The sequence below is a fragment of the Ovis canadensis genome, chromosome 24 (genome assembly GCF_042477335.2).
Source record: "Ovis canadensis isolate MfBH-ARS-UI-01 breed Bighorn chromosome 24, ARS-UI_OviCan_v2, whole genome shotgun sequence".
NCBI classification, from domain to species: Eukaryota; Metazoa; Chordata; class Mammalia; order Artiodactyla; family Bovidae; genus Ovis; species Ovis canadensis.
The window spans coordinates 30,073,785-30,217,963 of NC_091268.1; the positions used below are offsets into that span (position 1 = coordinate 30,073,785).

Here is a 144,179-nt window from a genome sequence, read left to right on the forward strand (position 1 = left end):
TTTCCTTATGTTACTGCATGGGAAATATTATACTTTACTCTTTTTTTAAATTTTGGTGTACATTGTCTGTCCTTTCCTTCTGACAATGAATGCCATGGATCTTATAAGACCTGGGTCTCATTCATCTTTCTGTCCGGCCCAGAGTGGAAGCTCAGTAGAACATCACTGAAATGAATTAAAGGTCTGATTGGAGAACAGGAGCTGGGGGAGGGGATGACAAAGTGAAAGATGGGATTCTGAAGGACCAGCCTTGCAGTTGGCTCTGTCAGCAGAAATACCTTTTTATGGAGATAATGACTCGTCTGCTGTCAAGGAAACGTCCACAGAGGTTTGCATCCCAGAGCTAGCTGACAGTGATTGGATGCAGGGCAAGGGCAGGAAGCTGATGGGGGTGAGATAATAGATAAAATTATAACTTACGTTGGTTTAAAAATAAATGATAGTGAGGTCCTGGTCAGTTAGCCTTTTTCATTAAATGATCAAGACTTCTTTTGACCAAGATCCTTGTCAAGTTTTCTCACCATGCTGAACTCAACATCACGGGGCTCAGGGCTGAACTCCTGCTCAGCGGTCATTAGTCCAAACCTCATGGAAGGCTCACGCCCCTCATTACTTTGATGCCCCTGCAGGCCTGAGACCTGCAATGTTAACCTTCCGAGTGGAACGTGGAATATGAAACTGCTGACCCTACTTCTGTCTCACTGGGTGCCCTGGGAACAGATATTCTTTGCTGTACATAACACAATTTTCAGTCAATGTAGCTATCAATATAGTTCATGTAAAGCTTTTTCCCAAAGTTTGGAGACTCAGGCACAAATTGACTGGGGTGGAGTTAAGTCATGTGGGGTCTGTAGGAATCTGCTGATAAGGAGCTAAAGAAAACGTTGTGGAGTGGAATAGCTGGTGAGCAGAAGAAAAGAAGGGGTCCTGGAGACAAATGTGAAAAGATCTGGTCTTGAGTCACAGCCCAGTCACTCACCAGTTATGAGACCTCAAGCAAGTCATTTGGTCCTTTCTGAGCCTCAGTGTCCACGTCTGTGAAATGGGGGTAGTCATCATACCTACCCCCAAGGTCTTTGTGAGGATTAAGTGAGTTAGCACATGTAAAGTGCTTAGTGTAGTGTCTGACACATAGTAAGTACTCAATACATTTAGTTAAAAATAATATAATGAAAAATGAAAAGAATATATTTCATTTTCTCACAGGCCTCTTCTACTATTCTGTGAGCACTTCAGGGCAGGGGCTATGTCTGATTTATCAGCGAGAACCCGTACATTGTACAAGGGCTGATGTGGAGAAGATGCTTGGCGAATGCATTTCTTGAACTGAGTTAGACTCACCATCCTTGTAGCCCAGATTTTGTCTCCAGGAAGGGTGCTGAATCTGTTTAGTTCACCCTGTATTCTGAGCACCCAGCATGGCAGCCGGTGCATAGTAGGCACTTAAACACTTGTTGACTGGTAGAGGAGTGAATGAAGGGCAGTAAACATGGTTTCTGGATGTGTCCTCAGAAATACTACACACGTGCTCCAGAGACCAGGCAAGGCTGCTGGCCACTCTGGTGGATATTTCAGCACTTTTGTATAAATATGAAACACTGTATTGAACATGATTTGCTTATATGCACACAATAAATATTATGGAAGATTATGTACCAAACCGTCACCAGGGGTTTTCCAGGAGGTAGGGGCTCTTACTTTTTACTGCACATTTTTCTATTGCTTAATAAGTTTGAGAATAAGTTACATTACTTTGGTAGCTAAAACATCAATAAGATAAAGAAATAAAACATTGAATTGCACAGATAACTGAAGAAGGAGAGGTTGAAAATGAGGAATAAGAAAACTGAAAAGAATGAGTGGGGTTTTTTTTGAAAGAAAGATGTCAGGCACAGGTACAATTACCTTCACCAAGCATTTTGTGGCTCCCAAACCACAGACGTTAACTTACTGCCCTGAAGGGTTTACTGTCCTTTCTCGGTACATTTTTAAATGTCTAGGCCCCGTGGAAAAGGAGTGAACTGGGCACATTTTTACATGGTGTTGAATCCACCTGCCCCAGATGGTGCTGAATCCACCCTGGGCTCCAGGGTTAGTTGTGTGTCCTAGGCTGGCCAATCAGAACTTTGTTTTCTCTTGACTCCAGTGATTGGTTCAGAGGTGAGCATGTGACCCAACTGGTGTGAATTAGATGCAGTTGCATCTATCAGGGGAACAGGCAGAGCCTCTTTTCTTCTAGAACAGCCGGTAAGAACAGTGAGTTGAGCCTAGGCTTTCAGGAGCCACTACTTGGGTCTGATTTTGAAGCCTCACCGTGGAGAGCTGTGCCAAGAGAAAAAGGAAGGTATTCTACAGGTGAGTGCCAGAAGCAGCCTATTCCTGAATAAATACTTCCCCTGGGCTTTTCAATTCTGTAAGCCAATAATCTCCTCTTTTGCTTAATCCAGTTTGAGTTGAATTTCCTGTCAATTACATAAAAAAATCCTAACCAATATACTTAAAAAAAACCAAACAAACAGAAAACAACCTCTGAATGATGCTTTAAAACTCAGTTTTGAAAGGCCCTTGTTTTTGTTTTTTGTTTGTTTTTTTGGCACATTATTCTAAGGTTTATGCCTTTCTACCCATTTCCTTGACATTTCTGCCATTTTTTGTTATTTGTTTTTTGTTCATAAATCCTTTCCTATATGTATTATATGGTTTTAAAAACCTAAACAAATCCCTAGCCTGGACTCATGATTTTCTTTTACTAAATTTTTCTTTAATGGTAAAAGTATTCCATTTACCACACATCTAACTTTAGAAATACAGAAAAATAGGAGAAAAAAAATCAAGTGGTCTACAACACAAACATAACCAGCTAACATTTCCCCAAACTTCTTTCCCAATTTTTCTTGTCCTTGCATAGACTATTGGATTACACTCAATTAACAGTTTGGTATATTGCTCTACATTGCTTTTGCAAAGCTAATAAATGCATATGATGTAAGATTTCAAAAACACCACACATCCTTCTGGAACTTGCATTTTTTCACTGCATGGTTAATCTTGGAAAGGGCTCTGTATCAGTACAAAGAGAGGTGTCTCATTGTTCAATTATGTGGATGTACCAGAGATAATTTAAGCAGACCCTGACCTTCAGGCATTTTGTTTCCCGGTTTTGTCCCATAAGAAACCACTGCTGCACATTTTTGTGCATAAAGCCTTAGTGATATGTGCATGAAGCCAAAGGATGCACTGACTGTAAAGAAAGAACATGGCGGAATGGTAGGAGTGCTTTTTAAGGCCACTGGCGCCATTGTGAAATTACCCTTGCAGAAGGCTACTACATTTGCTGCTCGGTCCAGTTGCAAAGAAAGGGCGATGTGTATATGTTTTTATGTTTGGCGCTTAGATCCGGGCTGGCACATAGTAAGAGTTTAATATGTTTTAGATATGATCGCTGCTGCTACTATTTTTTCCCTTTTACTTTTGTCACTCTTCTAACTCATCTGTATCATTTGAGAATATACTGTCAGTATTTTAGTTGTGCAAACCTCTTTCTCAAATCTGCGAACTGTGGTCTTGCAAACATAATCTTTTCTCTCAACTTTAGGAAACATTTCTCATCTCAGTAACTAATATGGGCCATAATTCTAAAAAGACAAAGAAACAATAATGCCTCCGGTGAATAGGGTAAAATCTAAAATATGACTCTCTGCCAGAGTTCTTGCTGCTTCCCATATTTAGGGCTCAGCTAAAATCCCTAGCACAGAGACTGGCACATAGTATTTACTTCATTTTAGAATGAATGAATGATTGATTGATTGTTTGCCTCTTTGTCTTTAGCAGTCAACTGAAATCTCAATGAAGAATGTGGCCATCTTTTCTTCTTATCGCTTTCTTACTAAAACAGGAAATGGGTATATGTTAAATGGTGGCACTAGTGGTAAAGATCCCGCCTGCCAATGCAGGAGACGTAAGAGACGCTGGTTCAGTCCCTGATTTGGGAAGATTTCCTGGAGGAGGGCATGGCAACCCACTCCACTATTCTTGCCTAGAGAATCCCATGGGCAGAGGAGCCTGGTGGGCTGTGGTCCATAGGGTCACAAAGAGTCAGACACGACTGAAGCGGCTTAGCACGCACGTATGGTAGAATTTCTACTCCAGTGACTGTAAGTGGTCCCTGGGAAGCTGCTAACAGCTTTAAAGATTCACTGGTATGATTCACTGGTATGATGCTGAAGCAGCAGCCAAGTCTTGGAGTGTCTTAATTATGTGTGTGTGCTTAGTTGCTCAGTTATATCTGACCCTTTGTGACTCTGTGGACATTGGCCCGCCAGTCTCCTCTGTCCATGGGCCTCTCCAGGCAGGAATACTGGAATGAGTTGGGTGCCCTCCTCCAGAGGATCTTCCCAACCCAGGGACTGAACCCTAGATATGGATCTAAAGTCTGTCTGTACTTGGAAAATCTCCCTTGGTCATTCTGATGTCCCCATCCTTATAGCAGATCATGGACCAGTGCTTGGGGGACCACTGGCATTTCCTACCCCAGTAGCCCATTGTCATTTTTTATTTCTGAAGTGGTCTCTTGGCTGCTGTGTGGGTGATTTTATCTGTGAGTACACACTATTTCATGCTGAGAAGCCACCCTGGCTCTCCAGCAGCTCCCCCTGGCTTTAATCCTATTAATAAACCTGTCCCCTGGCCTCTGAGGATGTGCCCTTTATATCTCACCCATTAAGCCTGCAGCAAACAGCTTTTCCCAGCATTCTACCACAATTCAGTTTTACTACAAAGTTCTGTTCTCTTTTGGAGAAATAGACTTGATGCTCATGATTTCAATCACCAGGCTCTTGCTGGCCAAATGGCTCATCTAGTGTTTTTATGGGGCCCTCATGATTCTGCCAGATTGTGAAAGTAGCGGGCCAGGAAGGAATTAGCAGTGGGCCACCTTTTAGGGCTTCCCAGGTGGCACAGTGGCAAAGAATCTGCCTGCCAATGCAGGAGACACAAGAGATGTGGGTTTGACCCCTGGGTTGGGAAGATATCCTGGAGTAGGAAATAGCAACCTGTTCCAGTCCCCTGGAGGAGGGCATGGCAACCCACTCCGGTATTCTTGCCTGGAGAATTCCCATTGACAGAGGAGCCTGGTGGGCTACAGTCCATGGGATCTCAAAGAGTTGGACATGACTGATCAGCTAAGCACAGCACAGCCAGTATTCTTACCTGGAAAACCCCCATTGACAGAGGAACCTGGCAGGCTGCCATCCATGGGATCCCAAAGAGTCAGACACAACTGATTGGCTAAGTTTGCACACACCCCCTTTTATATGCAGGTGCTGTGCTGGGCACAGTAGCAGGAATTTACATCCATAAGTGGGTACTGTTATTCTCCTTTTCAGGTGAGGAAACTGAAATCAGGGAGATGAAGAAAATGACCCAAGGACACAGGTTAGCAAGATGCTGAACGTCAGGATTGAAATCATGGTCTGTAAGATTCTAGGGTCTCAGCTCAGGATGTGCAGGTCCATCGGGCTCTGGGCAGAATGCAGGGACGAGATCTGTTGAGGAGGAGATGGAGAGCCTTGGCCAGGAGAGACTGAGGGGATGAACCCAGAGGGGAGATCTTGTGGTCTGTCAAAGTGGGGTTGACAGTTATAAGAGGGGGTTCCTGAGACTTGGCCATGGGAAGGAAGGAGCACTTGAAGGCACCTGGGCAGCAGGTCTGCAAGCTGCTCAGGATCGTAATTTGTCACCCGCTAAGCTTGCTGTTTAATTTGCTCATTCAACAAACATTTATGGAGTTTCCTCCTGTGTGCCGAAAGTGCTGGGGTGCTAAGAAAACAAGGCAGAAAAGGTCCCTGCTATTTTGGAGTGTATATAACACTATATTAATAATCATTATAATCATAGCAACCAACAGTCATTGAGCACTTAAGTACTAGGCACTGTTTTAATTACTTTATATGTATTAATCCATTCGATCTTAGCAACTACGCTATCAGGCGAGTACTGTTATTACCTCTATTTTACAACTGGCCTGTGAGAGGCCCTGCTGGGACTAGGACCTGTGTCTATTGGCTTCCAAAGTTCACCATCTGATCCACTGGACTCTGTTTCCTCCCATTTGGCCATTGGCCATTTTCCTCAACTTCTTTCAGCAGCTTTGATAACTTCTTGTTTCATTTACTGTGTGTTGTGTTCTTAATTGTTCTCACAGGCATTTCTTAAAGAGTCTGCTTTTAAAATGTAAAGCATTTAATTGGCCTCTGTGGTGAGAAGGCAGGCACCTGCATTTTGCAGAATGTCATCTGTATGCAAATTACTGAACAGCCTCCTGGCCCTTCTGCTGTGTGAGATTCAGGGCTGCCTGGAGAGGCACTCCTGGTTTCAGCGCTCACCTTCCCCTGCTTCTGTGACCTGAGACTTTTTAGCATCTATTGAGCTGCTCAGTTCAATATGACACCTTTTTCTTTCTTTTCTTCTAAATGTCCAGCCCAGTGGGGGTTGACCAAGACATAGGAAGCAAGAGATCTGCCCTCAAGAAGTCTACAGTCTGGCTGTTGAGATTAGGACCTATCCAGGATGAAACACTGGGATTATCGCAGCAATACATAATTAAGTACTAAAGTTTTGCAGTAGGGATTGCCAGATGCTACAGAGCTTCAGAGAAGGAAAATAGCATGGCTTTTGTGAAGGAGGGAAATAAGTTAGGTTTTGAAAGAGTTGAATAGGTGGAAGTAAAAAGAGAGGTTATTCCAGCCAAGAGGCTCACAAGGGAAAAGGGACAGTGGTGGGAACGGCTTGAGCTCTAAAGAACATGGAGGGGACTAGATCCGCTGGAGTCTTAGGGAAGGTGAAAAGTTTTTCAGAACCAACTGTGAAAGGAAAACAAAAATGGAGGTGGTATGCTAAGAGAGCTTAGATGGAGCCAGGAGTCTGTTGCGGAAGCAGTCTTCTGTATGTCTCAGCCCAGATGGAATCTGACCTTTTGACCACTTATTGTCTGAAAGCAGGCATCCACAACATCTGCCAAAAACTCGAGATACTTATCGGACCCTTGCCTTAAAATAACTCATGACTGCCTATCTACTTATCGGATCTATACCCTAAATAACTCATGACAACCTATCCCTTAAGGACAAATGTTTCCTTTCTGTGTCAAGGTCAATCATAACTCCTGCACAGTTCTGTGGCTTTTGCCCTGACTCTCTTTCCTGGAACACTAGTTCAGTTTTACCCAAACCGGTACCTCCTGAATTGAGTTCTTAAGACCCCCAATAAATCTCTTTTTTCTTTGCAACCTCAATATTGGTTATTGTTTGACGTAACACTCAACAATAACAAAGCTAATGTGTTTTGTATGTACAAAACAGTTCGTGAACCAGGAACTTCCAAATGTGCTAGCTGGATTTAAAAAAGGCAGACAAACCAGAGATCAAATTGCCAACATCCATTGGATCATAGAAAAAGCAAGAGAATTCTAGAAAAACATCTACTTCTGCTTCATTGACTACGCTAAAGCCTTCAACTGTGTGGATCACAACAAATTGTGGAAAATTCTTAAAGAGATTGGAATACCAGACCACTTTACCTGCCTCCCAAGAAACCTGTATGCAGGTCAGGAAGCAACAGTTAGAACCGGATATGGAACAACAGACTGGTTCCAAATTGGGGAAGGAGTATGTCAAGGCTGTATATTTATGTCACCCTGCTTATTTAACTTATATGCAGAGTATATCATGCAGAATGCCAGGCTGGATGACGCACAAGCTGGAATCAAGATTGTTGGGAGAAATATCAGTAACGTCAGATATGCAGATGACACCACGCTAATGGCAGAAAGTGAAGAGGAACTAAACAGCCTCTTGATGAATATGAAAGAGGAGAGTGAAAAACCTGGCTTAAAACTCAGCATTCAAAAAACTAAGATCCATGGCATCTGGTCTTATCACTTCATGGCAAATAAATGGGGAAACAATGGAAACAGTGACACTTTATTTTCTTGGGTTCCAAATCCCTGTGGACAGTGGCTTCGGCCATGAAATTAAAAGATGCTTGCTCCTTGGAAGAAAAGCTATGACAAACCTAGGCAGTGTATTAAAAAGCAGAGACATCACTTTGCTGGCAGAGGTCTGTATAGTCAAAGCTATGGTGTTTCCAATAGTCATGTACAAATATGAGAGTTGGACCATAATGAAGGCTGAGCACCAAAGAATTGATGCTTTTGAACTGTGGTGCTGGAGAAGACTCTTGAGAGTCTCTTGGACGGTAGGGAGATCAAACCAGTCAATCCTAAAGGAAATCAGTCCTGAATACTCATTAGAAGTACTGATGCTGAAACTGAAGCTTCAGTACTTTGGACACCTGATGCCAAGAGCCAACTCATTAGAAAAGACCCTGATGCTGGGAAAGATTGAGGGGGTGACAGAGGATGAGATGGTTGGATGGCATCATCAACTCAATGGACATAAGTCTGAACAAACTCTGGGAGAGAGTAAAGAACAGGGAAGCCTGGTGTGTTGCAGTCCATGGGATAGCAAATGGTCAGACACAACTGAGTGACTGAACTACAATACCAAAATGTACAAAGCACCACTTAAACTTTTCCCTTTTGATCTTCAAAAGAACAGGTGAAATATATACTACCTTCGTTGTTCTTAGCGGAAACTGAGGCTCAGAAGGCTGATGTAACTTGCCTACACCAGCAGTGTAAGTGACCGAGCTTGGATTTGAACCCAGGCAGTCCAGTCTCAACCTCCAAGCTCTGGGCACCTATGTTATATTCCGAATACTGCTAATCTTTCTTCCCTCAAAGGGTCATAGGAATTAAGTTACCTTTTCTTGATTGGAGACAACAGAAGCCGCTTGAGTTAGTTCAAGCAGAAAGGAATTTATTAAAGGCAATGAAGGTGCACATAGATTCTATCAAAGGGCTGGAGGTTGGGCTTGGCAGGAACTCCAGGGCAGGGCTGGTCTGTAAAGACCACACTCTTGCTGTCCCTGGGTTTGGCACCGTGCTCATTTTAGCAGATCTGTACATTGCCCTGATGCCCCAAGAGCCAGCTGCTGCCACTGCCACCATTGCCAGAAAGACGGATTCTTCCACATGCCTGCTTCCTCACGGTGCTGTCTCCTGAGCTGAGTTTCCTCTTGAGTTCACCTGATTCTCAGAAAACTTGGTAAGCAAATCTTCTGGCTTCTCTCTTGGGGAGGAAGGACTTGTAAGGCAGAAATGCCCCTAACATATGAAAACTGTTGTCGCTAAAGTGCCGGGCAGCTGGAAAACCTGACTATTTTCTACAGCATCAGTAAATGTGAAGCTGGTAACCAGTGCTGGCCAAGACCATGGCTCCTAAGTGACTATCTGAGGCTGGGCGGGCTGAAAGAATCATCCAGGAAGTCTGTCAAAATTCAGAGTCTCAGGCCTCTGCTCCAGAGGTTCTGAGTCAGTGAGTCAGAGCAAGGCCTGGGAGTGTGCATTTCCCAGGGCTCCTCACATGACTCTGATGTGTAGCCACGTTCAGGAATCAGTGACACTCTCAGTGACAACTGTTGCTAATTCCAAGGAAATACTTAATATATTAAGCTCTTCACTGGGGGTGATTTTGCCCCCCAGGAACATTTGGCGATACCTGGGGATGTTTTTGGTTGTTGCATCAAGGATAGTTACTGGCATTCAATGGACAGAAGCCAGGGATGCTTCTGAACGTCCTACAGTGCACAGGACGGTCCCTTTCAACAGGGAATCATCAGGCTCTGAGTGTCCACAGGGCTCAGGCTGAGAAGCCCTGTATTAAATGGTGCTCATTTTCCTTGAGATCCTATAGCACCATTCTCTCCAGATGTATTGCACTCTCATCAAGACAGAATGGCTTGTAAGAGCTTTGGAAATGCCAGTCCCCCTTTAAATCTTGGCCATTTGAAACATAACACCTATGCTCATGTTGTCATTTCAGAGGTGGAAGTTTCCAGAGCAATGTCCCTGTGACTACTGGATCACCTCTGTTCTCTGGCTCTCAACTTTCGCCTGCCCTATGGGATCAAACCCAGGTCTCCCGCGTTGCAGGCGGATTCTTTACCAGCTGAGCCACAAGGAAAGCCCTACTATGATTCAGACCTTGATAAAAGCCCAGGGAAAATGTTGCTGCTGAGTCAGTCCTTGGCTCTCTTGCCCTGAAAGCTCAAGGAGGTGTCATAGGGTAGTGGTTTGAAGCATGGTCTCTAAAGGGAGACCTTGATCAGAAATGAAGGTCTCCCACGTTCTGTTTTTAGGCAGTTACTTAGCCTCCCTAAAACTCTGCTTCCTCCCCTATAATACAGCGACAGTGCTGCTCTCCCTGAGTTGTGGAGAGGATGCAATGAGACAGTCATGTGTCTCAGTCAGCTCTTACTGCAGTAACTGTGTAACAAACCCCCTCATCATTTCAGTGGCATACCCATACCACAATAAGCATCTGTGAGGATTAATTTTATGCATCAGCTTGACATTGGCTGGGAGGCCCAGATATTTGGTCAAACACTATTTTGGGTGTTATCTGTGAGAGTGTTTCTGGAAGAGATTAACTTCTGAATGAGTAGACTGAGTAAAGCAGATTGCAGTGAGTTGAGGACCTGACTAGAACATAAAGTCTGAGCAAGGGGGAGGGCTTCCCTGGTGGTTCAGGGGTAAAGAATTCACAGGCAATGCAGGAGACATGGGTTCAATCCCTGGGCTGGGAAAATCCCTTAGAGGAGGGTATGGCAACCCACTGCAGTGTTCTTGCCTGGAGAATCCCATGGACAGAAGAACCTGGTGGGTTACAATTCATAGGGTTGCAAAGAGTCAGACCCAATTGAAGTGACTGTGCGCTCATGCATGAACAAAGGGGAACTTTGCCTGCCTGACTTGGGACTTGGCCTGGATCTTACACCATTGGCTCTCCTGGTCCTCAAGCCTTTGGACTGTGTACAAAGAGGTTTAGGTTTTGTGTGTGTGTGTGTATGTGTGTGTGTTAGTTGCTCAGTTGTGTCTGACTCTTTGAAACCCTGTAGACTGTAGCCTGCCAGGATCCTCTGTCCATGGGATTCTCCAAGCAAGAATACTGGAGTGGGTAGCCATTCCCTTCTCCAGGGGATCTTTCTGACCCAGGGATCAAACTCAGGTCTCCTGCGTTGCAGACAGAGTCTTTACGTATGAGCCATCAGGGATGCCTATATCTACATCAGTGTCTAAGTATATCTTATTGGTTCTGTTTCTCTGGAGAACCCTGATTAATATAGCATCTTCCTCCTGCCCATGCACCTGAAGGTTGGCTGTGGTTTGGCTGATCTAGCCTGGGCTTGCCTTCACCACTGTGGGTTGGACCAGGTCCATTCCATATCTCCCATTCTCTCTGCATTAGCAGTTACCCAGGATATGTTTCTTCATAGGGTAAGAGGCAGAACCACAAGAGGGCAAGCCCAACCACACAAGTACTTTCAGGCTTTTGCTTATATCAACATCTGCTTCTATCCCATTGGCCAAAGCAAGGCACAAGGCTGCACCTGAAATTGTTGGGGCTGAGAAGAATGTCATGCTCACAGTAAGAAGGAGAGAGGGCACTAATCCAAACCATCACTCCCACGTGGCAAGCGCTCCGCGAACATGTTTTGTTATCCTTAATACTGTGAGTCATTGCTCTGTGCTAGCTTGGTCTCTGTTCTCTAGCTTGGTGCTCTGACCTCTGGTTGACCCACATGTGCATTCGCTTCGACCTCTTGCCCGTGATCTTATCTCAGATCTGTTCATCTGGCCCTCCCAGGGGACTTCTCTTCTGTGTCTATTTTTTAGTTGTGTAAATAAACCACTCTCTGTCACTGCCCAACAGCACTGCATGCTAGGTTTTTAATATGGTAGGTGTAGCTGACTTGAATTCACTCTGGTCTTGGTTCATTGAAACTTTCCTGTTAGTCTCTGATGCTCTTTGCTGCTTAAGTGCCCCCCCCCCCCTTCTTTCCAGGATTTGGTCAATCAGTAAACCTGTGAAATGGGTCCAGCCTTCAGGAGTCTCTTCTCAGTGTTTTCATTCTCCTTCCCACTTGGTTGGGTGGCCCTGCTTCTGCAGGATGGCTAACTCTGTTCCACACACTGACTTGGACACACGGAAGAGGCTCTGAAGGCCACAGGGTTTTCAGTGGGTGCTCCGTCTGTGTTTGTTGACATTGGGGGTTTAAAAAAAGTGGCTTACAGTCAGCCCTCTACATATAGACCTTTCAGTTGTGGCTTTTCAAAGATGCGAACGTGCATTTGCCTGTCCAGTCATGTAAGTTATTTCTGTGTCTGGCTCATGTTGTCTTGTGCGTGCATTCTCTACAAGAGGTTGTGCTTTTGTGTACTCTGTACGGTACTATATAGAGTACAGAGTATCGTATCTTTATTTAAAGCCCGGGATGTCTGGAAGCAGGTGTAAAGTAGCTGGTACTGAATGGCAGGTGTGAGTGAAACTGCAGCTTGCCTTCCATCTCCTGTTGCTGACAGTCCTTCAGCCCTACCATCTCCCATCTCCTCCCCCTCCTCTATTCAGTAACTATTCTTCCCTGTTTGCTTGATGCCAGCTCCTGTGTGCCAGCTGTTGTACTGTACTACAGAGGATGAGATGGCTGGATGGCATCACTGACTCGATGGACGTGAGTCTGAGTGAACTCCGGGAGTTGGTGATGGACAGGGAGGCCTGGCGTGCTGCGATTCATGGGGTCGCAAAGAGTCGGACACGACTGAGCGACTGAACTGAACTGAACTGTACTTTTCAAGGTTCTGTATTATAAGATTAAAAATGTTTTCTTTATTTTTTATTGTTTATGTATAATTTGAGTGAAAAGTATTATAAACCTATTACAGTACAGTACTATATTACTGTATATATAACCGACTGTGTTAGTTGGGTACCTAGGCTAACTTTGTTGGACTTAAGAACAAATTAGACTTATGAATGCACTCTTGGAATGGAACTCGTTTAATGTCAGGGACTTACTGTATATTTACTTTTCATTGTCCCTGTACACTGAGAAGCAGCATTTATTGTTGCTATTCAGTTGCTAAGTCGTGTCTGACTCTTTGCGACCCCATGGTCTACAGCACGCCAGGCTTCCCCGTCCTTCACTATCTCCTGGAGTTTCCTCAGATTCATGTCCATTAAGTCAGTGATGCTATCTGATCATCCTATCTTCTGCTGCCCCCTTCTCCTTTTGCCATCAGTCTTTCCCAACATCAGGGTCTTTTCCAGTGAGTTGGCTCTTCATATCAGGTGGCCAGATTATTGGAGCTTCAGCTTCAGCATGAGTCCTTCCAATGAATATTCAGGGTTGATTTTCTTTAGGATTGACTGGTTTGATCTCCTTGCTGTCCAAGGGACTCTCAAGTCTTCTTCAGCACCATAATTTGAAAGCATCAATTCTTTGGTGCCCAATTTTCTTTATGGTCCAACTCACATCTGTACATGACTACTGCAAAAAACATAGTTTTGACTCTATGTACCTTTGTTAGCAAGTGATATCTCTGCTTTTTAAGATGTTGTCTGGGTTTGTCACAGCTTTCCTTCCAAGGAGTAAGTGTCTTTTAATTTCATGGCTGCAGTCACCATCCACAGTGATTTTGAAGCCCAAGAAAATATAATCTGCCACTTTTTCCATTATTTCCCATCTATTTGCCATGAAGTGATGGGACTGGATGCCATGGTCTTAGTTTTTTGAATGTTGAACTTTAAGTCAGCTTTTTCACTCTCCTCTGTCACTCTCATCAAGAAGTTCTTTAGTTTCTCTTTGCTTTCTGCCATTAAAGTAGTATCATCTGCATATATAAGGTTGTTGATATTTCTCCCAGCAGTCTTGATTCCAGCTTGTGCTTCATCCAGCTTGACATTTCGCATGATATAGTCTGCATAGAAGTTAAATAAGCAGGGTGACAATATACAGCCTTGATGTACTCCTTCCCCAGTTTGGAACCAGTCTGTTATTACATGTCCAGTTCTAACTGTTACTTCTTGACCCTGCATACAAGTTTCTTAGGAGACATGTCAGGTGGTCTGGTATTCCCATCTCGTGAAGAATTTTCCACAGTTTCTTGTGATCCATACGGTTAAAGGCTTTAGCGTAGTCAATGAAGCAGAAGTAGATGTTTTTCTGGAATTCCCTTGCTTTCTCTATGATCCAGTGGATGCTGGCAATTTGATCTCTGGTTCCTCTGCCTTTTCTAAAGCCAGCTTGTACATATGGAAGTTCTTGGATCATAAACTGCTGAAGCCTAGCTTGAAGGATTGGAACATAGCCTTGCTAGCATGGGAAATCAGCACAGTTGAGTAGTTAGGCAGGCATCCGGATTTTAGAGCAGTGGTTCTTAGTCTTGGCTGCATGTTGCAACTGATGAGGACATTTAGAAAGTTCTGGGGTCTCGGGTCCAAGGACTCAGATTTAATTGGTCTAGGGATAGCCTGGACTTTAGGATTTTTAAACGCTTCCCAAATGATTCTGACACGTAGTTAGAGTTGGAAATAACCACTTTAGAGTAGGTCAGGATTTATTTTTAAACTTTGGCTTTTCACTTAACCAGCTTCAGCTTGGTCAAGTTACTAAGCCTCTAAGAGGCTAATGTCCTTACATGTAAAATGAAAATAATATTATGCACCTTCTTGATGCTGCATAAAATGGAACGAAATAGCCAGATAACAGGTGCTCAGTAAGCATTATTTTCCATTAAAATGGAATTCTGTTTTATTCCAAAGAGTTAGGTTCATCACTGAAAACTAGGGCAATATAGAAAATGAGGGGGGAAACCCTCACGGAGTCCTGGTCTAGCAATTCTTCATGCATTGCCTTTAGTTCTTGTCTTTTTCACTTTGCACATATATTTATGTACAAGGTTGAAATCATCATGAAATACAATCTATACCCTGCTTTTCTTCACTCAACTTTGATAATGTGGTAATAGCCACTGCTTTGCTAAATCTGCTAAGGGTTCAGAATTTTGAATGCTTCACAAAGCTAATGTGGCTCTCTTGGATTGACAGTCATAGAGAATCATCGACCTCTCTTCTTGTAGTTTTCTTGGTGATAGTGGGTCCCCCTGTAACCCTCTTTGCACACTCCAGAGCACTATGTCCAGGGAGCAACCCTGAGGGCATGCGCAGCCGCCTGAGCTGACTTTTCATATGGAAGATCCTGCTTCTCTTTATGGGGCATATCTGATGCTATCTTTATGAGGGATTAAACTTCATTATTACCAGGATGAGAGCATCCCCTGTTGGTTGCAACAGTGCAAGGATGTCTCCGTTCACCCCATTCTGTCAGCCACCCAAAGACTGTTCCATGCCCCAGGGCTAACACCCTTCATTTCCAATGACGCAAACTCTGCCCTGGTTCAGGGCAGAAAGAAGCAGTCCTATTTTCCATCCAGTTGCACTCACCTACAAACCTAGCCCTTCTAGAGTTTCAAGCCTGTTGAAGAGGCAATATTATGCATGGAGAAAAAAGGTCTTTGGGATCTAGCAGCTTTGGTTTTTAACCCAAGATTTGCAACTTACATTATGATGGACTTTTGGTGAATTGGGCTTCCTTGGTGGCTCAGATGGTAAAGAATCTGCCTGCAATGCAGGAGACCTGGGTTTGATCCCTGGGTTGGAAAGATCCCCTGGAGAAGGGAATGGCAACCACTCCAGTATCTTGCCTGAAGAATTCCATGGACAGAGGAGCCTGGCAGACTACAGTCCACGGGATTGCAGAGTTGTACATGACTGAGCGACTAGCACTTTCACTTTGGTGAATTACCTGACACTCCAAGCCTCAGTATCTTTATCTTTAAAAGGGGAAAGATATGATCTGACTTGTATGGTGTTATGAAAGTTACCAATGAACTAATGTGTCCATTTAAAAATATTTATTGAGCACCTATTATATGCCACAGATGGCATTATGTGCTGGGAATATTGGGGAGTAAGCCAGGTAGTCCCTGCCTGTGTGGAGTTTGCATTTCAACAGGAGGTTCTTCCCAGATGGCTCAGTGGTAAAAGAATCTACCTACCGATGCAAGAGGCATGGGAGATGAGGGTTTGGTCCCTTAGTAGGGAAGATCCCCTGGAGTAAGAAATGGCAATCCATTCCAGTATTCTTGCCTAGAAGATCCTATGGACAGAGGCGCCTGGTGGGTTATAGTCCATGGTGTCACAAAGAGTCAGATATGACTGAGCAACTGAGCATGAGCACACACACAAACAGGAAGTGCTTCAAGTAGAGATTACAATCCTCTGTGGTTCAGGTTCAGATGGGGAAGAACATGATACTCGACAGTGTGTGGCAATGACGCCTAATGTAGATGCAGGGATTTAAACATAAATATAGGGGATTATCGATGGACGTGAGTCTGAGTGAACTCCGAGAGTTGGTGATGGACAGGGAGGCTTGGTGTGCTGCAATTGATGCGGTCACAAAGAGTCGGACACGACTGAGCGACTGAACTGAACTGAACTGATAGGGGATTGGGTTGTGGTAGCAAGTCCATTCTTATTGTTTCCTCTTAAACTATAGAGAGATTCTGGGTGAAATAGAACAAGAAAAGTAGAAATGTTAACTGAGCTTGGAAAAAAGAAAGGAGAACTTCTGTGGCAGAAACTAAGAGAGGAAGCTAAAAGCTCGAGGGGTGGGCAGGGGCTGCATCGAGACTGCCCGGGTGTCTTCTCTGAGTGCAGGGAGCTGCTGGCTTCAGGCGGAACTCACCCGTCCTGGGAAGTGGGGAGGGGAACTCTCCACCTGCTGGCTTAGGGGAGCAGCAGGCAGGCTGGGCTTCTGTCTGGGGCTGTGGAATGGAAAAGGGTCCCCTCAGAGAAGCTGGAATCACCCGAGGCTCTGTGCATGGTGCAGGTACTGACTCTGCTCCATCACGCAGAGTGGGAACCTGAGCAAAAGGATTAACATAAAAACTGGTCCAAAGGGCTCTGATGGGGGTGCACCTAAGACCACCCCAGGGAGGACCTTCCCTCTCAGGGCCTTTGTACAGGCTGCTCCCCCAACTGAGATCCTTGCTCCTAGTCTCCCTTTCAGTTCTCTCCTCCCAACCTGCTTCACTGGACAGTGTCTTGACTCAGATGTCACTTTCTTGGAAAGACTGTCACAGACTTCCAAGATTAGATCTGACCCCCCTTTACACATTCTTTTCCTCTTCCATATGCCCTACTGCAAGCACAACTTAATAACTATGTAATTATGTGCTACATAGCTGCCTCCCCTACTAGACTGATACATTGTAAAAGTAGGTCAGATCCTGTACATCTGTATTTTTACCTGATGCTGCATTCCCAGCATAGCACCTAACACATAGTCAGTGCTCAAAAAATGTATTTTGAATAAGTAGATGAATAAATGAATTTGTCCTCAATGGCCGTGTCCACTACCCCCATCTCCTACCAGTCCCAAATGGAAATTAAAAAAATAATACCTTTTTGCTTTGTAGTTACTACAGAGTGAAAATATCCACTCTACAAAGGCAGTAGTGTTCAGACTTTAGTGTCTAACAGCATCACCAGGAAGGCTTGCTAAAACACAGATCGCTGGACGCCACCCGCAGAGATTCTGCTTCATTAGGTCTGGGCTGGGGCCTGAGAATTTGCATATCTGATGCCTTCCCAGGTGATGCTGATACTGTGGTTCTGTGGACCACATCTTGTGAACCACTGCTGCACAGCATTGTTATTTTGGTTCATTTAGTTTTTAGGTCAGAGCTATAAAATATACCACCGATGACACAACCATAGCTTTATGCCTTTAAAACTTAGCATAAACAAATGATTGACATGATTGATAGCCTGATAATATATAAGCTTTTTTCCTGGGAAAGGTAGGCTCCCTAACCTTCACATAAGTGGGGGAGAAAGGTGAAGGGTGACGAGCTTGGGTTCTGGCGTCAGATCTGCCAGGCTCTAGCCATAGTGCCACCTCCTGCCAGTACCAGAACGCAAGTAAGCTGTGAGCCTCCCTGACTCAGCTTGCTAATTTATACAATTGCAGGACCTGCTTCACTGGGTTGTTGAGATCGTAAGGAGATAACATTAATAGTTTCCTTTCAACAGTGCCTGGCATGTAGTCAGCAACATGTTTAACATGTTGTTATAATGGGGAAAGGGAAGGAATATTTACCAGTATATGTTAGGCATCCCATTAGGGGTTTTCACACACACTGTCTCGTTTAAGCCTTGCAGCAATGCTATGAAATAGGTAATATTATCCCCACTTTATAAGGGAGGAAAATGAGGCACAGAGAGGCTAAGTAATTTGTCAAAAAATACTCAGTTAGTAATAATATCTGGGTTGGCGTCGAGTCGAGTCTCTGTAGTGCCATTGTCTTATCCTTATTTTGGCACTCCCAGCACCTCCAGGAAGCAGGCTCCTGGGAGAGACGGACAGTCCAACATCAGTGGGGGTGGGTCCTGTTTCCCAGACATCTCTATGCGCCTCGTCTCCTCGTTCAGTTTCCTTTCTGCCCACGTGTGCACCTGCTGCTCTGATGCCCTCCTCCAGCCAGCCTGAGGCTGCAGCTCTTTCTCATTCACACTGAAGGGCAAGCTGACATGGGAACATTTCAAAGGCGCCTCAGCCAGGAAGGCCACACTGTCCATCACACTTAGAGAGCGACAGTGGTGATGCTTCCCAGGAGAGCTGTGCTGCAGGACCAGGTACGCTTGATGGTCTAGAGTCCTGCTTTTAAAGCAGGTTCACCAGCACCTGCCCGACTTGCAAAGGAAACAGCCCTGTCTCCAGTCCGAAGGCAAGGAGCAGCTTCCGTCTTTCTTTCCAAAGTGGAGGCTGAGTAGAAGTGACAGTGTTTGCAGCTCTGACCCACAGGTTTTGAGTTGACTGAGGGTCCCATTCTTGATTGGTTTGGACACAATGCTTTTGAAGGTGTTACTGGAAAGTGAAAATGGGGCTGTGAAGGCTCAGGTGAGTCACTTACATGCTCTGGAATCTCATGAGCTCCCTGGAGGGTGGGGCCATCCTACCTGGCAGGCAGACAAATCCCCTTCCCTGATGGAGAGGCTTCCAGTATGGACTTCATAGGCACACTTCACAGGGTGTGAATTGTGGGCCATGGGAGGTCGCCAGAACCTTTGTCCCATTTATTTAATTTTTTAAACAGACAACAGAATGTGTGGTGCCCCTGCTAATAACCCTCCCAGCTGCCCACTGCCCTCAGGGTCAAGCCCAGAATGGCTTATATAGTTTTGTTAGGTTTGCCCAAAAGTGGATCAAAGAGATAATGGTTGTAAGAGCCAGTCATTTATTTAGGAAGGATCTCAGGAAACACCCAGATAGGGTGTGGAATTGAAACACAGAAGGGAAAGCAACCATTAAAGGTCACTATCAATTGGAGTGACCAAGGGCGGTTGGAGGGTGGTCTTCCTGGGGAATTTAGGGAAGGATGTGGAACACACACTGCTAAGTTTTCTGTCCCCAGATATGAGGGAGCTGGGGTGTTTATCCTCCAACTCTTGTCAGTCATTGATTGGGCAGTGGGGAGCATGAATTCACTGAAACTTCTCTCCTGCTGAAGACAGGGCCAAAGTGAAGACTCAGAGAAGGCACTCAGGCAAAATGATGCTGGTACTGGCATCTGGAGGCCAACTACCTTGCATTGAAGAAGGGATGTGAGAGGGGCTCCAGCAGCATCTACTGTGACATCCACCGTCTGGCTCAGCTCACCCCTTACACCCACCACACACAACCCACAAGTCCCTGCCACACAGCTTGCCACCTCTAGCATGACCCAACCCACCCCCCGACACACACATGTGGCCTACAACACACACATGCAACCCACAGCATACATATACAACCCTCAACCCACCACACAACTCACAACCAGCACAAATCACAACACACAGTCATATATAATGCACACACATACACCCCCCACAACCTGCTGCTGCTGCTGCTAAGTCGCTTCAGTTGTGTCGAACTCTGTGCGACCCCACAGACGGCAGCCCACTAGGCTCCCCCGTCCCTGGGATTCTCCAGGCAAAAAGGACATTATTATTGCCTTATTTTACAGAAAACTAAGATTATGGCACTTGGTCCCATCACTTCATGGGAAATAGATGGGGAAACAGTGGAAACAGTGTCAGACTTTATTTTGGGGGGCTCCAAAATCACTGCAAATGGTGATTACAGACAGGAAATTAAAAGACACTTACTCCTTGGAAGGAAAGTTATGACCAACCTAGATAGTATATTAAAAAGCAGAGACAATACTTTGCCAACAAAGGTCCGTCTAGACAAGGCTATGGTTTTTCCAGTAGTCATGTATGGATGTGAGAGTTGGACTTTGAAGAAGGCTGAGTGCCGAAGAATTGATGCTTTTGAACTGCGGTGTTGGAGAAGACTCTTGAGAGTCCCTTGGACTGCAGGGAGATCCAACCAGTCAATTCTAAAGGAGATCGGTCCTGGGTGTTCATTGGTAGGACTGATGCTGAAGCTGAAACTCCAATACTTTGGCCACCTGATGCAAAGAGTTGACTCATTGGAAAAGACTGATGCTAGGAGGGGTTGGGGGCAGGAGGAGAAGGGGACAAAGGAGGATGAGATGGCTGGATGGCGTCACTGACTCGATGGACATGAGTTTGGGTAAACTCCAGGATTTGGTGATGGACAGGGAGGCCTGGCGTGCTGCAATTCATGGGGTTGCAAAGAGTCGGACATGACTGAGTGACTGAACTGAACTGAACTGACAGATGTGGAAAGTGAGGCTCACAGGGTTGCAAGTTGTTCACTGTCTGGCCTGTTGGGACCAGATCCCAGGTCTTCTCATTCCTGCTTAGGCACATTTTCCATGTACCCTGTGAGAATGGATGTAAACCCCCTTACTGTGCTCACCCTGGGAAGTTCATGTCTAGTTCAGTAATGCTGCTGATTCTCAAAGTGTTTTCCTTTTTCAGATGAAATTATGTTTTCAAAGTAGAAAACCAATATACATTTCTAAAAAAGAAGAAAGGAAAAAAAATAAACCAATATATGCCTTTCTCCTCAAAAATTTTTAGAAAGGGCCTTAAAAACAAGTGATTAAATATTTCATTTCAGTTTTTTACCAAAATAGAATTTTTTGACCTCAGTTTTCCTAATCTGTAAAATAGAGGTCTTGGAATAGGTCAGAAGTCTTCATTGTGGGTCAGTGACACCTCACTGATGAGCTTTTGGAGATCTAGGAATCTGGAAATTTATGAAAAAAAATTCCATGTATGCACAATTTTTTTTTTCTGGGAAAATGATTTATAACTTTTTCAGACTATTATAATTCTGTGACCTCAAAATGTTTTTCAATCATTGCACTAGGTATTCCTTAAGGGTTTTTTTCTGGAGGAATTGTATTAAAATCATTATGAAATGTCAGCAGGTACCATAAACCTGAGGACCAAGAATTATTTTTTAAGAGTTGCAGTAGAAGCATGGGAAAGAGGTGTATTTGTGTATATTTTACAGCCAACATTCCCTGCTGGCTCAGTCAGTAAAGAGTCTGCCTGCATTGCAGGAGACCCAGGTTCAATCCCTGAGTTGGGAAGATCTCCTGGAGAAGGAAATGGCAACTCACACCAGTATTCTTGCCTGGTGAATTCCATGGATGGAAGGGTCTGGTGGGCTACAGTCCATGGAGTCACAAAGAGTCGGACACGACTGAGTGACTAATACTTTCACTTTCAATAGTCTAGATAACTGAGATTTTAGTCGTTAAGAAACAATGCTGGACAGAGTTTACTTTCATCCACTGCTGGGAGAAGTGACAATTGGCTCAATCCTTTGGGGAAACAGTTTGACAAAATACATAAAGAGCTTTGAAATGTTTGTATATTTGATATAGTAATTCCATTGCTGGGCCTGTAACATGGGAAAATAAAGAATTAAGGAAATCTATATCATAGAAAGAAGTATTGTATAAATCTTAAGATGATCTTGGTAGATCCCTAAAATCATTTGATAAGATCTGATATCAATGACTGATAATGGGAAGAGTGGAATCTGAAAATGTACTTTTTAAGCTGGTGACTCAGACAGTAAAGAGTCTGCCTGCAATGCAGAAGACCCAGGTTTGATCCCTGAGTTGAGAAGATCCTCTGCAGAAGGCAATTGTTACCCACTTCAGTGATTTTGCCTGGAGAATTCCATGGACAGAGGAGCCTGGTGGGTTATAGTCTGTGGAGTCGCAAAGAGTCAGACATGACTGAGTGACGAACACACCAAATTTATGCTAAATAAATAGTCAAACAATATTACACCTGTTTAGTTTGGTTCAGTCACTCATTCATGTCTGATGCTTTGTGACCCCGTGGACTGCAGCACACCTGGCTTCCCTGTCCATCACCAACTCCTAGAGCTTGCTCAAGCTCATGTCCATTGAGTCGGTGATGCCATCCAACCATCCAATCCTCTGTCGTCCCCTTCTCCTCCTACTTTCAATCTTTCCCAGCATCAGGATCTTTTCAATTGAGTCAGTTCTTCCCATCAGGTGGCCAGAGTATTGGAGTTTCAGCTTCAGCATCAGTCCTTCCAATGAATATGCAGAACTGATCTCCTTTAGGATGGACTGGTTGGATCTCCTTGCAGTCCAAGGGACTCTCGAGAGTCTTCTCCAACATCACAGTTCAAAAGCATCAATTCTTCAGTGCTCAGCCTTCTTTATGGTTCAACTCTCACATCCATATATAACTACAGGAAAAACCATAGCTTTGATTAGATGGACATTTGTCAGCAAAGTAGTGTCTCTGCTTTTTAATATGCTGTCTAGGTTGGTCATAGCTTTACTTCCAAGGAGGAATCATCTTTTAACTTCATGGCTGCAGTCACCATCTGCAGTGATTTTGGAGCCCTCCAAAATGAAGTCTATCACTGTCCATTGTCTCCCCATTTATTTGCCATGAAGTAATGGGACCCTATGTCATGATCTTAGTTTTTTGAATGCTGAGTTTTAAGCCAGCTTTTTCACTCTCCTCTTTCACTTTCATCAAGAAGCTCTTTAGTTCCTCTTTGCTTTCTGCCATAAGGGTGGTGTCATCTGCATATCTGAGGTTATTGATATTTCTCCCGGCAATCTTGATTCCAGCTTGCGCTTCATCCAGCCTGGCATTTCACATGCTATACTCTGCTTATAAGTTAAATAAGCAGGGTGACAATATACAGCCCTGATGTACTCCTTTCCCAATTTGGAACCAATCTGTTGTTCCATGTCCAGTTCTAACTGTTGCTACTTGACCTGCATACAGATTTCTAAGGAGGCAGGTAAGGTGGTCTGGTATTCCCATCTCTTGAAGAATTTTCCACAGTTTGTTGTGATTCACACAGTCAAAGGCTTTGCCTAGTCAATAAAGCAGAAGTAGATGTTGCATTTTTGATGATCCAGTGGATGTTGGCAATCTAATCTCTGGTTCCTCTGCCTTTTGTAAATCCAGGTTGAACATATGGAAGTTCATGGTTCATGTACAGTTGAAGCCTGGCTTGGAGAATTTTGAACATTACTTTGCTAGTGTGTGAGATGAGTGCAATTGTGTGGTGGTTGAACATTCTTTGGCATTGCCTTTCTTTGGGATTGGAATGAAAACTTACCTTTTCCAGTCCTGTGGCCACTGCTGAGTTTTCCAAATTTGCTGGCATATTGAGTGCAGCACTTTCACAGCATCATCTTTCAGAATTTGAAATGGGTCAACTGGTATTCCATCACCTCCACTAGCTTTGTTCATAGTGATGCTTCCTAAGGCCCACTTGACTTCACATTCCAGGATGTCTGGCTCTAGGTGAGCTATCACGCCATCATGATTATCTGGGTCGTGAAGATCTTTTTTGTACAGTTCTTTTGTGTATTCTTGCCACCTCTTCTTAATATCTTCTGCTTCTTTTTAGGTCCATACCATTTCTGTCCTTTACTGTGCCCATCTTTGCATGAAATGTTCCCTTGGTATCTCTAATTTTCTTGAAGAGATCTCTGATCTTTCCCATTCATTTCTTTGCATTTGATCACCGAGGAAGGCTTTCTTATCTCTCCTTGCTATTCTTTGGAACTCTGTATTCAGATGGGTATATCTTTCCTTTTCTCCTTTGCCTTTTGCTTCTCTTGTTTTCTCAGCTTTTTGTAAGGCCTCCTCAGACAACTATTTTGCCTTTTTGCATTTTTTTTCCCTTGGAGATGGTCTTGATCCCTGCCTCCTGTACAATGTCACAAACCTCTGTCCATAGTTCTTCAGGCAATCTGTCTATCAGATCTAATCCCTTGAATCTATTTGTCACTTCCACTGTTTAATCATAAGGGATTTGATTTAGATCATGCACTAATGGGCTAGTGGTTTTCCCTACTTTCTTCAATTTAAGTCTGAATTTGGCAATAAGGAGTTCATGATCTGGGCCACAGTCAGCTCCCGATCTTGTTTTTGTTGACTGTATAGAGCTTCTCCATCTTTGGCTACAAAGAATATAATCAATCTTATTTCGGTATTGACCATCTGGTGATGTCCATGTGTAGAGTCTTCTCTTGTGTCGTTGGAAGAGGGTGTTTGCTATGACCAGTGTGTTCTCTTTGCAAAACTCTGTTAGTCGTTGCTCTGCTTCATTTTGTATTCCAAGGCCAAATTTGCCTGTTACTCCTGGTATCTCTTGACTTCCTATTTTTGCATTCCAGTCCCCTATGAAGAAAAGGACATCTTTTTTTTGGTGTTAGTTCTAAAAGGTCTTGTAGGTCATCATAGAATCATTCTACCTCAGCTTCTTCGGCATTAGTGGTTGGGGCATAGAGTTGGATTACTGTGATATCGAATGGTTTTCCTTGGAAACGAACAGAGATCATTCTGTCATTTTTGAGATTGTGCCTGAGTACTGCATTTCAGACTTTTTTGTTGACTATGAGGGCCATTTTTTATAAGGGATCTTTGCCCACAGTAGTAGATATAATGGTCATTTGAATTAAATTTGCCCTTTGCAGTCCATTTTAGTTCACTGATTCCTAAAATGTCAGTGTTCACTCTTGCCATCTCCTATTTGACCACTTCCAATTTACCTGGATTCATGGAACTAACATTCCAGGTTCCTATGCAATATTGTTCTTTACAACATTGGACTTTACTTCCATCACCAGTCACATCCGCAACTGGCCACTGTTTTCACTTTGGCTCTGTGTCTTTATTCTCTCTGCAGTGATCTCTCCACTCTTCTCCAGTAGCATATTGGGCACCTACCAAGCTGGGGAGTTCATCTTTCAGTATCGTATCTTTTTGCCTTTTCATACTGTTCACGGGGTTCTTAAGGCAAGAATACTGAAGTGGTTTGCCATTCCTTTCTCTGGTGAACCACATTTTTTCAATACTCTCTACCATGACTTGTGTGTCTTGGATGGCCCTGCATATCATGGCTCATAGTTTCATTAAGTTAGACAAGGCTGTGGTCCGTGTGATCAGTTTTGTTAGTTTTCTGTGATAGTGGTTTTCATTTTGTCTACCCTCCGATGGATAAGAAGCTTGTGAAAGCTTCCTGATGGAAGAGACTGACTGTGGGAGAAACTGGGTCTTGTTCTGATGGGCAGGGCCACACTCAGTGAATCTTTAATCTAGTTTCTATTGATGGGCAGGGCTGTGTTCGCTCCCTGTTGTTTGGCCTGAGGCCAGACTATGGTAGGTGTAGTGAAGGTATTGGTGAGCTCCTTGAAAAGGACTTGTGCGTGCATTCTTGTATTCAGTGCCCCTGACCCCGCATCAGGCCACTGTCAACCCACGCCTCTGCTGGAGACTCCTGGACACTCACAGGCAAGTCAGGCTCAGTCTCTTGTGGGGTCACAGCTCCTTTCTCCTGGCTCCTGGTGTGCACTAGGTTTTGTTTGTGCCCTCCAAGAGTCTGTTTCCCCAGGCCTGTGGAGGTTCTGTAATCAAATCCCACTGGCCTCCAAAGTCAAATTCCCTGGGGGTTCTCAGTCCCTTTGCTGAATCCCAGTTGGGAAATCTGTTGTGGTCTTTGAACTTTCTTAATGGTGTAAGAATTTCCTTGGTATAATTGTTCTGCAGTTTGTGGGTCGTCTACTCAGCAGCTCTGCGGTGGGGCTAATGGCGACCTCCTCCAAGAGGGCTTGTGCCACTCGCTGCATGACCTAGGTGTGCTGCAGCCAGAGCCCCTGGCCTCTGCAAGAGATATGCAAACACTCAAAGGCAAGTCTTGCTCAGTCACTGTGGGGTGTCTGGGTCCTGGTGTGCATGAGGTTGTTTGAGCCCTCCAAGTGTCTCTGGTGGGTATGAGGTTTGATTCTAAATGCAGTTCCACCCCTCCTACCATCTTGTTGAGGCTTATCCTTTGCCCTTGGACATGAGGTAACTTTTTTTGGTGGGATACAACATTCTCCTGTTGATGGCTCTTCCTCAGTGAGTTGCAGTTTTGCAGTTCTCGCAGGAGAAGATGTGTACCCATCCTTGTACTCCGCCATCTAGTCTCTTCAATAAATGGTCTTGGAAATATGATTCAGACGATGTGGGATGTCCTGCACGCGTCCAGGATCCAGAAGGCACACACGAGGAGCCTGGCTCAGTATTCCCAAACCAGACCCCGGAGGCGCCACCAGGGAGTGGTTCTACCTATAGATGCAAAGAAGCACTAAAGGCATTTCCACTGAGTGTACAAACAGATGACTGTCTCTGTCATTTACAAGTGCCCTGGGGTTGCCTGCCAGTGCAATAATGGAAGAAAATGAATTAAGGATAAATACTGGAAAGAACATGGCAAACTAATCATTACTTTAAGTGATAGCAATATCTATATAGAAAAATCCCATAGAATCAACTAAAAGCTATTGAAAATAATAAGAGAATTCAGTAGTTTGAACTTTTTCTTTTTAACCAATGATGACCAGACAGAAAATGTCATTATTTAAAAAGATTTCATTGATAGTGGTCACCAAGTATATCAGCCATCCACCAATAGGTTATTGGTAGGTTATATTGAAATGTATTTGTAAAATGTACTTTAAATGTTGTAGAAAGGCACTGTATGTGCTCTAGCATGGAATGCCCAGGATTTCTAAGCTGTGACAGAAATGATTTTAAATTTTATCTGTTTGAATAAATGAGGACATGGAGTTCCACGGGTGGACTTTTTGCCTAAATTCAAATCTATATTTTCTACAACAGGCATTTTTAGTTAGTGATACCCAAATAGCACTTTTTTTTTTTTAAAATCATGGACAGTAGGAAGGGAGTGGACATTACGTGTGGCCATGCTGAGTTTCTTCTGGCTTTGTTCTTTTAACAAGTAAGTGTGCCAGTGTGATGGTACCACTTCTCATGTATTACTAGAGAATTTTCAGAAATCATCCATCACTTCCTTACAGGTGGATATAGGCTGTGATGCCCCTGAAATGGGCATCATTTACACGGAAGGGGTCCTCTTAGGCTTATCCACCTGCATCACTCCCATCATCCCTCAGAGTTACCTGAAAATTGCACAGAGGAAAATATACCCGTATCTGGGCCTGGCCACAGGCAACCAGGGCTTGGCTATGGAAATTTTGCAGCAGGGGCAGTGGGGACAGTGGTGGGCTTCTGCTTTGTCTTAGTCCTCATGAATCTCTTCTTAGAGATGATGTGGTTGTTGTTCAGTCAGTCACTCAGTCATGTCTGACTCTGTGACAGTATGAAAAGGGCAAGAGATGATGCTGGGTCCCATGATTTAAAGAGGAATATAGAGATGCAGTGACCCAAGCTTTCAGGACAAGGGAAGACTGCCAGACATTCCACATAATAATGACCTCAGCAACTGAGAGTCTAAAAACATTATAGAATTCCAACTCCAAAAATGTTCTAAGACGTCTAGACCCACCATGTACATGTTTCCCCAACAGCATTGATTCAATGTTTTTTGAACACCTATAACAGAATAAGCATGGTACTGTGCAATGTATCACTTTTGTTTATTTACTAATTTAGTGTGCTTTTTCCTTACTGGAATGTAGAGTCCATGCAGGGAGGAAACTTGTCCACTGTTGGAACTTCAGTGATGTTGATAGTGCCTGGCACGTTCAGCACCCCCAGTGGATATGTATTGGATGGAGAGAGAGGAAAAACATAGTTCCTACCCACAGAAATTCACAGTTCAGTGGGGAAAAAGGGAAAAATATCAACGACTATAGTGCAAGGTGGTGGTCTTAAGTGAAGGTGTGCGCAAGCTGCAAAGAAAATAGAAGATGAATTTTTGCAGGGGATTTTTGAGGCCTCACCAAGGATGTGGTACTTGATTTGATTCTTCATAAAAAGTATGGATATTTGTTAGTTGAATAAAGTATGGGAGGGCATTCCGGGAAGATAAATGTTATGGTCTGAATTGTATTTCCTTCAAACTCAGATACTGAAGCCTAAATCCCAAGAACCTCAGTGTGTGACTGTGACTGTATTTGGAGATAGGATCCTTAAAGGTAATTAAGATTAAATGACATCATCAGATGAGATGACTCTCATCCAGTATGCCTGGTGTACTTATTAGAGGAGGAAACTCAGACACAGTTACACACACAGAGGGAAGAACATGTGAACACATGGGGAGAAGATGGCCACGTATGAGCCAAGGAGAGAGGCCTCAGAAGGAACCAACTTGATGTTACTTTGATCATGGACTTCCAGCCTCCTAATGAGAAAATAGATTTCTACTGTTTAAACTACCCAGTCTGTGGCACTTTGTTATGGCAGCCCCAGCAGACTAATACAAGGGGGAGAGCATGTGTAGAGGGTGGAGGTGGGAGATGGCATGGCTTCTTTGGGGACGCTGGGTTTTCTGGCAGAAAGATAGAATTAATACATAGTTCTAGGAAAAAGCCTGGCTGGTGTGAAATGAAATGTCTCCTGCGATATCTATAAACAAGGATGTCACAGTCATCCTCGATTCTGGCCCTCCAGATATGAATTTCTCATCCCAGAGGGCCCCCAAAAGGAAGAACAGTGCTGGCGGGTGGCAGCCATCAGCCGCTTCCCACAATGAACACTGAGGAGCTCGGAAAGTCGAGGATGTGGGGGGCTTGGGGGTGGAGGTGAGAAAGCAGGCAGCAGCCACCTGCCACTCCCTACAATGATCAAGGAACTGAACTTAAGGATAAAAACCAACCAACCAACCAACCAAACAAACAAACAAACAAAAAACCACAGGATGCTGGCCCCAGATAGCTGAGATGTATATGAAAGAAATGATTTCAGTAAACTCAAACACTTGAATCTTCCCATACATTGAAGAGTGCTAAATCCCTTAACTTGAGACATCTGGTTTTCCTTAATTAACAGTAATCTTTGATGTTGAAACTATCTGCCCCTCTTTGTTGCATACTTCTATATAACCGGACTCCACGCTATACCTCCTCAGAGCCATTTTCTCAGGGCTACCTGAGATGCTGCCTCTCGGGCTTGAAGTCCTAAAAATTCCCACTGAATAAAATAACTCTCAACTTTCAGGTCGTGACGGCTTTTTATGTCGACATTGGTAAAGAAAGAAGGAAGCGTGGGAGGTGTCAGGCTCATATGCCTGTGTGAATGAAGCAGGCTTATGTCGGACAGTATTGTTGAAGGAAGGGGGCCTGAAAGTGGGCTCTTGTCTAACACTGGGAAATGAATTGCCCGAGGAGACACATGTGCTGACAAAGCAAGAGATTTTATTGGGAAGGGGCACCCATGTGGAGAGCAGTGGGGTGAGGGAACCCAGGAGAACAGCTCTGCCACGTGGCTCATAGTCTTGGGTTTTGGGGTGATGGGATTAGGTTCTGGGTTGTCTTTAGCCAATCATTCTGACTCAGAGTCCTTCCTGGTGGTGCACGCCTTGTTTAGCCAAGATGGATGCCAGCAAAAAGGATTCTGGGAGGTGGTCGGACATATGGTGTCTCCTTTTCACCTTTCCTGAACTCTTCCAGTTGACAGTGGCTTATTAGTTCCCTGTTCCTTACCAGGACCTCCTGTCATAAAACAAGTCATGCTATGGTTACTGTGGTGCCTGGTTACTATGGTGCCTGGCCAGGGTGGGCGGTTTCAGTCAGTGTGCTTCCCCTAACAGCAGGGAGGGGTGGAGTCTGTGGTGAACTGGGGAACACGGGCACCATCTCAAGGGCAGATATGTGGTGACTCTGTGGCTGACGGATGCCAGCTGGGAATGGGGGCCAAGTGTTGCAACAATTCCCTATTTTCAAGACAAGTCAGAAATACGAATTTTGATGTATAATCTTATGCTTTTCACTTATTTTTTTTCCTACCTTTTTGGCCACACTGTGTGGCATGTAGAATATTAGTTCCCCAACCATGGATTAAATTTGTGCCCCCTGCAGTAGGAGCATGGAGTCTTAACTGCTGGACCACCAGGGAAGTACCCTTCTTACGATTTTTGAAAGTTTACAATTAATGTTTTAAACTCTGTGTGAGCCATAAAAGGATACATGTATATGTGTATATACATATATACTAGGTGAAGCCTATGGGCTGCCCATTTGTAATCCCTGAATTAGCTAAGGACTAACATAAAGGATGTCAGATGTATGACGAGGAAGTCTAATTTTCCTATTGGGCGGGGGGAACAGTTGGTGAATCTTGAGTGAGATAAGTGACTTGAACTCACACTGGCCTTGGTGGTTTAGAGCTAGCTGGACTTTTACTTAAAATTTGTTGTGTTGTTGTGTTGTGTGTGTGTGTGTGTGTGTGTGTGTGTGTGTGTTCAGTCGTGTCTGACTGTTTGCAACCCCACGGACTGTAGCCTGCCAGGCTCCTCTGTTCTTGGAATTTTCTAGGCAAGAATACTGGAGTGGGTTGCCATTTCCCAAGCCAGTGATAGAACCTGTGAACCCATGTCTCCTGCACCTCCTGCATTGGCAGGCGGATTCTTTATCACTGTGCCACCTGGGAAACTTTTCTTAAAGGGCCAGATAGTAACTATTTTTACTTTTGTGGGCCACATGGCCTCTTGCTACTATCTCACTCTGACACTGTAGTGTAAAAACAGTTGTAGACAGTATATAAGCAAACGGGCCTGGCTGCATTCCAAAAACCTCATTTACAAAAACAGATGGTTGGCCAGATTTGGTCCCTGAGCTATTGCTTGCTGATCCTGGGTTTAGAGGACTGGAGACTTGAAGCGGGGGTTGGCGGGGGTTGGGGGGGGTGTGGATGGGGGTGAGGATGAATTCAGAGAACAGTCTAGGTAAGAGATGACTTGAGGCTGTGGTAATGGAGGTAGAGGGGGTAGGAGAGATTCAAGAACTACTGAGCAGGTAGTATCAAAACTTGCTGATTGATGAGCCTGTGAGGCAGAGAAAAGAGCCACAGTTGTGCCCAGCTTTCTGGCTGGACTTAGGGGCTCAGTTGAAGACTTCCTCTCCTTGTTGGAGATGAAGACATTTCCTTGTACCCTTCTAGGTTCTGGCTGGTCTAAGGATTAAATTGACATGAGACAGATTAACAGGAGAAAATTAAACAAAAGTTTAATAGCATGTGCACATGGGAGAGACCTGGGAAAACTGAGTAACTTACTGAGATGGTTCAACCCCTCACCTTAAATACCATCTTCCACTAAAGACAAAAGAGGATGTTGGGGTAGTGGTTTGGGAACTCCAAGATGGGGAGGGCAATTGACATTGAGGTGGAAAAGCAAAAGTATAGAAAACAAATGTTTTCTGGGCTCTGCAGACAGTGGGGCATGAGAGGAGCTTTAACGAACACTTTGTTAGGTTCCTTCCTGTCCACACACCTGGTTCACACTGTTACCGAGCCCAAGTGCACTCTGCTCACCTAATGACAGGCTGATGAATTGGAGATGGTGGAGATGAGGTGTTGAGACAGGGAATGTGACTCTGCCAGAAAGGCAGTACACTAAGATGGCAGACTAATGTCTCAAAATAACCATCTTATCAGGGTCTGAATGCCAGGTTTGATAATAGAACAGAGTGGTGGGGGTGCGGAAGCAAAGTAAAAATGCCATCAATCTTGCAGATATCTCCTGGAATGGCAGTTCTCTGGGAGGGGATGTGTTAATTTCTTCCTTTTTGTAGCTATCCACACAGGTGGACAGGGTCCTGAATAAAGGCGCTTTGGTTTAATATTCAGGCAGAGGGGCAGGGCTCCCCAAGGCAGGCCATTATATAAAAACAGTATCCTTTTAGTGAACAAAAGCAACGAGAAAGCAGTGGGAAGGAAGCAAAGGTTAAAAGAAACAGATCCAACATGGGGTCATGATCGGCTCTTCCTGTAGCAATAATATAGTCGTTGCTGCTCCCTTCCTGGGCTGAGTCCTCTAGCTACATTCTTTAGGCAGTTGAGGTCAAGGTCTAATTTCTTTCTCTTTTGGGCCTTTATTGTTTTTAGCTCCAAATACTCCGCATGCCAAAGACACACTCTGGGGTGGCAAATTTTGCTCCCTTACACCTTCTAATGAACATGACCTCCAGAGTCAGCCCATTCTGCTTTGGGGTGACCCTGAGGAGTCCCTCCTCCCTGGGGACCCTAACCTGTTGGAAGGAACTTCTTCGATCGCAGAACCGTCTGGCCCTGCTGCTCCAGCTCATATGAAAAACTTCATTCTGTCCAGCACTGAGGCTATGAGCAAGATTCATGCCTATTGGCTTCAGGTTATTAGAGTCTCTTCTCCCCCCTGCCCTCAGCCCCACAGTCTTGGGATATGAAAACAAATCCTCAAACAATTAGAGTAACAAGATGCCCTGCAGGGATCAGGACAGGCTAGGGCTTGTGATGCCAATTACCAAACCTCTGTAGGCCCCCACTCTGCAGAACAGTGGGGAAAATGGGCTAAACTGTTCTCTGAGCAGAGGCGGCACGGCCCGGCCTGAAGTGCACCCGCCAGGCTCTGGTGCGTGCCTGCCAAGCCTGGAGCCCACTTTGATGTGCTCCAGGTGGCCACGGAGCCACCGCGGGGCATCAGGAGCTGCTGGACTCTCTCTCTCTTTCTTTTCTCTGCCAGAGCCCACAGATGCTCCGCGGACACAGGAGCACTGGGGAGGGCGAGCGCCGACCTGTTACAGAGCTAATGAATTCCACTCGCAGGCTTCCTGTGTCTGCAGCAACGGCTGCTGAGAGATGTGTGCAAAATGGTCCCCAGGCACTTAACTGGGAGAGAAGGAAAGGATAAACCTAAGGCCTGCTGTGCAGGGGGCTGGGCTGCCTCTGACTTTGAAGGAAGTGGCAGAATAGGACTTTGCGAGAGGAGAATGGCCCTGGAGGAGCCTGTGGGGATCAGACTGTATTTATTTGAAGACCCAGCAGGCCTGGTCCTGGGGCCAGAGTTGAGCAAGACCTTGATAATCCAGGAGGCTGAGGAGGAAGGTCCAGAGTGGAAGGAAGGAGGCTGGGGCACTGGGCTCTGTGGTGGAATCCCGACTGAGCTCATTCACTTCTTTGTCCTCCACTCCTGCTAGCACCCCAAAGTGAAAGTTGCTCAGTCGTGTCTGACTCTTTGTGACCCCATGGACTATACCCCATGAAGAATTCACGGAATTCTCCAGGCCAGAATACTGGAGTGGGTAGCCTTTCCCTTCCCTCGGGGGTCTTCCCAACCCAGGATCAAACCCAGGTCTCCCACATTGCAGGCAGATTCTTTACGAGCTAAGCCACAAGGGAAGCCCGAGAATACTGGAGTGGGTAGTCTATCCCTTCTCCAGCGGATCTTCCCAACCCAGGAATCGAACCAGGGTCTCCTGCATTGCCGGTGGATTCTTTACCAACTGAGCTGTCAGTTCAGTTCAGTTCCGTAGCTCAGTCATGTCCGACTCTTTGCGACCCCATGAACCGCAGCATGCCAGGCCTCCCTGTTCATCACCACCTCCTGGCGTTCACTCAGACTCACGTCCATCAAGTCAGTGATGCCATCCAGCCATCTCATCCTCTGTCTTCCCCTTCTCCTCCTGCCCCCAATCCCTCCCAGCATCAGAGTCTTTTCCAATGAGTCAACTCTTCACATGAGGTGGCCAAAGTACTGGAGTTTCAGCTTTAGCATCATTCCTTCCAAAGAAATCCCAGGGCTGATCTCCTTCAGAATGGACTGGTTGGATCTCCTTGCAGTTCAAGGGACTCTCAAGAGTCTTCTCCAACACCACAGTTTTTCAAAAGCATCAATTCTTCGGCGCTCAGCCTTCTTCAAAGTCCAACTCTCACATCCATACATGACCACAGGAAAAACCATAGCCTTGACTAGATGGACATTTGTTGGCAAAGTAATGTCTCTGCTTTTCAATATGCTATCTAGGTTGGTCATAACTTTTCTTCCAAGGAGTAAACGTCTTTTAATTTCATGGCTGCAGTCACCATCTGCAGTGATTTTGGAGCCCCCCAAAATAAAGTCTGACACTATTTCCACTGTTTCCCCGTCTATTTCCCATGAAGTGATGGGACCAGTTGCCGTGATCTTCGTTTTCTGAATGTTGAGCTTCAAGCCAACTTTTTCACTCTCCTCTTTCACTTTCATCAAGAGGCTTTTGAGTTCCTCTTCACTTTCTGCCATAAGGGTGGTGTCATCTGCATATCTGAGGTTATTGATATTTCTCCCAGCAATCTTGATTCCAGCTTGTGTTTCTTCCAGTCCAGTGTTTCTCATGATGTACTCTGCATATAAGTTAAATAAGCAGGGTGACAATATACAGCCTTGATACACTCCTTTTCCTATTTGGAACCAGTCTCTTGTTCCATGTCCAGTCTAACTGTTGCTTCCTGACCTCCATACAATTTCTCAAAGGCAGGTCAGGTGGTCTGGTATTCCCATCTCTTTCAGAATTTTCCACAGTTTATTGTGATCCACACAGTCAAAGAGGCACCCCAAAGCTGCGTCTTATTAGGGATGGAATGTAATTAATTTCGAGTTTCCCAGGTGGTGCTAGTGGTAAAGAACCTGCCTGCCAATGCAAGAGATACAAGAGACATGGGTTCAGTCCCTGGGTTGGGAAGATTCCCTGGTTTGGAAAGACCCCTTGGAGAAGGGCACGACTCCCCACCCCAGTATTCTTGCCTGGAGAATCCCATGGACAGAGGAGCCTGATGTGCTACAGTACACAGGGGTGCAAAGAGTCGGACACGACTGAAGTGACTTAGCATGCACGCACATGCATAATTAATTTCAAGTGTTACACACTCTTGGTTTCATCTTGCTTCTTACCTTTGTTTTCTCTCCTTCCTAATTTTCTCACTTTTGAAATATTAACTGTCGCTGGGGGTGGATTGGATGAACTAAATTAAGGTCCAGGGTGTGTGTCTGCAACCATGGTTGTCTGTGTACAGGCAGATTTTCTAGAAGGAAGAGTTCTTCAGTGAGGACGTTTTGGGTATTGCGGCTGCACGAGAGATTCAAGATGGGACCCTGTGAGGCTGTGATCTGCTTCTCAGCCTCCATAGGCTGGTTCTGGGCTCTCAGGAGAGTGGAGTTTCTTTGCACAACCTGAAGAGGGTGTTGGGGGAAACGACGCACAGGCAGCGAGGCTGTGGGGCCACGGTGACCACGTACAGCGCCCTCTACTGGTGACCACAGGTTGCTTCAGATTCAATGACCTCAGAATCACACCATTCAGCTCCCCAGGGATTTCAGGTCTGGCAGATATATCAAAGGCAATCAACATAGCCTCCCCTTCCTGGGAGGAAAGTTGAGCACCAGCATCACCTCCCTTTCTCAGGCATCCAGTCCACCAGCCAGCGCTTGAGTGAGCCCCAGCGGCTAGGAGGTAATTAGGAGCTGGCCAGAGAGACAGGAACCACAGGCCTCCATCCTGGGGATTGGAACAGCTCACGTGGTGCACCCCGGGGAGTGGGGAAGATTTTGTGGGAAAGGAGGTGGACTGTTGGCTGGTACTTGTAGAGTGGATAGAGAAGCTGGTGGAGGGTCATTCCAGGTGGGGGACCAGTGAGAACGGTGGTCCAGTGGAAATCCCAGCTTCCTATTGAGGTGGACAGGTGGCGTCTCCCTCTACACATGGCCTGCCCCAAGTAACTCTGTAACTCTTTGCACCAGAAGAATAGAGTCCATTTCCCTGCCCTGAACACTGGGTTTGGCCACATGGACTGCTTCGGCCCATAGAATAGGGTGAGAGTTACTGCATGTCAGGTCCCAGCCTAAGCCGTGAGAGACCTCTTCCATTCCTGCCTGCTCTCTTGTGTCTCTGCCGTAACCATGAGAAGCATCTACCTTGGCTAGTCTGCTGGAGCAGAGGAGGACGACACACACATGGAACAGAGCCGGTTACCCCAGCCAAGCCCAGATGAAAGCAGCCAGCCCAGCTGCGCCTACATCAGCTCAACTGCAGATGCAGGAGTTGTATACATTCTTATTGTTGCACGCCACTGGGAATTTGTGGTTGTTACACAACAGAAAGCAGTATTGTAGCCAGAGTCAGCTGATAGAGGAGTGAAGGAATTCATGGGCATCTCCAAGTTATGAAAGGAGGCGCTTGCCTCTAAAGTCTGTGTGTGCACATTTGGGGCTGTGGTTACTAAGTTATTTTTTCCTTCTGATGAAAACTTCCCCAGAGAGATGGATTGATTTCCCCCAAGGTCCCATAAGTTAGCAGCACAGTCAAGGCTAAGGGAGGACACCTCTCACCTCCAGGTCAGAACCCACTGCACCACCTGACCTTCCTGTTTGTGTTCGTGTGGACCACAACACAGAGGTCAGGAAAACTTTTCCTTGCAGGTTGGTGAGGTCTCAGGGTTTGCAACAGACACTGGTGCTCAGCTGTTACCTGGATTGATGTGGCCGTTTGCCATAACATTTAGCAACCTCTCTGTCAAATAAATGGCCAGAGAGGCTCCTGACACTTCCAGTATAAAAGAAAGAGGAGTCATATTCTACGGTTTTACGAGGCTGTCTGGACAAGACCTGTTAAAGGGATGGTTGTGAGTTGAGACTCTGGGGTTGAATTGGTAGTATTTCTTTGCCCCACACACCTTCAGAGTTTGCTATGAGTGATTCTTAAGACAAAAGGGTCAGGGACAGCCAACCATAGCTGGGCAAAGTGGCTCTTGGCTGGACAGGAAGGGTCATAGCCGTGAAATCAGGAGCTAGCTAGAGAGGGCCCCTTTATAGAGAACCCCTGAAATACTGCTCCTGGGTTTAAATTTGAGAGTGGGAAAGGGACTATTTTGCAAGTGATTTATGTATAACCAAATACCATCAGGCTCATTATCTTTACTTAGGTCATTATTTACCTCTAAATTGCTGGTGCTGCTGCATTTCGCCTAATGGTAGAGTTCTCCTTTTGGAGTTAAAGATGCCTAGTAACAATTTGAGGTTTTCATTTGACATTGGAATGATCCAATGTGAAGTGTGCATAATAATCACATGCAAGAAAAACATGAAAATTTAAAGGAGGCTGAGAGAGAGAGAGATGGAGTATGTGTGTGTATGTGTTTGATATTGATGTTGCTGGTGAGGCTGGAATTGGTGGGAGGCAGGTTTGGTTGGGAAAATCTCACTCTTTCCATAGAGATAAAAGAGTGGAAATAATCCTCAGGCTCAATGCCACAGCCTGAGAGGCTGCTTGAGTCTCAGGAGGCAGAGAGAGAAACCATGAGGGAACTGAAGGACCCTCTCACATCCTTGCTGTTCAAAGTGTTGTCTACACATCAGCAGCTATGGTGTCAATCGGGTGCTTGTTAGATATGCGGGATCTCAGTTCCCACCCCAGACAAGCTGAATCAGAATCTGCATTTAACAAAGTCTCTGGGTGATTCGTGTGCATAGTAAAGTTTGAGAAGCCCTGTCTTAGGAGACCCGGATGGAGTGGGGGAGATGGAAAAGATCTGTCTTATTTTGACAGTGTGTCTTATAAGGGCTTGCCCAGCTTGTCAGTGTGCCATGGGCGTCAGAGCTAGAAGATGTAGACTTCTGTCCTGGTGCCCTCTGTGCCTCGGGACAGTCCCTTGACCTTGTAGAGGTCCAGTGGGGATCGTGAAAGTGTTAGTTGTTCAGCTGTGTCTGACTCTTTGCAACCCGGCTCCTCTGTCAATGGAATTCTCCAGGCAAGAATACTGGTGTGGGTAGCCATTCCCTTCTCCAGGGGATTTTCCCAACTCAGAGAGAATCCAGGTCTCCTGCATTGCTAGCAGATTCTTTACTGTCTGAACCACCATTTAGCATATAGTGTTACCATGAAGATTTAGGAGAATATGATAGTGTGGTGCAAACCTGAGGGTCAATATTTGTAATTCTGTTGTTCTTCTCTCAAGACACTGAGGATTGTCCTCTCTGAATAGGTGAGTAATCAGGAGGGAGTTCAATGGCAAAAGATAACCAAAATCTGTTAAGCAATTTCTCTGTGTCAGGCTCACTACTAATTGTGTTTGCTAAAGGATTTTAGCCTGGAGCCAGGTTGCCTGGTGCAAAGCCTGCTGTGAGACAGTGGACTGGTTATATAACCCCTCAGTGCCTCAGTTTCCACATCTGTGATATGCGGTTATTATTAACTTCCTGTTTCTTTGTAAGCATTATATGAGTAGTCTTTCCTTGGTAACCCTTGGGGTTGTGGGGGTTGGATGTTAAAATCCACGGATGCTCAAGTGCCTTATATAAAATGGTGCCGTATTTGCATATTACCTATATGTACACTCTGATTATACTTTCAATCACTTCTAGATAACTTATAGTAGCTGATACAATATAAATGCTATATAAACAGCTGTAAATACAATATATATGCTATATAAATAGTTGCAGCAAATTCAAGTTTTACTTTTTGGAACTTTCTGAAATTAAACTGTTTTTGATCCATCAGTTGGTTGAATCTGCAAATGCAGTCCCTACGGATATATAGGGCCAAATGTAATACATACATGTTCAGTGCTTAATGGGGTCTCATATGTAATGAATAGTGAACAAACACACTTATTAAACCCTCACTGCAGTCTTTGGAGGAGAGCATTATTATTATATCCTTATTCCATAGTTGAAAAACTGTGAAGCTAAAAAAGTTGCCTAGGGCCATGTGGCTGGGAAATGCTAGAGCCAAGATCTGAACCCACATCTCTCAACCTCTGAGACCATGTACCTCATTAACTCATAGTTCTGTTCTGCTCACATTAAGAGGTCAGGAGAGTCACCCTGCAACCAGACCAGCTGCCCCAGGAGTTGCTCTTGGCTTCCTTCCTTATGGTAGTCAAGGCAAAACCAAATGGAAGTGGAAGAAATCAAAGTGCCAGGAAGTGGAAAGCACTTATGCTGATATTTAACACATCCCTTTGAAATGCTCTGCTCATAACCTATCAAGGGCAATTTGGAAACATGCTCTCATGGAAGAGAGTGTGGTTGCTTTTTGACACTGCTGTTTCTATTATATATACAGCAACAGTCATACCGGCTCAACCTGGACATGATTTATTTATGGGGCAGCCCAGCCCCAGCTGAGCTAGTCTTCCGTACTTGCGGTAGACTGCACTAGAAGAAAGGGAATGCACAATTTGGGGAGGTAATTATTTTTCCACGTGTTCATTAAAAAGAAGGAATTTTCCAATTACCACTGGAATGAATGAAACTTTTTAAATAAAAAATTCAGATTAAAGTCTAGAGAGAGTTTGTACTAGATTGGAAACCAAGAGTCTTGGGTTCCTTGTAGCTCAGTGTACTTTTCAGATCCCAGTCCTGTCTCTGCACCTTACCAGGTAGTTCACTTGTCTGAGCTTCAGTTTCTTTATCACTAAGACTGGCATTCTGATTGTTCTGGGAAGATGTAATGAGATATCACACATAGAGAGCTTAATGCAAAACCTAGTATATTGTAGGGGCCCAGTGAATGTTTGGCTTCCCTGGTGGCTCAGTGGTAAAGAATCCACCTGTTAATGCAAGAGACTCAGATTCAGTCCCTGTGTTGGGGAAAATCCCCTGGAGAAGGAAATGGCAACCCACTCTAGTATCCTTGCCTGGAGAAATTCCATGGACAGAGGAGCCTGGTGGGTTCCAGTCCATGTGGTCACAGAGTCAGATGCAACTTTGCAACTGAATAACAACAAATGCATGTTTGCTATTATTGTAAACAGTTGCAGAACTGGCTTTGTGACTGAGGGCAAATACGTTTTTTTAATGTAGTTTACCTTTTAAGGCTTCCCCAGCGGCTCAACGGTAAAGAATCTGCCTCCAATGCAGGAGGCATAGGAGATGCAGGTTTAATCCCTGGGTGAGGAAGATTCCCTGGAGGAGGAAATGGCAACCAACTCCAGTATTCTTGCCCAGAAGATCCCATGGACAGAGAAGCCTGTTTGGCTACAATCCAAAGGGTCGCAAAGAATCAGACACAATTGAGCACACATACCCACCACTTTTTAAAACTGAGAAAGTAAGGTAAGATTATTTTTAGGTTCCTTCTACATCAGCCATATTTGCACATTTTTCTTCTGAGGTCCCTTTGTCTGGGTCCCCTTATGAACAGGAGAAAGAATCTATTTGAAAGAAATCCATCTCTGTACTTGTCTATCTTATTGATACTATTGATATCAGATGCCCATTCCAAAAGGACTAAGAGGATAAATTTCCTCTTATTCCTCCTAAAGGAATAAGAAAAAATTTCAAAACATTTCCATTCCTTGAGACTAAGCAGAAGGTAAACTTGTCATTTGAGTAGATACAGAGTTTGTGGGCAAGACTTTTTCTTTTCAACTTATTATAATCTTTATAAACACAGTAGAGATCTTGGTCTCAGCTTAACTGCTGGATATTTCATGGATATCCGACTTTTCTTTCCTTTCTTCATTTGTTACTAGTTTGAAAGGAGTGGACTAAGTCTAATGAAATCCACCTTGCTACAAAACTACCTCACAAAATGTTAACGTCTAGCTTCTTTCCCCCCTTAGACCAACATCTTGAAATAAAATAGTGATTAATAACATTTTTATAGGAGGCATATTGTCTGAAATATTTTAATGGCTGTCGGTGAAATTTATTCTGTATGATCTAGTGGGAAAATGTAATTTCCATGAGTAATAGTTATCACGAATATTATTATGCTCCCTAGGAGGGAGGAGGGGGAAGGAGAGAGGAGATGGAGAATGAGGAAATAACTCTAACCTGAGTGTGTGTTGTTATACATGAAGGTAATTATTCATTGCATTTGAATGCTCTATATTATCTGATATATATTATATATATATATATATAATATCTGATGATATCTGATACATAACATAGTAACATATGTAATATGTTATATAATAATATAATAACACACAGCCTTTTTAATTTCATCCTCACAGCCACTTTGTGAAAATGACATTTTCCCATTATTCAGCTGAGGATCTCAGTGTGTGTGTGTATGTGTGCTGAGTCTCTTCAGTCATGTCTGACTCTTTGCAACACGACGGACTCTGTCCCTGGGATTCTTCAGGCTAGAACACTGGAGTGGGTTGCCATGTCCTCCTGCAGGGGATTTTCCCAATCCAGGGATTGAACCCGCATCTCTTAGGTCTCCTGGATTGGCAGCCGGGCTCTTCACCCCTGAGCCACCTGGGAGGCTCGCAGAAGCCTGCCCAAATGCACCTCTGGTTAATGAAGAACCAGGGGTCCCACCTACTTTTCTAAACTCCAGGTTCAGTGTGTAAACTGTAACACAGCTTTTCTGGCATGAACCCAATGCGATGGTTTACAGCCTGTTTCTCCCACCTTTTCTCCCCACCCCCTTCATGCCTCACAATTGACTAGTGGATTATTTGGTGGACAGAATACCCACATTAACTGAGAGCTGCTCCAGAGCAATACCCCTAAAGCTAATTTTCAGAAAGTTGGAACGCACTTTATTCTAAAAACTCCATAGGGGCAAAGAAATCTTTTGATTCAGAGAGCACTTCAGGATCTGATATGGTTTGAGCATCTTGTGGCTAAGAGCATCAACGGTTCTTTTAAAATTCCAAGGAACCTTTCTGCTTGTTTCAAGCTCCCTGGTTGCTCATATTCTGAATAAGCAGATGTTTACTGAATTTCTGCCGTGCTCAGAGTAAATACTCTCCTTTTGCAGAGGAGGCCTCTGCGCTCTGCGCTCTCTGCATTTCCCTTGTGCTCTTCCAGCTTCTTGCTGTGTCGGCATATGTATTAGTCTAAGCAGCGCCACTTATTAATTAATTGATTATCTAGTTCAGCTGACTGTATTAAGCAGGAGGGTTTATGACTGAATGCTCTGCGATGATGTTCCGTGGCCTGCCCACTTCTTGGGTGGAAAATCAGGGGTGCCAGGAACAGCTCCCTTAGTGCAGGGGAAACCAGAGCAGTGGCTTTTCTGTTCCAACACAGCACCCCTGGAGCTCTAGCCAGGATTCTCCAGGCTGTGACCGTTCGGCTCTCTACTCATCCACCTCTTCTTGGAGTGGTAGGAAGGAAGAAAAGGGACGAGGAGAGAGACCGAGACAGAGATAGATACAGAAAAGGGAAGAAGGGGAGGAGGGGATGAGAAGGAAGGGGAGAGGGGATGAGGAGGGGGAGGGTTCCGGGCAGGGATGTGTAGCATCTCCTCCTCAGCTTCCTCCAAAGCCCTTTGTCCTTCCAGTTGGGTGTCCTGCTTTGCATTCACAGCAGGTCTGTTTACAAGACTTTCTGTACAGAGAGAGAAAGTAGATTTTGTGCAGCATTTATATCTTTGCGGTGTGAGAGTAGTCCTTAGGTGGATATAAGTTATGTAAATAAATTTGCTCATCGCTATAACTGCAAGCAAAGGAAAATATTTCCTGGACCACATTGTCTCTATTTCCCAGTCCCCCCTTCCTTTTTTTGGGGGTGAGGGTAAGACTTATATTTGTTTGCTTGTCTGTTTATTTGATAAGTCTGTCTGTTAGTCTGGGGTAGAGGAAATAGAGAGGGTGTAAGAGGCTTTGAACTCTGCTGCTTAACAGGACATAGATGTTAAGTCTACAGAGCATTTGGGGAAATGCAGAGAAGGGCAGTTGTGTCCACAGCCCAAGGAGTGGCTCTGCCTGCATTACCAAGAAACAAAGAAGCTCTGGGACTCGACTGATGACTGAATAAGGAAGAAGAGATACTGCTCGGGTAGATTTGCCAGGAGTCCCTGACTCTGAATCCTAGTGATAAACGTCAAGCTTCCTGTAGTCTCTCTGGGCAGCACCGTCCATTCAGCCAATCCCATGGGGAACGGGAAAGCGGTCACCTACATTAGAGCAGGGTCTCCTGCAGCTCAGGGTGCTCTTGGTTGGTTCCTGGGTTAGGTTCAAAAACTTTCAGAGTTTTATGTTTATTTTAATGACTGTTAGGCAGTGAAGGCTTTCTTATCTCTTCTTGCTATTCTTTGGAACTCTGCATTCAGATGCTTATATCTTTCCTTTTCTCCTTTGCTTTTCGCTTCTCTTCTTTTCACAGCTATTTCTAAGGCCTCCCCAGACAGACATTCTGGTTTTTGCATTTCTTTTCCATGGTAATGGTCTTGATCTCTGTCTCCTGTACAATGTCATGAACCTTAGTCCATAGTTCTTCAGGCACTCTATCTATCAGATCTAGTCCCTTAAATCTATTTCTCACTTGCACTGTATAATCATAAGGGATTTGATTTAAGTCATACCTGAATGGTCTAGTGGTTTTCCCTACTTTCTTCAGTTTATGTCTGAATTTGGCAATAAGGAGTTCATGATTTGTGTGGATCACAATAAACTGTGGAAAATTCTGAAAGAGATGGGAGTACCAGACCACCTGACCTGCCTTTGAGAAACTTATATGCAGGTCAGGAAGCAACAGTTAGAACTGGACATGGAACAACAGACTGGTTCCAAATAGGAAAAGGAGTACATCAAGGCTGTATATTGTTACCCTGCTTATTTAACTTCTATGCAGAGTACATCATGAGAAACACTGGGCTGAAAGAAACACAAGCTGGAATCAAGATTGCTGGGAGAAATATCAATAACCTCAGATATGCAGATGACACCACCCTTATGGCAGAAGGTGAAGAAGAACTCAAAAGCCTCTTGATGAAAGTGAAAGAGGAGAGTGAAAAAGTTGGCTTGAAGCTCAACATTCAGAAAACGAAGATCATGGCATCTGGTCCCATCACTTCATGGGAAATAGATGGGGAAACAGTGTCAGACTTTATTTTGGGGGGCTCCAAAATCACTGCAGATGGTGACTGCAGCCATGAAATTAAAAGATGCTTACTCCTTGGAAGGAAAGTTATAACCAACCTAGATAGCATATTGAAAAGCAGAGACATTACTTTGCCAACAAAGGTCCGTCTAGTCAAGGCTATGGTTTTTCCTGTGGTCATGTATGGATGTGAGAGTTGGACTGTGAAGAAGGCTGAGCGCCGAAGAATTGATGCTTTTGAACTGTGGTGTTGGAGAAGACTCTTGAGAGTTCCATGGACTGCAAGGAGATCCAACCAGTCCATTCTGAAGGAGATCAGCCCTGGGATTTCTTTTGAATGAATGATGCTAAAGCTGAAGCTCCAGTACCTTGGCCACCTCATGCAGAGTTGACTTGTTCAAAAAGACTCTGATGCTGGGAGGGATTGGGGGCAGGAGGAGAAGGGGATGACAGAGGATGAGATGGCTAGATGGCATCACCGACTCGGTGGACGTGAGTTTGGGTGAACTCTGGGAGTTGGTGATGGACAGGGAGGCCTGGCGTGCCGCGATTCACGGGGTCGCAAAGAGTCGGACATGACTGAGCGACTGAACTGAGGCATGAAGTACAGCTGGCACATTGAACCCATGTTCTCAACAGCAATATAAATTTTCCTTTTAAATTAAATTAAAATGTAGAGTCTACCTGAAGAGAAATATTAAGCAAATACCAAGGCAGCCAGTACACCAATGCAGCAGGAAATTGTGAGGACAGTACGTCCTCCTTCCTGTGTTTAGGAAATCGGCTACAGACTGTCTTGGAAACATTCCTGGCCCCTGCTTCTGCCATAGAAGCTAAAAAACCAGTTACTTGCTTTCTGTGACCCCTGGAGGTTACAGTGCGAGCCCTAAACCCAAGTTCAGCCATTAACATGCTCCTTCCTAGGACCTTGAGTCTAGAGTTGTGCACAGAAAGACATGGGCATGCGGGAGGTAGAGACACTCTTATTGAACTTTTCCTGGGGTGAGATGTTAGCTGTAATTGTGGCTATCTACTTTCCCTTGATTCTTTCCCATTTTCAAAGTCTAATTTTCTATTTTTTCTTTATCGTGTGAGCAGTTGGATACTCTTCTGATAATCCCTCTCCTATTTAACTTAAATAGAGCCCATTTCTGTTGTTGATAACTTGGAACCGAATACCAGGAGGTGGTCTACCGAGAGCTTACAGCACAGATTTTGGAATCAAGCTCCATGGGTTCAAACAGAATCTGCCACTGAGTAGTTGTGGGTTGTTAGGCAGATGTGTTTTTAAGCTTCGGCTTGAAAGTGTTCGTTGCTCAGCTGTGTCTGCTTCTTTGTGCCCCCATGAACTGTAGCCTGCCAGGCTTCTGTGTCCATGGGATTCTCCACACAAGAATATTGGAGTGGGTAGCCATTCCCTTCTCCAGGGGATCTTCCTGACCTAGGGATCAAACTAGGGTTTTCCGAATTGCAGGAGGATTCTTTACTGTCTGACCCACCAGAGAAGCTTCTTTCTGCTTACCCACCTATAAAATGGGGATTATAACAACGTCCACGTCAGAGAAATGACATAAGTGAAGTGAGATTAACATCTAAAACCAAATCTGCCACAGAGCAGGCTACCTGTTCAGATGGCCAGATTTGGAATAATAGAAGGGGTTTCTTAGATGGCGCAGTGGTATAGAATCCGCTTGTAAGTCAGGGGATGCGAGAGATGCAGGTGTGATTCCTGGGTTAGGAAATCCCCTGGAGTATGGCAACCCACTCCAGTATTTTTGCCTGGGTAATTCCGTGGACAGAGGGGCCTAACAGGCTATAGTTCATGAAGTCACAAAGTATCGAACATGACTGAACACACACACACACACACACACACGAAAAGTTTGATTTAGACACTTCGTGCTCACTCTTTTATTTTGTTTATTGGTTATTGTCTGTTTTCCTTTCCTTAAATATCTAGAACAGTGCCTGCCACAGAGCAGCTACTCCAGAAAATTATGTGAAAGAATGAATCAGTGAGACAGAGTCACTCTTATTTTTAAATCTCTCTCTTTAACTCTGCTTTTGCATTTCTCCCAGTCTGGATGAAAAAAGGAATTCGGGCTAATTAGCTTCAATTAGACACTCTCTGGGGACGGGGACAACACCTCTTCCCTTCCTTCTATCCCTCAGCCTCTCTCGTCCCTCCAGATCCACCTTCTTAGCTGTTTGTCCATCTTCCTTTCTCCCTCTGTAATGCAGTCACTCAGCAGAACTTGGTGCTTCGTCTCGAGATGTGCCGTCAGGGCTTGGAGGTCGCTAGGTAAAAGGACAAATCAACATGAAAATCTCATATTTAGGGAAGAGCCTTTTTTCTAAGCCAGCTGAAGCGGCCTAGTTTATTCTCTGGAATAGAATTTATGCAAATGAGGCTGTTGTCCAAATTATTAGAAACATGAATCCTGGCATCAGACAAACCTGGCTTTTAATCTTTCTGCTACGCCTTGGTGTAGTGACTGTTGGGAATTCATTTTACCTCTTTAATGCCTTGGCGTTCTCATATGCAAAATAGGGCTCCTGGTGGTACCCACCCTCCTGGGGAAGTGATACGCATTCGGTGCGATGATGCAGCTCTGTGCGGTCCTGGTTCTGTGGGTTGACCGAGGCGCTCAGGGAGCAGTGTTGCTGTTATTAATGTCTTCCCCCTCTCTCGCCCCTTTCCAAGAACTAGGAGAAAGTGGTTTTATTTCCAAGGGTCAAATGCATCTTGGGGAGTCCTTCTTTTAAATTTTTTTGGACAATTTTAGAGAGACGAGAATTTTGATGCCTTCAAGAGTGGGAAGAGGTTTCCCCTCCAAGAAAGCATTTTGTTAGTTTTATTTGCGCTGCCTTTTTTATGATTCTCCCCTCCCCCACTTTTGACATAGGGAGTTTTTTTTTACCCAGTTAAAGCATTTCTGACCTAAGGCTTTGGCGGCAAAAAAATGATGAGATTATCTAAATTATTCAATAAGAATCCTCAACTTCAGGGGGAAACGTAATGATTCTGTTGCAGGAAGGTGGACCCCTTCCAGGGCCTGAAACTGGGCTCTTGTCTAACACTGGGAAATGAATTGTCTGAGGAGACACATGTGCTGACAAAGCAGGAGATTTTATTGGGAAAGGGCACCTGGGTGGAGAGCAGTACGATAAGGGAACCCAGGAGAACTGCTCTGCTGCGTGGCTCGCAGTCTCGGTTTTTATGGTGATGGGATTAGTTTCCGGGTGGTCTTTGGCCAATCATTCTAATTCAGAGTCTTTCCTGGTGGCACACGCATAGCTCAGCCAAGATGGATGCTAGCGAGGGGGATTCTGGGAAGTGGACGGACACGTGGTGTCTCCTTTAGACCTTTCCCGAACTCTTCCGGTTGGTGGTGGCTTATTAGTTCTGTATTCCTTATCAGGATCTCCTGTCATAAAACAACTCATGCAAATGGTTACTGTGGTGCCTGGCCAGGGTGGGTGGTTTCAATCAGTGTGCTTCCCCTAACAATTCCATTATTTGTACGTAGGAATGAGGATAGGTAAAGAGTAAAAGGTTGCAGGAATTCCAGAGAACAGGCTTAGTTCTTTCTACGAGAGATCCTACTGATGGTCTGGCTATACTCCTCGCCAGAGCTTCATCTCATTCCGTTCTCTTTGTTTTATTTTCTTGACTTTTCCCAGCCCCTATTATGTTTTTTTTTTTTTTTTCCATTAGCTGAATGACATCACATTTCTGCTACTTCGGGGCATTTGTATATTCTTTTCCCTCCATTCTTTTCTCTCCTCTCAGTTAGTCGACTTCTCTGCACCCTTCAGGTGTCATCCTCCAATTACCTTCTTCCAAGCATCATTTTGGTATCGTGAGAAGGCAATAAATTAGCACCAGATAAGTTAAGAAAAGGGCAAAGATTAATTCTGATAAAGATCAAAATACCACTTTTGTTAAGCTGGAAAAGCTAATGTTGGAAAATATAGCCTATTTCTGTGGTTGAGTGAGATTCTTGATATTAAACCCAGAATTAACTAAGCTCACAGGTAGCCCTTGACCTCACAAGATCCCAGTGGTACGTCTGCCTCTGTAAAACTTAAAGCATAATGCCAAAAGCACAAGCAACAAGTAAAACATAGATAAGCTGGACTACATCAAAATAAAAACCTTTTGGGGACGCCTCTGGTGATCCACTGGTTAAGAATCTGCCTTGCAATGCAGGGGATGTATGTTCTGATTCCTAGCCTGGGAACTAAGACCCCATATGCTGCAGGGCAGAGAGGCCTGACAGAGCCAAAGAAATAAATATATGTAAAGCAAGAACAAAACCAAAAAACTTTTGTGCATCAAAGGACACTAGCAACAGAGTTAAAAACAATCCATGGAGTGGCTAAATTATGTGCAAATCACGTATCTGATAAGGAGTTAATATCCAGAATATATAAAGAATTCCTACAACTGAACAACAAACAGATAACATGATTAAAAAATGGGTAAAGGATTGAATAGACATTTCTGCAGAGAAGACATAGAGCTGGTCAATAAGCACGTACAAAGATGCTGAACATCACTAATGACAATGCAAATCAAAACCGCAATGGGATAACACTTCATATCCATTAGAATGACTATACTCAAAAAAGAGAAATCAAGAGTTGGTGAGTTTGTGGGAAAACTGAAATGTTTGTGCTTTGACAGTGGTCATGTAAAATGGTGTAGCCACTGTGTAAAACAACATGATAGTTCTTCAGAAAATTAAAAATAGAATTGCCAGTCCACCCCTCAAAACTTGAAAGCAGGAATTCAGACAGATATTTGCACACCCACATTCAGAGCAGCGCTAACTGCACTAGCCAAAAGGGAAAGGCAACCTGAGTATCTATCGATGGCTGAATAGATAATGAAAATATGATTTTGTATATATACAGACACACACAATGGCATGTTTTTCAGCCTTACAATTGAAGGAAATTCTGATATCTGGCACAACATGGATGAACTTTGAGTCTATTATGCTATGGAAAACAGCTAGTCACAAAAAGATAGATACCATGTGATTTCACTTATATGAGGCATCTGAAATAGTCAGACTCATAAAGACAGGAAGTGGAATGGTGGTTGCCAGGGTCTGGGGGAGAGGGAAGAATGGGGAGTTATTTAATGGAGACAGAGTTTCAGTTTGGGAAGATGTAGAAGTTTCTGGGGACAGATGATGATGATGGTTGCATGAGAATGTGAAGGTACCAATGCCGTTGAATTGGTCATTGAAATGGTCAGAATGGTCCATTTCAACTTAACAATGGTCAAAACTTACCTTATGCATATTTTGCCAAAAAGACAAAGAGAAACTTAAGCATGGAAGAACAAGCCAAGCAGATGTTTCTGTGGTGGCTGCCTCCTAAGAGGAAGGAGAAAGAAACAGTGGGCTCAACAAAAGTTCTCTCCCTAACTCACCAGTGGAGAAGGAGGGCAGAGGGCAGGGCTGTTTCATTACCAGAATCATCTCTACTTGAGAAGCTACATAGGGCTGGAGAAGTAGCATTTCCCTAACGCATCCTGAAAGGATTTATATTCAGTTTTCTGTTTTTGTTTGTTTGTTTGCATAGAACCCTGTATATTTCTCGAGGGCCTCTTATCTCAGATTATAATTGTACTTCCGTTTGTGTAGTCATTTACTACAGTAGAGTTCAGTCGCTCAGGCATGTCCAGCTCTTTGCAACCCCATGGACTGCAGCACACCAGACCTCCCTGTCCATCACCAACACCTGGAGCTTACTCAAACTCAAGTCTATTGAGTTGGTGATACCATCCAACCATCTCATCCTCTGTCATCCCCTTCTCCTCCCGCCTTCAATCTTTCCCAGCATCAGGGAATTTTCCAATGAGTCAGTTCTTTGCATTAGGTGGCCTAAGTATTGGAGTTTCAGGTTCAGCATCAGTCCTTCCAATAAATATTCAGGACTTATTTTCTTTAGGATGGACTGGTTGGATCTCCTTGCAGTCCAAGGGACTCTCAAGAGTCTTCTCCAACACCACAGTTCAAAAATATCAATTCTTCAGTACTCAGCTTTTCTTTATAGTCCAACTCTTAACATCCATACATGACTGCTGGATAAACCACAGCTTTGACTAAACTGGATAAACCGGACCTTTGCTGGCAAAAGTAATTCTCTGCCTTTTAATATGCTATCTAGGTTGGTCATAACTTTTCTTCCAAGGAGCAAGTGTTTTTTAATTTTATAGCTGCAGTCACCATCTGCAGTGATTTGGGAGCCCCCCCAAAATAAAGTCTGTCACTGTTTCCATTGTTTCCCCATCTACTTGCCATGAGGTGATGGGACCAGATGCCATGATCTTAGTTTTCTGAACGTTGAATTTTAAGTCATTATTTTAAGCTTTTTCACTCTCCTCTTTCACTTCCATCAAGAGGCTCTTTAGTTCTTTTTCGCTTTCTGCCATAAAGGTGGTGTCATCTGCATATCTGAGGTTATTGATATTTCTCCCAGCACTCTTCATTCCAGCTTGTGCTTTATCCAGCCTGGCATTTCTCATGATGTACTGTGCATATAAGTTCAATAAGCAGGGTGACAATATATAGCTTTGACGTATTCCTTTCTCAATTTGGAGCCAGTCTGTTGTTCCATGTCTAGTTCTAACTGTTGCTTCTTGACCTGCATTACAAATATCTCAGGAGGCAGGACAGGTGGTCTGGTATTCCCATCTCATGAAGAATTTTTCAGTTTGTTGTGATCCACACAGTCAAAGGCTTTGGTGTAGTCAATAAAGCAGAAGTAGATGTTTTTCTGGAACTCTCTTGCTTTTTCAATGGTCCAACGTATGTTGGCAATTTGATCTCTCATTCCTCTGCCTTTTCTAAATCCAGCTTGAACATCTGGAAGTTCTTGGTTCACGTACTGTTGAAGCCTAGCTAGGAGAATTTCGAGCATTACTTTGCTAGCGTGTGAGATGAGTGCAGTAGTGCAGTCATTTGAACATTCTTTGTCATTCTGTGTCATTTACTACATAACCCTGTTATCAGGTTGAACCATATGAAATTGCTACCCTTGAAGTAAACCATGGTTGATTCTTGGCAATCTCATGTGGTTCAGTACTCGATAGATAGTAAGCACTAGAAGGTAAAGACTGGGTCTGATTTTGATAACTCATCCTACATGCGGGGCTCAGCTCAGAGCTGCCATAATGTCAGCGCTTGGGCAAATTATTATCCTCATAAACATAAGTCACTCTTTACTGACTAAATGGAATGGATGTCCCCATTAGATATTGCAAATTAAAAGATAAAAAGCATTAATTCTTTAAAAAAAATAGGAATAGAGTGAAAAGTCTAATGTTGGGTACTAATGTCGTAATATTTAATGGTCAAATATTAGTTACCAGTCATATAACCTGATTTTGTTGCCTTGAGTAGTATAAAGTAATAACAATAAAATATCACTTTCTAGAATATTTAGGAGTGAATGTTTTCATGAATGATTAAGAGTCCATCTGTGATTACTCGGTTGCTTTAAGGAATAAACATTCATTTCATCAAACAAGATTGGGGCTGACCTTCTTGTTCCCCAGCATTCAACTGGATATTAAGTCTCAAGCCAAGATTCAAACCAATCCTGCTGGAATCCATACTCAGATACTTTCCCCCTATATTTTTGCCTTCTCCCATTGTGCCTGTTTTCATTTGAATTCAGTGTTGCATTTTCCTCTATTTTATTCCAGTTGGGCTGATTTTCTTTCAAGCAGTATCTAGAGCTGTGGGATGTTATTGCAGAGTTGAATTTTTCTCTGTCGCTTCTTATTTTTCTGTTACCTCACCCCATACCCTATTGTTTGGATCCAAAGTTTATTTCTGGAAATGAAATTCCATTTCCACAGTGGTTTTTTTTTTTTTTTTTTTTCTTTCCCATAGTCTATGCAGAGAGGCAGACTAGCATAACGGTTAAAAGTGTAGGCTTTGGGATTAGATGACTTGGGCATGCTAGCTGTGTGACCTTTGGAAAGTTATTCAAGTTCTCTGTGCTTTAGTTTCCTGATTTCTACAATGAGGGTTCAAAGAGTTAATAGATACAAAGACCTTAGAACAGATTCTGGAATGTGGTCAGTATTAGTTGTTGTTGTTACTAACGATATAGTGACCATCACTTGGAACTTTGAGTGAAATCTTTCAGAAAGGATTTCTAGGCAATCAGAGACCAAAACCAAAAAGAAATGAAAGCAAGAAAAGTCAGCCAACTAAAGTTCCAGAGGTGTTTGTAGAATTGGTTCTAAGATGGAAGAGGCAGGGATCGGTTTTGAGTCTCGATGACAGGAAAAGGCGGTAGAAATAAAGAGAAGGAAAAGCTTAGTTATATGTGCTTCTGTGTAGTACAGGACGGGTCAGGGAGGTGCACTATTTCTCCAGCACTTCAAAGTTGTAGATATTGCTTTTAAAATATGGACTCAATTTTAAATAGAGAAAGAAGTGACACCAAATCCAAATTAAAACAGGCAAATGAGAGAACAATTTCTGGGGATCGGGGCTGGAGCAAGCCAACTGAGAGAGAGAAAACACAGGACTTGGCATGCTGTAGGCATACAGTGAAAGGTTGTGAGATGAATTTGTTGAATCATAGCAACTTAGCATTTGGGATTTGGAAGCTCAGAGATTGTAGGCAAAAGTTGACATAACCCATCTCTAACAGGGACATTTCTACCTAGAAAATGAGATGGCACTGAGCCATCAGGTCCAGCTTAAAGATTCCAAGACATCAGAGGGAATGCATGGAGAAATCCCTGGACACACAAGAGGAAGGTTGCTCTGCATAACAATATCCCAAATCACCTTGAAGGTACTGAATGACCTCTGAGCTAGCTTCTTAGTCATGATAGTGGCAAATGAAGGTAATAATGATGATCAAACCATTCCAGAGTGTCAGGCAGTATTCTAAGCTCTTCAGCTGTGCAGACAACCCCACGAGCCAGGTACCACTATCGGTCCTGTGTCTTTTAGATGAAATATACTGTGGCAGCTGAATCCTAAGATGGCTCCCATGATCTTTGCTCCCAGTTAAAATGTCCTGGTCAGTCCTTTCCTCTTTGGTGTAGAAGGACCTATAACTTTCTTCTAGCAGATAAAACATGGCAAAGGTCATGGGTGGGGTATCACTTCCTTGGTTAAGCTATGCCATGTGACGAGGGTGATGGCATGCCACTCCCTTCATTTTATGTATCTGTATCTGTCTATATAGATATTGATGGGTAGAGAGTTACATGTATTCTTATCACTTTGCTGTTAGCTTTAAAGAAGCCACCAAGAGTTCTGCCGTTATAAGAAAATGAATTCTACCAACAATATGAATGCCCTTGGAAGCTGATGCTTCTCCAGTCAAACCTCTGCATGAAAGGGTAGCCAAGTAGACCCTGAGCTAAGGGGCCAGCTAAGCCATGTCCAGGCTCCTGACCCATGGATACTGTGAGATAATGAATGTATGTATGCTGTTTTAGGGTGGGAAGTGTATGGTGATTTGTTACACAGTAATAAAAAAAAAAGTACATCTTTTGTCAAGAAATTAGAGCAGTTGATCAACGTCTATGACTCAGATAATCCTTCAGACTCTCAAGACAGCCAAAGCAGAGTAGGACAAATAAAAATGAGTCAAGGCCCCTTCCTTATATGGAACTACCTTAGTCCGTAAAATTTCTCTGCTTTTCCCATGTTGCCCCTGAGATATTTGTCTTAGTCAGCGGCCCATAGCGCTCAGTACTTCGCTGTCATACTCTTGCACACAGTAGAACATGTGACTGTTTGTTTGTTACTCTCATTGAAACATAAGTTCAGTAAGGCAGGAACTGAATCTGGCATCTTCAGCATTTAGCTCAGAGCACGGGTCACTAAATACTTGTTAAATGAAAGTACAAACATGTGAATGAGAAAATACTAATGCAAATGGTCAGTGAAGGTCTAGTGATTAAAGGTTAAGAAAGCTGAAACATTAAGCAACATGCCTAAGATAACTCTGAGACAAGTTGGGACCTGGGACCTGGGACCTGGGACCTGGGATTCTTTCTTGCAATGCCTGCACCTGAACAAACATTTCCTCCTTAAGTAACAGAATAGTTAAATAGTTTCTTTAACAAAGAAACTATTAATATAAGGGACTAGAAATAACGGCACACCCGCAGGTTATTATGGCAGCAAGATGCAGAAAAGTAAAGCCTACCTGCCACTTCTGAGGGGCCAAGAGCAAAAGCTGCGTACTGAGCATGGTCCCTGCACACAGCACTACCAGGGGGCTGGCAGACCGCATAATAAGTCGGCCCCACCCACTGATTTGCCCCCACCCCCTCACCCCATTTAAGGAACCAACTCACTCCCCTTGGAGAGCAAGCAAGGCAGCCGGTTACTTTCTTTTGCTTCCAATAAAGCTTTGCCTGAATTCCTTGTCTTTCCTCTTATCAATTCAGCCCACTGAATCCAGTCTGTCACCCATTTTTTTGTATCAACCATGGGTGATACAAAAGTTTTTCCATTTTTAAATGGTTGGGAAAACCAAAAAGCAATATTTTACAACGTGTGAAAATTATAGGAAGTTCAAATTTCAGTTCCAGTAGTAAAGTTTTATTGGCACACAGCCCTGCCAATTTCTTTACTTGTTTTCTAATGGCTGCTTTTATACCACAGTGGTGGTTGAGTGGTTATAACAAAAACCATATGGTCTGGAAAGCTTACAGCGTTTGCTCTTGAGAACTTTGCAGAAGAAGTTGTCTCTGGAGTCAGGCTGTCTAGATTTCAACCCCAGCTTATTTCTGTGCTGTATAATTTTCTTGTTGTTCAGTCACTAAGTCTTGTCTGACTCTTTGCGACCCCATGGACCGCAGCACACCAGGCTTCCCTGTCCTTCACCATCTCCTGAAGCTTGCTCAAACTCATGTCCCTTGAGTAGGTGATACCATCCAACCACCTCATCTTCTGTTGTCCCCTTCTCTTCCTGCCCTCAATCTTTCCCAGCATCAGGGTCTTTTCCAATCAGTTAAAATTTTTTGGATTCTTGAAATAGAGATAAACAATTACCCAACTCTTAACATAGTGTTGAGAATGACTCACAATGCATGTACAATTCTTAAGCACAAAGGAAGCTTCCAGTCAATGTTAGTTACCATAATCATCATTCCACTCTGCCATAGGATATCCAGTTCATTATGAGATTTTATCCTGTAGGAGAAATATTCATTTTATTTTAGATGGATTGATGGTGTTTCTATGTCCTTTTTGATTATCATTGTTAAGATTCTGGTGACCAAGGACATCTTCCCTGCAAGTCTAGTGGTTAAGAATCTGCCTTACAATGCAGGGGATGTGGGTTCAATCCCTGGTGGGGAACTAAGATCCCACATGCCTTGGGATCTTATATCTTAAGCCTGCGCACCGCAACTATTGAGTATATGTGCCACAATAAAGATCCTGTGTTACACAACCAAGATCCAATGCAGCCAAACAAATAAATATTAACCAAAAAGATTCTGGTAACCAGGATGGGTAACTTTATGCCCACTGAGCCACCATCCACTGCCAGTCCCTGCCAAACAGAACAATACCTTTCCCGAGATTATTTGCACATGCATGCATGCACGTGTGTGTATATAATACACATGGCATTTGAGGATGGTATCCTTTTGGTAAAATGCCCTGCTTTGAAAGCCTCATGACCAGACAACATGGGGAATTTGGACCCAGGTATGAGGCCAGGTTCTGATCTATAATATATTTGTCCTGGGAGCCAACATTTATATGACTTTTTCCTGGGAGGGAGTGAAAAAGAGGTTAAAGTAGTATTACCTATGAATAGCCAGAGTTAAAATATTTTCTACCAGCCTTTCTGGTACCTGAAATCCTCCTATTGAATATCCATTGCTCATTTTAGACTAGAGTATTCTGGTACCTAGTAGAGTGCCAAGGATATTGTGGAAGCATGAAACTGAGCATGGTGGTCTACAGCTGTTGTCACGCTAGAGGGTGATCCAGTGGAGGGTAAAGGTCTCAGAAGACTTGGAATCTCACCTCCTTTTCTCTCCATGAGGCCCTTGGAGACATACAGAGGAAAGAAGCCGATGGAAGTCATCTATGGACTGTTCTTTGAGAAAGTTTAACCTAGGGGTTGGAGAAGACTCTTGAGAGTCCCTTGGACTGCAAGGAGATCCAACCAGTCCATTCTGAAGGAGATCAGCCCTGGGATTTCTTTGGAAGGGATGATACTAAAGCTGAAACTCCAGTACTTTGGCCACCTCCTGCGAAGAGTTGACTCATTGGAAAAGACTCTGATGCTGGGAGGGATTGGGGGCAGGAGGAGAAGGGGACGACAGAGGATGAGATGGCTGGATGGCATCACTGACTCGATGGATGCGAGTCTGAGTGAACTCCGGGAGTTGGTAATGGACAGGGAGGCCTGGCGTGCTGTGATTAACGGGGTCGCAAAGAGCCGGACATGACTGAGCGACTGAATTGAACTGAACTGAACCTAGGTGTAATTGACTTTCAAACTCTGTGAATTTGAACTCACAATAGACAGTGATTGGTTTTGCTAGTGTTTCATTCCTGTGATTGGTGATCCCAGAGGTAATGTAGCCCCACCAGAGAACCAGATGTCTGTATTTATAGGATGAATTAGCCCCAAGGTTCTTCCGAGTCAGAGTGTTGGAAGTCTAGCCATTAGACTAGATGAGCATGTAGTCAGGTGAGCATGTAGTCAATGGTCTGTCCATCAGGCAGCTTGTTCAGCGTATAGCACAGTGCCTCTTTTGGTCTTTGGAAATGAGCGTTAATGTCTCCTGGTGATTATACTCTTCTCCAAAAAGGTCCACGGAAGGAAAATTTTGCTGAAGCAGTGATCACTGGCTTCCATAAAGAATCCCATTCAAGGACCACACTCTCACATCTGGAGCTAAAACAGTCAACCACAGAGGCTATAAACTTCAAAATAAAAGATTCCTTGGCCTCAGGCAGGGGGGCATTATAAATCTTGCTGAGAACTTGAAATGCTGGTTAAACTCATTATTTGCTGTTCAAGACTCTCCTCTTGTAGGTTTCATCCTTTGTTAAATTTATAATCTCTAAATTCTTAGCCAAGATCCAAGCCTTTAGGGAGGAAGCAGCCAGAAGATTTAAAACTTATCCTGTCCCTAGGGATGTTAATGGTGAAATAGACTTTGGTAATACGTTCTTAATTGTCACCATAAATCAACATCGTACAATATGTTAAGTTTGCCCATGCAAATTGCTGGTTGGAGAGGGAAATGCTTAGGAGACAGCTGTAACTTTGATGAGACAAGTGGCCTGCCTCTGAGGATGTGGCCCAATAAACATACTAATTCACTCCCTAAATACCTACCTTCCTGCCATGCTCTTTACCCTCTGATAAAGTACCCCTGGCTGAGGGAAGAAGTGTTGAGTGTTGAAGTTTCAGCACACAGAGAGAAGGGCATTCCTGCCTCTGGGCTGTAGTTTTTCACCGAAATCTTCTGTGCCTTAAGGATTGTTCCTTTAAAAGTGTCCTCTGGAATATGTCAGCAAGGAGATCCAACCAGTCCATTCTAAAGGAAATCAGTCCTGAATATTAATTGGAAGGACTGATGCTGAAGCTGAAACTCCAGTACTTTGGCCACCTGATGCAAAGAACTGACTCATCTGAAAAGACCCTGATGCTGGGAAAGATTGAAGGCAGGAGGAAAGGGGACAACAGAGGATGAGATGGTTGGATGGCATCACCGACTCGATGGACATGAGTTTGGGTAAACTCTGAGAGTTGGTGATGGACAGGGAGGCCTGGCGTGCTGTGGTTCATGGGGTTGCAAAGAGTTGGACACGACTGAGCGATTGAACTGTACTGAATGTGTTACCCAGCTTATGCAGTCTTTGAGGGTTTCTACAAGGAAATTCCAATTAGTTTTTTCTTTGTGTGCATTTCCTTTCCAGTTAATTTATCCATCAAACATTTGCTGCATACCTACTGTACACGCTGTTCTTGGCGTGCAGCTACAGCAGAGAGCAAACTAGAAAAGAACCCTACACTTAGGGGGCTTTATAGTCCAGAGAAGGACCACAGACAGCCTATTTTTTTTTTAAAACTTTTTATTTATTTTTGGCTGCATTGGTTTTCCTTGCTGCATGTGGGCTTTCTCTAGTGGTGAGCCGGGGCAATTCTTTGTTGCTGTGTGAGGGCTTCTCATTATGGCAGCTCCCCTTGTTGCATTTTCTACAGCGTGTGAGCCGTAGTTGTGGTACTCGGGCACCGTAGTTGTGGCCTACGAGCTTAGTTAGGGCTTCCCTCATAGCTCAGTCGGTAAAGAATCTGCCTGCAGTGCAAGAAACCCGGGTTCAATTCCTGGATTGGAAAGATCCCCTGGAGAAGGAAATGGCAACCCACTCCAGTATTCTTGCCTGGAGAATCCCATGGATAGAGGAGCCTGGAAGGCTACAGTCCATGGGGCTGCAAGGGTCAGAGATGATTTAGTGACTAAACCACCACCACCACCACCACAAGCTTAGTTGCTCCATGGCATGTGGGATCTTCCTGGACCAGGGATCAAACCTGTTGTCCCCTGAATTGACAGGCAGGTTCTTAGCCACGGCTGCTGCTGCTGCCAAGTCGCTTCAGTCGTGTCCGACTCTGTGCGACCCCACAGACGGCAGCCCACCAGGCTCCCCCATCCCTGGGATTCTCCAGGTAAGAACACTGGAGTGGGTTGCCATTTCCTTCTCCAATGCAGGAAAGTGAAAAGTGAAAGTGGGTTGCCATTGCCTTCTCCCTTAACCACTGGACCACCAGGGAAATCTTTAGACAACTTATTTTTATGAATAAAGATATTAGGCTCTTCTGGGTTGGGTAAAGAAGTCTTATCTGAACAGTTCACATCTGAGACCTGCAGGAAAAGAAACAGCCAGACACAATCCAAGGGAAGAGATATAGAGGCCAAGTTAAAATAAGGGGCCCTAAAGAACGAACTTGGCATATTTGCTACACAGTGAAAAAGGCAAAAATGGCTGAAGTATCAGTAGGAGGGACAGTGCAAAGAAAAGAGATTGAGGAGAAGGGCAGGGGTCAAATCCTAGAGGGTGGGCAATGGACTATATCCTGAGCATGGAAGGGAGCCCTGTAGGTTTTAACAACATGATGTAATTTTAATTTTTAAGTCCAGTTCATTGCGCAGAGAATGACCTGTAGCAGAGAAACCGTGGAAGCTGGGAGGTCAGTGAGAAGATCTTAGCAGTCAGGAGAGAGATGACAACCAGGATGAGACAGATGGAGTGAGGATAGAGAGGATGATGGATTTGAGGAAACGGAAGGCATCGAGAGTGACAGTTTAGTTTTTGGCTGGTGCAGCCGGTTGCCTTTTACTGAAGTGGGCAAGAGACAATTTGTTTTTGCTCGGGGTTTTATCTAGGGGACAGGAACTCAGCAGTTCAGTTCTGGCCTTGTTAAATTTGAGGTGACTAGGAGACATGGAAATCGGACTGCTGAGGCTGCAGGTCATAAATGAGCCTGGAGCCCAAGGGACAAGAAAAGGGACAGAGTGAAAACCATTATGGGTGATTTGAAAGGCTCACAGCTAAGCGACAGGAAACTGACAGCTTCCGTTAGCACCGGCTTTATTATTACAGGTGATTAGCTGAGCCCACAGCTGGCAGAGGTATTGAGCAAGTGAGAAAACAGATTGTTGAAAGCCTAAAATTCAAGCAACCCCCACTTGTGTATCTAGGATCTCACTTGTATTCTTCCATGGTGCTTGCTTTATGCAAACTATGAATTTTGTCATTCAATAAGTGTTTCTTGACCAGACACTGTGCTTAGCTCTTAGGAAAGGAATATAAATAAGAATATATATGTATACTAATATAACTAATACATCAATATGAGAATATATGAGAATGATATATATGATATGGTATGTAATATACAACACACACTAAGCATGTCAAGATGACCCACATATTTATATACGTGATCGTGCCATCTTGCGTGAGTGGTAAAAATAATGCAGGAGACGTGTGTTTGATCCCTGGGTGGGGAAGATCCCCTGGTGGAGGGCATGGCAACCCAGTCCAGTATTCTTGCCTGGAGAATTCCATGGACAGAGGAGCCTGGCAGGCTACAGTCCATGGGGTCACAAAAAGTCAGAAAGGCTCAGACATGACTGAAGCAACTTAGCATGCATGCACACAAGCCATTTTGACCTACTTTGTCAACTAAATTGTTGTTGTCTTAGGGAGTACTTTTATAAGGTTCAGGAGACCAAGATTTTGAGCCCAACTTTCAAGCTTGGTAGGTTTGTATTTTTTAAGTTATCATACAGGAAAAGTAATTTTTTGGTATTTCGTTCTATGAACTCTTAGCACAAGTGTGTGTATTCATCCAACCACCACCACAGTCAGGATACAGAGCAGTTTCCATCCCAGAAAATTCCCTGTAGGATCACACTCTCCCCCAACTCCTGAGTCACCTCAGTGTAAGAGGGAGGGAGTTGGATTAAGCTATTTCTGAATCTCGCTCACATTTCAGATTCTCTGATCTATGAGCCCTGGTGTTTTGCTCAAGTGGAAAAGGCCACAAAAGGGACATCAATGGAACAAGAAGAAGCTGAACTTAGACAGGAGAATATATTGAACAGGAGTGGAGATGGCCTCAGAGAGAAGAGCGAAAAAAGGGTGATCGAATCTAGGCGCTGCTCAGCTAGAATATATGCTTGTTCTGGTGAAAGGGCTGCATTTATCCCAGTGCTCTCGTCCAGGAAGCAGGGATAGAAACAGGTGGGCATGCATGTATAGGTGAAGTCAGACATGCTTGAAGATACCCAGGTAACTCCAGAAGGAGGAGACCCCAAAGTTACTGAGACAAAGTTTCTACCTTCCCTATGAAATGGGGTCTAAAATTACAGTTCAGTTTAAAAAGAAAAAATATGGCATTTCTTGCTCCTCTCTTTTGGACTCTGATTCTTACCCAAGATGAAGAATAACTTGCTAAGTCAGTTCAGTCGTGTCCGACTCTGTGCGACCCCATAGACGGCAGCCCACCAGGCTCCCCCGTCCCTGGGATCCTCCAGGCAAGAACACTGGAGTGGGTTGCCATTTCCTTCTCCAATGCATGAAAGTGAAAAGTGAAAGTGAAGTCGCTCAGTCATGTCCGACTTAGCGACCCCATGGACTGCAGCCTTCCAGGCTCCTCCATCCATGGGATTTTCCAGCCAAGAGTACTGGAGTGGGTTGCCATTGCCTTCTCCGAAGAATAACTTAGAGGGAAAATTTAGTTTCTTGTCATGGATCGCCAATGTGCTGAGGCAGGAAGTAGAAATATACACAGTTGCCAGGTTGCCAAGTAAACTTTTGAGTCTGAGGGCTGCCACAAGGGTCTTCCCACGTGCACCTGATGTTCAGAGAAGGGAGAGAGAAAGCAGAATAACCGTCTCCTGGCTTGCTCATGGGGTTGAGCAGACCACACCAAGGACCAAAATCAGCATTTTGGCTTTTTCCTTCACAGGCTCCTTTTCCTGTATGGTATGGCACATTAAACTCAAACAATAACATCTTTCAGGACCCACAATGCATCATTAAATAAGTTAAGGAGCTAATTAAAGGGGGGCCCTGTCTCCCTGCTTTCATTGTACTTAATCACCTGTGCCCCATTTCGGCCAGTGTTTCCCAGCCAGAAATTTGTTCATAAAATGATCTCACATTAGTCTGGCATGTTGGGTTTCATTTCCTCTTATGCAATTATCTGTTAGTAATTGGAGAGGGCATTACAGCAGAATAAATAATTGAACATAAATTAAACAGCGTTGGAGTCGCACTTGGGCTGAAGAGAGGTGCACGTGTCACATATTTAAAGTCTTGAGAGCACAAAGCATCCTCTGCTGGCAGCTGTCTGCCCTCTTCCGGTGGCATGGCTGGGGTGCGGGGGGTGGTCCTCATTGTTGCACATCCTCTTTTTATAGATGAAATGCAGACCCTGAAATGGTCAGATCATTTGCTGAGATGTTAAAGAAGTTGGCAGCAAAGTCAGGACATCCCTAGGAGAGTTTTAACTGTCTGATAAGGGATTTCACAAGGTGGCCTTTATTTTGGGGAGAAATTTATCACAATCCAGGACCTCCTAGGCTCGGAAACTTTCTGTATCAGCACAGGGGAGTAGAATATTCTCTCTCAGGGAGATTGATTCAATCAAGCTTGCAGACATGGAGAAAACACCCACTTGCCAACATATTCATTTGAAAGGAGGAAATATGCCAGCCTGGAGGCAGGGTCTCTGCATTGAATTGCACAGAAGGTGCCCTGCATAACTTCAGAGGGTACCATTCATACTGGGATTCTTGCCAAGGGCATGCTTTTATCTCCTGGAAAAGCCTTGTTCCCTAGAAAGCAAGTGGCCACTTGGTTTTACAGATGAAGAAACAAAGGCCAAGATAGATTGGTAATATACTGAAGAAACCGACGGCTCTCGTGGTAGAACTTGGGCTCAGACCCAGTTCTTCTGGTTCCTACCCAGTCTTACCTGTCACTTCACACGGATTTTTTAGGTTACATCCCATATAATTCCATTTAGATAACATTTTTGAAATGGTATAATTTGGGGAAGGGAGACAAGGTTTAGAGATGAGGAGGGGTGTGGGTAGGGAGTGTGGTGGATGTAATTTTAAAAGGTCAATCTGAAGGATCCTTGAGGTGATGAAAATATTCGATGGTGGCTACATGTACCTACATATGTGATGAAATTTATATGACTAAACACACACGTCCACATCCTCCCACAGACAAAGGGATATAGATAACAATGTGGAAATCTGAATAAGACCAGTAGATTTCATTACTGTCAATATCCTGGTTATGATATTATACTATAGTTTTGTAAAATATCACTATTGGGGAAAACCATGCAAAGCGCACACACTATTACTACTTACAACTGCCAGCTACAATTATCTCAGTAAAAATTTCAATTAAAAGGTAAATGAACTAAATTTCACTCAGCATTGGTAAGTCTCAGCGATGTTATGTTTTTCATGTTTGAAATATTTATTTAAAAATTCTTTAAAAATGCTGTGATGTTTTTGTTATGAAACTTTTCAAACACATAGAAAAGCAGAAAAGACAGTAAGATGAACACCCATTTAGCTATCAGCATTTGCCAGCATTTTGTCATATTATTCTAGATCATTTTAAAGTAAATACAAATACATAAATGCTTCACCCCTAATATGCAAATCCAGATCTCCAACATATAAGATCATTTTCCTGTGGTAACTATGATACCATTATCCCACCTAACAAAATTAATTCTTTAATATCATATTAATATAATACTGGCCTATATTCAAACTGCTATAATTTTCTCAAATTGCATTTTATAATTATCATTATTTAAAGGGCTTTCCTCATAGCTCAGTTGGTAAAGAATCCGCCTGCAATGCAGGAGACCCCGGTTTGATTCCTGGGTCGGGAAGATCTGCTGGAGAAGGGATAGGCTACCCACTCCAGTATTCCTGGGCTTCGCTTGTGGCTCAGCTGGTAAAGAATCTGCCTGCAATGTGGGAGCTGCTGCTGCTGCTAAGTTGTCCGACTCTGTGCGACCCCATAGACGGCAGCCCACCAGGCTCCCCCGTCCCTGGGATTCTCCAAGCAAGAACACTGGAGTGGGTTGCCATTTCCTTCTCCAATGCATGAAAGTGAAAAATGAAAGTGAAGCCACTCAGTCGTGTCCTTTCGCGACCCCATGGACTGCAGTCTACCAGGCTCCTCAGTTCATGGGATTTTCCAGGCAAGCGTACTGGAGTGGGGTGCCATTGCCTTCTCCTCAGTGTGGGAGACTCAGCATCTAAATAGGAATAATGGATTACACATGGTTCTTATGTTTCTTAAAACCCTTTAATCCATGTTCATACATTGATTACAATATCCCTAATAACCCAAGGACTACCTTGGGATGGCTATATTTCTTGGCAATGGTGCTCCATAAGACAGTCTTATTAACACTACCTTATTTTTGTAGGGTGCTACTTACCCAATGTGTTTATTATCTCATTAGATTCTGTTAGCAACACTGAATGCCCCAGTTTTCTCAGTTCTCACTTGAGATAATATGAGCTTTCAATCAAAATTAGGAATTCATGAGATGCTTCTCATTATCCCCTATATACAAATGGAGGAAATTGAATTTTAGAAAGGTGGTGACTTTCCCAAGGGCACCATTAGTGGCAGAACCAGGCCTGCTGGTTCAGTCATCTTCCTACTGTGTCAAGGACCACACGAGAGGAGAACGGAAAGCCACGACACACCACACCGAGTCCACCCAGCAGGCTCTGGGAACCCCACTAACCACCGCATATTTGTAAATGTGGCAGGCTTTCTTCTCTCTCTCTTTTTTGGTGTCTATTATTTCATTATAAAATAATATTATATTTTATAATAATAAAATGATTATTTTATTATTTTGTTTCTAAACCAAACATCTATTTTGTTTAGATGTTTGTTATTTTTTTTAATTGGAAGATAAGCAATGTTGTGTTGGTCTCTGCTGTACAACAGTGCAAATCAGTCATAACAACTATATATATCCCCTCCTTCTTGTGCCTCCCTCCCACCTGCCCCCAGTCTTTCTTCTCTGGCTGCCAAAGGCAGAAACAGTACTTACCCAACGCGACTAGAGGACTGGAGGTCGGGGCTCCATCCCTGCCTCTGCTCTGACCCACTGTATCCGCAGGAGCTGCTGGTCCTCTGCCCACATTCCTCTGGCTCTCACCATTTCAATGGAAATTGGCTTAACTTTGAACTACTGGTCCCTCTGTCTCTGCCTGAAGGCTCTCTGTGGTCACCAGATCTCACATTGTCTCTGCTATTGGGAGGCTGGAAGGACTGGGAGATTAATACCTCAGAAAAGCACCAACCAGTGATGACAAAAGTTGGAGAACAGTACACAGCTCTTGGTGTCTCCGTGGGGTGACTCTGAAGTGCATCTTCTGCCCTGGTCCCAGGCAGGCCAGAGTGGCTAAGCCCCAGTTGCCCACGGTGGTAACTCATCTCCTAACACATCCTTTGTATTGGTTTCCTTCCCTTCTCTGTCTCACTTCTCCTTTCCCCTACTCATGTGTCCTTGGATCACCTCCTAATAAATCATTTTCACTCAAATCCTTCCTTCCAGAGGAACCCAAGTGAAGACGCTTCCCTAAATCTTTGGCTCGATCCACCAGGAGAGGTGGCTTTTGTTTTCTTGGGCACACCATTCATGTTGACCCACCAACTAAATGGTTTGGAATGAAAAAAAGATTGAGAACCCAGGAGGAAATGTTTCCTCCCATGCATGAGAGCTGAATGGCCTGGGTTATAGAGAGTTATCTGTGGTCAGATCTCACTTGGAAGGCGAATGAGATCCCTAAGGGTAGGGCACCCTTAAAAGATATTTCAACATATCCATTAAGAGAGGCCTATAAATTCTAGGACTATTATTCTGTTTTGGGAACTTTTCAAGTGAAATATTCCTTCTCTTTTTTTCTTGTAGGAAAAAGAAAGCGTGCATTAGACCTTGCTTTTAATTAACAACATGTAGTTAAACTAATATTGGTTCATTAGGTGGAATGAAAACTTGTGTCAGTGGTAAGTTTCAAAGGGAGAAAGTACCGATCTGATACGCGTTGACCAGAAAGCATCGTTTCTCAAGCATTGTTTCTCAAGCATCGTTTCTCAGCTTAGAAGGGGAGGCTTGGCAATTTATTTAGATCGTTAACCTTGGGAAATAAAACTAGAGCCCAGAGCAGGGTTTGTAAAAGGCTGCCTCAACCACTCAGGGATGCTTTGCTTCCCAGTGGAAAAGGGAAGGTGGTGGAAAAGGCAGGGCATCCGACAGTGTCTTGCTGCCCCTGGGTGGTATGTGTCTCCCTCCAGCATCACCTGCCTCTTGGTGGAGCTGGTTGGGGTTTGCCCTGCATTAGAACACATCCCGTCTGTGCTCAGACATGCTGCTCTTTCCTTCATTTGGGATGGTTTATGGGCTCAACTGGTAAAGAAACTGCCTGCCAATGCAGGAGATGAGGGCCCGATCTTTGGGTCAGGAGGCTCCCCTAGAGAAGGAAATGGCAACCTGCTCCAGTATTCATGCCTGGAAAATCCCATGGTCAGAGGAGCCTGGTGGGCTACGGTCCATGGTGTCACTGTCTAGTCACGACTGAACTCGCACCCACACACAACATTGGTCAGTCTGTGCAGAAAAACCCTGATAAGGATTTGTGTCTATAGCAACGGGACAGCAATTTGATCATCAGAAATGCCAGACAGATCTACCCAAAGGGAGAGTAAAGAGTACAGGTAGACAAGCGGTGATCCAGCCTTTCCTGGGGGATACAGGGTGGTGAGGGTGGCGTGGCAGGTTAGAGGGGTGACTGCAGCTCAGAGTTATTGCTCGTGTGCTCAGAATGTTAAAGCCTGACATTTTAAAAGTGTGTTTTTTCAACTTTTGGAAATATTTTATATTTCCTGGAGATCTGCAAAGATGGTACAGATACCCCTAGATACCCCTCCCCAGGCCCTTCTATTGTTGATAGCTGACGTCATCCGGTACCTTTGTCAAAACTAAGAAACCAATGTGAGTGCATTACTATTAGCCAAAACCACAGACTTCCTTCAGGTATCTCCAGTTTGTCCAGAAGTCTTTGTGTTTTTCATGTTGTTGTTCAGTCATTCAGTCGTGTCCGACTCTTTGTGACCCCATGGACTGCAGCATGCCAGGCTTCCCTGTCCATCACCAACTCCTGGAGCTTTCTCAAACTCATGTTCATTGAGTCAATGATGGCATCCAACAATCTCATCTTCTGTCATCCCCTTCTCCTCCTGCCTTCAGTCTTGCCCAGTATCAGGCTCTTTTCCAGTGAGTCGGCTCTTTGCATCAGGTAGCCAGAGTATCATGACCTTGACAATTTTGAAGAGTACTGGTCTGTCCTTGAGGCTTCTCTGAGTTAGACCGATGTGGAGGGTTTGGAGAAGGACATGGCAGACTGGAATGTCCTTCTCATTCTGTCATGTTGGGGGGTCATGCCATCAATGTGGCTTGTCAGTGGTGAAATTAACCTGGTACCAGAGCTGGATTTTTAAGTATCTGCTTTCCATTTTCAGGTCAGGGACATGGTTGGGGTTGGGGGTGATGCTGTCTGAGAGTTGAGTCAAACAGCACATTCTCAAAAAGGATAGGGACATCAGATCAGGGGCAAGGAGGAAAATCTGGTGAGAGCTAGGAGGATCCCATTCCACTCCTGGCCTTCACAGAGCACTGGAAGCAGTTAGACAACAGGACACGATACGCGAAGTAATCGTGTTCCCACATCGGACCTGGAATGTTCACAGACACTTTTTGTATAATACTCAAAAACTGGGAAAACTCAGTGTCTTTCCTCAAGTGAATGGATACATAAGCAGTGGTGGGTTCACCCGATGGAATACTCCTCAGCCACAGAAACGCAACGTGGGGACACCCAGCATCACTCTGAAAGAGGGAAGCCAGGCACAGTGGAACACATACTGTGTGATTCCATTCACGGTAAACCCCAGAGCAGGAAGACTAGTCAGTAGTGACGGCGCTGGCCACAAAGGGGCATGAGAACACTCTTTGGGATGTTATATTTGATGGGATGGTGGTTATATGGGTCTATACGTTTGTCAATGCTCAGCATGGATACAGCTTATTGTACATAAATTATACCTTCCGATGCTGATGTAAGAAGAAAGTAAATAAGGATTTACTGGACCCAGCAATCCCACTGCTGGGCATACACACCGAGGAAACCAGAATTGAAAGAGACACATGTACCCCAATGTTCATCGCAGCACTGTTTATAATAGCCAGGACATGGAAACAACCTAGATGTCCATCAGCAGATGAATGGATAAGAAAGCTGTGGTACATATACACAGTGGAGTATTACTCAGCCGTTAAAAAGAATTCATTTGAATCAGTTCTGATGAGATGGATGAAACCGGAGCCGATTATACAGAGTGAAGTAAGCCAGAAAGAAAAACACCAATACAGTATACTAACACATATATATGGAATTTAGGAAGATGGCAATGACGACCCTGTATGCAAGACAGGGAAAGAGACACAGATGTGTATAACGGACCTTTGGACTCAGAGGGAGAGGGAGAGGGTGGGATGATTTGGGAGAATGACATTCTAACATGTATACTATCATGTAAGAATTGAATCGCTAGTCTATGTCTGACGCAGGATGCAGCATGCTTGGGGCTGGTGCATGGGGATGACTCAGAGAGTTGTTATGGGGAGGGAGGTGGGAGGGGGGTTCAGGTTTGGGAACGCATGTAAGAATTAAAGATATTAAAATTTAAAAAATAAAAAACTAAAAAAAAAATAATAAAATAAAATTAAAAAAAAAAAAGGATTTACTGGAAAGTAATTTTGAACCCGAGTTTTAGAGAGAGGAGAGGGCATGACCCCAGGAGTGGAGGGCAGTACCTGGGAAGGTCAAAGGCAAGATGAAAAGAGGTAAGGAGGGGTTACTGGGAGAAGTTCAGACCAGGAGTGTGAACCCCTCCAAGTGTGCTAAGGCCGCATTGCAGGTGGTGTCCGGGGCAGTGACTTATAGACCTGGCCTCCCTAGTTCTGCTTCCTAATCCTAGCCAGGTCTCCCCAGGGTCCTCTCTCACAACACTCGGTATTCAACTAGTCTGTATCCCTGAGTTGACTATGCTTTTGTTTTGATCAACTTAAAAATACAAACTAGAAGTACAGATAGAAAGTCAAATGGCTATTTACATTTAATTCATTTAGTTTGGATGGCAATTTCAATGTGTATGTAAAAGAATATGTTATTTGAGAATGTGGCTATTTTCTCACATGCCCATTTCACAGGTGGGGATGGTGGGAGGGGTTAGTTCGCCATTGGCTGGTGGCAGATTGAGCACAGCAGGGCTGGAGAGTCTAGCCACCCTCGTAGAAGGGTACCTGCTCCCTTCAACTGTATGTAACATATCCTTAAAGCATCCTGCAAGAAGGGCCTCTCTGGCCAGTAAATGGTGGTCAAACGGGTGGTCGCCAGAGGGGAGGAAGGTGGGAGGATGGATAAAACAGGCCAAGGGAATTTGGAGGTAGAAACATTCAGCTATAAACTAAGTCACTCATGGGGGTGTAATATACACATAAGGGATATAGTCAATAATATTGTGACAACTTGGTATGGTGACAGGTGGCGACTGGATTTATTGTGGTGGTCATTTCATAATGTATAGAAATAGTGAATTGCTATGTTGTGTATCTGAAACTAATATAATGTGGTATATTAATTCTAACTCAAGAAAATTGGCCAGATAGATCACTTTCAGTTTTGGCCACCCAGGGGAAGCTGGTACACATGGCCTGTGAAGCCTGAAGCTCTTTTGGCAGCTACTTCTAGAATTAGTTTCTGAGTCTTCTCTAAAGAAGCCAGGGCCATGGGACAAGCCCAGGGCTCCCTTGTGGCCTGTTAACTTATAGCTAACTAACTAAACTTGATTTTCTGGAAGTCAGAATACTCGGAAGAGGCTGTAGATGGAGTCTTGTGCTTTGGGGTCATATCCTTTCTGAATTAGTTATTTCAAGACAGACAGCACTAACTAAAAATTAAATTAAAAAAAAACCACTCAATATTTGTATAATCTTTGTTTAAAAAATCTGGTTTTGGATATTGAAATCAGTTGAGCCTGTAGGGAATTTCAAAGAGTTGTAAATATGGGGCCAGGAGACTTAAGTATAATGTAACTATGACTGTAAAGAAAGCTACACTGGATAGACGCATACTTTTATAATGGTTGGAATTCTACCAGAGGGCTAAAACCTCTGATAACAATAGCTATTGTGTTCATTAATTGCTCCTTCTCCTTTTAAGTAAACACTATGTCCTGGACAATTTGTTATGACCTGGGGATAAAATAGCTGACACAGCAGTCTTGTACCCCCTTGAAATGACTTCGTTATGAATGGGTTTCTGATCTGACACTTCCTCCTCCATCTGCCTGGCACACTCCTACTCATCCTTTGAAAACCTAGTTGAAGCACCGCTCATTTTTGTGGAGTTTTCCCTAACATCTCCTCACCACTCTTCCCCAGGCCCTGATAGAGAATTAACCCCTCCCTGCTCTATGCTATGCTGTACCTCTTAAGTGCTCCGTTTTCCATGCTGAATTGCAATGATTTTATATGTGTCTCTCTTTCTTCCACTAGACTAAGAGTATCTTTGGGAAGAAACTGTGTTTTTTCCATTTCTGTATCACATAGTCAGCACTCAGAAAACGTTGTGCAATGGCAGTCTAAGCAAATTCAACCTGTAATCACTCATGCTTGAAGCTTGTTTCTAGGAACTAAAGGGTCACCTAGGAGACTGGAATTCCACCTGTTAATTCCACTTCTTGTACCCACACTGAGTTTTCAGAGGTCCCCTAAGCCAGTTGTCCTTTGCTACTCCAAGCAAGGAGCTTCCGCGGTGGCTCAGTGGTAAAGAATCCACCTGCCAATGCGGGAGATGTGGGTTGGATCCCTGGGTCAGGAAGATCCCCTGGAAGAGGAAGGGACAGCACACTCCAGGATGCTTGCCTGGGAAATCCCACGGACAGAGGAGCCTGGTGGGCTACAGTCCATGGGTTCACAAAAGAGTTGAACGCTACTTGGAGACTAAACAACAAGCAACAACAGCAACCCCATGCCCAATCAAGGTTTGGTCAGATCAGTCGCTCTCCATTCCAGCTGCCTTCACCGGTGTGCATTCCTTGAGAATCTGCTGCTTTGCCCACTCCTTGTGGCTGGAGAGTTGTCTCCTTTTATCTGCACCAGAATCTCAGTGGTGTAGGCAAGGCCTGTCATCCCTATCTGAGCTCAGAGAGACTGAGTCATTTGCCCAAGTTATCTATTTAGCAAGTGGAAAGTAGGAACTCGGAGCTGGGTTTTCTGATTCCAAATCTAAACCTAATATACTTTTCAGAATGTGGGGGCTCCCTTGTCTATGTGCCTAGCGCTATGCTATGTGTTATAGAGGAGATTAAGAAGATGAAGTTCATTTCCTAGAGGAACAAATGGGCACATTTGTAAAAATGCAAAGAGACAATATAGAGTCAACTTGGAGAACAGAGGAGACGGAAGAGGAAGAAGCGTAGCCCCTGATGGTCAGGGGCTGGCCTGGCAGCCACAGCTAGTCCTTGGTGCTCTCCTTTTGAACAATGTCACAAAAGAATGACATTGGACAGGGCTGCTCTGTGGCTGAAATGGAGCAAGATAAACATGAGATCATTCCATAATTGTGTCTGAGCACAAAGCAAGACTCCTGTCAAGGCCATACAAATGTCTAAGCATCTTTATTTCCTGCCCTATGGGCATGACTTCTGTTTCTGTATCAGTTATAGCTTTCAGTTCAGTTCAGTTCAGTCACTCAGTCGTGTCTGACTCTTTGCAACCCCATGAACCATAGCATGCCAGGCCTCCCTGTCTGTCACCAACTCCCGGAGTCCACCCAAACCCCTGTCCATTGAGTGATGCCATCCAACCAATCTCATCCTCTGTCGTCCCCTTCTCCTCCTGCCTTCAATCTTTCCCAGCATCAAGGTCTTTTCCAAATGAGTCAGCTCTTCGCATCAGGTGGCCAAAGTATTGGAGTTTCAGCTTCAACATCAGTCCTTCCAGTGAACACCCAGGATTGATCTCCTTTAGGATGGACTGGTTGGATTTCCTTGCAGTCCAAGGGACTCTCAAGAGTCTTCTCCAACACCACAGTTCAAAAACATCAACTCTTCAGCACTCAGCTTTCTTCACAGTCCAACTGTCACATCCATATATGACCACAGGAAAAACCATAGCCTTGACTAGACAGAACTTTGTTGGCAAAGTAATGTCTCTGCTTTTGAATATACTATCTAGGTTGGTCATAACTTTCCTTCCAAGGAGTAAGCATCTTTTAATTTTCATGGCTGCAATCACCATCTGCAGTGATTTTGGAGCCCAGAAAAATAAAGTCAGCCACTGTTTCCACTGTTTTCCCATCTATTTCCCATGAAGTGACGGGACCAGATGCCATGATCTTCGTTTTCTGAATTTTGAGCATTAAGCCAACTTTTTCACTCTCTTCTTTCACTTTCATCAAGAGGCTCTTTAGTTCTTCACTTTCTGCCATAAGGGTGGTGTCATCTGCATATCTGAGGTTATTGATATTTCTCCCGGCAGTCTTCATTCCAGCTTGTGCTTCTTCCAGCCCAGTGTTTCTCATGATGTACTCTGCATATAAGTTAAACAAGCAGGGTGACAATATACAGCCTTGACGTACTCCTTTTCCTATTTGGAACTAGTCTGTTGTTCTATGTTTAGTTCTAACTGTTGCTTCCTGACCTGCATTTTCTGGAACTCTCTTTGCTTTTTTGATGATCCAGTGGATGTTGGCAATTTGATCTGTGGTTCCTCTGCCTTTTCTAAAACAAGCTTGAACATCTGGAAGTTCATGGTTCACATATTGCTGAAGCCTGACTTGGAGAATTTTGAGCATTAGTTTACTAGCGTGTGAGATGAGTGCAATTGTGTGGTAGTTTGAGCATTCTTTGGCATTGCCTTTCTTTGGGATTGGAATGAAAACTGACCTTTTCCAGCCCTGTGGCCACTGCTGAGTTTTCTAAATTGCTGGCATATTGAGTGCAGCACTTTCACAGAGTCATCTTTCAGGATTTGAAATGGCTCAACTGGTATTCCATCACCTCCACTAGCTTTGTTCATAGCGATACTTTCTAAGGCCCACTTGGCTTCACATTCCAGGATGTCTGGCTCTAGATGAGTGATCACACCATTGTGATTATCTGGGTCGTGAAGATCTTTTTTGTACAGTTCTTCTGTGTATTCTTGCCACCTCTTCTTAATATCTTCTGCTTCTCTTAGGTCCCTACCATTTCTGTCCTTTATTGTTCCCATCTTTGCATGAAATGTTCCCTTGGTATCTCTCATTTTCTTGAAGAGATCTCTAGTTTTTCCCATTCCCATTTCCCATTCAAGCTCTATTTCTTTGCATTGATCACTGAGGAAGGCTTTCTTATCTCTCCTTGCTATTCTTTGGAACTCTGCATTCAAATAGGTATATCTTTCCTTTTCTCCTTTGCTTTTTGCTTCCCTTCTTTTCACAGGTATTTGTAAGGTGTCCTCAGACAGCCATTTTGCTTTTTTGCATTTCTTTTTCTTGGGGATGGTCTTGATTCCTGTCTCCTGTACAATGTCACGAACCTCCGTCCACAGTTCATCAGGCACTCTCTCTATCAGATCTAGTCCCTTAAATCTATTTCTCACTTCCACTGTATAGTTATAAGGATTTGATTTAGGTCATACCTGAATGGTCTGGAGGTTTTCTGCATGTTCTTCAATTTCAGTCTGAATTTGACAATAAGGAGTTCATGATCTGAGCCACAGTCAGCTCCCGGTCTTGTTTTTGCTGACTGTATAGAGCTTCTCCATCTTTAGCTGCAAAGAATGTAATCAATCTGATTTTGGTGTAGACCATCTGGTGATGTCCATGTGTAGAGTCTTCTCTTGTGTTGTTGGAAGAGGGTGCTTGCTATGACCAGTGCGTTCTCTTGGCAGAACCCTATTAGCCTTCATTCTGTACTCCAAAGTTAAAGCTTTAGTTGTACTTTGTTCCTCTGAATTTCTAGATAAGATTAATTAAGACACCCAGTCATGGAATTATCATCTCATGCTAAGTTCAACACATCCAATCCAGAGCAAAGCCCTGCTCCCTTGAAACCTCCCATGAATCCCACACCCCCAGCCCCAATTCCACAGTGCGTTCTTGCTAATAGTCTCTTGCTGAGATGCCCCATGTTCTCCTTGGTGTACCACTGCCATCCGCCACCCCCCTCCTCACCCCGCCTCAGTGCAGTGGGTCAATAAACACAATTTTGTCTGATGAAAGTGTGTTCCTGATGGTCCTTAATGCATGGGCACTAGCAGATGAAATAAGACTTGGTAGGACGTGCTCACGAAACACCGAATGAGTGATCCAGATCCTTGTGAATAAAAGGATGCCACAGAAGAATTTGGGAAATCTTTGAATTCCAGTTTCCCCTGTTGATCTTGTCTCTTCCTTTCTGAAAGAAGCTGAGACCCTCTACTATTTCTTCTTCCTGTTAGTCAAAGGACCAGAGAGGAGAGCAGTATTCTCAACCTTGGCTACCCATTGGAACCACTTGGGTAGCTTTTGAAAACACAGATACCTGCTTCCCAACTCCAGATATCCTTGTTTAACGTATGCAGGGTGTGTCCTGGGCATCAGAATTTAAACTCCTAGGTGGGCTTCCCTGGTACATCAGATGGTAAAGAATCTGCTTGCAAGGCAGGAGACTTAGGTTCATTCCCTGGTCCATGGAGTTGTAAAGAGTTGAACACAACTGAGCGACTAACACTTTCCCACTTTCACAGGTGAGGCCAACATGCAGACAAATTTGGGACAAATTTGTCTCTACCAGACAAATTTTGCTGGTAGAGTGATGGGTGTGTGTGTCTAAAACAGAGTAAGAGGATGTGAGTGTGTGCTTGACAATGAGTGCTGTGCATGTGTTTGTGACATCGTGTGTGACAGAGTAGGAAAGTGCTTCTGTGTATTGTGTAACATGAGGCTGTATGTGTGTGCCATGGTGGGCCGTGCATCTCTATACGGGCCTGTGCCCTGTCTGTGCAGCTCTCTGGGAGATGGGAACATCATAAGACTGTGGGGGCTCATTGCACCTGCAGGTGATTATGGGGAAGTCAGCAGAGGGTGTCTGTGCCAGGCTCATTGGCAGTGGGGAGGCCTTGCTAATTGGGGAAGTGGGTGGGGGTAGGAGTCCCAGCTAGTGAGGCAGTTCCTTGAGCAGCTGGTGAGAACCTCTGAAACCCAGCAGTGTGGCTGGGGGAAGCTGTTCTTACGATTCCTGTCCAGGTTTAATGACTTGGCAGGAAGGCATCGGGAAAAGACAGACAGCAGGATTCTTCTTTCTTTAAAAACTCATTTCTCCAGGTAATTTTGTTTCGACTAGTGGTTCTCAAACTGTTGAATGCATCAGAGTTGGCTGAAAAGCGTGTTAAAACACAGCTTCCTGGGTCCCCATCCTAGAGTTTCTGATTCTGTACATCTAGGGAGAGGTCTGAGAGCTTGCATTTCTTTTATCTTTTTGAAAATAGTTATTTATTTACTTGGGGCTTCCCAGTGGCGCTAGTGGTAAAGAATCTGCCTGCCAAGTGGAGGACACACATTCGATCCATGGGTTGAAAAGATCCTCTGGAGTAGGAAATGACAGAGGAGCCTAGCAGGCTACAGTCCACGGGGCTGCAGAGAGTCAGACATGACTGAGCAGCTGAGCACACATACACATGTATTTGTCTATGCTGGGTCTTAATTGCAGGATGCAGGATCTTCACTGTCATGTGGGATCTTTCCTTGTGGCGCACAGACTGTCTAGTTGTGGCATGTGGGCTCAGTGTTGCAGCGTGCAGGCTTAGTTGCTCTGCAGCATGTGGGAATCTTAGTTCCCTGACCAGGGATCAAACCCACCTCCCCTGCACTGCAGGGTGGATTCTTAACCACTGGACCACCAGGGAAGTCCCAAACTTGCATTTCTAACACATTCCCAGGTGCTGCTGGTCTGGGGATCACCACTTTCAGAACCACTGGTTCTGACGTTTCTCCGGGTGACTGTTCATTGAAACCAGCTGTGAAGTTTAAGAAAAATCCTTTTTCTAGTCCTTATCATAGACTGTTTTAATAAGAATCTGTGTGCATATGTGTGTGTGTGTCCCAAGTAATAGGAAGTTTCAAAAATCCCCAGCTGATTCTAATATTCAGCCAGGGCTGAAAAGCCTGGCACGTAAGCTTCATGAACGTGTATGTTTCTATTTCTGTTTTGTTCACGGGGTATGTCTCCAAGTGCCTAAGCATTGCCTGTCTCCCAGTAGGTGCCCAATAAACATTTGCTGAATGAATGCTGTTACTCACCAGGTACCTTCTCTCCAAGACCAAGAGTTACCTGTTAATTCAGCATTGATCTGAGTACCTCCTGTAGGTAAGGAAGTGCTAGAGTACAGTTTCTTGCTCCATACTGAGGTTCGTGACTTGCTGGCAACTTTTGTGAAGGGCATACAAAGGTTGAATAGCCTGGGTCTTCTAAAGCTCCAGAGTTCAGAATGTTCGTGACCAAGACCCAGATTTTAAGCTTAATCCTTTAGCTATTAGGGAAGAAAAAAAAAACCAAAAAAAAACAGTGATGAAGAGAGAAGAGAGAATGGGCTGGCCACCATCAGCAACTCAGCTGCGTTATCCCAAGCACCCTGGTCCCAGTAACAGGGATAAGCTACTTCCAGTTCAGAATTCCTCCAGAGAAGGTGGATAAGACACATGTCATCATGACACCCTTGCTGTCAGGGCTGATGCTGCACATTTGGATTCCTAGTTAGAGCTCAGAGCTCTTTTATCATCATTTATTCTGTTTATTCTTTACCTCATGTATTCATAACTAGAGCTTGATGGTGCTGGATATTAGGAAAAGGGACAAATATAAGAAGGAGGTGCTATACCGGGACCCTCTTTTTTAATGAGAATCTTTCCTTGCTATATATTCATTCAGTGAATATTATTGAGTGTTTGTAATGGGCCAGACTTTAGGGAGCAGGGAGTGTAAGCAAGACAGCACGTTCTGGAAGATTGTGATGATGGAGGTGTTTTATATCTATGCTGTCCACTGTCCCTGCTGATGGCCACTAGCCACATGCAGCTCTTGGGCCCTTGAAATGTGGCTTGTTTGTCCAAGAAATAGACTTTTGTTTGGTCTTATCTGGCTTCCCCGATGGCTCAAGTGGTAAGGAATCTTCCTAGAAAGCTGGAGACAAGAGCTTGATCCTTGGATTAGGAAGATCCTGTGGAGAAGGAAATGGCTCTCCACTCCAGTATTTGTCTTATCTGAATTAATTAATTATTAAAAATTTTTTTTCTTGATGTGGACCATTTTTATTATTTATTCTTCTCAGATCTTTTAAAATGTATTTAATTTTTATTTTATATTGGGGTATAGTTGATTTATAATGCTGTGTTAGTTTCAGATGTACAGCAAAATGGTTCAGTTATGCATATGCATATATCCATTCTTTATCAGATTCTTTTCCTATATAGGTTATTACAGACTACTGAGTAGAGTTCTCTGTGCTATATAGTAGGTCCTTGTTGATTACTTATTTTTTTTAAAAAATTATTCTTAATTGGAAGACAATCACTTTGTAATATTGTATTGGTTTCTGCTGATGTGGACCATTTTTAAAGTCTATATTGAATTTCTTGCAATATTGTTTCTGTTATTTATGTGCTGCTTTTCTTTTTTTTTTTTTGGCCCTGAGGCATGTGGAATCCTATTTCCAGGGGTTAAACCTGTACTCCCTGCACTGGAGGTGAAGTCCTAATCACTGGACCATCAGAAAAGTCTTTGAATTAATTTATACTTAAATTTCAAGGTATGTGTGTATGCTCAGTTGCTCAGTCGCGTCCAACTCTTTGCAAACCCATGGACTATAGCCTGCCAGGTTCCTTTGTCCATGGAATTTGCTACAGGGAAAGAGACACAGATGTGTATAACGGACTTTTGGACTCAGAGGGAGAGGGAGAGGGTGGGATGATTTGGGAGAATGGCATTCTAACATGTATACTATCATGTGAATTGAATCGCCAGTCTATGTTTGACGCAGGATGCAGCATGCTTGGGGCTGGTGCATGGGGATGACCCAGAAAGATGTTATGGGGAGGGAGGTGGGAGGGGGGTTCATGTTTGGGAATGCATGTAAGAATTAAAGATTTTAAAATTTAAAAAATAAAAAACTAAAAAAAAAAAATAAAATGACTGATAACTAATAAGGACCTACTTATTGTTTAGAGAACTCTACTCAATACTCTGTAATAACCTATGTGGGGGGAAAAATCTAAAAAACAGTGGATATATGTATAACTGATTCACTTACTGTACATCTGAAACTAACACAACATTGTAAATCAACTTTATGCTAATAAACAATTTTTAGAAAGTGACTACTGTATTCAATAAGACAGGACTGGTGCATGAGAATGGCATATCATCTGATATACGATGACAACATTTATTATGTGCTTTGAAATAGAAATGAAAAAAGTGCTTTGAGAGCTTATATCAGAGGCATCAAACCTCATGTAGGGAAAGAGGAAGGCTTCCCTGGTGAAGAGCTGTTTGAGATCTTGAGAATCTCCTCAACTTCTCTTCAATGGGGCCCTCCAGTATATTAGCGTGAGGGGTCAGATGCTGCTTTGTTGTACATCCCTTTAATTGTCCTTGCTTTCTTCTCTTTCTAGGACAACTCCTATCACCTCATTGTTAGCTCGTTTGCCCCTGGAAAAACATCCCCATGCAAATAAACCCATAAGAGGAGCCCTGAGCCTGCCAACACAAACATTTCATCACCATATTCAGGTAAGTAAAAAGACTTCACCATGTATTATTTAGAGGTTATCACAGGATATACGCAATTTGTGTTCTGTTTTTTAACCTACTATAGTGTGAATATATTCTCATGTTATTAAAAATTCTTCCTAATTGTATTTTTTGCTGGCTATCAGAACTTTCCATCCTGTGGCTATATACCATAATACGTTTCATCAACTTCTTACCTTCGGCATTTGGGCACTATTTTCTTTTATTGCTATTATAAATAATGCTGTGATGAACATTCTTGGGCAGAAATCTGTGTTTACATTTCTGATTATTTGCTTAGGATAGTTTCTTATAGGAGAGGAGGATTGCTGAATTGAAAGTTATGAGGGTTTTGATTTTAAGGGTTTTCAAACCATATTGCAAAATTGCTTTCTGGAGAGTTTGTATCAATTAATCATCTCTTCATCAATGAAAGAGAATTACAGTGTATTCTGAGGTTCTCTTTTAAAATCGTATCAAACATGTCTACATGTTGCTCCAGAGGCTTTATAACCATCATTTGTAGTGGCTGCATGAAGCTTGACTGCAGTGATGTGCTGCAATCATCCTCTCTAAGAAGAGGTTGCTAATTGATGCTGTTCCTGCTGAGCTCTTCCTGGTCCTGCCAAATGGAGCGCCTCCATCAAGTCACAGCTGTTTGGAATCCATCTGGCCCTCCAGGGCTGTTGTCAACTTTCCACATCCATGGGTAGTATTTCTTAAGCACATACTTTCCTTTAATGATATTTCAAAAAGTGGGGGTTTCTTGGAGCAGAATCCAACCCACGTTGGTGACATGGGTCTTTGGCTAGGACAAAAGATATCTCAACTAGGGCATTCATTCTGCCTAATGTTGGTTGAAATGGATGAGAACTGGAATGGGAGTCAGAAGATTTGGGATGAGACTGGACAATTTTGGTGACATCTTGTGTGCTGTGGCTACCAATTGGGGATTTTCTGGTTTCAGTGGACAGAGACTTCACTCATGCTACTTAAAAAGAATAATTCACTGTTATGTAAATGAAGATATCAGGGAGGATAGTTTCAGGTATGGCTGGATCCTGGGTTTCTACTAATGTTACAGCCTTGATTTTGCTCTCTAGTATCTTCATTCTGTATCTCTATATTGGTTCAATTCTCAGAACACTCTTCTTATAGAGGATCACAAAAGTTGTTGTCAAATACCCTAGTACAAGAGTCAACAAACCATGACCCAGGGTCAAATACGGTCTGCTGCCTAATTTTTTAAACTAAATACTAGGACAGAGCATGCTTATTTGTATATGTATGGTCTATGGGCACTTCTGTTCTAGAGCAGCAGAGAGTTCAGTAACTATGACAGAGACTATTTTTGGCTTCAGAACCTAAAATATTTACTATCTGGCCCTTTACAGAAATTTTTTGCTGATACCTACTGTAATAAAAAGGATACTAATCCTCAGTCTCAAAAATTTCTCTATACTTGATCAATTATTAGCTCCCCAGCCATCCTTGGTTTCATACCATAGCTTTTTTTCCTAACCTCTTGAATCCAGAGGCCTGTTTTTTGGAACTTCTAACTGGCTCAGGCAATAATCATTCTATACTATTTCTCTTAGTTCCACCTACCACAAGAGAGGGCATGTATGGTCTTGTTCCTATTCCTGATCATACTTCCCAGCTCCTGCCAGTCAGGAGGAAAGGGCATCTAGACTGTTCTCTCACCCCAGAGCATCGCAGCTGTCCTCTCCTGTTATGGGGCAGCTTCAGCTATGAAGATACCATGCCTGCAGGAGTCTAAATGCTTCTTATTCATGAGGATGATGAGCTCCTGAAAAATGGCCCATGGTGTCTGTCTTTGAATCTGATACATGGCTTTGGAGGTTGCTTAGATCAGTGATTTTTCAAACCCCATTCATGAATCAGACAAAAGTAGATTCCTTTTTTATTATTACTATTTTGAGTGAAGTTCAACAGAAAAAAAAAAAGGTAAAATAAGTGTTTGATGTATGTGTGTTAAAGTCGTTAGAATCTTAACTGCCCTTCAATCTCATTTCCCTTTCCCCAGAAGTCCGTTAACTATAACTGTAGTGTTAAACCTGACACCAGCCTTAACCCTAACCTAACCCTACTCTTCCTGGTGGATCAGATGGTAAAGCGTCTGCCTGCAATGTGGGAGACCCAGGTTCTATTCCTGGGTCGGTAAGATCCCCTGTAGAAGGAAATGGCAATCCACTCCAGCACTCTTGCCTGGAAAATCCTATGGACGAAGGAGCCTGATAGGCTACAGTCCATGGGGTCGCAAAGAGTCGGACACGACTGAGCAACTTCACTTCACTTCAACCCTACTCTTACCTACTCTAACATTACCTATTCTTATCTACTCAAACATAACCCAGATCTAACCTACCCTTGACATTAACCTTGATCCAAGCTCAAAACCTTAACCCTAAACCTAAATCTTAAAAAAAAATATTTATTTTAAACTGATGGCTAATTGCTTTACAGAACTAAACCTAGATCTTAACCCTAACCTTCATCCTCAAATTTAAGTCTAGGACTTTGAGTTTGATAGTGATTGTCTTAGAATAATTTCATTAGCCATGTTATTCAGTGGAATTTCCTGGTAATTTTACACTGAAAGAGGTTAGTCAGAAGTTACATAAAAAAGGTGGGATGAGAAGAGTCATATTTTCAATTAAAAAGGAAGTGCATTGATTGCTGGAAAAGCTTAGTGTTTCCACAGACTGCTGCTGCTGCTGCTGCTAAGTCACTTCAGTCATGTCCAACTCTGTGCAACCCCATAGACGGCAGCCCACCAGGCTCCCCTGTCCCTGGGATTCTCCAGGCAAGAATACTGGAGTGGGTTGCCATTTCCTTCTTCAATGCATGAAAGTGAAAAGTGAAAGTAAAGTCGCTCAGTCGGGTCCGACTCCTAGTGACCCCATGGACTGCAGCCCACCAGGCTCCTCTGTCCATGGGATTTTCCAGGCAAGAGTACTGGAGTGGGGTGCCATTGCCTTCTCCGGTTTCACAGACACTCTCAGGTAAATAATTATGTTAAGCAAGCAACAAGCATGTTCCCTTTATATCAAGATGAAGATATCACTTCTGTCTCACTTTCAGACCATGTGTAGAGTCCTTATGTTGGGGAGAAGTGTCTGTTTCTGTTTTGGGTCATGTTGGATTGGAAGGTTATTCACCTGAATCTCAATTAATGCTGGTAGGACTACCTCCCGAAATTCATGGTTCTCTAACATCCAGGGTCAACAAAATCCATGTAAATGGAAACTATAGGAAAGGAAAGAATTTATTTGAGAGGCTAGAATAAAGGAGAGAAAAAGGATGGGACAGGTGAGAAGAAAGGATGGGAAATAATGAAAGAGAGATCCTGAGTCCCAGTCACTAACCTCATGCTGCAGTCTGGTCAGATGAGTCCTCTGCTTTCAGTTCTTCAATGGTTGTGCAGTGTCTACAGGATAAAGGCCAGCTGCTTGCCAGCACACACAGTGACCATCATCTTGTACCACCCTACTCTGGAATCCTGCGTTTCAGTGCTACCCATTTATATGAAGTTTCCCCAGCGTACCGTGCTGTCATACTTCTGTTTGTCCATGCTGTCCTCTCTTTCTGGAATGCTCTTACTCTTTTTATCTGTCTGGATAGCTTCTCCATTTGGCTCCCTCTGACCCCCCTCCATGCTCTTTCGCTGTGCCCCAGGCTCACGTCAATCATAGCACTTTTCCCTTCATTTAGCAAGCTCTCCTCTGTGCCAGGTGCTGTTAGAAGGTGAATATTAACAGTCAGTATCTCAGGAGGAGGAAATGGCAACCCACTCCAGTATTCTTGCCTGGGAAATCGCATGGACAGAGGAACCTGTTGGGCTATAATCCATGGAGTCAGAGTTGCAAGGAGTCGGATACAACTGAGTGACTGAGCATATACCATCTCAATCCCAAGTAGTTGTGGAAACAGATAAGTCACCAGGAAGTTACCCAGCCACACTGTGATATGGGATATTCAAGGGTGTTAGGCTCCTGAAGGAAGGTAGCTCCTCTAAGCCTGAGGCTGAGTGTTCTAGGAGGGTGAGCAGCATGATGAAAGAGTGTGAAGAGAGAAAGACCTTGAAACCTGGAAGGTGTGAAAGCAGTTTAGGAAGATTTAGTCTGTGGGGAGAGTTAGGCAGGAGCCAGGTCATAAAGGGCTTTGCCAGCTGTATTAAATATTTGGATTCTATCCTTAGAATTGCAAGAAAACCACTGAAAATTTCAAGCAGAAGATTTACACAATAGTAATGCACCTTGGCTATATTTGTTTTATTTTCTTGTTGTCTCCTACACTAATAATAATCTCAGCTAATGTTGCTGGAGGGTGCCATAAGAAAGATATTATGTTGAACTTTTCATACAGATTATCTCAGTTAAGGCTTGCCCAGAATCACTGCAGATTTCTCCAAAAATCACTGCAGACAGTGACTATAGCCTTGAATTAAAAGATGCTTGCTCCTTGAATGGAAAGGTATAACAAACCTAGACAGCGTATTAAAAAGTGAAGACATCACTTTGCTGGCAAAGGTAAGTATAGGCAAAGCAATGGTTTTGGAAATCAAACCAGTCAATCCTAAAGGAAATCAACCATGAATACTCATTGGAAGGACTGATGCTGAAGCTCCAATACTTTGGCCATGTGATGCAAAGAACTGCCTCATTGGAAAAGACCGTGATGCTGGAAAAGATTGAAGGCAAAAGGAGAAGAGGGTGGCAGAGGATGAGATGGTTGGAGGGCATCACCAACTCAATGGACATGAGTTTAAGCAAACTTCTAGAGACAGTTTGAAGGACAGGAAGCCTGGTGTGCTGCAGTCCACGGAGTTGCAAAGAGTTGGACATGACTTAGCGACTCAACAACAACAGCAAAGCTTGTCATATAAGATAGATACTGCTGTATAAGATTATTATTTCATCAAAAAGAGATTCAGAGAGATTAATTGTTAAATACTTCTAACCATTAGAATAATTCAGCACTTCTTAATTATCTAAATTGAGATATTCATAGTAGCTATTTGAGAGAACTCAGAGTATACTTACTTGTGGGATCTTGTTCATCCACTTGATATTCTTAGAACTCTTGAAAAGGTATAGTTTCCATTTCATGAATGATGACGTCGAGGAGGTGATGTGGCCAGGTACTCCCAGGTGAGATCTCAGTCTACTTGGACACTCAGCTCTTGAGGATTGACCCTATATTTGTTAGGCTTCATGGTTTGGGCTCCAGTGCACAGAAAATATCTGGCTATAAAGGTTATGGTGAGCACACGTCTATAGGACTCTACACACAGGATTGAAACAATAAGGTTCTTTTCTCATTCTTGGGTGAGGAGCATGCTGGAAAATGAGGTGGGAGGGAGATCCCATCTCCATTGTTGTACCTGATGTTCCTCCAGTCAGTAAGGGGGTATCTGTTCTAGTCGGAGGAACAAAGTACCTTAGGTTTGGGTTTGTGAGACCTGGTCATCTCTGAGTTGTAGTGGCTGCTTTAGGGAAATTGTCCTCTTTCTTCTTTGAATTCCTTCTTCCTTTTTCTGTTTTCCTTCCTCTTTCTACTGTTTCTTCTTTCTTCATCTCCTTCACCTGTAGCAATGTCATCAACACGCACAAACACAGCAGCGTCACAGACACTATTCATCGTGGTCTTACCACTGAATCATGTAGTCTTTGCTGTCATTGTCATCGTCATCACTGTCATCTGCTACCACGTCAGTCTTCATTTAGCATCATTAGCAGCATCAGCATCAGCCCCCAGGAGCAATACCTTCTAACACACCGTTCTCTCATCATGGTCTTGTCTTTACATCATTGTTTTTGGCATTGTCCTATTTGTAATCATCACCATCATTGCCACCATCATCACTCCCGTTAATGTGCCAGACACTGTGCTCAGCACTTTGTACACAGTATCTCAGATCATTTACAAAAGTGACTTTTGTGCTTGACTACCAAAGCTGAAACTCCAGTACTTTGGCCACCTCAAGCGAAGAGTTGACTCATTGGAAAAGACTCTGATGCCGGGAGGGATTGGGGGCAGGAGGAGAAGGGGACAACAGAGGATGAGATGGCTGGATGGCATCACTGACTCGATGGACGTGAGTCTGAGTGAACTCCGGGAGTTGGTAATGGACAGGGAGGCCTGGCGTGGTGCAATTCATGGGGTCGCAAACAGTCGGACACGACTGAGCGACTGAACTGAACTGAACTGAACCCCCATTTTACAGATGACAACCCTGAGTCTCAAAAAGGTGAAGTAATTTTCCCAAGGTCACACTATCAATCTTGTTTCTTCTATAAAGCTGAAGACTATTCTATAGACATCAGATGTTCCAGTTTATTGTTAGGCCTTAAGGAAATTACAAGGCTGAGCTCTTACTCTTTGTTAACTGACGCTGCTATGAATCCCATGAAGGAGATTTAGAGTTCATATTCTCTGGTAACAGTTGTTCCCTGATTCAGAAGAGCTGTTCTTCTTTTGATTAACTGTTCAATTTATGTTTATGATTATTATTTCTAAATGGATGTTTAGAGGTGAACTGTTTCAGATAATAAATCAGAGCCATGATTCAAGCCAGGATTTGCCTGACTCCAAAACACCATGCTATGTGACTTCCTTGGGTGATTATACCAAACATAAGTCCCATAGTTCCCAGGTTCATGGTTATGTATCTTACCCGTACACCTTGTTTGACACCCTAGAGTATTAAAATACTCCATGGCAACAGTTCTCCCTGGAAACCATACCTGAATGGGTGGCATCATTTCCCAAACTCCCTTTTCTTTCCTTGGCCATAGTCCAGCCCTTTTAAGGGTTAGTGGTAGTGGTGGTGTTCAGCCGCTAAGTTGTATCCAACTGTGCAACCCCATGGACTGCAGCATGCCAAGCACCCCTGTCCTTCACTATCTCCTGGAGTTTGCACAGATCCATGTCATTTGAGTCAGTGATATTATCCAACCATCTCATCCTCTGCCGCCCCCTTCTCCTTTTACCTTCAATCTTACCCAGCATCAGGGACTTTTTCAATGAATTAGTCCTTCACATCAGGTGGCCAAACTGGAGCTTCAGTTTCAGCATCAGTCTTTCCAGTAAATATTCAGGGTTGGTTTCCTTTAGGATTGACTGGTTTGATCTCCTTGTAGTCCAAGGAACTCTCAAGAGTCTTCTCCAGCACCACAGTTCGAAAGCATCAATTTTTTGGTGCTCAGCCTTTTTTGTGGTCCAACTCTCATACCCATACGTGACTACTATAATATATGGTGGAAAGATAGATGAGAAGTCAAGTCCAGGTTCTAACACTACTGGCTGCCTGACTTGGAATAATTTACTTCCACGTTCCTGAATTCCTTTATTCTTCATTTATAAAAGAGAAATAATGCCAACTGCTTCATAGTTATGAAATTTACATGAGTCCATGTAAATTGTTTCACATGTATTAGATGTCAATAAGTGTTGACGTTAACTCATCAAAATGAACTCACCCTTCCTTCTTTTTTTTCCTTTCAGAATTGTATGCTAAATGGCTGGTTGAAATCCTTAATATATGAGAGAGGGAGAGATAAAGCTGATCTGAAATGGTTCAGTCTGTGGCTAGCAGAGGGTCCTTTGACAAGTTGTTTAGCTTGGCTAAGAATCATTTTCCCTATTCCTTTAACATCCAAATGTCTGCTATATGATGCTACTGATCATATTGTTTGAGCCCCACGCCCTCAGGTAAAACCCACTAACACAAGAGTCAAGCACAATTTACTGAAGAGGTTGTTGGGGAGACAAAGCAATGAGCTATCACAATAAGTTACCACATCACAAGCAAATTGAAAACTTCCCAAGTGTATTACTATTATATTATGTCTGTGTTTTCCTTCTTTGACACCCAGTTTGGTGCTCTGGATCCCTTCCTATGATCGGAGCAATTCTTCTCTGCCCCAAACTTGCAAATTCCACTCATAACTGAACTTGAGAAAATAAGAGAATCAATGGTTAACTGTGGTCGCCTTTTATCCAAGCCACTTTGGTGTTCTTCTCCTGTGACTTGCACATAACTTTTTGGCCTCATTCACTACTTCAAATTGTTAATTAAAGTGTCTCCTAAACAAAGACAGTGTTTTCTCCAAGAGATGTTATCATGCCAGTGGATAAGTGAATAAAATCTTGCTTTACTTCATTACATGTAAAACGAAGGTTTTGGTCAGATTTAGACAGCTTCATTGTTTAAATCTGCTTATACTCCATAAATTGTAGGTTTTTGGATCTATTGGGGAAGAGAAATACCATGGTGGTTTCAATATTTGTTTCAACATAAGTCTCAGACACACACCGTCCCAGGCCTGGATATAATTTCATTAGAATTAGAGCTCAATATCCATTATTTTCATACAATGTCCATGTCTATTTTGTGCCAGGTAGACATACAAATGAACTTTGGAATTTAGCCCCATCTATGACCTTATTTCTGCTTTTATCTCTCTTATCTGTTTATATGTGCTGATTAATTAATTAAGCCATTAATTAACTACTACATGTTTATAGGGTATATATGTGCTAGGCACTGTACTAAATACTAAAAATATGGGTCTTTATAATCTTGTGTATGTATGCATGTGCGTGCATTAATCAAATAATTACACAAATACAATCAGGACACAATTGTGGTATACGCAGGAAGGAAAAAGCCTATGTGAGGAAACCTGTCCAGCTGGAGATGTCCGTTAGAAGTTTCCTGAGCTCCATGCCTCCATTGCTTGTTTTGAACCCTGACCTTTCTCTCTGGACTTAAATTTCAGTTCTTTAGGCAATCACAACAGACTCGTGTGTTCTGGAGTGGGGATGATGAAAACACATGGACAAGATGGATACGAACAATATAAGAGGGAAGTTCCTGGGACTGAGACAAAGCAGGTGCTCACCTGGCCTAGAGATGATCCGGGAATGCTTCCTAGAAGAGGTGATAACCTGGGCTGCTTTGAAGGGCAGTTAGGAGCTAGATAGGCGAAACAGGGAAGGGGATGAAAGGTGGTCCAGGCAGAGGATATCATGTGAATTAATGTTCAGGGAAGAGACACCATTGTGGAATAGGTGTGTGTGTGTGTGTGTGTGTGTGTGTAAACACAGGAAATTTCATGGAGTGGCAACATCCATGGTGAGCAGTGAGGCTGAAAGGGGCAGCATTAGCCAGAACCTGGCATCAGAGCTGAGCATTACCGTAGAATTCTACAGAGAAAGCAGAAGAACAGCCTCCGCCACCCAGACACTCCCCTGCTTCATTCCAGGCATCTCTTTAAACTCTTGTTTGTTGAGTTCCGTTTTCTCATGGCTCTTTGTCTAAATATCTCTCGCTGTTTAGGCAGGTAATCTGGTCCTTCTCTGACAGTAACAAGGATGTGTATCTTGGGAGAGACTGCCCCGAGTGGTCAGAAATACTCCGGGGGGGGGTGAGACAATGGCGAAGTGTAAATCACAGAAGAAATATTGAACGTTGGGAGCCAGCAAACAATAATATGCCACTTTATTCCACTCCTGCCGGAGGTTTATATATGTTACTGTCACTTTTATACTGTTCTCCACCACTGGTAATTTTCTCTCAATCTAATTTTTATTTCCCAAGGGTCTACCAAGGTTAAAAGTGCTGGAAAACCAATGACTATTCTTTCGCCAAGGGATAGTAAATTAAATTAACCGTTGCTGGTGGCCAACTCTGGTCAGAACTATTTATATGTAAATAGGTGAAGCCCCTCAAGGCATTTTTGCAGTTATTAGTTGTTCATTCCGGATGTTGACCATAATACGATAGGTCATGAAGAAAACTCTTGGAACAGGGGGAGGAATATCCCCCTGGTCTTCCATTGTACTAGCTAGCTTTCTGTAGCTCAAGCACCAGGAGCCCCCAAACCTTTTCTGCCTGCTTAATGAGTTAAGAGTCTAAGAGTGAAGCTATTCTTGGTTCCGGACAGACGGTGAAAACAGGAACAGAGGGGTTAAACCCTATTGCATAGGCATAGGTTGGCATCGTCCCGGACTCTGTCCAGTCAGAAGACTTATAATTTGCATAGTGCTCACTGGTTGGCCAGTACCAATTATATCTATAAGAGGCTCCTCCCCTCATGATTGGGGTGTGGCTTTTTCAGTGGGAGGGTCTCTTTTGAGGACTGTTTATAGGCATATAGCACTCTCCCACTGAGTGGCACCATGCTTATGGAAAATACAATAGCCTGATATGCTAACCAGGTGTCTTTGGTTGGCTTTTCAATATTAGAGGATTACAGAGGATTGCTTCAAAGTAGCAAGTCCCAGAGCTTCATTTCATTTCTCATTCCCTTCTCTTTCTTCCCCACTGTCAGAGACGCAACTCTGGCATTCCTCTTCAAGCTCCCACCACCCACAGTTATCCTTTACTCTGTGGAACCAAATGATTTCTGGGCTGTTTTCCTAATTTATAGCCTGTTTCTATGCTTGCCAGCCCACTTGAATGGCTCATTAAATCAAGCTCATCAAGAGAGGGACTTTAAAAAAGGAAAGAGGGGGCTTATTTATTGAAATAAAAGAGAGAAGGTAGAAATTGTACCAGTATCTCAGCCTTGCCTCCGTTCTGCCATTCCTGCCCCAGGGTGGAAGACCCTTACACGTCCTGGCAGGTCTGCCTCTGGGTTGGGCATTGCTCTTATTAATGGCACTGTTACTTAGCTGAGTGTTTACCAATTTCTCCATTCTCTTTGAAGGTATATCCTGAGCTTGTTGAGAGAAGTAGGACTACTTTATCTCGGATCCTGTAGAATTGTTTTCCTTTGAATTTCCCTTAGACACATGTTGATTTTCACCAGAGGCTGACCCTTGCTTCAGGGAGACCAATAGTATTGCCATTGTTGAGAGTTTTGCCCACCCTACCTCTCTGTGGTCCCGTCTGAAGCCCTGCATGAAAAAATTTTAGAATTAAATCCAGGTCCCTGTGTACAGTCCTGCCAAAGGAGTATGTGGAAGCTGAAATCGAGCCAGCATCTGTTTGCTGTGCTGTTTTCTTTGACTCTTCCTGGAGGAAGAGATGTATTGTTCCTTGTATTAAGGCTCAGTAAGCTTGCCTGTTCCCACCCAGGGGGCACTTATTTTATTTTCAAATTGCATGTAGGCATTCTGTACTCAACAAGAGGAGCCTGTCCATGGAAGGGATGTGTGTGGAGGAGAGGATGTTGGGGGGATGTTACTAGCTCTCCGAGGCACACTTTACAGGTGCTTGCCCAGGAAAATGTTTGTTCTCCCTATGGAGCCAAATAAGGGATGAGGTTCCCCTGATGTCTTGATTGCCAGGGGTCTCAGAATCAGTTGGTATAAATATGCGGAGTTGAAATGTAAGTCTCTGTGTGACATTTTCCCCAGTTTTGTCCTAACCTCTGAGTGCTGATTGTGCCATTTTACTGAATTGGTATCCTGTATACTCTTTGGCAATAATTACGAAACAAATAACTGAGGCTGTGGCAAAAGTCAGTAGCCTGCAGGATGAGTGGACCAGGTTCTTTTCAGCACAGGATGGTTCAAGCACGTGGGAATGCTTTCACTCCTCTGCTAGTTCCCTACAGCAAAGTCACAAAGCAGTTCTCACTTTGCTCCAGGGTGTGGCCATTCCATGGTAAACAGGGTGTAAATCTCACAGCAGATTATCGGGATGAGGATGTTGATAAACTCACATTAAGGCTGAGTTTCTTGGGGGAAAATATTTTCCGACAGACACCATGAAATTATTTCAGAAAGAACGATGGCAGGAGGAAGCCCATTCCGTCACTGTCCCACCTGAGAGAGTGACTGCTGTGGACCAACCACCTCCTTCCCCAAAGCAAAATTCCTGCCCAAATTGCTTTACACACCGAGTCAGTATCATTTAATTGTACATCCTTCCATACAAATCAAACAAACCAGCCAGATACATATGTGAATGACTGTATTCATAGAGGCAACGGAAGAGCGTTTATCTCTACACTGGAGAAATTGGTATAAATGAACTGTGAGCAAATCCTCCTTTAAATGATGCACATGTGTTAGGCTGCAGGGTTCATAAATTAGCCTTTTGGAGAGTCCAATCATAATCGAATATGCTTACTATTCAGACGTTGTAATCTGAGCATTAAAGATCTTGAACAAAGATCACGATCTTGGAAGGTATTAGATAAAAGAAATACTCCCCCAGAATTGCATTTATTAGCTCCTGATTTCTGATTTATGTTTCATTAGCCTGTGGTGATAAGTATGGAACCGTGGAAAAGAAAAGCACGGATCCTCACTTTGGAACATTAAATTCAGATTTTTGACGATAACCTATTTTTGTGCTGCTATTAGGGGAGCGCCAGCTTGTACCCACATCCAGTTATTAATCTGTGAAATGTTTTCTCTCTAGTGTGTTATGTTCTTTCTAAGTCTGCTGCACTTAACCGTCACCAACTAAGTGGGTTATTAAATGGGTTCAAGAAATGAATCAATCAAGTATATTCAAATGCTCCGTCTCCAGCATTGTTCTTTGACTTCATTATTTAGGCATTAAATTCCATGCAACACTGGATGTAATTGTCAATACAGAGGGGCTTGATTTGTGGGCGACGGGTTCTTTTTGGCAATTACAGCTTTAGGTTTACAAGCACACCAGAAATCCTTGCTGCATGATAATACCATTAGCATGGATTCCATAATCATGTCTTTCAGGGGATCACAGCTAGCTGTGTCGGGGGAGCTGACATTTTCATTAGAGAATGAGTTGGTCTTTGTAGTAGTTCATGAAACTCTTTGCACACCTAGCCGCCGGTGACACTGCTTTGGTGTGGAAAGACACCTTGCTCGGCACCATAAGGCAATGGATCTTACTCTATTTACCCAGCTTAGTCAGAAAGAAAAACATGATCATGCATCATGTAAAGAGTCAGACTGCCTGGGTTTGAATTCTGACTCTACTGCTTCCTAGCTGTTTGACCTTAGGCAAGTTAACTTCACCTCTCTGTGCTTCAGAGTTCTCATCTGAAACATGGGATAACAGTAATAATAGTATTGTCTCAGTTTTAGCTTCCTTGGAAGCAGACACTGAGACAAAGATTTGAGTGCAAGTAATCTATCTGGGAGGTTCAACCAGGCTCCTCTGCCCATGGAATTCTCCAGGCAAGAATACTGGAGTGGGTAGCTGTTCCCTTCTCCAAAGGATCTTCCCAACTCAGGGATTGAACCAGGGTCTCCTGCACTGCCGGCAGATTCTTTACCATCTGAGCAACCAGGGAAGCCCTAATTTAACTGGAAGAGTCAGAAAACATGGGTAGGTGAGTGGAGAAGTGAGACAGGGAAGGGAAGGCAGTCCTAAAGGTGGTATCTTTCAGCCTACTGCCAGTGAGACAACACAGTGGAAGTCACTCCAGGAGGTGCTGATGGACACTGCGTAATATGCAGCTCAGAGTTATACTTCTGGTGGGAGGAGTGAGCTGGTGTATTAGTTAGCTGTTGAAGCATGTTCCCAGGGCAGGCGCAGCTGCGCATGGCACACGGGAGGATGAAGCTGACTTCAGCAGCCCAAGAACCCTGGCAAAGAATCCAGGGGCCAGAGGCTGGGGGTTGGGCTCACATGCCCTGCAGTGCTCCAAGCACCTTCCTCCTCGAGTCATTTCACAGGCTCAGCGAGCCCAGCTATAATAAGCCAATGTAAGCACTTACTACCCCTATCTCGTGGGCTGGAGTGAGTACTGAACGAGACTGGGTAAGTAAAGCCTGAACCAGCACAGCGCTGGCAGAGATAAAGTGCTCTGCAAATGTTTGTTACACAAAATGCCTCCCTGTATTGATCTTTGACTATGTGTCTTTATTTCATTAGCTTCTTTAATCTTCTCAACTAGCCCTTGAAGGTGAGTGTTAGTATCACTTTTTCCTGGAAGAGGTCATAGGAGATAAGTTAGCAATCAGAGCATAACCTTGGGGTCTCAACACAGGAAGCACTGTGGTTGAATCTGGCTTCTGCTCACTAGCTGTGAGATCTTGGACAAGTGGCTGAATGCCTCTAAGCCTCAGTTTCCTCATCTGTGCAGTGGGTGCAGTAAAAGGACTTTCTCAAAAGGATGTTGTGACCATCGGAAAACGTTAATGCTTGTGAAGATCTGCGAAGAGCCTAATAATTAGTAGCAAGAGCAATCATTGTCATTATTATCAGGAGTAGGTGTAATAGTAAGAGGCAGATTAAAAAGAATGAGATAATGCAATGTGCAGCAACATGGGTAGACCTAGAGAATACTGAGTGATGTAAGTCAGACAGAGAAGAAATACCGAATGGCATCCCTTATATGTGGAATCTCAAAAGAAATGATACAAATGAACTTACAAAACAGAAACAGAAATAGACTGACAGAGAAAGAACTTATGGTTGTGGGGAAGAAGCGGAAGGTGGAGGGAAGGATGGGGGAAGGGATAGTTAGGGAATTTGTACACATTGCTATATTTTAAATGGATAACCAACAAGGACCTGGATAGCACATGGAACTCTGCTTGATGTTATGTGGCAGCCTGGATGGGAGGGGAATTTAGGGGAGAATGGATACATGTATAGGTATGGCTGAATCCCTTTGCTGTTCACCTGAAACTATCATAACACTGTTAATTGGCTATACTCCAATACAAAATAAAAAGTTCAATTAAAATAGTAAGAGGCAGACCCAAGGTTTGAACTTAGGTCTGTCTGACCATATCTTATCCCATTGGTTCTGACTAGATTACCTGATAGGTATCCTTTAGAAGGCCTTCCCAGGTGGCGCTAGTGGTAAAGAACCCTTCTGCCAATGCAGGAGACCTAAGAGACATGGGTTTGATCCCTGGATGGAGAAGATCCCCTGTAGGAGGGCATGACAGCCCGCTCCAGAGGAGCCTGGCAAGCTACAGTCTACAAGGCTGCAGAGTCGGACACGACTGAAGTGACTTAGCATGCACACACACATCCCTTAGAAGGAATGGTGGGTAGCTTCTACAACGGCTCCCAGTGGTCCCCATCACCTGGCATCCACGTTCTTCCCTTGAGTGTGGGCTGGTCCTAGGGCCTGGCTTCTGATGAACAGAACAGCGGAAGGGATGGGATGGCACTCCCGAGATTAGGTAACTAAAAGGTTAGGTTGCTCCTATCCAGTCTGCACTCTCTTCCTCACTTGCTGACTCTGATGGAAGCCCGTTGCTATGTTGTGAACTGTCAGTTGGAGGATGGAGAAGCTCCCTGGCACCAGTTTCTGCCCACAGCTAGAGAGGAACTGAGGCCCTTAGTCCATTACCTCTGAGAAACTGAATCCTACCAACAACCATGTAGGTGGTCTAGGAAGCAGAGCCTTCTCTGTTCAGGCCTGAGATGACTGCAGGCCTGGCTGATATCTTGACAGCAGTCTCGTCAGAGCCTGAATTAAACGGCCCAGCTAAGTGATGCCTGGATTCCTTGCCCACAGGAACTGTGAGTTGATTAATGTTGTCATTTGAGGCACTAAGTGTTGGGGTAATTTCTTATGCAGCAGTATATCACTGACTAATACAGAAAGTATTAATTTGTTCCGAGGTTTCTTCTACTTCCAAGAATTGACAAAAGTTGATGTCCAGGCGTAGGGGTCAGTCAGTTTGGTCAGTCAGCGGAGTATAAATGAAAGCTATAGTCCTGGGGTCTGGCTTTTCAACGTCCTAAAGGGCAGTTCCTTTTTGTTCTAATGGGACCTCGAGAGATGAAGGTCAAAATAATATTATGGTACGCCTCAAAAATGGTGCTTTACACTAGTAGCTTTTAAACCTTTTTGATCCATGGAACTCTTTGTTTGAATCAAATTTTGCAGGAGAAGGTCTACTGTGGGAACTAGGAAAATAAGAATCTGTCCTAGTGGGAAGAAGATGGAGTCCTGGGGCCTCCTTGGTGGCTAAAGGCTCCCCGTGTGTACACATGCTAAGTCACTTCAGTCATGTCTGACTCTTTTTGACCCTATAATCTGTAGCCTACCAGGATTCTCTGTCCATGGGATTCTCTAGGCACGCATACTGGCATGCGTCGCCATGCCCTCCTCCAGGGTGTCTTCCCAACCCAGGGATCAAACCTGCATCTCTCACGTCTCCTGCATTGGCAGGCAGGTTCTTTATCACTAGCACCACCTGGGAAGCCCAGAGTGCTCCTGAGGACAGGTCTAAAGCCACTGCCTAGGCCTTGTTCCTCAAGAGAGACGCAGGTAATGAGATAAAATAAGCACAAGCCAGCACATCTGCTGAACAGGCAGGAAGGATATTGTGTCAGGGAGTCCAAGAGCCAGGAGGGCCGGCTTTCAGATGTGAGGACTTCCAGGCAGTCAAGTCTGGCACCGTCAGACAGAATACAGACCCGTGGGCTCTACTGTCTTGTCCTATGGTAGGAACCTTTGAAGGCTCTGGTAATGAGAGTGAGAACAGAGAGCCATCCCTTGGTATCTGCTGGGGGTGGGGTGAGCGGTGGGATGGGGATCAGTTCCAGGACACTCAGGTCCCTCATATAGAGTTTGCATAGAACCTATGCACATCTTCGTGTATCCTTTAAGTCACCTCTAGGTTACTTAGATCACCTCTAGATTACTCACTTATAATACTTAATACAATGTCAATGCTATATGAAGAGTTACTGTCATGTGGCAAATTCAAGTCGTGCTTTCTTGTACTTTCTAGAATTAAAAAAATTTTTTTTGATCTGTGGTTGATTGAATCCTCAGATGTGGAACCTACAGATACTCAGGGCCAACTATATAAGGCTTCTTTTGGAGGGTTGAATATCAATAGGGAGGGAATACATGGCTGGAAATGGAAAGGCCCTGCTTCCTATTTTAGAATGTGAGAAACTTCACCTGATGAAGATTGCCCTGTGATGGGAAATATAACACATGGACCCTTCAGGTAAGGATGTGTTAAACAGTTGGATGTAAACATGTTTCTTAAGCTTGCCTGATGATCAGAGCTGTGAGATAGACAGAATTCAGTTCTCTAGGGAAGGGGCCTGAGACGCTATAGTTTGAACCAGTGCCCTGGGTGAGTACCAGTCCAGTGGAGACACAGGCATTTGGTACAGGAGTACTTATTCTTGGTTTAAGAGGCTCACCTATTAAAACATTTAATACAATGACTAGAAGGTGTCAGGCACTATAATGGCTCCAGAAATGCAAAGAAAAATGATACATGGTCTGTACTCTTTGAAGTGAGGTGAAAGTCACTCAGCTGTGTCCAACTCTTTGCCTCCCCATGGACTATACAGTCAATGGAATTCTCCAGGACGGAATACTGGAGTAGGTAGCCTTTCCCTTCTCCAGGGGATGTTCCCAATCCAGGGATTGAACCCAGGTCTCCCACATTGTGAGCGGATTCTTTACCAGGTGAGCCATAAGGGATGTCCAAGAATACTGGAGTGGGTAGCCTACCCTTTCTCCAGGGAATCTTGCTGACCCAGGAACTGAACCAGGGTTTCCTGCATTGCAGGCAGATTCTTCACTAACTGAGCTATTAGGGAAGCCCCTGCTCCTTAGGGGCCCACATATGGGTCTGGAAATCAAAAAGCAAACATCTTTTCCAACGTGGCAGGATGAGATAGATCTATGAAAGAGGGAATAAAAAAGCAAAGGCAACTAACACATATGGATTGTCCCTAACTCACCTAAATTATTTCTTTGTGGTTATTTAAAGTGAATATAATATAATTCAAATATGTCCTAGTCCACTCCTTCTTGGGGATATCCCTGTTCATCTGATTATTCCAAGGGTTTCAATGGCTGCACCGCCCTGTCCTCCTGGAATTCTAATTAGCAAGTCAAGGGGAATGGGCTGGATTTTCACACATCCTTTCCCCAAGAAGGACTTCGGTCACACAGCCTCAGTTTTCCTGCCTGCTGTGTTCCTTCCTCAGAGACAAAATTACCACCAGCTCCAGGAAATGAGCCCCTTGAAGGAAAATGATTAGCCTTGGCCTCAAAGTGCTTGCAGAAGGTTTGCAAACAATACAACTACGAAGTATGAAGAACAGGGTGGGTTGCCTTCTCTTCTAAAAAATGATTGGATCCCACTGTCTTCTGAAGATGAATATTTCTGCTGGGCAGATTTGCTTTGTAAATTGCAAACTCAAGTGGCTTTTTTTCCTTCTTGCTGCTCCAGTGAACCAGGAATTAAACATATTTGCAATCAAATAAAATGTGAGGGCTCTTGACGGGGTGGAATTCTGACAACGCTGGGGCTCAGATGTATAGGAAGAATGTGACAGTGTTGACACAGTTGTTCTGCATGTGCTTGTGGGGAATCTTATGGGGGACAAGGTGCTGTATTAGTGATGGAATGATATAGTAGTGACTGAGAGAGACAGGTTGTTATCTTCAAGGGCTGAAAGTTGAGGGATGACATAGATTTTATATAAATCATAAGAAATAGAATATATATAAGTGCTAAGATGAAGAAAGCATGCAGTCAACAAATTGAATGTCTGTCTACTCAATAATGCCAGGCCTTTTGCTAGCAGTCACCAAAATAGACAAAAATCAGTCTTCAAAGAAGTGTTTATTTCTGGGTGTATATGTGTCTTGTGGGAGATAAGTGCCATCGTTTTCTCATTTATTTTGATTGTCAAATGGTGAGTGTTGTGAAGATCATGAAGAAAGAGGGGGTAAAGAATGTGTATGTTTTATTTGTCTACATGGATGCATACATTTGTGTGTGTTTTGTGCAAATACATGTTAATGTGTATACATTTGGTGGAGAATATAATTTTAGATTAGTGGAGGAATTTGTTTTCTATTGTTGCTCTAGTAAGTTACCATAAATCCAATGGCTTAAAATAGCATAAGCGCATTGTATCACAGTTCCGGAGGTCAAAGGTTTAAATGGATGCAGCAGGCCTGCGTCCCTTCTCTGAGCTCTCTGGGGGAATCCATTTTATTGCCTGTTCTAGCTTCTGAAGGCCACCTGCATTCCTTAGCTCATAGCCCGCCCCCCCCTCCCCCCCCGGCCCCCACTTCAAAGCCAACATCTTAGCATCTTCCAATGTCTTTCTTTCTCTGACTCTGACCCTCTTGCTTCCTCTTATAAGAACCCTTGCGATTACATCGGGCCCACCTTGATAGTTTAGAACAGTCTTCTCCTACTGAGATTTAACTTAATCACGTATGCAAAGTCCATTTAACCACATAGTGCAACCTGTTCATAGGTTCCTGGGATTAGGACCTGGATGTCTTCAGGGGACCATTAGTTAGCCACCACAGTGGCTTAAGAAAAGCCTCATGAAGGAGTTAGTTGATCAAGGTCCCAAGGGAGGGGAGGGTGAGAATAAAGCAGATTGCGGAGGGCAAGCAGGTTATAAGAAGAGTAAATAGTAGGTGAGTCTGGAGAGTGACTGGAAGGTTTGAGGAACAGCACAGGGTCCAGTGTGGCTGGAGGAGAGTGGAGTGATGGGGAGAGTGATGCAAAAAGGGTTAAAGAAATGATGGGACTCAATTATGCAGAATCTCAGTATAGGAACTGGCTTTCACTCAGAATGAGATGGGATCCAGGGAACACATTGAGTACTGGGCCTCAGAGCTGCCTGTGGGTAGAGCACTTAAGTCAGACATAGAGGAAGGAAAATGTAGACTAAGATCTGTGAGCTTCCCAGAGAAATTGGTATGAATTATAGATAGCATTTACTGAGGGCTCTGTGGCTTCCCAGGTGGCACTAGTGGTAAAGAACCCGCCTGCCAGTGCAGGAGACATAAGAGATGGGGGTTTGATCCCTGGATCGGGAAGATCCCCTGGAGGAAGAAACGGCAACCCACTCCAGTATTCTTGCTGGGATAATCCCACAGACATGGGGTCGCAAAGAGTCGGACACGGCTGAAGTGACTTAGCACAGCAGCACACACATCATCTATTCTGCTATTTACCTTCTAGACCTTGTAACACTCATGGAAATGGTTTACCCTTTAAATAAGTCCTTAATGCCTCAGACCATCTTGAGGCAGACAGATTTATTGTATTTTACAGAAGGAGAAACTAAGGCTGATGAGGATTAGTATTAGGGCAAATCACTAATAAATATGATGAAGCCAGAATTTGAGCTTGGGTCCTTCCTACTCTGGGGTCTAGACTCTTGCATCTGTTGTTTCATTTGGCTGCCTCCCAGTTGAAGGAGGAGCATGAGTCCACCCAAGAGACCACTGGTACTTGGAAAGGAGTGTTGCAGACCTGATTCAAGAAGGAGCTTGTTGAGATTTCCCTGACAGTCCAGTGGTTAAGAATCTGTGCCTTCAGGCAGCATGCATTCAATCCCTGGTCAGAGAACCAGGATCCTGCATGCCACACAGCACAACCAAATAAATAGATAAATAAATAAATTTAAGTAATCATCTTAAAAAAAAGAAGGACCTTGCTTTTCCTGTTGGCTTTGAAAATTTGAGAGCAAGGTGTGAAGTTATGGAAGCAGAAGCATCTCAGGAAGGATCAAGAACCACTGTTTCATGACCCATGTATCTTTTCATGAATTGGGATGCCAGCTGGGGAATGGGCCAGAGGCAGGCCACTTCTGCTCTGGGCAGCCCAGGTGAGTAACGCTGGGGAGAGTGCCAGGTGTATTCATTTATTGAGTCCTGACTGTGCCAGGAGCTGGGGACTCATCATGGAACAGGACAGAAGGTCTCTGTGATCATGATCCTTGCTCTTTGGTTGGAAGACACACGATAGAGTAGGATGACGAAAAATTCTGATTAAGTGGTAACAAGGTAATGTGATGGAGAATAATTCAGGGACAATTTAGATGGTGGTCAGGGAGGGTCTCTCCATAGAGATGAGCTTTCCTTGAGACTGGAGAATGAAAAGGCAGCATCTATGGGAAAAGCCAAAGAAAAAGTGTTTAGAGGGAACAGTGCACGTGGAAGGTCTGTGTTGGGGATGAGTTCGGAGTGACTGAGGAATGGAGATTGGTACTCGTGACTGGGGCTGAGGGAGGCTGGCCGTAAGCAAGCAGATGGCAACCTGAACAGGCCTTGCAAAGCTTGATCATAAGTTTGGCGTTTGTTCTCCATGGGATTAGAAGACCAATGGTGGTTCAGGGCAGGGCTCTGCCTTAATCTGACTTACATTTTAAAAAGCTGGCTCTGGGTGTGAGGTAGTTTGGAGGGAGGATAAATGGGAGCTTGGGGTGGAGTGATGTGTCGGGGGAGGTTAGGGAGATGTTGATGGATCACGAAGTGGGCAGAGGGGAGAAGAAAGAAGCAGAGGTGATTCTAAGCTTTTGGTTTGAACTAGGTGGATGGCGATGGTGATTGGAGAGGACCAGAGGAGAAAATGGTGTGAAACTGGGGGAAGCAGGGAGCAGTAAAGTGAAGAATCCGAGGCCTCAGATGGAATTAGAAGGCAAGATGGAGGAACTTCCGTGGCGGTCCAACGGTTAAGACCTTGACTTCCGGTGCACAGGGTCAGGGAGCTGAGATCCCACATGCCTTGTGGCCAAAAAACCAAAGCATTAAAAAAAAAAAGAAAACAGAAGCAATGTTGTAAGAAATTGAAGAAAGACTTTAAAAATGGTCCACCTCAAAGAAATCTTAAAAAAAAAAAAAGACAACAAAATGGAGGAGTCAAGGTACATAGAGACCCAGGGAGATATAGCAGAGCTGAGCAGGATGAAGAGTGGGTTGAAGCTGTGGTTGATTCATGTTGATATTTGGTAGAAACCCACACAATACTGTAAAGCAATTATCCTTCAACTAAAAGTAAATAAATTAAAAAAAAAAAAGTGGGTTGAAGGAGGCTAAGGAGGTGGCCACCCAACAGGGCACTGCTGATCCATGCTCTCAGCATCTGGCATTTTTAGGGAACTGAACTTACTTTTGCCAGCATGCAGAACTCCACTGAGCTGCCTGAGGCTCATCAAGGGCTCTACCAAGGAGTGAATGTGGTAGGGAAAGACCTGGGAGTTTAAGGCATTTGGAGACCAGAGAGTGATAAAATCTACCTATATGATGCATATGAGCCCTTCCAGAGGTGAGCTGGGGACCATTCCCACACAATGTGGAGACTCAAGTGAGCAGGTATCCAGTGAGCTGAGCACCCCTTTGTTTTGAGATGGAGAACAGACTTTCAGAATGAGGGAGGGGAGTTGTTTACAACACAGTAAGAACATCAAAACAGTAAACCTGGGTAGCAATTTGGGCGTTCCAAAGCATTTGCTGTTTTTCACTGGGGCTATTTTCCTTTATTTAACAAACTCTTGATTGAAGTATAATATATATATTCAGAAAAGCACATTTACATAAGTGAGCAGCTCAATGAATTTTCACAAACTGACTACCCTCACATAACGATCACCCAGATCAAGAATTAAAACAGCTTTTGCCAAAGCACACTAGAATGACTATTTCTTTGATGTCTCTCACGTCCGTGCCCCAAATCAGGCAACCAGCCCCACTTAAATCAGTCAACCCCAATGGGGTATGCATGGAAGGTCGGCTCCCTGTGCCCTCCGGGTCTGCCTGAGTCCCTCATCTCTTGCCTGGGTTCTGTTCACTTGCAGCTCACCTGACTTGCCCAGCTTTCTCAAATGAGATACCAGCAGGCCTTCCTTGGTGGTCCAGTGGTTAGGAATCCACCAGCCAAGGCAGGGGACACCGGTTCAATCCCTGGTTGGGGAGCTAAGGTTCCACATGCCTAGGGGTAACTAAGCCTGTGGGCCACAACTACTGAGCCCTAGCACTCCGGAGCCCGCGTGCTGCAATTAAGACCTGATGCAGTAAAGCTGAATGAATACATAAAAAAAAAAGGAAACACTAACTTTTCAGTTTCTTGGGTTCTTTCATTGATCAAGGACATAGCGCCCTTCACAGAGCCTCCTCCTTAATCAGCTTTATCCCAAACACGTATATATGCATATCTTACCTTTCTTTTGTTTAAGGTAGCTGGAAGCACTACACAGAACCTAGAATTTTTAGGACAAGCCTGCAATTTTTAGGTCTGAGAAGATAATGTGGGCGAAGAACGAACTGAATAAAGAATGAGGTACTTTAATTAAAATCTTTTTGGAGGGAGAGAAGTCAAAGATTCTTTGGTGTGCCAAGGAACGCAAAACGCTTCTGTGGTTTCTTCTTTTCCTCAGATTTGAACATCCCGCAAGGCAGGGGGCGTGGAGTGCTGGCACCTGATGGGGAAGACCAGGGGCCCTGGAGTCAGTGAGACTGAGGTTCAGGTCCTCCCTCTGATTCTTGCCAGGTGTGTGAACTTGATGATTTTTTTCTGCTGAACCTCTCCGAGCCTCTGTTTTTCCATCTTATAAAAAGGAGATCATAACAGGTACCATTTCAAAGGGAAGTTATGACAGTTAAAGAAGAGATCACATGTAAAAGGTTTGGCGCAGAGTGTATTACCACTAGACTGATTATTCTGATTATTAAAGGAATAATAATTGTCATTAGAACAATGTTAAAATTACTGCTGATGCTGTTATTATGGTTATTATTACTGTTGCTATTTGGCAGGTGGTGAAACTGAGACCCAGATTAAATGACTTGTCCAAGGCCATGGGGCAACGCCTGTCCCTTGACTTTTAAGCCAGCACTCTGTGAGCTCAGCACGTTTTCCCCATTAAGCCCACCCAGGCCCCCTTCCCAGCCCATCTGGTCACCGACGGCAGCTCTGATGAAGCAACGGGGGCAGCTGCCAGCCTGAGAAGAGAGACTGGCCAGCCCTGTGTGCCGGGCATCATTTAATTAGATGACCTCTGAAGCTGGCTTTTCCAGTCTACCGTCCGGCCTCCAGAAGAGCAGCATTAAGGAGTTAATGGGGCTTGGCGGAGGCAATGGGCCATCTGTTCTTAATTACCCAAAGTGTATGAGGCCGAGGGCAGGCTGGCGTGGGGGCGGCGGGGCACTGCCAGGCTGGCTGCCCTCTGTCAGTTGCCTGGCCTCACGCCTCCCTCCATCCCTGGGTCCTCAAGTCCCTCAGTTTCCCTTCTCCTGTTTCTCCTGCCTCTGAGGCGGAGAAGCAGAAGCTCGCATTCAGGAGCTGCAGTGCTGGGAGTAGACGATGGGGTAACTTGCATTTGGTTCTCCAGATGCACAGCCTGAGGCATGGATTCCTGTGCCAGTGACTTTTGGAAGATGAGGGGCTGGAAGGGGAGTGATGGAAGCAGGATGGGGCAGAGGAACCAAGCAGGATGGAGGTTAGTGTCACACTGGGGAGCTCTGGAGCTGGAATCCAGCACAGAGTTGGTCCTGCCTCAGTGCGAGAGGCTGATGCAGTTCCCTGGAGAGGGCGGTGGGCAGCTGTGTGTCGCTGTCAGTGGAGACTCACAGCAGCTGGAGGATGGGTGCACCTGCCAGAAAGGAGAGCTGGGTGGGGTACCAAGAGGAGGCTACCTAGCAGACCCTCGAGAAAGAATCTCCTTTGGAAAGGAAACAAGCCTGTTTTCTGCTTCCTTTTTCACCCCTGACAGGAAGGGGAAAAAGTTGTGTCCCTCACTCCCCAAGCCGTGATCCATATAAAGCCCTTTCTGCTTTTCCTCCAAGGCAGATGTTCTAGCTGTTGAAGAGGATGGACTTTGCATGCAGGTGTGGGTTTGAGCCTTGGTTCTTCTGCCCACTAGCAGCTGACCTTGGGAAACATATGTGACAATTCTGAATCTCAGCCTCCTTGCCTGTAAAATGGGAATAATAGTACTTATTACCTTTTGGGGATTTCTGTGAAGATTTAATGAGGTGGTGCTTGTAAGGTACTCAGAACATGTCAGCATTAACTAAGAATTCCCTAACTGACCTCTCCTCTTTCTTTCTATTATTATTACTGTTGTTGGTGGTGGAGGTGGTGGTGTTGCTATCCCCTGGCGAGGTAATGGGCTTGGTTTGGAGTGGGACACAATTCCATTTAGGAGAAGAACCAAGACCCATTCCCAGATGATGCTGTGATTTTTTTTTTTGAAATAGTCATCAAAATTCACATTTGTCAAGAGGCACATGAAAAGGTCTTAATGTGTGTATGTGTATATATATATTACATCTTGTATACAAAGGAATATTACTCAGCCACAGAAAAGAATGAATTTTTCCCATTTGTAACGGCATCATTGGGCTTGAAGGCTGTCATGCTTAGTGAAATAATTCAGACAGAGAAAGGCAAATACTGTATATTATCACTTATATGTGGAGTCTAAAAAATAAAACAAACTAGTAAACATAACAAAAAAAGAAACAGACTCACAGATGAAGAGAACAAACTGGTGGTTATTAGTGGGGAGAGGGAAGCAGGGAGGGGCAAGATAAGGGTGGAGAATTAAGAGGTGCAACCTACTATGTGTAAAATAAGTTACAAAGATAGATTGCACAGTGCAGGGAATATAGGCAATGTGTTACATTAACTATGAATGGAATATAATCTTTAAAAATTGTAAATCAAAAAGAAATTGAAAATCACTGTGTTGTATGCCTGAAACTTACATAATATTGTGACTCAACTAGACCTCAATGAAAAATCCATGTTTGCATGTGTTGGGGGCTCCTTGGTCTTCCCCTATGACCCCTCAAGAGAAACTGTGATGGTAGAAAATACTCAGTCAGATAGTCCCAGGATTCCTGGGGGGGACTCTGTCTCCTGTGTGGCCTTAGACACAGATTTATTATCCATAAAATACCCAGCTAGCAGTGATGTTGTGAAGAGTAAACGAGATGATGCCTTGAGCCTAGGTCACGTGCACTGTGGAAATGCACAGTCTGGGCTTGTCTGGTGTTCTGGCACATTGTAGTTGCTTAAAATAGGTTTCTCTTCTCAGAGTAACTCTGGTATATTGTCACTTCTGTCTTGGACTGCAAACCATTTTGCTGATCTCTGGTCTCAGCCACAGCTTCCAGCCTCTTAGATTCTGAAGCGCTGGAATCAAGGTCTCTGCTACAGTGCTTCTGATCAAGGCTTTGGATGCTCCAGGCTTCTGGGTGCTCAGGTATGGGACAGAGTTGGGTTCAAAGCCTTGTTCTGCCACTTTGTGAGTTGCTTACTTAATCTTTTGGATCCTGTGTCATCTGTAAAATGGAACCAATATGTTCTCCTCAACATTGTTGTACAGTTTAAATTAGATAATGCAGTTTAGTCCAGGAACTATCCCACAGTGAAAGGAGAGCCAACACCGAATGATGTCTTTAATGATCTCAAGGAAGAACCCCATCCTTGCGGCCGTTTGGTCAGGGCTTTTTAGTGATTCTCAATAGTTAAGTCAACAGGCAGCGCTGCCGCGGCCACCTCCATTTGATGGCTCCAGGCTGGGTCCATTCGTGCCCTTAGATCTTGGCTCTTGTGTCCAGCTTTCTGGTGCTCACTGCGGGCTGTGAAGATGAGCCGAATTGAAGGAGTGAGTGTCGCATGCCCCTGTGATTATGGTAGGGTTTGATGCGGGATCCCTGTGGTCTGATGGTGATGTTTAGAGATGGATGTCGGGTTTGTGAGTGGAGTGCCGGGTACCTTGGACAGTATTACAGCTTGCTTGTAAATTCACTGCAGAGCTCCTCCTTGCTGTTCTGAAAATGACATCCCTCCCTCCCTTCCCTCTGTCTGGCAGGAGCTGAGGTTGCCATTAGTGTTATTTACCAGACATTTCCAACTTCCTCATTCTCAGTCCTTGGCTAGGCTTATATTTCCTCATCTACTTTAAAACTGGATATGGCCCTGAGACCTCCTGTGGTCCCAGTAAACCTCCACTGACAGGTAAGAAAGCGGTGTTTGCACTATCTACTGACATCTGGGGTTTGCTTGTTAGTTCAGCATCACTGATGTATCCTGACCCACACACCCAGCGGATGCTTGCAAGACCCACAAGGTGGGGGACTCTGCCTGGTTTGTTCACCATCCCAGTCCCAGGACCTAGCATAGTGCCCAGCACATCTAAGTAGTTGATCAATACTTGCTGAAGAATGAAAGAAAGGCCTTGGAACCACCAGATCTGTTTGATTCTGTTTTTATCACTCATCAGCTACAGGAACTTTGGCAATTCACTTAACCTTCATAATTCTTAAATTTTCTAATTCTTGCAGTGGGAGTGTTGTTCCTTGAAATGTTACTGCAGGATTTATTCTGATAATGTGGAAGTTTCTGGCACACAGCGGGTACCCAATACATGATGGTTAACAAAAGTCTTTTGCTTTGAACAGAGAAGGAAGATGGATGCAGGAGAGGAGACAGAACCTGTTTAAGTATTTCTTTCTGTAAGAAGGACTAGGGTGGGAAGGGGCTTGTGGGCAGCACTGATGAGGAAAGAGACCCCAGTGACAAGCGGGTTGGAAACAAGGAGTTGGGGGAGGGACTGATGGAGGAGATTCATGCAGATCTCGCTGTCTCCAGAGTCCAAGAGAACTAATTCAAATGGTACAAAATATCCCCAAATATTTGAGCAGAAGCCATAGCTAGTACGTTTTTAATTATGCTGCCAATAAAGATTCCTGGGCAGAACGGTCTTCGATGCATAGTAATGTTTTGCAATGTTTTTAGTAATTGGGTTAAGATAATTTATTAGAGTCCTGACTGGATGTGTTTCAATAATTGCTAAGAGTGGAATATTAGCCTTCCCTCCCTGAATGCAAATCACTCCCCAATGGGCCAAAGCATTGGAGAATAGAGTTCTGAATATGGAAACCATTTGGAGACAAATTCTGAGGGCTGACCATAGCGTCAATGTGAACACTGACTTTAAGCTGCACTTGGAGGCTCCCTGAGCTGCAAGCCCTGTGTTGGGGGCCTGTTCTGCTGGTGGGGTCACAGGCTGTAGCAGGTTGATCTCCTACAGTTTCTGTTAAAGGAAACCTGAGTGCAGATGGGAGGTGAGGAGGGTTGGCCAGGGCCCCGCTGAGGTCACAAGTGGCATGAGAGACAGAGCTAATGGCTGAAACAGATTTCCCTCATCTCTGTTTTCTCTGCTGAGCTTGTTGGGGGAGACAACAAGCTAATCCTCTTTAAGAAAAATAATCAGCAGAAGTATTAACAGAGGAATTGAGAGGATGAGGGTCTTGCTGGGGGGTGGGGCATGTTTGCAATCAAGATTTAAAAGTAATAAACTTCCTAAGGTTAATTTGGTTTTTCTGGCAAGAGCACAGCACTAGGAAAAAAACTCCAGTAAAAGTTTCACATTGTTGGAAATAACGATAACCATGAGAGATGCACATGTGCGATGTTGATAGTGCCTGACGGGTGCTGTAGGCAACTCACTCAATCGTCACTGCAGCGCAATGAGTGGAGGTGCTATTATCCCCACCAAGCATTTGCATCTTGGAGAAATGAAGCATGTTGGCTAAGGTCTCCCTTTTTAACAAGCAGAGGAGCCAGAGTTTGAATCAAGACCTTGGAACCCTGAACTCCTGCATTGGATCACCAGACCCTATTCCACTTAACAGTCGCTGTGTTTTGGGTCTGTTACATGCGCTGGTCCATTTAACTGTTGAAATGTTCATTCAGATGTCTGTCACTGCAGTTTGGAAGACAAGGAACAGAGGAGTAAGATCTGTGGATGTCTGATTGGTGGTGAGGTTGGTGTTAATGAGAAGGGTGGTAATGATTTAAGTAGGAGTGGGAAGGGAGATTGGGTGTGAGAGGCAGAGAAAATTTTAAAAAGTTTTAGACCTAGAAAAATACCCATAGACCTTAACTTGCTCATTCATAAAATGAGTCTGATAATTGCACCAGCTTCAAAAGTACTTAGTGCCATGCTTGACACAGAAGTGCTTAAATATTGGGTATTAATATTGCTCGTAGGGGATAATAATTGGGATATTCTGAATACTTAAGAAATGTGAAAGCACAATAATTGTTCACTTCCATTTGGAAAGTTGATTAACCTACATCTTCAAAGAGTAAATAAACCTTTGTAAATATATTCCCAGCACAGGGAAAAAAATTAAGACATAATAGCCAACTGTAGGTCCACAGGAAAGAATGAAAGTCACTGTATCCTGATGTTAATTGCAAAATAACCTGAGTCTGACCTTTATTCTTCCACTTTTAGATCTCTTGGGGCTGCCTGGGGATAGATATGTTCATGGAAGGCCATGAAAAACACAAGTAAGAATGGGGTTGCTGTGCAGAGTTACACTTTCCATCGCCCTGAGTGTGGACAGCATCTTTTGTCATCCACACAAGTGTGCAAGATAGGTAAAGAGGAGAGTACGATGCCTGCTGTACAGGTGAACAATGACATTTAAAGAGGACAGGGGACTTTCTTATGATTGCAGAATGACCAAGGGCTAGAGGCTAAAGCCTAAAGTCTTCTTCACTGGGGACTTCACTGGAGTTCCAGGGGTTGAGAATCTGCCTTCCAATACAGGGGGCACCGATTCCATCCCTGGTTGGGGAATGACGATCCCACATGCTGCGGAGTAACTAAGTCCATGCACCACAGCTGCTGAGTCCATGTGCTCGAGAGCCTGCACTCCGCAACTGGAGAAAGCCCCCACGCCCCAGCAAAAACGTAGTCCTGCCAAAATGAAAGATAGAGTCTTCTCACTTCGGATCTCCTGAACTTTTCTCATCCTTCCCAAGAATCCTGGGAGAAGGAAGTGGGTCCTAAATTGGGAGCTGGACTTGTTGGAATTGTCATGAATCTGTCACCGTCCCCACTGTCACCATCACCACGGGACCCGCTGTGAAAACTGACGCTATTACCACCATCACAGTCAAGGCAGTTCTACCAGAGGAGCTCTCATATCAGCTGAGAGATTGTTCATCAGTCCCCTCATCCTCCCCCAGTGAAGAAGGAGAGTCTGTACAAAAAGGGGTAGTTACAGTGTCCCCCAAAGTTTCCTGATAGATAATAAATTATGAAGAGAACATTCTTTGCTGTGTAATTAATGGAAATTTACCAGTTTTAAGCTTCCTCTGGGAAATTTTCCATGTCAAATGAATTTGTCGATGGGGCTCGAGAGGGAGGCTATCACAGGAGTTCCAATGTGTACTTCTTCATTAGTCGGCTGCTGGAGGTTAAATTTTTAGTCACATCTTTCGATGGCTTTGATCTCTCATGACAGTGTTAACTCTATTTGCTCCTTGGTATCACTCTGGTATTTTAAAATAGTCTTTTGAGATAGCCTGGCTAATTATTTTGCTGGAAGTTTAATTAAATCTTGTCACAGAGGAATATGCTGTCTTGGGGAATGGCTGCTAAACATAAGTCAAATTGCTAAGAAAAAGGCAGGCAGAGAAGATCTATATGCCTACAAAGAGTCGTGCAGAAGATAGATTTCAATATGAAAAGACACGTGATTGATCGAAGTTCAAATCTGTTTCTTTGAACTATTCCAAGATTGTTTTAATTTTATATTTGGAGCCAGATGTCATCCATCAATTCATGTTTTTATTTAGTTCTACTCTGGGATCATAACAATAAATAAATAACAATAAATAGACAAGATCACCTCCTTCATGGGGCACATAGTTATGGTAGGGGAGGAATACAGACAGAAGTGTTGTGTTTTAAATATAGAAAGTCAGATGTACAAGAATATTCATTGGGGTGGTGTTGGTGGTGGGAAAATTCTGGGGGAAAAAAACCCTTCTAAAAGAATGAAGTAGGTTCAACGTATTATAAGGAATGCTCTCCAAGATATATTTAAGAAGAAAGAAAAGGAACTGAATAGTATAGAAAAGGGAGTGACAAAGTTTTTCTTAAAAGGTCAGACGGTAACTATAATATTTTATGATCTGTTATGATCTGTGCTTTCCTCATGTGAAAGTATCAATAGACAACATATAAAGGGCTAAGCATGTGTTTCAATAAAACTTTATGCATACTAGAATTTGAGTTTCAAAAATTTTTCATAGGTCACAAAATGCTGCTCTTTTTTTCCCCCAGTCATTAAAAATGATAAAAATCATTCTGGGTTTGCTGGCCATACCAAAAACAGGAGGCACGCTGGATTTGACTTGGAGCCATAGTTTTGCATACCCCTGATGTAGAATATGTTGTCACTTGTGTATAGATGCACTCTCACACACCACACACACATACCTATACACACCAAATATGATAGGTGTAATGTGTTTGAAATACCTCTTGAACAAACCTCAACAAATTTAAGAGGAGGGAAGTTGACCACATCTGACCACAATGACATGGAACTAGAAATCAGTCACAGAAAGAGAAAGGAGAGAACATGATTACATGGAGACTAAAAAACATGCTACTAAAAACCAGTGGGTCAATGATGAAATCAAGGATACAATTTGAAAACACCTTGAGAAAAATGAAAACACAACCATACAAAATCTACAGCGTGGAACAAAAGCAGTTCTTAGAGGGAAGCACATAGTGACACAGACTCTCCTCAAAAAAACAAGAGAAATCTCAAATAAACAACAGTACATACCACCCAAAGAATTAGAGAAAAGAGTGAACAAAACCTAAGGTCAGCAGAAGAAAGAAAATAACAAATATCCGAGAGGAAATAAATAAAACAGAGATTGAAATACCTCTTGGGGATTCATTATTCCCTCAGAAGCCAATTTCTTTCTTCATGGCACCCTTTGGGTTATGAAGCTAAGCCACAGGGCTTTTGTCCTGGAGGAGAGAGCCACATGGAATGGAACAGAGAGATTCAGTCTTGAGTCTCAAAGATGACATTTCTTTTTTGCCCCAATGAATGGCAAGAAAGCAATCTTTGAAGCCAAACTTCACTGAGATGAAATTTTGTATATTTTTTTGTTTGCCCTTTCTAAACTCCAAAAAGCTCTTTACACACCAGGGTGCAAGCCTGGCCAACAGAGAGCATGGAGTTTCATAACCAATCATGGTGTCCTGCTTGCTGGAGGTGCTACAGGAAGCCCCTCTGGTCCTGAAGGAGCAACAGAGATGATGGGAAGGAGAAAGATCTGTGTGTCTCAAATGCATGCTTCCTGATGGATGCACCAGAAGTAGCATTAGAATCAGGAAGATAAATCTGGGGGGTCTTTCAGAGCTTGGTAGGGCACTTTCCTGATTTCCTGCAGTTCAGAGTAAATATTTTCACACTCTTGGCATTTGCCAGAGAGGAGTATGGGGGAATGGGTTCCCTGAAGCTGTGTGTCTAGAGGTCCCTAAGAGTTCCAGCAGGGGGATGTGAAGATACTGGGGGAACTTATGGACCATCTGGGATCAGAGCCAGGAGGGCTCAGAAGATACAGACTTGGCAACAAGAGGTAAGTGGCCCAAACTACAGGTGGGTCTGGGGATAATAGTACAAACGTTGAGAGGCTGCCTTCCCATCTAGAGACACCAGAGACAGGCCAGTCCCGGCCATACTGTTGCGGGTGCCAGAAAAGTCCAGAAGGATGTCAGGTGGGCCTGAGGGTTCTGTCCTCCTCTGAGGACATGTACATGTTCTTCTGACCTGGGGTGACTTCTTGTGGAAGATAGCAACAGCTTTGGTATGGAGTTTGAACCTCAGACTTGATTGAATACTATTCCTAAAAAGTCTGAACCAACTTTTTTAAACATCCTGATATGAGGATATAAAAAGAAAACAACAAACAACTGTCACATTATGTTAATAAGGCCTAGTCCAGTAATGGCACATTGAGTGGCCTGGCAGTGAAATCTTTTCAGTCCTGGGAATGATCATTCCTAGCACTATGGGGCAAAATGGTCATGAAATGCCCTTCATACTATGGTCAAATTTATGACCCTGAAAGGACCCTGCTAACTGAAAATTGGCCCTTGCCTCCCATCTCTATAAGGATTAAATCATGAGCCACTGCAGCTGCTGACCTTCAACATCCCCTGAAAGGAGTTCAGGGTGGGGATCAGGAATGAGGCACTCTGTGCTCTGGGGAAAACTGGCAGAACAGGCCTTCAGATAGATATTTTCAGAAGATTTTATGAGTCCAAATTCTTGCATCTTTTCATATCCAGAAAAGCACTAAAATCACTAGTGTGACATCTGCTTTGGCCATGGAGGAGAGAAATGCTTTGGAAGTAAACACGGAGTAACTGTGACAGTAATCTGTGCCAGACTCAGGAACCACCAGCTCTTCTCAAAGCAGAGAAGTCTGCTGGAGTTGTAACCGAGCAGGACGTTGTGGATAACTCTGTCAAGTTTAAGATTAAACCTTGTTACTGAACCTTTGTTCCTTTTCTTGTTCAAAACTTGTCCTCCTCAAGATTGAGAATGTCAAAGAAAAGGGGGAGAATTGTAACCGAGCAGGACCCAGTGGGGCCTTCCCAGGACAAACGATGCCCCACACCCTCTACTTTAGCTCCTCTCTGAAGTCCCTTGATAATAGCATTTGATGAACATTTCTAAGCTGTTTTACAGATATGAAAACCCCACCTAATGGAAGATGTTAACTACTTGATGACCAAGAGCACGTAGCCCCCAGACCCCCCAGACTTCTGGGAGCCTAAGGGTTGGGAATGATAACTCCTGTGACAGCACCCTGCTACCTCACCATCAGCTAATCAGGGATTTGTGCATGAGGTGACCACAGACCCTACGATCTGCCTGTCTCTCCTGGCCTTTAAAAATGCTCTTCCAAAACCCTTCAGGGAGCTCAGGTTTTTGAGACCCTGAGCCACCCTTCTCCTTGCTTGGTCCTGCAATAAACCCTTCTCTGCTCCAAACTCAAAAACAAAACAAACAATCCCACCTCTCCCCCAAACCTGGCACATTTGCTGTTTTCACATTACGGGTGGAATGGGGCACTGGGCAAGACTAAGTTGGGGAACATAAAGTTTGCTAATTTTAAAACAGATTTTATTTTATTTTTAAAGCTGTTTAGGTTTACGGCAAAGTTGAGAGGAAGATACAGAGATTTACTGTGCACTTCTGCCGCAGTGCGCAGCCTCCCTCGTGATCAACACCACTCAGCGAAGTACTACATTTTTAAAAAATAAGGTTGAACCTATATAAACATCAAAATCATCCAAAGTTCATGGTTTACCTTAGGGTTCACTCTCGGTGTTGTGCATTCTGTGGGTTTTGACAAAAGTGTAATGATATGTCCCTGGTGGCTCAGACGGTAAAGAATCTGCCTCATACGTGGGAGACTCAGCTTCAATCCCTGGGTTGGGAAGATCCCCTGGAGAAAGGAAGGGTAACCCACTCCAGTATTCTTTCTTGTCTGGAGAATTCCATGACAGAGGAGCCTGGCAAGCTACAGTCCATGGGGTTGCAAACACTTGGACACGACTGAGTGACTAACACTTTTAACTTTTTTCACTTCGTGATGACATGTTCCACCTTTATAATATACAGAGTATTATCAATGCCCTAAAATCCTCTGTGTCCTGCTGATTCATCTCACTCACCAACTGTACCCCTAGCAATCACAGATCGTTTTGTCATTTCTGCCTTTTCCAGAATATCATAGAGTTGGAAGCTCACAGTATGAATGAAGCCCTTTCAGATGGGCTTCTTTCATTTTGTAATACACATCAAAGATTCCTCTATGTCTTTTCATGGCTAAATAATGCATTTCCTTTTCATGCTAATAATATTTCATTGTTTGCATGAAATTTAGGCTATTTATTCATTCACCTGGGGCTTCCCAGGTGGTGCTAGTGGTAAGGAACCCACGTACCAGTGCAGGACACATAAGAGACTTTGGTTTGGTCCCTGAGTCAGAAAGATCTCCTGGAGGAGGGCATGGCACCCCACTCCAGCATTCTTGCCTGAAGAATCCCATGGAGCCTGGCAGGCAGGCTGCAGTCCTTAGGACTGCAAAGAGTCAAAGACAACTGAAACAACTTAGCACACAGGCATTCATTCACCTGCTGAAAAGTGAAAGTGAAAGCGTTACTTGCTCAGTCATTTCCGGCTCTGTAATCCCATCAGCAATAGCCTGCCAGAGTCCTCTGTCCATGGGATTCTCTAGGCAAGAATACTGGAAAAGCCCTCACCTACTGAAGGACATCCTATTTGCTTTTAAGTTTTGGCAATTATGAATAAAGATGCCATAAACCTCCACATGCAAGTTTATGTATAAAGATAAGTTTTTGACCCCTTTGGGTAAATACCAAGGAGAGTAGGGGAAACCACTAGACCATTCAGGTATGACCTAAATCAAATACTTTATGATTATATAGTGGAAGTGACCTATAGATTCAAGAGATTAGATCTGATAGAGTACCTGAAGAACTATGGATGGAGGTTTGTGACATTGTACAGGAGGCGGTGATCAAGATCATCCCCAAGAAAAAGAAATGCAAAAAGGCAAAATAGTTGTCTGAGGACGCCTTACAAATAGCTGAGAAAAGAAGAGAAACTAAAGGGAAACGAGAAAAGGAAAGATATACCCATCTGAAAGCAGAGTTCCAAAGAATAGCAAGGAGAGATAAGAAAGCCTGCCTCAGTGATCAGTGCAAAGAATTGCTAGCAAAGTAATGCTCAAAATTCTCCAATCAAGGCTTCAACAGTACATGAACTGAGAACTTCTAGACGTTCAAGCTGGATTTAGGAAAGGCAAAGGAATGAGAGATCAAATTGCCAACATCCGCTGGATCATAGAAAAAGCAAGAGAGTTCTAGAAAAACATCTACTTCTGCTTTATTGACTATGCCAAAGCCTTTGACTGCATGGATCACAACAAACTGTGGAAAATTCTTCAAGAGATGGGAATACCAGACCACCTGACCTGCCTCCTGAGAAATCTGTATGCAGGTCAAGAAGCAACAGTTAGAACTGGACATAGAACAATGGACTGGTTCCATATTGGGAAAGGAGTATGTCAAGGCTGTATATTGTCACCCTGCTTATTTAACTTCTATGCAGAGTATATCATATGAAATCCTGGACTGGATGAAGTACAAGCTGGAATCAAGATTGCCGGGAGAAATATCAATAACCTCAGATACACAGATGACACCACCCTTATGGCAGAAAGTGAAGAGGAACTAAAGAGCCTCTTGATGAAAGTGAAATAGGAAAGTGAAAAAGCTGATTTAAAACTCAACATTCAAAAAACAAAGATCATGGCATCCAGTCTCATCACTTCATGGAAATAGATGGGGAAACAATGGAAAGTGTGACAGACTTTATCTTTTTGGGCTCCAAAATCACTCTGGATGGTGGCTGCAGCCATGAAATTAAAAGACACTTGCTCCTTGGAAGAAAAGCTATGACCAACCTAGACAGCATATGAAAAAGCAGAGACATCACTTTATCCACAAAGTCTGTCTAGTCAAAGCTCTAGTTTTATCAGTAGTCATGTATGGATGTGAAAGCTGGACCAAAAAGAAAGCTTAGCACCAAAGAATTGATGCTTTTGAACTGTGGTGTTGGAGAATACTCTTGAGAGTCCCTTGGACTGCAAGGAGATCAAACCAGTCAATCTGAAAGGAAATCAACCCTGAATATTCATTGGAAGAACTGACGCTGAAGCTGAAACTCCAATACTTGGACCACCTGATGCAAAGAACTGACTCATTGGAAATGAGCCTGATGCTGGGGAAGATTGAAGGCAGGAGAAGGGGACGACAGAGCATGAGATGGTTGGATGGCGTCATTGACTCGATGGACATGAGTGTGAGTAACCTCTGGGAGTTGGTGATGGACAGGGAAGCCTGGCATGCTGCAGTCCATGGGGTCACAAAGAGCTGGATATGACTGAGGGACTGAACTGAACTGATGAGTTTTTGACTCCTTTGGGTAAATACCAAGAAGTGAGATTGCTGGATCACATGGTAAAATTATGGTTAGCTGCATAAGAAACTGCCAAACTGTCTTCCAAGGAATTTTTCCACTTTGCATTCCCACCAGCAATGAATTAGTGTTCCTGTTGCTGCACATCCTTGTCAGTGTTGTAGGTTCTGGTCATTTTAATAGGTATATAACAGGATCTCACTGTTTCTTTAGTGTACATTTCCCTGAAGACAAATGATGTGGAGCCTCTTTTTATACGCTCATTTGCTGCTTGTCTGTCTTCTTTGCTGAGGTGTCTGTTGAGACTTTGACCCATTCTTTAATCAAGTTGTTTGCTTTCTTATTGCTGAGTTTTAAGGGTTCCTTGTATGCTTTGGATTATAGTCTTTAATCAAATGTTTCTTTTGCAAATATTTTCTCCCAGTCTGTAGCTTGTCTTCTCACAGGATTGAAGTTTTTAATTGAACAAAGTCCAGCTTATCAGTTATTTCTTTCATGGATTGTGTCTTTTTTTTTTTTAAATTTTTAGTTTTTTATTTTTTAAATTTTAAAATCTTTAATTCTTACATGCATTCCCAAACATGAACCCCCCTCCCACCTCCCTCCCCAGAACATCAGACATAGACTGGCGATTCAATTCACATGATAGTATACATGTTAGAATGTCATTCTCCCAAATCATCCCACCCTCTCCCTCTCCCTCTGAGTCCAAAAGTCCGTTATACACATCTGTGTCTCTTTCCCTGTCTTGCATACAGGGTCGTCATTGCCATCTTCCTAAATTCCATATATATGTGTTAGTATACTGTATTGGTGTTTTTCTTTCTGGCTTACTTCACTCTGTATAATCGGCTCCAGTTTCATCCATCTCATCAGAACTGATTCAAATGAATTCTTTTTAACGGCTGAGTAATACTCCATTGTGTACATGTACCACAGCTTTCTTATCCATTCATCTGCTGATGGACATCTAGGTTGTTTCCATGTCCTGGCTATTATAAACAGTGCTGCGATGAACATTGGGGTACATGTGTCTCTTTCAATTCTGGTTTCCTCGGTGTGTATGCCCAGAAGTGGGATTGCTGGGTCATAAGGTAGTTCTATTTGCAATTTTTTAAGGAATCTCCACACTGTTCTCCATAGTGGCTGTACTAGTTTGCATTCCCACCAACAGTGTAGGAGGGTTCCCTTTTCTCCACACCCTCTCCAGCATTTATTGCTTGCAGATTTTTGGATCGCAGACATTCTGACTGGTGTGAAGTGGTACCTCATTGTGGTTTTGATTTGCATTTCTCTAATAATGAGTGATGTTGAGCATCTTTTCATGTGTTTGTTAGCCATCCGTATGTCTTCTTTGGAGAAATGTCTATTTAGTTCTTTGGCCCATTTTTTGATTGGGTCGTTTATTTTTCTGGAGTTGAGCTGCAGAAGTTGCTTGTATATTTTTGAGATTAGTTGTTTGTCAGTTGCTTCATTTGCTATTATTTTCTCCCATTCAGATGGCTGTCTTTTCACCTTGCTTATATTTTCCTTTGTTGTGCAGAAGCTTTTAATTTTAATTAGATCCCATTTGTTTATTTTTGCTTTTATTTCCAGCATTCTGGGAGGTGGATCATAGAGGATCCTGCTGTGATTTATGTCTGAGAGTGTTTTGCCTATGTTCTCCTCTAGGAGTTTTATAGTTTCTGATCTTACATTTAGATCTTTAATCCATTTTGAGTTTATTTTTGTGTGCGGTGTTAGAAAGTGATCTAGTTTCATTCTTTTACAAGTGGTTGACCAGTTTTCCCAGCACCACTTGTTAAAGAGATTGTCTTTACTCCATTGTATATTCTTGCCTCCTTTGTCAAAGATAAGGTGTCCATATGTGTGTGGATTTATCTCTGGGCTTTCTATTTTGTTCCATTGATCTATATGTCTGTCTTTGTGCCAGTACCATACTGTCTTGATGACTGTGGCTTTGTAGTAGAGCCTGAGGTCAGGCAAGTTGATTCCTCCAGTTCCATTCTTCTTTCTCAAGATTGCTTTGGCTATTCGAGGTTTTTTGTATTTCCATACAAATCTTGAAATTATTTGTTCTAGTTCTGTGAAAAATGTGGCTGGTAGCTTGATAGGGATTGCATTGAATTTGTAAATTGCTTTGGGTAGTATACTCATTTTCACTATATTGATTCTTCCAATCCATGATCATGGTATATTTCTCCATCTATTAGTGTCCTCTTTGATTTCTTTCATCAGTGTTTTATAGTTTTCTATATATAGGTCTTTATTTTCTTTAGGTAGATATATTCCTAAGTATTTTATTCTTTTCGTTGCAATGGTGAATGGAATTGTTTCCTTAATTTCTTTTTCTACTTTCTCATTATTCGTGTATAGGAATGCAAGGGATTTCTGTGTGTTGATTTTATATCCTGCAACTTTACTATATTCATTGATGATCTCTAGTAATTTTCTGGTGGAGTCTTTAGGGTTTTCCATGTAGAGGATCATGTCATCTGCAAACAGTGAGAGTTTTACTTCTTCTTTTCCAATTTGGATTCCTTTTATTTCTTTTTCTGCTCTGATTGCTGTGGCCAAAACTTCCAGAACTATGTTGAATAGTAGCGGTGAAAGTGGACACCCTTGTCTTGTTCCTGACTTTAGGGGAAATGCTTTCAATTTTTCACCATTGAGGATAATGTTTGCTGTGGGTTTGTCATAGATAGCTTTTATTATGTTGAGATATGTTCCTTCTATTCCTGCTTTCTGGAGAGTTTTTATCATAAATGGATGTTGAATTTTGTCAAAGGCCTTCTCTGCATCTATTGAGATAATCATATGGTTTTTATTTTTCAATTTGTTAATGTGGTGAATTACATTGATTGATTTGCGGATATTGAAGAATCCTTGCATCCCTGGGATAAAGCCCACTTGGTCATGATGTATGATCTTTTTAATGTGTTGTTGGATTCTGGTTGCTAGAATTTTGTTGAGGATTTTTGCATCTATGTTCATCAGAGATATTGGCCTGTAGTTTTCTTTTTTTGTGACATCTTTGTCAGGTTTTGGTATTAGGGTGATGGTGGCCTCATAGAATGAGTTTGGAAGTTTACCTTCCTCTGCAATTTTCTGGAAGAGTTTGAGTAGGATAGGTGTTAGCTCTTCTCGAAATTTTTGGTAGAATTCAGCTGCGAAGCCATCTGGACCTGGGCTTTTGTTTGCTGGAAGATTTCTGATTACAGTATCAATTTCTGTGCTTGTGATGGGTCTGTTAAGATTTTCTATTTCTTCCTGGTTCAGTTTTGGAAAATTGTACTTTTCTAAGAATTTGTCCATTTCTTCCACGTTGTCCATTTTATTGGCATACAACTGCTGATAGTAGTCTCTTATGATCCTTTGTATTTCTGTGTTGTCTGTTGTGATCTCTCCATTTTCATTTCTAATTTTATTGATTTGATTTTTCTCTCTTTGCTTCTTGATGAGTCTGGCTAATGGTTTGTCAATTTTATTTATCCTTTCAAAGAACCAGCTTTTGGCTTTGTTGATTTTTGCTATGGTCTCTTTTGTTTCTTTTGCATTTATTTCTGCCCTAATTTTTTAAGATTTCTTTCCTTCTACTAACTCTGGGGTTCTCCAACTCTTCGTTTTCTAGTTGCTTTAGTTGTAGAGTTAGGTTATTTATTTGACTTTTTGCTTGTTTCTTGAGGTATGCCTGTATTGCTATGAACTTTCCTCTTAGCACTGCTTTTATAGTGTCCCACAGGTTTTGGGTTGTTGTGTTTTCATTTTCATTAGTTTCTATGCATATTTTGATTTCTTTTTTGATTTCTTCTGTGATTTGTTGGTTATTCAGAAGTGTGTTGTTCAACCTCCATATGTTAGAATTTTTAATAGTTTTTCTCCTGTAATTGAGATCTAATCTTAATGCATTATGGTCAGAAAAGATGCTTGGAATGATTTCGATTTTTTTGAATTTATCAAGTTTAGATTTATGGCCCAGGATGTGATCTATCCTAGAGAAGGTTCCATGAGCACTTGAAAAAAAGGTGAAATTCGTTGTTTTGGGGTGAAATGTCCTATAGATATCAATTAGGTCTAACTGATCTAATGTATCATTTAAAGTTTGCGTTTCTTTGTTAATTTTCTGTTTAGTTGATCTGTCCATAGGTGTGAGTGGGGTATTAAAGTCTCCCACTATTATTGTGTTATTGTTGATTTCCCCTTTCATACTTGTTAGCATTTGTCTTACATATTGCGGTGCTCCTATATTGGGTGCATATATATTTATAATTGTTATATCTTCTTCTTGGATTGTTCCTTTGATCATTATGTAGTGGCCTTCTTTGTCTCTTTTCACAGCCTTTGTTTTAAAGTCTATTTTATCGGATATGAGTATTGCCACTCCTGCTTTCTTTTGGTCTCTATTCGCGTGGTATATCTTTTTCCAGCCCTTCACTTTCAGTCTGTATGTGTCCCTTGTTTTGAGGTGGGTCTCTTGTAAGCAGCATATAGAGGGGTCTTGTTTTTGTATCCATTCGGCCAGTCTTTGTCTTTTGGTTGGGGTGTTCAACCCATTTACGTTTAAGGTAATTATTGATAAGTATGATCCCGTTACCATTTACTTTATTGTTTTGGGTTCGGGTTTATACACCCTTTTCATGTTTCCTGTCTAGAGGATATCCTTTAGAATTTGTTGGAGAGCTGGTTTGGTGGTGCTGAATTCTCTCAGCTTTTGCTTGTCTGTAAAGCTTTTGATTTCTCCTTCGTATTTGAATGAGATCCTTGCTGGGTACAGTAATCTGGGCTGTAGGTTATTGTCTTTCATCACTTTAAGTATGTCTTGCCATTCCCTCCTGGCCTGAAGAGTTTCTATTGACAGATCAGCTGTTATCCTTATGGGAATCCCCTTGTGTGTTATTTGTTGTTTTTCCCTTGCTGCTTTTAATATTTGTTCTTTGTGTTTGATCTTTGTTAATTTGATTAATATGTGTCTTGGGGTGTTTCGCCTTGGGTTTATCCTATTTGGGACTCTCTGTGTTTCTTGGACTTGGGTGATTATTTCCTTCCCCATTTTAGGGAAGTTTTCAACTATTATCTCCTCAAGGATTTTCTCATGATCTTTCTTTCTGTCTTCTTCTTCTGGGACTCCTATAATTCGAATGTTGGAGCGTTTCATATTGTCCTGGAGGTCTCTGAGATTGTCCTCGTTTCTTTTAATTCGTTTTTCTTGTTTCCTCTCTGATTCATTTATTTCTACCATTCTATCTTCTATTTCACTAATCCTATCTTCTGCCTCCGTTATTCTACTATTTGTTGCCTCCAGAGTGTTTCTGATCTCATTTATTGTGTTATTCATTATATTTTGACTCTTTTTTATTTCTTCTAGGTCCTTGTTAAACCTTTCTTGCATCTTCTCAATCCTTGTCTCTAGGCTATTTATCTGTGTTTCCATTTTGATTTCAAGATTTTGGATCATTTTCACTATCAATATTCGGAATTCCTTCTCCGGTAGATTCCCTACTTCTTCCTCTTTTGTTTGGTTTGGTGGGCAACTCTCCTGTTCCTTTACCTGCTGAGTATTCCTCTGTCTCTTCATCTTGGTTATATTGCTGCGTTTGGGGTGGCCTTTTTATATTCTGATAATTTGTGGAGTTCTCTTTATTATGGAGCTTCCTCACTTTGGGTGGGGTTCTATCAGTGGCTTGTCAAGGTATCCTGGTTAGGGAGGCTTGTGTTGGAGTTTTGGTGGGTGGAGCTGGGTTTCTTCTCTCTGGAGTGCAATGGAGTGACCCGTAATGGGTTATGAGACATCAAAGGTTTTGGGATAATTTTGAGCTGCCTGTATATTGAGGCTCAGGGGAGTGTTCCTGTGTTGCTGGAGAATTTGCGTGGTATGTCTTGTTTTGGAACTTGTTGGCCCTTGGGTGGAGCTTGGTTTCAGTGTAGGTATGAAGGCATTTGATGAGCTCCTATTGCTTAATGTTCCCTGAATTCAAGAGTTCTCTAATGTTTTCAGGCTTTGGGTTTAAGCTTCCTGCTTCTGGTTTTCAGTTTTATTTTCACAGTAGCCTCTAGACTTCTCCATCTATACAGCACCGATGATAAAACATCTAGGTTAAAGATGAAAAGTTTCTCCACCTTGAGGGACACTCAGAGAGGTTCACTGAGTTACAAGGAGAAGAGAAGATGGAGGGGGTAGTTAGAGGTAACTGGAATGAGATGCGGTGAGATCAAGAGAGGAGAGAGCAAGCTAGCCAGTAGTCACTTCCTTATGTGCGCTCTATAGTCTGGACTGCTCAGAGGTATTTACAGAGTTATACGGGGAAGAGGAGAGGGAGGAAGTAGACAGAGGTGACCAGGAGGATAAGAGAGAGGAATGAGTAGGAGAGAGACAAATCCTGCCAGTAACCAGTTCCTTAGGTGTTCTCTACCGTCTGGAACACACAGAGATTCACAGAGTTGGATAGAGAAGAGATGGGGGAGAAAAGAGACAGAGGCCACCTGGTGGAGAAAGAGGAGAGGCCAGAGGAGGAGAGAGTGGACAAGTCAGTAATCTCGCTCTCAGGTAAACTTGGGTAGTGAAGTTTGGGTTTTTAAATGTACAAAATTGACAACAGAGATTAAAAATCTGGAGTAGAGGTTGGATTTTCAAAGATACAATATTAAAGAAAAGCAGAAGGAAAAAGGAAGAAAGAAAAAAAAAGAATTATTAAAAAACAAAAACAACAACAACAAAAAAAACACCAACAACCATCCAAAGAGTATATATGGTGTTTGCCTTAAAAAAAAAAAAAGTCTTTTTTTCTTAAAAATAGTAATACTAGGTTATAGAAATAAAAATTAGAGGAGAAATAGAAGACTTAACAATTAAAAAAAAGCTCGGAAAAAAAAGAAAAAAAAAAGCAAAAGGCAAAAAAAAAAGAATGATTTTAAAAATATTAAAAAATTAAAAATATATCTGGCTCTTCTCTGATGTTATGGGCCGTGTGGGCTCACTTCCAAGGTGGTTCCCTCTGTTTAACTTCTTCTGTTTGCTGGTTTTTAGGCTCACTAGTTCAGTCGCGCTGTGGGGAGGGGGGATGCTGTTTTTGAAGACAATGGTCTGCTTTTCTGGTTGCCTGATGTCCTCTGCCAGCCTACAGAAGTTGTTTTGTGGAGTTTGCTTGGCGTTGAAATGTTCTTTTGAGGAATTTGTGAGGGAGAACGTGATCTTCCCGTCCTATTCCTCCGCCATCTTTTTCTGTCTACCTGGATTGTGTCTTTGGTGGTGTATCTAAAAAGGCATCGCCAGACCCAAGGTCATCTAGATTTTTGCCTATTAAATCTTCTAAGAGTTTTATAGTTTTGTGTTTTCCATTTAGATTTATGATCCATTTTAACTTAATTTTTGTAAAGAGTGTGGTCTGTACCTAGACATATTTTTTTTTATTTTTTTGCCTGCCCAGTTATTCCAGCCCCATTTATGATGAAACTGTCTTTTTGCCACTGTTTCCCCTTTTCTCCTTTGTCTAAGATCCATTGACTATATTTGCTGCCTTTTCTGTACATGTAAGTTGTAGTGGGTGAAGTTTGATGCTCCTATACATAATGCTTACATTCGTGTCTCACATCTCTGGAAGTATAAATAAGATTTGCAGTTGTCTCTGGGATGTGAATCCTGGGGATCAGGAGGTGAGAGAGGACTTACTGTTTACTCCTTTCTCACACTACTTGGAAAAAATCACTGTAGTCCAAACAAGAGGTGGCAGTAGTCTTTCATATCATCGTTTGATGCTTGGACTTAATTCTATAAGTGAAGGGTGTGAGCAGAGCAACGTCCTGGTGAAGGTTATAACTGAACAGGTTGCCTAATCATTAACTGATTCCAATTTTAGTGTGTATGTTGCCGAAGGGAGCACCTAATCGCTAACTGAGAAACGAGCTCTGCAGGGGGAATACTGGAGGCAGGAAGGTCTTTTAGGAGGCTGTTGTCATCATCCAGGAGACAGAAGGTAAGGGTGGGAACTGGGATAGGAACAGCTGTGTGAAAAAGGGGGACAGAGATTTTCACAATAATGGGGATAAGCTCAGACTCACAGAAGACAAAGAAGAGGTCAAAGACACAGAAATTGTAAATGGAGAAGAGACAAAGTAATCAGATGCAGTGCCCGTCTCTTTTACGGTTGTGTGTATTACCCATCTCTTACACTGAAAGTAGTTTCAATCTATCTTTACTGCATCTCTGGAAAATGCTAAAAAGGGGTTATGTACATATTGTACAGCAAAATCATCAGTCAATTTCTTTCCACCTCCTCTCCCTGTCCTTCCTTTCCCTGCCTTAATTCCTCTCTCCCTTTCTCCCTGCCACCAGCAGGCGCAGCAGTGACCCCAATTCCTCATCATTCCTTCCAACCCTCCCCAATCTTTCTCTTTTCAAACTTAGTCTTTCTCAGCTTTTCTCCTCCTTGTCCCCTGACTCACAACATTTTGGATCTGTGCCCTTTCTGATATAAGTTATTCTAGCCTTCCTGGCTCCTTTCTCTTCTTTAGTTTTGCTAAGTGATTAGAACAGGCCGAGAGTCAGAATCCCTGGGTGTGCCTCCTGGCTCTGCAACTAACTAGTTATGTGACTCAGGCAAGAACTGTAACTCTCTAAACATCTGCATCCTCATGTGCGGAAAGGGGACAAAGGATCATAGCACCTCTTTCACTGGGTTGTTATAAGCATTAAATAAGATAATAATTATAGAGTTCATCACAGTGCTTGACATATTACAAACTCGGATAAATAGTAATAATTATAACAGTTGATACTGCCTTGACTCACCCAAGAAATGCCCAGATTTAGTCAGTAGCTGCTTGGGCAAAAATAAATACTGAAACCCCCCAAAACAAAATCAAACAAGCAAAAGAACAAAAAGAAAAAAAAAAAAAAACTCCAAACAGAACAACAGCAAAACCCTTCTTATAACATGGGTCAGAGAAAGACTTTGAATACTCAAAGAGTTTGTGTTTATTTTCACTTAAAAATATCATATGTGTGGGGTCTAGAAAAATGGTATAAATGAACCTATTTTAAAACTAGAAATAGACACATAGATGTAAAAAACAAACATATGGACACCAAGGCAGGGGGGCGGGTAGGGGTTGGATGAATTGGAAGACTGGGGTTGACATATACATACTACTAGGAGAAGGCAATGGCACCCCACTCCAGTACTCTTGTTTGGAAAATCCCATCGATGGAGGAGCCTGGTAGGCTGCTGTCCATGGGGTCACGAAGAGTCGGACACAACTGAGCGGCTTCACTTTCATTCTTCACTTTCACACATTGGAGAAGGAAATGGCAACCCACTCCAGTGTTCTTGCCTGGAGAATCTCAGGGACGGCAGAGCCTGGTGGGCTGCTGTCTATGGGGTCACGTAGAGTTGGACATGACTGAAGCGACTTAGCAGCAGCAGCAGCAGGTATTAAACATCCGTCAGGTCATAGATAAAGCAAGGGAATTCCAGAAAAACATCTACTGCTTCATTGACTATGCTAAAGCCTTTTACTGTGTGGATCACAACAAACTGGAAAATTCTTCAAGAGATGGGAATACCACCTTACCTGCCTCCTGAGAAACTTGTATGCAGGTCAAGAAGCAACAGTTAGAACGAGACATGGAACAATAGATTGGTTCCAAATAGGAAAAGTAGTACATCACGGTTATATATTGTCACCCTGCTTATTTAACTTATATGCAGAATACATCATTCAAAATGCCAGGCTGGATGAAGCTCAAACTGGAATCAAGATTGCTGGGAGAAATATCAATAACCTCAATATGCAGATGACACCACCTTTATGGCAGAAAGTGAAGAGGAACTAAAAGAGCCTCTTGATGAAGGTGAAAAGGAGAGCAAGAAAGCTGGCTTAAAACTCAACACTCAAAAAGCTAAGATCATGGCATCCAGTCCCATCGCTTCATGGCAAATAGTTGGGAAAACAATGAAAACAGTGACAGACTTTGTTTTCTTGGGCTTTAAAGTCACTGTGGACAGTGACTGCAGCCATGAAATTAAAATATGCTTGCTACTTGGAAGAAAAGCTCTGACAAACCTAGATAGTGTATTAAAAAGCAGAGACATTAGCTTCCTGACAAAGGTCCGTCTAGTCAAAGCTATGGTTTTTCCAGTGGTAATGTATGGATGTGAGAGTTGGACCATAAAGAAGGCTGAACACTGAAGAACTGATGCTTTTGAACTGTGGTGCTGGAGAAGACTCTTGAGAGTTCTTTCGACAGCAAGAAGATCAAACCAGTCAATCCTAAAGGAAATCAACCCTGAATACTCATTGGAAAGATTGATGCTGAAATGGAAGCTCCAGCACTTTGGCCACCTGATGTGAAGAAGTGACTCATTGGAAAAGACCCTGATGCTGGGAAAGATTGAAGGCAGGAGGGAAAGGGGACGACAGAGGATGAGATGGTTGGATGGCATCACTGATTCAGTGGGCATGAGTTTTAGCCAAACTCCAGGAGATTTTGAAGGACAGGGAAGCCTGGAGTACCTCAGTTCGTGGGATCACAAACAGTTGGATAGGACAGAGTGACTGAATAACAACAGCGTATAAAACAGATGGCTAATGGAACCCTGTGTAGCACAGGGCACTCTACTCAATGCTCTCTGGTGACCTAAATGGGAAGGAAATCCCCCAAAGAGGAGATATATGTGTACATACAGTTGATTCACTTTGCTGTATACCAGAAACTAACACCACATTATAAGGCAGCTCTACGCCAATAAAAACTAATAAAAGTATATCATAATGTTGCCACATAACAAATGACTCCTAAATTAGCAGTTATAAGCAGCACAATTTCTGTGGGTGTGGAATCCAGGAATGGCTTAGCTGGACCCCATGCTTTGGGGTCTCTCACAGTCTGCCGTCAAGTTGTCAGCTGGAACTTTAACATCTCGAGTTCAGCGGGAACAGAGTCTGCTCCCAAGCCCACTCAGTATTTCTTGGTGGGATTTGCCTCCTCATCAGCTGTCAGACAGAGTGTCTCAGCTCATTGCTGTCTATTGGCAGAGGCCATCCTTTCTTCTCTGCAGTGAGCAGACTCTGCTCCCGAGCCCACTCAGTGTTTTTTGGTGGGATTTGCTTCCTCATCAGCTGTCAGGCAGAAAGTCTCAGCTCATTGCTGACTATTGGCAGAGGACATCCTTTCTTCTCCGCAGTGTGGCTCTCTCCACCAGAGCAAGCTTGTGAGAAGAGCCAGAGAGAATATGAACAAGATGGGAACCACAGTCTTTTGTGACCTAATAACCGAGGTGCAGCCCATCACTTGCCACGTTCTGTTGGTTAGAAGAGAATCTCCTGACTTGGCTCACACATAAGGAGAGGAAATTATTAGGGGGCTATGTTGAAGCTTTCTGCCATAGTCTCCTAATCTCTTCTCCTGGGTCCCATCCCCTAATCCCAGTTGTCTTCTAAGAATACATCCCAGTGCACTTGGATCCCACGGCGCCTGATCACTCGCTGGATATTACTGTCAAATTTCAGGAGTTCTCCATCCTGTCTTCCGTGGTGCCTCCCTGGAGCCTCCTTCTCTCAGTGTAAATCTGGAGATTGGGACAGTGTCGGTCCCACTGCAGAGGGGCAAGGTAGTCTGGTGCCATTGGTGACTGCTCGATGTTCTGACTCCTATTCTGAAAAGAGTGAGGGAATTGACGTCAGGGTGGCCAGTTGAAGGGCCATTTGCATGTTTCTGGAAGATGCTGCAATGAAATTTCCCTCTTCCACAAAGATCAGAGATGGGAGAAATGAAGAATGCTCATAGTGAGGGGCACTGATTATGGAGAATTATGTATATTAACTGTCTATTATTATTACTGGTAATTATCATTGTATTATGAGACTGCTGGTGAGGAGAGAAGATGGGCTTGTCTTTTCTGAAATTAGACTCATTTTTTTCCCATTGGGGCTGCTGCTTTGGGATATTTTCAGTGAATCCAGCATTCAGTTCAGTTCAGTTCAGTCACTCAGTCGTGTCCTGCTCTTTGCGACCCCATGAATCGCAGCACGCCAGGCCTCCCTGTCCATCACCAATTCCCAGAGTTCACTCAAACTCACGTCCATCGAGTCAATGATGCCATCCAGCCATTTCATCCTCTGTCTTCCCCTTCTCCTCCTGCCCCCAATCCCTCCCAGCATCAGAGTCTTTTTCCAATGAGTCAACTCTTCACATGAGGTGGCCAAAGTACTAGAGTAGCATCATTCCTTCCAAAGAAATCCCAGGACTGATCTTCAGAATGGATTAGTTGGATCTCCTTGCAGTCCAAGGGACTCTCAAGAGTCTTCTCCAACACCACAGTTCAAAAGCATCAATTCTTCGGTGCTCAGCCTTCTTCACAGTCCAACTCTCACATTCATACATGACCACAGGAAAAACCATAGCCTTGACTAGACGGACCTTAGTCGGCAAAGTAATGTCTCTGGTTTTGAATATGCTATCTAGGTTGGTCATAACTTTTCTCCCAAGGAGTAAGCATCTTTTAATTTCCAGCATTTGGGAAGGGGAATTCCAAATGCAAATATAAAACTGGAGCTAGGGCTTCCCTGGTGGCTCAGTAGAAAAGAATCTACCTGCCAATGCAAGAGACATGGGTTTGATCCTTGGTCAGGGAAGATCCTATGTGCCTCAGAGCAACTAAGCCCTTGCACCACAACTATTGAGCCTGGGCTCGAAAGCCCTGGAACTGCAGCTACTGAAGCCCGCATGCCCTAGAGCCCATGCCCTGCAACAATAGAAGCCACTGCTAAGAGAAAGCTGCGCAACACAACTAGAGGGTAGGCCCTGTGCACTGCGCTTAAGAAAGGCTCACACAGCAACGAAGACCCAGGGCAGCCAAAAATAAATTTAAAAATAAAATTATTAAAAAAAAAAACAAACCCTGAAGCTAAAGTAGGGACAACTCAATGTGCCTCTGAGTCTTCTAGTCAGACCCCAAAGGACTTAGACATGGTTTAGAAGAGGGAGCAGGAAAGCAAGAGAAACCTAAGGCATTCTAATAAGGAAAAACTACTACTGTAGTTCTGCTCCAAATAATACTAATTAATCTATGCTCTCAGGTATAAGTAATAGAAAAATTCAAACAAGACTTAAATGAGACTTTTTTCACATGTCAGAAAGTCTAGTGATGTGTAGCCACTGGTATTGTTTCAATAGTTCAACAATAATAGGCCAGAATTTCATGATTCCTATTCCCCCATGTCCACAAAATAGCTGCTGTGCTCCTAACATCAGATCTGTGTCTAAGTCAGGAAGAAGGAGATAGGGATGGCACCAGCTGCAACAACTGTTTTTATCAGGAAAGCAAAAACATGTCTTAGAACCTGCCCTTCCCTCCATACTAGGGTTGTACCAAGGCGCAAGGGGATCCAATTGAGTATTTAACTTCCCCCTTGCAATAGTGGGGGAAAGTTAAATATTCTGGATCCCCTTAACATATACTAGTATGTCAGGTTTTGATTCACTCTGTCTATTGTCCAGAGTCTGATCTTTTGATTATGATGCAATATTGCACGATTCTGCAAGTATTTACCGAGCGGCTCCTGCCTGTCAGCCTCTGTGTTGGGAGCAAGCAATGTGAGAATTCCTGAACTTGAAGTGACATTGTAGAACCAGGGTTGAGGGAGGCAGGGAGGCCTTGTTGCAAGGACTACATGAGGACACCTTGGTCAGCGCTTAATGCGTGCTCATCATGTCATCATTTGCCAGATCAATGGTCATTTCTTTTGTCTAATTTTTTTTTTAGATTTTAGTTTTTTTTAAAGCTTTTTACATTTTTTAAAAAAGCTTTTAAGGTATAATTTACAAATTATAAAATTCTCCTATTTTAATAGCACAATTATAAGTTGTAAATATATAGAGTTGTGCAACCATCATCACAACCCAACTTTAGAACACTTACATCACTCTGAAAATATCCCTTCTGCTGTTTTATGGTCACTACCATTCTATCCCCAGCCCCAAGTACCCATAATTTTTGTTCTGTCTCATGGATTTAGCTTTGCTATATTTCATATGGCATTATACAATATGTGGTCGTAGGCATTGTCCAGCATCTTTCACTTAGCATAATGTTTTTGAGGTTCATCCATGTTGTAGCATATTTCAATGTCTCATCCCTTTTTATTGCTGAATTGTATTCCATTGTTTGGGTATACCACATTTTGTTTATTTCTTCTCCAGTTTGTTGGGATTTGGGTGGTTTTCGATTTTTGGCTATTTTTGATAACACTGTTGTGAGCATTCATCTGAAAGTTTTCTGTGGGCATATGTTTTCACTTCTCTTGGGTCGACACTTAGAAACGATATTGCTGGGTCCTTTCTACGTATGGTAAATTTCATTTAACATCGTAAGAAACTGCTACTGTTTTCTAAAGCAACGGAATCATTAGACATTTCACATATATAATAGCATTATATAGGGGTTTCTATATCTAATTGTGTCTTACTACCAAAGGTAGAACAGAGTAGAACTCTGGTTTCGGGATCCAGTCTCTCTGATCTATTATTTATGACTTGTATAGCTTTGAATAAGCTATTGCCTTTGTTTTCTGCTTCTAAAATGGAAATAATAATATCTGCTTTGTATGGTGGTTGAGGAGAGCAGTTCTCCTGGGTTTCCTTACCCTACTGCTCTCCACCCGGGTGCCCTTTCCCAATAAAATCTCTTGCTTTGTCAGCACATGTGTCTCCTCGGACAATTCATTTCCAGTGTTAGACAAGAGCCCAGTTTCAGGCCCTGGAAGGGGCCTGTCTTCCTGCAACAAATGGCGACGCTGGTGGGATTCTTCTTCGCTGAGACTGACATCCTGACCACTCAGGGTACTCAGGGGCCAGCTTGCCTGCTAATGGACCAGATCCAGCGACCGCAACTGGGACCCTTTTGTCCCTGGTCTCCTCCTGATGCAGACAACTGGCCAGAGTGCCCTGACCGGTAAGGAACAAGAGACTTTATTGACCTCTCTCCCCTTCCCTCTCTTTCCTCTCCTTAACCCTTCCTATCCTTCCCCATTTTCCCTGGTCCTGGACGCAGGAATATGGTTGAAGGGCCCTCAGCCTGAGCTGAGGATTGGAGACTGATCACCTCCTCTTGGCAGAGAACTTGAATTCTGGTTCTGGTCTGGTCTGATTTCTGGTAGGGCCGAGTTCCAGCCCTCCCTTTTCTGGAGGCCCAGGGAAAATTCCCATAACGCCTGGGTATCTCAAGGTGGCAGGAGATGTCTGTAAGGCCACCCCTTTTGCCCCCCTCTCCCGCCTCCTCCCCCTTCTTCTTTCAACCTGGCTTCCTTTCCTCCCTTGAAATCTTTGATGTTAATACTTGGATCTGAAGTTCTATGTCTCTGTAGGAGGTTTTCTGAGAGACTGTATTCTTGTATTTAAGGGCTTCCCTGGTGGTGCAGAGGTTAAAGCATGTGCCTGCAATGTGGGAGACCTGAGTTCAATCCCTGGGTCAGGAAGATCCCCTGGAGAAGGAAATGGCAACCCACTCCAGCGTTCTTGCCTGGAGAGTCCCATGGACGGAGGAGCTTGGTGGGCTATAGTCCACGGGTCACAAAGAGTCGGACACGACTGAGTGACTTCACATTCACTTTGAGGGGACTAAATCAGACTACTGCCCCAGTGTCTGTCATACAACCCTTCCCAGGGGCCTCAGTGGTAAAGAATCCACCTGCTGACACAGGAGACACGAGCTCGATCCCTGGGTTGGGAAAATCCCCTGGAGTAGAAAATGGCAACTCACTCCAGTGTTCTTGCCTGGAAAAGGCCATGGCCTGAGGAGCCTGGGGGGCTACAGTCCATGGGGCCTCAGAGCTGGACACGAATGAGGGACTGAGCACACTCAGAGGCGTATCATACAGCAATGTTTGTATTAGCTCTATCACTGTGAGTAAATCTATGTGTTCATCGGTTGGTTTGTTTTGAAAAAGTATTTTTACCTGTTGTAAAGTTCAGTTCAGTTTAGTTGCTCAGTCATGTCTGACTCTTTGTGACCCCATGGACTGCAGCATGCCAGGCCTCCCTGTCCATCACCAACTCCCAGAGTTTACCCAAACTCATGTCCATTGAGTCGGTGATGCCATCCAACCATCTCATCCTCCATTGTCCCCTTCTCCTCCTGTCCTCAGTCTTCCCCAGCATCAGGGTCTTTTCCAATAAGTCAGTTCTTCGCATCAGGTGGCCAAAGTATTGGAGTTTCAGCTTCAATATCAGTCCTTCCAATGAACACTCAGGACTGATCTCCTTTAGGATGGACTGGTTGGATCTCCTTGCAGTCCAAGGGACTCTCAAAGTAGACAAAAACAAAAAGAAAAAAAAGCCCTCTATATTTGGATTCAATAAATTGGTACAACTTGCTCCATTTGGGGAAGTGATTTGGTACAGGCTTCTAGTCTTGAGGACATACAAGGTATTGGGCTGGTTAAAGTCTCTCTGGAAACAAAGTGGGTGACTTCATGTCTGACCCCTGCCCCAGTTCCTCCAATTCTCCAGCCACATTCTTGGGCTTTTTTCTGGGATCCCTGGGTGCTGTGTTCCATTTTTCTGTATCTGTTTTTCCCAGTGCAGTTTTCTGCCCTTTCCCAGGTGGTTCACAGGGAACCATCTGCCTTTCATGATCTCTGCTCATCTTTGACCCAGGGACGACCTCCCCCCCACCCCCCATCACTCAGGAAGTGCCATTGTACCTGAGTGCCAAAGTCATTTCTGTGTGATGTGATATGATATTTAGAAAGATTGTACTGTAGTTCCTGAAACATAAAATGTGTTCTGCAACCGACGAGAAATAGAGCATCACGTGGCTCCAGTCATTTGGAACAACTGATCATGGCCTATCACGTGAGCTCATTGCCGCACACGGCTTTCAATTAAAGCAAACAAACCAAAAGAGCCAAGAGAAAAGTCCCAGGAAAAAGCAATTTGCAAGTTGTTCAATATTTGTTTTGAATTTCTACCTTATTCTGAATGCCATCTTGTAACAAGAGCACGATTTCCTCTGTCTCCTGCCCCCTCTTTCCTTCCCTCCCTCCTTCTTTTTCTTTGTGCTGAAGATGAGAGGGGCTGTCTTGATATCCTGCTGCTGCTGCTGCTGCTAAGTCGCTTCAGTCGTGTCCGACTCTGTGCGACCCCATAGACGGCAGCCCACCAGGCTCCCCCGTCCCTGGGACTCTCCAGGCAAGAACGCTGGAGTGGGTTGCCATTTCCTTCTCCAATGCAGGAAAGTGAAAAGTGAAAGTGAAGTTGCTCAGTCGTGTCTGACTCTTCACAACCCCATGACTGCAGCCTACCAGGCTTCTCCATCCATGGGATTTTCCAGGCAAGAGTACTGGAGTGGGATGCCATCGCCTTCTCCACTTGATATCCTGAGGGATGTCCAACTGATGAACATCCAGCTTGTTTCCAGCACACAGTCTGTGTCACCTCAAAGTCGAATAGGGTTGCTGGCTCTTTCTTCCTTTAAAGAGGATTACTGCAACTTGCTGTTTTAAAGAGACTCAGAGAATTCCACTTTTGGTGCAAACGCAAGAGAGCTGAGTTCCAGGCTCTGAGATGGTCCTGCTGGGGGTGCAGAGTTGGGTTCACGTGCACCCTTTGTCTGTATCGTCTGTGAGTCTGTAGGCAGATGTATCCCTTCACCTCCGAGGGCAGGTCCAGTCATTCTCAATGGGACTTTTTTTTGGCATCACTGCATCCTCATCTACATTTTAAATAAACTCACTGGTGACTAATATAAGGGGGTAGTTGCAAATAAATCCCTTTGAGAGCCAGGGGCTTGGAGCCTCCCTGCTCACTGTGGTCCACAGACTGGCAAGGGTGGCATCACCTGGATCTTGTTAGAAAGACAGCTGGGACATCCTGATGCCAGATCTGCATTTTAACTATAGCTCTGGGTTGCTTGTAGGCACAGGACACTTAAAAAACACTCTGGAAGCAGAGGTCCTCAGCTGTATCTTTGGTCTCACCCAGGGGCTTGTTAGAAATGCAGATTCTCTCAAATCACCCCACCCTTGGCTTCTCCCACTGAGTCTGAAAGTTTGCTCTTTACGTCTTTGTCTCCTTTGCTCCCCTGCATGTAGGAGCATTGGTATCATCTTTCTAAATTCTATATACGTGCCTTAATATACGGTATTCATCTTTCTCTTGCTGACCTACTTCACTCTGTTTAATAGGCTTCAGGTTCATCCACTTCATGAGAACTGACTCAAGTGCATTCCTTTTCATAGTTGAGTAATATTCCATTTATGCCATATGTAAACCAGATGACCAGTGCAAGGTCAATGCATGAAGCAGGGCACCCAAATCCAGTGCTCTGGGACAACCCAGAGCGATAGGAAGGGGAGGGAGGCGTGGTGTGGGCGTCAGGATTGGGAGGACACCTGTATGCCTGTGGCTGGTTCATATTGATATACGGCAAAAATGATCACATACTATAAATTAATGATCCTCCGACTAAAATAAATTAATTTAAAAAAAAGAAATGCAAACTCTCAAGCCCGCTGAATCAGAAACCCTAGGATGGGTCCAGCCATGGAGATTTTAACAAGCCCTCCAGGGGATTCTGATGCACGCTCAAGTGTGAGAGTCACTGATTTAGAATTTTTTTTTTTAACAAACTGATTTCTCTTCAGGTGTGGTAGGCTGTATCTTACATTTATGTCTGTGAACACAGTAGCCTGACCTTTGAATTACTGTATCAAATAGTTCATTCACTTCCATATGCCCCAAGTGTTGGGACTCCATGAGTAGGAGACAAGAATTAAGTAGCATTGATGGGCTCTAGCCCAGCAAACTCAATTGGTTTGTCTTTCCCATCAAGGGAAAGTATCTGAATGGCAGTTTTCTCAGAGAAGTCTGCTTGCTCCAGGGTGAAAACTGACATGTTGGAAACAAGGCATTTTCCCCTGCTCTTTCGGGTTCTTCCGGCTGGTCTAAGGATTAAATTGACATGAGACAGAGTAACAGGAGAAAACCAAACAAAAGTTGAACAACATGTGTGCATGGGAGGAACCCTGGGAAACTGGGTAACTTGCTGAAGTGGCCGAAATCATCACCTTAAATACCGTCTTTAGCTAAAGACAGAAGGGGATGTTGGGGTAGCGGTTTTTGACTTTGAAAGGGAGAAAGGCAGTTTATATGGAGATGGAAAAACATTTGTTTGATAAACAAATTTGTTTGGTAAACAAATGTTTGCTGGGTTGGGCAGAGACAGTGGGACACAGAAAGAAATTTTAAAACAGACTTGGCTAGGTTCCTTCCTGCCCACACACGTGCTTTGTACTATTGTGGAAAATAGACCCCACTGGCCCAAACCCAAAGCATGGACTTGGAGACACGAGGTGCAGCGGGAAGTGAGGCTTTAATGATGGTCTTACAGGATCGCATCTGGTGGGCAGGCACAGCCATGGCAGTTACAACAAGCATTTTATATTTTAGCATGCAAGGTCCCTCCGCCAGTTCCTTATTGGTTGAGTACTATGGGGTGAACATTCTTTCCGAACATCACCTAAGTTCATTCCCCTCGTCTTTATGGGCTGGCCACCGCCCTAACGTCTTTTTTCCCCCTTTCCTGTGCACTTATTCCCGCTCTTGTGTTTTGAGCTCACCAATAGAATGAGCCTGTGTGAAAACTCTAAGCATTCCACTCTCCCTTCCTTTGCCCAGACTTTCCCGCTTTGTAACCCTTGTAGCTGTTACATCAGCAAGCTGTCACTCAAAAGGTAGCTGTCCTTGAAAATGGGTCACTTTAAGGTTTTATTTCTTACACTATCATGATATATGGTGACGCTTCCTTCCTGGCACAGGTCCTCTATCTACATTCCTTTAGGCAGTAAGGAGAAGGTCAAAGGTTCTTCCTGAGTCTGGGGGGGTGTCTTAAAAATAATCAGTCTTGGGACTTCCCTGGTGGTCCAGTGGCTAAGGCTCCATGCTCCCAGTGCAAGGGGGCAGAGTCTGATCCCTGCTCAGGGAACTAGAACCACAACTCTTAGCCGCAACTAAGAGCTCACGTGCCAGAACTAAAAAAGATCACGCATTCTGGAACTCAACTATCCCATAAGCAGCAACAAAGGTCCGACGTGCTGCAACTAGGACCTGGTGCAGCCAAATAGTTTTAAAAATAATAACTAGCCTAAATTAATCCTCATGCCAAAGCGATGCTGGTGGCATGCTGCAGGGCAGTCTGACTGTAACCTGGTGTGATGTGGCATGCTTCTCTGGGCATGTCTTCAAAGGGCGAATCTCATTTACCAAAAGAGAAGAATGCTGTTGCCTCTCTCTCCTAGCTGATAAATCTCTTGTAAATTCCAAAAGGATGTCTGAATGCATAAATGCTTTGAGAAGTGAAAGATGCTTTATAAATACACAAAATTATGCGTGTTATGAGTGGAATGTGGAGTAGGATGGAAGAAAGAATTGGAGCTACATGTCTTGAGGGAAGGGAATTTAAAGAAAACATTATCTCCATTATGTGTTTAACACTGACAAAGATATGGTCCCCCACAAAGTTCGTGCCTGAAATTAACTCCATTTATTTATACAATTGGGGCTTCTCCAGTGACTCATTGGTAAAGGATCTGCCTGCAATTCAGGAGATACAACAGACTCTGGTTTGATCCCTGGGTCGGGAAGATCCCCTAGAGGAGGAAATGGCAACCTGCTCCAGTGTTCTTGCCTGAAGAATCCCATGGACAGAGGAGCCTGGTGGGCTGCAGTCCATAGGCTCACGAAGAGTTGGATACGACTGAAGCGACTAAGCACGCACACGTTTATGTAATTACTTGTATGTATTTTAAGGTGTACAACATGATGTTCTGTATATGTACACATATGCATAAGTGAGATGATTACTATAGTGAATCTAATTCATATTTCTATCTCTTCACCTCGTTCCCAGTTTTTGCCATGTGGACTTTGATTTACATCAAAATCGCGCCATAGACTCACCACATCAGGATTTCTGATGTGGGGTCTGGAAACCTGTCCTTAAATCAGCATTCTAGACTATCCTGTTGGAAACTACTGCTTTAGCCTCTGGGTGTCAGGGATGCAAGCCTGCACTGTGTCATTGCTCTCCTGCCCTGGCAGACATCACTAATCAATCACAGCTCTCTTCATTTCAGCCCAGACATGGCCTCTGGGTCCTTCTAAAAGCCAGGCAACCACTTCTGTTAATCAAGGTTGAGTGCCAGAGGACTTTTGGTAGGGAAACCAAGAGAAATCTATTTTCTTGGAATGGATTAGTTTCATCTCAGTTTTGGAAAAAGGGGACAGAAATTGGTTTTGGTTGTGGGTCAAGTTAAAATAAAACAGATTGAAGTTAGGATAAGGTCCAAGGATATCTTCATGGCTCAGGGATAATCAAAGGGGTCAACATGGCCTTGCTGGGGGAAGGGGCGGGGTAGCAGAGAAAGAACCTGATGAACTGGAGGGAGGAGGGGAGAGATACCCAGATGACCTTCCACTTTGTCATGGATTCTGGTTCTCTTGCAAGAACTTTGGTACCAGTTATGAACTGAACATGGTCTCCTTCCCAAATTCATATCTTGAAGCCCTAATTACCAGTGGGTTGTTTTAGGAGGTAATGAGGAGGTCATTTAGGAGGTAATAAGGTATTAGGAGGAAGCTGAAATGAGGTCATGAGGTGGAACCCCCATGATAGGATTAGTGCTCTTATAAGAAAAGAAAGAAGCACCAGAGTTTCTTCCCCCTCTCTCTCTCTCCATCATGTGAGCACACAGTGAGACAGGTGGGGATGTCTGCGACACCGGAAGTGGGCCAAGAACTGAATCTGTTGGCACTGTGGTCTTTGACTTCCCAGCCTCCAGAACTGTGAGAATTAAATCTCTGTTGTGAAAGCCACCCAGTCTACGGCATTTCGTCATGAGATGACTGATGCAGTGCCGAGCAGAGGGGTGAAGGCCGTGGCCTCGGGTTTGCTACTTTGCAGCCTCCGAGCCTTGTTCCCAGAGAGCGGGGGTGAAGGTGAAGAATCTTTTCTAGATGAAAACATTCTTTTAAAATATTTATTTATTTCTGTACCTGGCTGTGCTGCATCTTAGCAGCAGCATGCAGGATCTTGAGTTGCAGCATGACAGCTCATTTGCGGCATGAGGGATCTAGTTCCCTGACCAAAGATCAAACTCTGGGCCCGCTGCATTGAGAGTGCGGAGTCTTAGCCACTGAACCACTGTGGAAATCCCTAGTGAGAAGATTCTAGAGAACACAGTCCATCTCCTTCCGTTTTATAGAGGTAGAAATTCCTGTCTGGGGAGATGACGTGACCAATGTAAGGTCACAAAGCATATTTGTGGTAGAGCCCAGATGGATATATATGGTTCTCAGCCTCCAGCTTATTGCCCTTCCTCTTCCTCTCTCTGGTGCTCAGAGTGTTTCTGGAACCTTCAGCTGTATTTGGATCTCCAGCACCACTCATACAAAACTTCCCCAAATAGCACTGAAGTGGACATCTGCTAATCACAGTCTCCTGGAAACATTCACAGTGAGATTAGAGAGGGAGTTGAACGAGGCTCTATGGTCTCCATTGGGACAGAAAACGGAACTTCCAGAGTGGGAAATTAAAACAGGGTCTTTGGGTAGAGAAAAGAGGGAGAGAAGAAGGCGGCCTCTCTTATCTTCCAGCCACATGTGAACTCTGTCATCAGAACTTCAGTTTTTGATAAGCTCAGCATGTCTTATCACTGCCTCTGACAGAGGCATTGATCATTTCTTAAACTGTGCTCTGGGAGGCACCCCCCCCACCCCCTGCCTTTGAATGGCCCTCGCATTGCCTTTTCATCCCTCCCCCTTTATTTGCTGATGTTGACGGTACATGCAGAGAAGGCGGCTTTCAAAAATACATCTTTTTAATAACTTGTCTTCCAGGAGAGGAGGAAAGGGGTACGCATCTATGCTTGGGTGGGTTGCTGAGATGTCTAACATCTCCTTGCACAGGGAGCCTCTGACAAAGAAAAACGGGCCTTGTGTTTGATACTTACATCCAGCCCAGTCGATGAGGCTGGATTGTGGATACAGCAGTGGAAAGGCCTGGACCAAGCAGCCCAGTTGCAACGGATTCCATGGAAGACTTTAGATAACCCTGATGGGCCACGCAGATGCTGATATCATACTTTCATTTTGTGTTGTTTTCTCAAGAATTAAAAATCATAGTCAAACATCTTATCATCAGTCAGGGTGGTGACTTGAAAAAATTTGATGACTCCTCAGCTCGTGTGACCAGCTCTGAAAGCAGTGCATTACTGGTCCATAATAGTAAGGCATACATACAATTTAGTTTTATGTACTTTAGGGATGGGAGCGTTCAGTGCTTAGTCTGATTGATCAGGTGGGATGGAAAGACTTCGAGAGCTAATTACCTTCCACACGGGAAACGCTTTATTACTTGGATGACCTTTTTGGAAACCAGGGACAACTAATGGCCCTTCTCAGATTTTGCTGGAAGAAGACTGTAGCCAGAAACAGCAGGAATGGAAAGAATGGCTTTAGATGGAAGCATGAATGATTTCATGTGTTGTTTCTGCCTTTATATGTGGTTACTGCTTAATATCTACAGAGTGCTTTAGGTTTCCTGAGTCATTCTATATTTTCCACTTAGAGATTTTAAACATCTTTGAGATCTTGGTAGTGTTGTTATTGATGCTTCCAACTGACAGACGAAACCCTCAGGGAGGCCAAGGGACTTGTCTAAGATCACACAGCTGGCAACTGGCTGAGTTGTGAATTCAACTCAGGGCTTCTGAATTATTTTGTTGTAAATCCCACCATTTTTCCCCCTCTAGATGTGGCTATTAAGTAAGCTTTTTCCAGATGTTCTCTATTTATTAAAAAAAAAATCATTGGAATGGGCTCAGTAGTGAAACAGATATAAAGGAAAATGGCTGAGTATTCTTCAAGAAAGCCCAGGAAGAGTCACGGATGGCTGTGCAAGTTGCTTACTGCACAGCGGTAACACTGAAGTCCAGCCTGTGATCTCTTTGTCCAGCCCTGAGCGCTAATGTGAGGTACGTCCCCCTAGAGGAGGGCATGGCTCAGCTCTGACCATCAGACACAGTGCACCTGTCACATGGCGCATCTGCAGGGATGAGGCAGCTGCTTTCTAATTTGCACAAAGATGCCATATGAGCTCTAAGTGACCTTTGTTGTTGTGGTTTAGTTGATAAGTTGTGGCTGACTCTTTGTGACCCCATGAACTGCAGCACGACGCGCTTCCATGTCCTTCACTATCTACCGGAGTTTGCTCAAACTGAAGTCCATTGAGTCAATGACACCATCCCACCATCTCATCCTCTGTTGCCCCCATCTCTTCTTGCCCTCAGTCTTTGCTAGCATCAGGGTCTTTTCCAATGTGTCAGTTCTTCACATCAGGTGGCCAAAGTACTGGAACTTCAGCTTCAGCATCAGTCCTTCCAATGAATATTCAGGGTTGATTTCCTTTAGGATGGACTGGTTTGATCTCCTTGCAGTCCAAAGGACTCTCAAGAGCCTTCTCCAACATCACAGTTGAAAAACATAAATTCTTTGATGCTCAGCCTTCTTTATGATTCAACTCTCACATCTATATATGACTACTGGAAAAATTATGCTTTGATTCTCTGGACCTTTGTCCACCTTGCTCACTATTAAATACTGAGGCCTGAAATGCTCAGAGTTCTATTTAGTGATGGAAGTTAAGATTGTGTTTAAGATCCTTCTGTAGGGTTAGAGGAAACTTGCTCCTCTCTTAGAAAAAAATGGATTTAGGTTGGATGATACTAAAAACTTACTATTTGCTCCTAAGAAGTATGTGTTTCTTTTCCACATTTGTTTAGAGGTGATCAGGGCTCCAGAATCCCTCCCGAAGGGCAGTCTGATCAAGCCTGATCTCTTTTCCTCAAGCTGGAGAAAGGATTTTGAACATGAGTAGACTGGCCTTGGTATAGCCTTTCCAGCTTAGTGACTAACCCCAGATATTTAGAAGTATGCTGTGAAGTTGTTTCATGCCTTGTCTGGACCTTTGAGGGTGGAGCCTGTTGTGTGGTTGAAGTAGGGATTTCTTCTGAAGGAAGGGTCTGTCCCATGATCAGCATCCTGGGGTGGAAATTGAGAAGGCCTTGGGCTGAAGAGGGGGCGCCTTTGCGTCTGCGGCTGGGCAGAGTAGGAGCTCCATTTGTAGGATTTTCACTAGAGAGGCTGTGATTCTAGTGGCAGGCATGAGTTCCTCTCTGTGAAAAATTTTGAAGTCCTCCCAATTTGGTAAAGATTTGTTAAAATTGTATGGCATAATTTTGATTCTGCTTCAAGAGGGACGTTAGTAGAGGGAATTCTCTCCAAGGTTAAAAAATAAGAGTTGGCACAGATTTGACTGAATAAATCTAATCAAATACATCCCTCTAAAATTTGCTCCCAAAGCTCTTTGACCCTTTAAAAGGGAATGACTGAGGGAGCCTCTTGCCAAAACATTTGCTTTAATGTTAACATACTGGAGAGACATCATGCTACGATGTTGGAGACAAGTTGGTCTGGTTTCAAACACCAGCTCTGTAACTTACAGGCAAGTGATTTCCTTTCTGAGCCTCAATGTCCTCCTTTGAAACGTGACCATGTTAATCTCCGCCTCAAAGATGTGCAGTGAAGCTAATCTTTAAGAAAGGAGGCTAGTATCAGGCACACAGAGGTGCTCAAAGAATATTAGCTCCCTTGTAAGAAAAAAAGAGGTCTTTTAAGATAAAAAGAGTTCCCAGTGTTCTTCAGTCATACCAAAAAAGTATAAAGCTGACTCCAACTCAACTGGGAATTTGATTGCATTTTCTATGGAGAATCAGAGAGTAAACACGTTCTACTTTGCAGTCACACCGTCTCTGTTGTACCCACTCAGCTCTGCCACAGTAGCAGGAAGACAACCAAAGACAATGGATACACAAATGGGTGTGACTGTGTTCCAATAAAACTTTATTCACAAAAGACAAGTGGAAGATTGGATTTAGCCCTCGGGGTATAGTTTGCAGACCCTTGACCTGGGCAGTATTTTTCTCAGAGCCTGTGTTTTAATTCATAAGCTTTGTCTACTCTCCTAATACCCTTTCTGAGAGTCATTTTTGTTCTCTGTCCCTTTTCTCTTATGGGCAGTGCACACAGTCCCTTAAAAAATGAGGATGTCAAGGAGACCCCTACTTTTCAAATAAGCAGAGAGGGTACATGGCTAAGCCCAAATGCACAGCAAAGTGGGTGCAGCGCTGGCCTAGCACACCCTCCCTCAGCTTTTCCTCCAAGAATCCATCTCTTTATTTAACGCACTGACCCATCTTGCCCCCTTGCAAATCAACTGGATTTGAAATGGCACCTTTAGCATATTTTTAAATCTTTGCCCTACTTTTCCACATTCATCTGTGGATGGTAGAAAGTTTTCAAATTAAGTGTCACTGCTCAAAGTCAAAAATTAATTAATTAGTCAGTGGCCAGACATGTGCAATGCCCAGAATGCTTATCAGTCAGCCTCAAAAGCTTTGCTAATTAGAAAGAAGTCAGGGTGCAACCAGGCAGATCAAAGAGCCCAGTCCCTCTCTCTTAGAACTTCTATCACACTGGTCCTGGAATTCTAATCAGTTCCACCATTTAAATAAATTCTATGGGCTGGGTCTTGTTTTGTTGAGTGTAGAGTGTTCAAGTGGGGCTTTATCACAAGTGTTTCCAGTTTGCAAGTACCTCTACATGGAACACAGCCTTCAATAAAAGAGACTTCATTGTGTCCTTCCAAACACAACCCGCAACGTAGGTACCATGCACAAATTGCTCAACTTTCCGAAAGAAAGAAGGAAAGTGAAGTCACTCAGTTGTGTTCGACTTCGCAGCCCCATGGACTGTAGCCTACCAACCTCCTCTGCCTATGGAATTTTCCAGGCAACTTTCTGAAGTGCAATGAAAAACTTCACACCTGAAACTTTATCCTTTATTACTGTAAAAACTTTTGCTCAGTGTCTTTGTTTGAGCAAGCATAAGGCTGTGCATATAGCTTGACAGGCATTTTTTTTCAGCTTAATAAAATTTTATTTCATTAATCAGTGACAGACTTTTAAAAACAACTTTATTGAGGCATAATTTACATACTATAAAATTCACCTATATTAAGTGCACAATTTAATGATGTTTTTTAGCAAATTTACTGAGTCGTGCAGCTATCACTACAATTCAGTTTCACAAACTTTGCATCATTTCAGTAGAAACCCTCATACCCATTAACAATTAGCCCCTAATCCTAACACAGATCTTGGCAGCCACTAAATCTACTCTCAGTCCCTATATGTTTGCCTTGTTTTTCATTTCTTTATAAGCAGAATTATACAATGTGTGGTCTTTTGTGCCTGACTTCTTTCACTGAGCAAAATGTATTTGCAGTTCATCCATGTTGTAGCATGTATTAATATTTCATTTTTTAAAATTGTTGGAAAATAATTCATTGTACAGCTCTACATTTTATTTATCCATTCATCTGTTGATGAATTTTGGGGTTGTTTTCAGGTTTGGGTTATTATGAATAATGCTGCTATGAACATTCACTATGGCCATGTGTTTTCTAAAGGTGAAATTGTTGGCATATATGATAAATTTGACCTTTGAAAAATGGCTAAACCTTTTTTCCAAAGCAGCTGCACAACTTTACATTCCCATCAGAAAGATCGAAGGGTTCTCGCTGGTCCAAGTTCCTACAAACACTAGTTATTGTCTTTCTTTTGGTTGTAGTCATCCAAGAGTGTATGAAACAGTAACTTACTGTGGTTTTAATATAATAATGGTTTGATAGCAACTTAATTGAATAGAATGAATTTTACCAGTATCTCCCACTGTATCTTTGGAAGAACATTAGGGTTACGAGATGCCTTTTAAGTAAAGGGGTTCTCTGGGCCATAAGTTTGGGAAATACCACCAATTATTTCTACGTTTATTCATTGTTTACTGAATTGAGAGCTCTGGCAAGTTCTGTAATGGGGAAACTTGTCTGAATTTATCTACTCAGCACTTCTTAAATTTGTCTGAAAATAGAAAATTTGAAACCATGATGGAAACAGATTTTGGAAAGTGCTAATGGTGCTGGGGAAGACTCTTGAGTGTTCCTTGGACAGCAAGGAGACCAAATCAGTCAAGTCTAAAGGAAATCAACCCTGAATCTTCATTGGGAAGACCGATGCTGAAGCTGAAGCTCCAATACTTTGGCTACCTGATGCGAAGAGCTGGCTCGTTGGAAAAGACCCTGATCCTTGGAGAGACTGAGAGCAGGAGGAGAAGGGGACGACAGAGGATGAGATGGTTGGATGATATCATCGACTCAATGGACATCAGTTTGAGCAAATTCCAGAAGATAGTGAAGGATGGGGAAGCCTGGCATGCTGCAGTCCATGGGTTTGCAAGGAGTCGATATGACCGAGTGACTGAACAACAAAAAATGTCTTCCTGTTCCTCAGACTCTGTCTCACTGGAGAGAGTGAACAGTGGGCTGACCTGTGTCTCCACACTGTGATCTTTCAGGAAGCTGACTGACTCAGAGAGGAGACAAGGATCCCCTTTATCTTCCTGGAGTTCTATTTCATTTCCCAACATCACCCACACAACCTGCTCCAGCAGTGTTAGGTTTCTGCAAAGTGCGGACTCAGAGGAAGTGAGTGGAAAGATCTGGCTTGTGTAATAAAAAGGAAGGTTTTTCTCCAGGTCTTGACATTGTTTTCATAAAGGAGAGAGGTGAAAGGAGGGTATTATCATGTCACAAGCTTCATTGGGCTCATTAGTATCAAGGAATGGCTTAAATTGGTGATCCCCCCCAAAACATGTCCAGCTGGAACATGTGAATAGACCTTATTTGGAAAAAAGTCTTTGCAGAAGTGACCAAGTTAAGGATGTTGAGTTGGGACTCATCCTGGATTAAGATGGTCCCTAAATCCAATGGTGTGTATCCTTTTAAGAGATAGAAGGAGAAAGGACACCACAAAGCTTGGGGAAGTTATGCTGCCACAAGCCAATGAATGCTGGACTCTCCAGAAGCTGGAAGAGGCAAGGAAGGATTCTTCCTTAGAAACTTTGGAGGAAATATGGCCCTGCATACATCTTGAC

The 144,179-nt window shown here is 43.6% G+C and overlaps 1 long non-coding RNA gene across 2 annotated transcripts; it reads left to right on the top strand.

Annotated features, from left to right (window-relative positions):
• The first annotated feature begins 8,927 nt into the window (after positions 1-8,927).
• Positions 8,928-109,258, top strand: LOC138429083 (uncharacterized). Of its 2 annotated transcripts, XR_011252673.1 has the most exons (7): positions 8,946-9,164; positions 75,961-76,067; positions 77,392-77,505; positions 78,371-78,488; positions 101,399-101,498; positions 101,596-101,708; positions 107,473-108,298. It is a non-coding gene; the product is annotated as an uncharacterized lncRNA (long non-coding RNA). The 2 variants fall into 2 exon arrangements; XR_011252674.1 differs by lacking the exon at positions 75,961-76,067 and having other exon boundaries at positions 8,928-9,164; positions 107,473-109,258.
• Positions 109,259-144,179: the final 34,921 nt, after the last annotated feature.